The 139935-nt window shown below is 35.0% G+C and overlaps 11 protein-coding genes across 33 annotated transcripts; 7 read left to right on the top strand and 4 right to left on the bottom strand.

Moving 5' to 3' along the window:
* Positions 1 to 5630: 5630 nt before the first annotated feature.
* LOC113697541 (remorin 4.1-like) lies at positions 5631 to 8214 on the top strand. The gene is made up of 2 exons (XM_027217203.2): positions 5631 to 6369; positions 7569 to 8214. The coding sequence occupies exons 1-2, from the start codon at positions 5752 to 5754 to the stop codon at positions 7758 to 7760; spliced, it is 810 nt and encodes a 269-aa protein (XP_027073004.1). The 5' UTR covers positions 5631 to 5751; the 3' UTR covers positions 7761 to 8214.
* A 20275-nt stretch (positions 8215 to 28489) lies between these two features.
* Positions 28490 to 32862, top strand: LOC113696013 (guanylate kinase 2-like). 3 transcript variants are annotated; one of them, XM_027215297.2, is made up of 12 exons: positions 28490 to 28625; positions 29104 to 29146; positions 29243 to 29350; positions 29483 to 29559; positions 29647 to 29776; positions 29992 to 30369; positions 30973 to 31094; positions 31174 to 31309; positions 31396 to 31441; positions 31533 to 31632; positions 31706 to 31803; positions 32624 to 32862. In XM_027215297.2, exons 2-12 carry the CDS (start codon positions 29144 to 29146, stop codon positions 32704 to 32706), a joined length of 1281 nt encoding a protein of 426 aa, XP_027071098.1. In that variant the 5' UTR covers positions 28490 to 28625; positions 29104 to 29143; the 3' UTR covers positions 32707 to 32862. The 3 variants fall into 3 exon arrangements, with proteins under 3 accessions (XP_027071098.1, XP_027071097.1, XP_027071099.1); XM_027215296.2 differs by having other exon boundaries at positions 28491 to 28625; positions 32615 to 32862; XM_027215298.2 differs by having other exon boundaries at positions 28497 to 28625; positions 30007 to 30369; positions 32615 to 32862.
* Positions 32863 to 36869: 4007 nt separating this feature from the next.
* Positions 36870 to 43552, bottom strand: LOC113695145 (uncharacterized). Of its 8 annotated transcripts, none has more exons than XM_027214134.2 (8): positions 43227 to 43552; positions 40857 to 41162; positions 39951 to 40042; positions 39692 to 39760; positions 38163 to 38228; positions 37775 to 37831; positions 37473 to 37637; positions 36870 to 37354 (listed from the first exon to the last, which is right to left on the bottom strand). In XM_027214134.2, exons 2-8 carry the CDS (start codon positions 41131 to 41133, stop codon positions 37064 to 37066), a joined length of 1017 nt encoding a protein of 338 aa, XP_027069935.1. In that variant the 5' UTR covers positions 41134 to 41162; positions 43227 to 43552; the 3' UTR covers positions 36870 to 37063. The 8 variants fall into 8 exon arrangements, with proteins under 8 accessions (XP_027069935.1, XP_027069936.1, XP_027069940.1 ...); XM_027214135.2 differs by having other exon boundaries at positions 40857 to 41159; XM_027214139.2 differs by lacking the exon at positions 38163 to 38228 and having other exon boundaries at positions 43227 to 43551.
* An 8634-nt stretch (positions 43553 to 52186) lies between these two features.
* LOC113697509 (G-type lectin S-receptor-like serine/threonine-protein kinase SD3-1) lies at positions 52187 to 56002 on the bottom strand. 2 transcript variants are annotated; one of them, XM_027217159.2, is made up of 3 exons: positions 55975 to 56002; positions 55122 to 55222; positions 52187 to 54784 (listed from the first exon to the last, which is right to left on the bottom strand). In XM_027217159.2, the coding sequence occupies exon 3, from the start codon at positions 54731 to 54733 to the stop codon at positions 52448 to 52450; it is 2286 nt and encodes a 761-aa protein (XP_027072960.2). In that variant the 5' UTR covers positions 54734 to 54784; positions 55122 to 55222; positions 55975 to 56002; the 3' UTR covers positions 52187 to 52447. The 2 variants fall into 2 exon arrangements, with proteins under 2 accessions (XP_027072960.2, XP_071911539.1); XM_072055438.1 differs by having other exon boundaries at positions 52187 to 55222; positions 55975 to 55990.
* Positions 56003 to 74186: 18184 nt separating this feature from the next.
* LOC113697044 (zinc finger CCCH domain-containing protein 30-like) lies at positions 74187 to 78792 on the top strand. 3 transcript variants are annotated; one of them, XM_072055436.1, is made up of 4 exons: positions 74187 to 74324; positions 74529 to 74614; positions 75934 to 78126; positions 78579 to 78792. In XM_072055436.1, exons 3-4 carry the CDS (start codon positions 76022 to 76024, stop codon positions 78583 to 78585), a joined length of 2112 nt encoding a protein of 703 aa, XP_071911537.1. In that variant the 5' UTR covers positions 74187 to 74324; positions 74529 to 74614; positions 75934 to 76021; the 3' UTR covers positions 78586 to 78792. The 3 variants fall into 3 exon arrangements, with proteins under 3 accessions (XP_071911537.1, XP_071911538.1, XP_027072270.1); XM_072055437.1 differs by having other exon boundaries at positions 74529 to 74623; XM_027216469.2 differs by lacking the exon at positions 78579 to 78792 and having other exon boundaries at positions 75934 to 78433.
* A 3997-nt stretch (positions 78793 to 82789) lies between these two features.
* LOC113697299 (protein DETOXIFICATION 42) lies at positions 82790 to 90582 on the bottom strand. Of its 9 annotated transcripts, none has more exons than XM_072055431.1 (14): positions 89795 to 90581; positions 89464 to 89670; positions 89198 to 89319; positions 88204 to 88413; positions 87842 to 88020; positions 86670 to 86805; positions 86369 to 86465; positions 86155 to 86255; positions 84641 to 84804; positions 84051 to 84122; positions 83819 to 83935; positions 83646 to 83741; positions 83326 to 83447; positions 82790 to 83149 (listed from the first exon to the last, which is right to left on the bottom strand). In XM_072055431.1, the coding sequence occupies exons 2-14, from the start codon at positions 89538 to 89540 to the stop codon at positions 83107 to 83109; spliced, it is 1536 nt and encodes a 511-aa protein (XP_071911532.1). In that variant the 5' UTR covers positions 89541 to 89670; positions 89795 to 90581; the 3' UTR covers positions 82790 to 83106. The 9 variants fall into 9 exon arrangements, 8 of the variants coding, with proteins under 8 accessions (XP_071911532.1, XP_071911534.1, XP_071911535.1 ...); XM_072055433.1 differs by having other exon boundaries at positions 89877 to 90581; XM_072055434.1 differs by having other exon boundaries at positions 89464 to 89663; positions 89877 to 90581.
* Positions 90583 to 91680: 1098 nt separating this feature from the next.
* Positions 91681 to 95508, bottom strand: LOC113697298 (putative pentatricopeptide repeat-containing protein At5g52630). Of its 2 annotated transcripts, XM_072055429.1 has the most exons (5): positions 93514 to 95508; positions 93118 to 93324; positions 92774 to 92968; positions 92583 to 92683; positions 91681 to 92343 (listed from the first exon to the last, which is right to left on the bottom strand). In XM_072055429.1, exon 1 carries the CDS (start codon positions 95362 to 95364, stop codon positions 93523 to 93525), a length of 1842 nt encoding a protein of 613 aa, XP_071911530.1. In that variant the 5' UTR covers positions 95365 to 95508; the 3' UTR covers positions 91681 to 92343; positions 92583 to 92683; positions 92774 to 92968; positions 93118 to 93324; positions 93514 to 93522. The 2 variants fall into 2 exon arrangements, with proteins under 2 accessions (XP_071911530.1, XP_027072663.2); XM_027216862.2 differs by having other exon boundaries at positions 92583 to 92968.
* A 1471-nt stretch (positions 95509 to 96979) lies between these two features.
* Positions 96980 to 117596, top strand: LOC113697450 (uncharacterized). Of its 2 annotated transcripts, none has more exons than XM_027217067.2 (24): positions 96980 to 97329; positions 97437 to 97537; positions 98023 to 98233; positions 98948 to 99029; positions 99138 to 99432; positions 101219 to 101321; positions 101410 to 101546; positions 101647 to 101820; positions 103761 to 103966; positions 104057 to 104200; positions 104289 to 104377; positions 105648 to 105795; positions 106572 to 106618; positions 107982 to 108037; positions 110419 to 110582; positions 112167 to 112342; positions 113207 to 113264; positions 113345 to 113417; positions 115633 to 115734; positions 115818 to 115914; positions 115988 to 116116; positions 116199 to 116437; positions 116515 to 116655; positions 117235 to 117596. In XM_027217067.2, the coding sequence occupies exons 1-24, from the start codon at positions 97143 to 97145 to the stop codon at positions 117412 to 117414; spliced, it is 3339 nt and encodes a 1112-aa protein (XP_027072868.1). In that variant the 5' UTR covers positions 96980 to 97142; the 3' UTR covers positions 117415 to 117596. The 2 variants fall into 2 exon arrangements, with proteins under 2 accessions (XP_027072868.1, XP_027072866.1); XM_027217065.2 differs by having other exon boundaries at positions 105648 to 105825.
* A 2225-nt stretch (positions 117597 to 119821) lies between these two features.
* Positions 119822 to 124739, top strand: LOC113696496 (uncharacterized). Its single transcript, XM_072056034.1, has 2 exons — positions 119822 to 120546; positions 124127 to 124739. Exons 1-2 carry the CDS (start codon positions 119831 to 119833, stop codon positions 124737 to 124739), a joined length of 1329 nt encoding a protein of 442 aa, XP_071912135.1. The 5' UTR covers positions 119822 to 119830.
* A 555-nt stretch (positions 124740 to 125294) lies between these two features.
* LOC113696497 (uncharacterized) lies at positions 125295 to 131214 on the top strand. Its single transcript, XM_027215903.2, has 6 exons — positions 125295 to 125347; positions 125456 to 125585; positions 125850 to 125944; positions 129240 to 129938; positions 130558 to 130724; positions 130811 to 131214. Exons 1-6 carry the CDS (start codon positions 125295 to 125297, stop codon positions 131212 to 131214), a joined length of 1548 nt encoding a protein of 515 aa, XP_027071704.1.
* A 7641-nt stretch (positions 131215 to 138855) lies between these two features.
* Positions 138856 to 139718, top strand: LOC113697459 (uncharacterized). Its single transcript, XM_027217073.2, has one exon. It carries the CDS (start codon positions 139186 to 139188, stop codon positions 139387 to 139389), a length of 204 nt encoding a protein of 67 aa, XP_027072874.1. The 5' UTR covers positions 138856 to 139185; the 3' UTR covers positions 139390 to 139718.
* The last annotated feature ends 217 nt before the right edge of the window (positions 139719 to 139935 follow it).

Genomic DNA, 139935 nt, shown 5'->3' with positions numbered 1-139935 from the left:
TGATTGCACCCCCGCAATGCTAGCAGCTTTAGTCTCTTACAGCAATGATTCTGCTCTTTGAGTAGTAATACCCTATAATTACACATGCAATGATTAAAACGGACCTCGTCATATCTCCATGGATTAAAGTCAAAACATGGGAGACTAAATTGGGACAATGGATGGGAGTGTTTTTTAAAAATTAGTTTTTTAAATATAATAAAAATTTTAAAAAGTAATTTAAAAGGTAATTTAAAAATTAATTAAAATTTTTTTAAAATTTTTAAAAAAATCTCAAAATATATTCTAGAAACTCTTCTACTCTTAAATATCCAAAAATATTTTCTGAAAATATCTCAAAATATAATCTAAAAACTCTGTTACAACAAAATTTTTCAAAAACACCCCCAAAAACAGTTGAAAATATCTCAAAATATAATCTAAAAACTCAGTTACAGCAAAATTTTTCAAAAACACCCCCAAAAACAGCTAATCCAAATGGAGGGATAGAAAATTGGATGTGAAAATGCAAAGTACAATTTTTTTAAAAAAAAAATTTCATCAAAAAATAGGTAGAATTTAAGAAGCGAGACAGGACCAAACATCATTTACTAACGTAAAATTCGTCCAAAACTAAGGTGCCCTTGTAGTATTTTCTATACTAATTGCTAATTTTGACTTTGCATTTCTTTCTTTCACTTATTGTTTCCACACAAGCAAAATCTTCTAAAGTCTAAGTAATAACAGAGGAGAAAAAGCCTCTTGTAGCACGAAGGGGGTTAAAAAATGTGTAACATATTCAATTAAAAATAGATAAAACAATGGAAAACGAAGAGGGTAATGACATAGGTCTCTCCAACTGAAAAGGGTGTCGGAATCGGAAGGACAGAACGTCCTTGCGGTATTATTCTATAAATGGTAAGAAATTAAAAACAAAAGTCTTCAATTTGATTGGTCTAGACAGTTAAGTTAGTCCAGGTTTCACGCTAACTCATTTTCTATTTTAAATAGCTAAATACTGATGTTTTTCTATTATTCTTTTTCACAAGGGAAGGGATGAATAAAAGAATAAGGAGAGGGAATCCAACATTATGAACATTATGAAAATCAAGCTCTGATCTCAAGACAAAAATTAAACCCCTTCACACTCTTCATTTGACTATTTTTAGTCACCAATTAAACTCAAACTTGAAGTTGTGACCTAATCAAGTGAGCAAAATTGAGACTTCAATAATTAGAGAGGTCGAGAACTTAGGAATTAAAAATTTATGTAAATTTCTTCTTCCACTATTGGCGAGTTTATTTTATTCTTCTTTAGTTGCAATTGTCAGCATTTGTAGATTAGTTTGTTGAGTTGTAATTTGTTATGAGTGTGTTTAAGTAGCAAAATTATTTTAAATAATATTTTATTCGCATCACAAGTACAATTTTCAATCAACTTTTTATCTCTTCAACCACGTTTTTATCATACATACGTCACATTCCTGAAAGTGTTACAGTAATTAATATTTCTAATAATTTTCTATAATACTCCTACCATTATGAGTTCTTTATTTTTATAAAAATAAGAAACAAAAACTCAAATCCAATCCCTGTTGAAAAATTTGTAGTAAATAAGAAATCTAAACTAGACAAATACAAACACTTTGAGGCATGAAAACACTTTCCTTTAGGTATTATTTGCCTCTATCAGACAAATTACCTCTAAAATACAACAAAGTCTAAGAACTATCAATGAAAAGTAAAAGTGATTTAATTCTGTCGAAATCCTACTATTTAAAAGAATTGAAACACTTATCCAAGACCCTTGTCAAGATTTTATATATCTTGAAATAACTTTCCCACCAAACTTTCCCTCCAAACTAATATTTTCGGAACAAGTTTGTAAAGGAAACAAGACAATGATTCATATATAGACAATATGCACTCCATCCTCTTTTAATGTGGAATAATGAATTTCAACATACTCATTACAAACTATTACCAACAACCCCTTCACTAGGCAATCATCAAAATCAACCCTAACTCTTCTCAAGAATTCTTACATCAAGCAAACAACCACACGCAAATGCATTGTCCCAACGAAACCATACAAAAGGAAAGTAGGAAAAGAAGGATGAATGAGAGTCTGTTTGTTTGAACTGAAAATATTTTCCAGAAAATAGTTTTCGGATTTTCTGATGTTTGACAGCAAAAGATGTCGGGAAAATATTTTCCAGTGTAAAATCTTTTACGCTACAAGATGTAAAATGACTTACGGAGCAAGCATACGGAAGTTAATTTCCATCAAACTTAGCGTTTCAATCATTTCAGCGCTTACTTATCAAAATACTCATAACAAATAAGAAATACCAAACTGAGACCATCGTTAAAAATGCATCCTTACGCCTGCAATGAAAAACACCATTGTCAGCTACCTTTCCCTCCTCCTCATCTTCGCCAATTCTACTCCTTTCCTCCCATGCCAGCATAAACAATGCATCCATGGAGATGTAGAAAATCTATACCAAGAGTGGGTCTTGATAAGTTTTTGGGTGAGAGAAATTTGGAAAAGTGAAGGAGAAATTTGGAAGACTATTGTGCAGAAAAGTTTGTACTAGAATTCAAGTGCTACTTTTCCATATGATGTTTGATCAATTATAGGGTTTTAATTACTGAAGCAATTTTCGTTGAGATATTATGAATTTGAATCTTCATTGGTATGCTGTGTAATTGGTTTGAGAAAGTATGAATTCCCAATTCTAGAGTTTGATAGATTTGGAGATTGGATGAATCTCTGGGTTAAAATGGTAAATCCAATGTACATGGGATGGTGGTAATTGGAGGGACTCTATGGGGAATCCTTCTTCTTGTAGGTTTTAGTTTTGTGGTACATTTTCATAAAACTGCACCAAACACCTGAAAATAAAGGGAAATGAAAATTTTTTCATGAAAATTATTTTCATTGAAAATGTTCTCCTCGAGAAAAAATTTTACATTGAAACAAACAGACTCTGAACTCAAAACGAAAATTAATCGGCCAAGCATAAAGGCACATGGTGACAAAAGTATCCACTTCAAATGAGGTGCAGTGTCCAACAATTATAAAAATTTATCTTTGAATCCTTTATACCTAACACCAACTCAAATATAATTAAAAAATGCCCTCTTACTATATCACCATCAAAATACCTAAGTTCCAATACATTGGCAAACACCTGTATCCAGATTTGTTGATAAAATAATTCTAGACATGTCATAATCCGCCCTCACACTTCACTCTTGACACACATCAACAATTCCCATTGGAAAATTCTCCGCAAAAGAACAAAAAAGGAAAACAAAAAGGCTGCTTCTATGAAATTTCTTTTTTCATGTCAAAATCAGTAATCGGATTTTGGGTTGTTTTCAGTTGATTATTATTTTTTGAACAATAGTTAATTATTTTAACTGATTATAGTTTTTGATTGAATAATCAGTTTATATAATGTTCTCGATTGTTTTTGTATTCTAATTATAAATTTTTTTTAATGATAAAAAAAATCTAAAATATATAATCACCCAAAGAGCTACTTTTGTTGATTCTGAGTAAATATATTTATATTATTATCAATAATTCATAATATTGCTTTTTTAAAAGATAATACTATTTGAATAACATGTGAGACGTAAGCATATTGAACATCCAAATTATCTAAACTTTATTCCACCGTTCACTTGTCCTTGATCTGATGGCTGATGTATTCTTGGTCTTCCATGGGCCCAAGGGATGTGGGGTCAAGCCAAAATTTGTGGCAAATAGATTCTTTCCACGAATTCACCAGACAGAGTTGTAGTTTTCCTGTGCGACGCGTGTGGGTCGTGTTGCTGGCCCACTAGCACGAAAATGAAAGTTATTTTGGTGGGCTTCTCCAAAATAAAATATTTTCCGGCCGACAAAGAAAACTTGAAAGTGATATTTTTAATAAAGCCCCTCCATTTATTCGAGCTTCCTTAATTAGTGCTTTGGCTTTTCATGTTTGCAAGTTTTGTCCCCGTTGCCTATGGTGAATACTTTGTGGATTACCTTTTGTATATGAAATTTGTTTTCTTTTTCCTTAAAAGGATCTATCAAATGAGTGCCCATTAGGTCTTCGTTAAGAAGTATTTCAGGTAATAAATTTTTGGAAAAATTAAAGTTAATTAGTGAAAGTATTTAAATGCAAAAAAAAGGGTAATAACTACAAGTGCGCGGACTTACATGATAGGTAGAGTGCGATTTAGGTGTTAATGAACAAACACTCATTAAAAAAACCTATTGAAAACTTTTTATCCAAAACTAATCATAAAAGGAAGTCATAATAACTTTCGTTTGATAGGTAATCAAATTACAAAGATTTTGAATATTATCTTTGTTTTTCTTTGAGTTTTCAATGTAAACTTACCTAAGAATATGCTAAGTTCATACATCTTGTGTTTAGATATATTTTGAGGTTATCTTTTATGAATTATAGTATAAAAAGCTAGTGGCTTCATTTGCTTCCAAATATACTATTTCCATTTCTTTTTAAACTTTCTTGTCTCTTTTTCGTTTACTTAGAATGTAATTTGGTTTAGTTATCTTTATAATAAGAAAATCCAAAGGTGATAGAATAATCATGATAAAAGTAGGACAAATGGACTTTGAATTATTCATGAAAACAGTCAAAGAAACATAAACGTGAACTTAACCCATCTAAATTGCGCAAAAGGAAATTGCAAAAGCTTACTGTGACATGTACCTTTGTTTAACAATAACACAATACATAACTATGTGAAGAAAAGCTTCCTAACAAAGGTGCATTAATGTCTATTAATACAACATTGGCTTATTGTATTCTCATGCCTTTTATTCAAGAAGGATTTACACTTATGTTATGCTATAGTATGTTGTGTCAGTGTATCACCTTGGAGCAAACATGAGCAGTTAAGGTTCTCAAGGTGCCATAACATTTAAAGAATAATGTATAGAACCAAATATGATAAGCATGATAAGTAATTTTAATGATTTACACAAACTCAAATGATAATTATTGTAGTGACACACTATGAGTTATTATTTGGATATCATACGAAAAAATATTATATCTTCATCTTAATAAGTACGTAATAAAACAAATGGCATACATGTACGACAAACTTATGAAAATCAAACAAATAGTATAAGAGGATGCAACGAAATGTTACAACACAACAGTATTTCAACTTTACTGATTTAATTATCATAGACAGACTCGCATTGTATCGAATAATAAGTCTAAAACATAACAACTAATAAGCAATCTTAGATTTTATCTTTTGGTGATTTGTTTCAAAGGTTGGTTGAGTTCTAATCCTTTCTCTATACCAAAACAAGAGTAGATAGAGAAGAAAAGAAAAATAGTAAAGTATGAGAAGGCAATTGGTAGAAGTGGTTGAGAAGGGCATAAACAAAAGGTTCCCAGCAAAATGGGGAACACAATGATAAACCAAACGTAGAAGAGTCAAATCAAAATCCCAAATGGGTGAGAAGGCTTAAATTGCAATTACCTTTTCATTTTCATCCCAATTGCGTCTCGAGGCCCCATCTCAGTCATTACTCGTTAGCAGCAATTCAAACTTGCATTCTTGAACTCTCCTTAGTTACTACGTGCATGTGTGGCTCAAAGGATTTCACTCAATCTTTGATTTTTGACCATATAATAAATAAGACTCCGTATCAATAAACTCTTTACTCTTTCTTCTTGCCCCCCTCCATCTTCCACTATTGGAATCATCAGCATACTAAAAAAACTCATGTCTATCATGAATGATCAAAGAACCATAGCTACCACCAGCAGGGATGAAGAGCAAGAACCTGAAGATGATCATATCAGAGACATCCATGCTCTAACCCCACCAAGGCCACCCTCAGCCAACCGCAGTAGGCCTTGGGAAACAAATAGCCATAGATCATCATCTTTGTCCATGGCTAGTGAAGGTGCTTCAAGTGAAAATTTTTCAAGTATGAGTAGAGAATTTAATGCTTTGGTGCTTGCAGGATCAACCATAGCCAACAATGGTAGTGAAGTCGATGGCACGGTCAATTCTAGCAACAACAACTTGGGTAGGATCGGAGAGGAGGAAATTCCTGAAGAAACCAACCCTTTAGCTATTGTGCCTGATCCTCATCCACTAGGCCCTTTAACGTCATCTCCTAGGCGTGAAGGTGCCAGTGAAAGTCTGGCACATGGTAATCATAGAGAGGTATCAATCCAGAGAGTGAAGAAAGAAGAGGTTGAATCAAAGATAAATGCATGGCAGACTGCTAAAGTTGCTAAGGTTAACAATAGGTTTAAGAGGGAAGACGCTATTCTCTCTGGTTGGGAGACTGAGCAGGTCCAAAAGGCAAATTCATGGATGAAGAAAGTTGAGGTACGTGGGAATAACTATATATTAGTGTACTAATGACTCCATAATTCAACTTTGTACAATTCTTCTAACCACCTACCATATATGTTTCTACTCGGTGCTATGGTAATCATTGGCAGTTGAGAACAAAATCATCACTGACTGTTTAAAAATAAGATTTTGCAGCAAAACAAAAGCTTGTTGTCATCTTATCTACAGTTAGTATTGAAGTGATACATGGCCCTAGTGGCATCTAGTTGCAAATTTCAACTGAGTTAGTGATTATACCTTGTGAAATTTCGTCATTAGTGCTGACTTTGTTCATCTCTTATTGGTCTTAATTGTTGAATGACATTTAGTTAAGGTGCCTGGAGTTATAACTGCGGAAATGACTTCTGGTTACAGTAACAAAGAGAAAAAAAGGCATCAAAATGTTTTTTTAGCTCCATTTTGTGCTAAATATTTCCCACACATGTTTTAACTGGTTCAGCCTCAGAACTGAACTGATCCAGACTCAGAACTTGTTTGCAGTTTGGATAGAGTTAGAGTGAGTTTCCTCTATAAATTACACTTCATTAGTCCTTAGCCTCCAAAGTTGAGGATTTTTAGTTTGAATGTTGATTTGAATAAGAAATGCATCTTGCTTTGTCCCCTTTCCATATTATTGAGTGAATTCAGGGTAAAGAGGAATATGGTTGAGTACTTAAGCAGTTTTCAGGTATTGAATTTAACCAAATTAAAGATAAACTTCAGACTGAAGAACATTCTGATTGCCTCTCTTAATAGTAATTACTTCTTATGGAGAATTTACTATTATTCTCATTCTGTACCCACAACTTGTAACCCCCAACTTAGTATTATCAGTCAATCTTAGATGATTGAGACTTGAGATGTGAGTTTCTGATGCTTTAGCTTCAAAACATGACTAAGGAACAACATCCAAGAACATGAATATTGTAAATCTCTTGCATTATTGATAGTTATCTTTGATTATGAAACACAAAGTTGAATAACCACTAGTCTCTCTTGCCTGATGATCAGATTATAATTATGGATCATCCCTATTAGTGCAAATACCTGCATTTTGTACTTAAAAAACTTTTAAAATGTTTAACTGCAGATAGATTGCATATGAAATGTAATCGTATGACTCTCCAAACTGGCTTAAACTGTCTCCTCAAGCCAACTAAGAAAAGTATTAACACAAGTTTTGGCTATTGTAGAGGAAGCTGGAGGAGAAAAGAGCAAAAGCCCTTGAAAAGATGGAGAATGACATAGCGAAAGCCCGCAGAAAAGCAGAGGAAAGAAGGGCATCAGCAGAGGGCAAGAGAGGAACAAAAGTAGCCAAGATTCTTGAAGTAGCAAACTTGATGAGAGCTGTTGGTAGAGCTCCTGTCAAGCGATCCTTCTTTTAAGACCAGATATACAACATATACCGTCAGAAAATATATATCTGTACTACAATCTGCGGAGGAATAAGCACATCATCCATCAGGATTTCCTACTTTTTGAACCATAGGTAAACCTGAATGAAGTGTGGCATCCAAGAGTTGCTTCAAACTATGAAACAGCTAAATGTATTGTAGTTTGTGCTTTGTGATGGTTTTGCCACATTCTGATTTGAGAATATTCAGGATTTACCCATAACAAATCAGAGTGGCTAAAAGTTATGGTCATCTATGGATTGTTAATTTGATATTGATCTTCAGTGGCACTTGCCAGGGAAGATGCATAAGATCAAATGGCAATCTAGCCTTGATAAGTGTGCAATACCATTCCCAGAGAGTTTGTGAGTGAGAATTTTGAACAATCTTGTACAGATTTTGGACATCTATATATGTTATTAGATAAGAAATTCAAAGTCTTCAATCTGATACGTATTTTTCTGATTTCAATAAGCATATGCATAAGATCCAATCCAGTACTACTGAAGTAGGTGTGAAATTTAACTTCAACTCTAGTGAAGTATGGTGCCATTAATAAGATCACAATCCTCTATCCACAGGCTTGTCAGACTTGAACCCTATACTTCCTGTTACCCTGATATTTTTCTTTGGGCAGGTAAGATTTTATTGATACCGAAAGAACATACAAGAGAAAAGGGGCACACCCCAGTTATAACCAAACAACAAAGTCAAAATTGCAACAAAACATCCCTCGTGGGTAAACATACCACATCAACAAGAAGGTTAAATATCCTACACAGTAAATAGACTCAGTCATATAACATGTATGATACTCCATTGTTGACAAATCATATGGAAAAAAAAAAGCTCTGGCAGGTTCCAATTCCTTTGTAGTTGCCTATTTGAGTTTGTTCTCTTCAAGTTCCGCAGGGAAAACAATTTACATCTTCCCAATTCAAAAATCTCCTTATGAATGAATGGTTACAGCATCTCTGTGTCAAAAATCTATTACCCTGACATTTGCTTTAGTTGTTATGCCCGTAAAGTCAATATCTCTGTGTCAAAAAGCAAACTAAATGAGAGAATGAAGTCAAGAGACTGAAGATAAGCATTGTTTATGATTGATCTTTACAGTAAGTACAAAATCTAAAGCCAATCCCCGCTATGTTTTGAGGACCGTTGAGATTCCATATGTTTTTTCTGTCTACCAGTACCTGACTCACATCCAAGAACAAAAAAGCATAAGAAGACAAATGAAAAACGAAAAGAATGAAAAAGTTTGGAAGGAAGAAAGAGACGTCACTTGCTACTATTGGATTCACAATGGGAGCAATTAGATACTAATGACCAATACGCGCTAACCTGTGATTAATTATAAGGTAAATTACTTATTACCCCCTAGTGATTTTACATAATGCCATTAACCCCCCTCCCCTGTGATTTTATGTAAAATAAAAAAATGGACAGAATACACAATGTTACAATGTTTACACTTTAAAAGTGTGTGCAATAAAATCTTAATATCCGTGTAACCCCTTTATGATTTATATAAATATTCACTTTATCCCCCTATGATTTTTGCATTTATCTACGTAATCTTCCTATACTTTATACAAAGTGGTTAGCCAGTCGATTGATTCAGCATTTAAATAAAGGCACTATTGGTATTTCAACTAATGGCGGTACACAGGTTATTTTTCATCAAGTTTCCACTTTACGTAAAATTATAGGGTGTGAAGTGGATATTTTAAAACGTTAGAGAGGGGTCATGTGATAATAAAAAAATTACAAAGGGGTTATACGTAATTTAACGTTAATTAAATGAACAGATGTCTAGTTTTTTGTGGGATGTGTTGCTTTTTCCCTGCTGAATTTGTCAGGTCCTGCTAATACACTGCTAATGATAACGAAAATGGAGCAGCAACAATAGTGCAAATTAATGATGGTGCTGAGCATTACATGTTGCCTACCGAATTTTGTGATCCTGATTTCTGCATTTCCACTTCAATGGTGGAAAATCGTTGAAGTTGCTGTTTTTGGACTTCCAATTCCTGACTTTGTGGTTGTCTTTCCTTTTAAGTACCATATGATCTTCATGCTGCTCTGTTTCAAAGACATTTTTGTTCTAGCTTTCCTTGCGACTCTGTTGCAATACAGCAACATCCCACATGAATTATTGAGGTGAGCCTGAATACACAGCAGCGTCCAACATGAATTATCACAGGTAAGTTTGAACTTAGTACCTTTACATGTCTAAGGCTTAACTGATTAACTTTACTACTCTCAGTAAAACAAGTCTCTATCCGACTCGTATGGAATTCTTAGGCTGGTGGGTGTCGCCTTTGTCGGGAGTCTAATCAGGCGGGAGTTAACCGACTCGGAAATCGTAAATGAAACTAAAGAAACGTTATTAAATTAATAAAGTAGTTTTGAGGAATAAAAGCATTTTTAAGGTGTTTGGTGAGAATTATTTATTAAATTTAAGAGTGGAGCTTTTGTTTGTTAAAGCACTTTTAGCATAAATTCAAAATGGATGCTTTTAGAATAACTTTTTTTTTTTTTTCAAAAAGTAAAACATTAAGTTTAACCATTTTATCTTAAACTTTTGACTAAACGAAGAGATAAATATATTCCAAAAATTTCAAATCACACATTATTAATTAGAAAAGGTACTTATGCAAGTATACACCCAAACATGATCGAACGCTTAATAAGTGCTTTATCAAAAATTCTATCAGAATTGTCTGCGATCTAGTAAATAGCTCTACGAACGAGTGGATCGGATTGACTTAGAAAATGGAAAGATTTGTACAAGTTATACGTTTCGTCACCACTTTGTAAAAAATCATTAGGTATGAATATGTTAGATATCCGTGACTCGATTGGTAAAATAGCATCTCTCCCCCTAACACAACATGTTTTTTTTTTTTACCGACAAAGAAAATATTTTGTTGCGAGTGAACAAAATATTGAGAAATTATCCATACATAAAATCATAATTATTGATACGGGCTTTTTTCACATAAAGGGGAACCTTTTATTACAATAGAAGCAGAAGTGAAGTGGTGAGGATTGCCAACGGCCCATGCAATTCTAAATGACCACCTAGGCAATCCAACTTTCAAGTGCTAAAATCCACCACGAACTTGATTTTGCCATCACTAGCACCAAACTAGACCCTAATGACGAGGAACCAACAAGAACATTGTTCAAGTGCTTGATCGCACAAAAGAGCAAAAAAATTCACGCATTGTCAAAATTGGACTCTTTTCATATTCTAAAAATCTTTAACGCAATCTACTACAAAATGTCTTGTATAACACTTAATTTATGGCACACTACCTAATGCAACAAAGATACTAGAATCAAGCTAGCAAACTACGGAGGGGGAAATGCTATTGGGGGCAGGGGCTTATGAGGACCAGCAAATACCAGATGCATTAAAGGCGTCTAGTCCACATTGTCAGTTATAAATGGACAACCATTCTTCAAGCCCATGTAATCTGACTGCCAACCTTCAAGAACCGTTCGGCTCGGAGAACATTCACCAGTCTGGGCATCATTGTATCCACCAATCTGCTGCAGCTGCAAGCCATTTTCCAAAACCGGATTGAAGTTGATCTGCTCAACATTAGATGCTTCAGTCAGCCCAAATGCCATCTCCTGTGGTGGACCTGAAGGCTGATACATTTGATTATATTGTGGATCAAACGGTGCCTGGTTTGGATTGTAGTAGAGGCCCGCGACAGTGCAATAGCGGTTTTCTGGGAAAGGTGGAAGCTGGCCTTTGTCATTGGAGAAGTTGGTTTCCTGGGAAAGGGGGAAACCCAGTCAGAGCTGGACCAGTTAGAATGGGGCTAGGGAACGGGGGATGGGGAGCATGATTCTGCATTTCTTCAACTCCTGGATGGGCTGATCGAGGTGGAGGTGGAGATGGAGGTAAATGGGCTCGACTGCCATGAGGCTCTGCATCGCTAGGACTCCTAGATGGGCCACAATCATCAATAGCATTTTGATTTTTCTTCTCCTTATTGGCAGTGCCTCTTTTCTTGTATATCTTGACCAGAACCCAGTCATCTAACTGCAGGGAAAGTATGCATGTTTGCAAGTGAGGAGAAGGAAATTAACAGCAAAGTTTTGACAATGCAACAATTTTTGCAAAAAAAAAAAAAAAAAAGAATGCATTGATCAGGATTTTTCCATTGATTACAAATCCAAGTGTGCAGTAGACAATATGCTGATTATTGTGTTTAGTTGTCTAGGAGAATTGAGATTAGTTCAAAGGGTAAAGCATTTGTTTTTTTTTGGGGTGGGGTGGGGGGGGGGAAGGAGGGATATACATAAATATACATGTAGAGTAAATCTTATATATATCGATAGTGTATACACTATCATCGTTTGGTTCATGATATGTGTGTAAAAATTGAATTTTAAATTCAATTTTTGTATAATTGTCATTCATCCAATGCTAACAGTATCAGTGTAGGAAAGATTAATCTATATATATATATAAGCAGTGGTTACCTTCATGTTATTAGGCCTCGGAGTACTGTTCCTCTTGAGTTTATAGTCGTGCATAAGCCAATCTGTCTTTTTCATTTCTTTGTTTCTCCCTGTCTCTGCATAGAAAGCTAGAGGCTGTTTGTACCCAACTGTGTTTTCGTGCTTATAAAGGATTGGTTCATCCGCTGCCGTTGGTCTCCAGTTTCCACCACGAGCATTTCGGTCTGGTCTGCTCCCATTGGCGTAAATTTTTTATACCTTGGTGTGAAGAAATACCATTCTGTATCCCTTTCTAGTTTGTGCTTTTCTGTTGAAAATTCAGCCAGGGAAAAATTAATAGCAACAGCAACTCTTAGTGATTGCACGTCCAATTTGTATGCATGCATAGAATAAAAAGTGTGATAATTTGCATCTATGCTTGTCACTTTTTTTTTATAAAAAAAGGGCAAATTATACTTTATTCCCTTGTGGTATAGCTAATTTTCATATAACCCCTTATAATTTTAAAAGCTATATATATAATCCCCTTATAGTTTGGATTGAAGTGTCAAAATGACAGAAATGATCATCCGTAACGGAACCTATAAAAATGTCGAAATTACTCTTGTTTAAAAATTAAAATAGTTGAAGTGACCAAAATGTATAAATATAATATGCATGACACTCTAATCCCGTATGGTTTTATATTTTACTATATAACCTCCTTATGGTTTAGTATTTTACCATATAATTCCCTTATGGTTTTCAATATATATATACATAACTCCTCTTGTGGTTAATAAATAATTTTCAACTTATATAGGGGTATTTTTGATATTTTACTTGACTCTATTATAGATTGCAAATTTCATTACTTTAACACTTTAAATGGGCAAAAAACCTGAGCGGCCATTAAACTATTGTCAGGATCATGTTTTGGCCATCGAACTATTTTTCGTCAATAATTGACCACTAAACAACTTAATCAGTAAACCCGTGCCCATTTCGTCGGTAATGGCTCTTAATTTCTGAAATTAGCATTACACGTGGCAAATCATATGAGCAATTTTGTCCAACAATTTACTGACCGTTCACTTACATTAAACCCAAATGTGGGGCCACCTTCACCTCCGATAGCCCAGTAATCAATCGATACATCTACTTCTTGTTAGCCGCCTCCAATATTAGCTCTGGTGGTGTAATGTAATCTTTTCTTATTGTCATAAACGTGCTCTCTTCTCAAAACCATTACCTGGTTTCTGATCTCGGCAGCCGCCGTCTCCTTAGGAGTTGGCCTAGCACTGGCAGCGCCTCCTCCGCTTCCGGCGATGCTCCTTGGGAGTTGGCATAGCAGTCAGTGGCGGAGCTAGGAATTAACTTTAGGGGGGGCGAGTCTATAGCAATGAAAGTAAAATATATTTACAAAAAAAAAAATAATGTGAACATATAGAGATGGAATAAAAGCAGCAAGAACATTTGCAACCTAAGCAGACATAAGTGACATGCACAAAGTATTATTCAATAATAAAATGCAAACAAATGATAAAAGATCTCCATTAGAGCAGAACAAGTTCTCATTTCAAACATATCTCAAGGAAGTTTTCATAGCTTGTTATTAAATCGGCTGAACTTGAACAACTAACACCTACTTGAACTCATCAACTACTGTAATCCAAAAAATAATCAATAACTATCCATGCCAGTAAAAGTTTCTATAGTCTAAACAAGCATTACTTTAAAGTATTAACGGAAACCGACCATAATAAATATGTACAATTTAAACTCCTTAAATTGCATAGCAAATTCTCAGCACAATGTTGAGAAACAAAGATAGACAATTCTAGAGGAACAAATATTCAGGAGGTCTTACTGCCTGCTGTCTAGAAAACCATGATAAATAAAGCAATGATAAAATAAAATCAGTAAAATGACAAGCAGAAAACTAAAACTCAATGCGACAAGTTATTTGCCCAATAAAACTCAATGCTACAAGTACGAAAAATAATACAAGTCCCTCTCGAGCAATTCATCAAACAACTAGCGGGCGAACTTTTTACACCCACATTTCACTAAATAAATGCAATGTCAAACTAACCTGGTAAATGGTAATAGCTACAATAGTCTGAAATGGTATTGATGATCAGTGTTAGTTTATCTGGCATTGCAATTTAAACAACAATAGTCTGAAATGGTATTAACCTGCTCTGATGATACAATAATATGAAACAACCCCTTTACTTCCTAAAAAAAAAAAAGACAGGTTCAGCAAATGCTAAAAGAAAAATTACCTAGACGGCTAGACCATGCAAAATGCAATGGTACAAATGTACAATCCTTAGCCAGCGGGGGAAGGTCTTCACAGGAGAAAGTTTCTTCAAGCCTTCACAGGAGAAAGTTCTTCAAGGCTCAAGCCTTTGACGTTTCTATTTTCTACTTTGACGTTTCTACTTTTTTTTTTTTTTTTCCAAACGATAAAAGATTGACGTTTCTACTTAGGAAGAAGAATTGTGGCAGTCAATTGCCAAGTTAACTAACTAGCTATCTTTTCTTTGCACTTCATACGTTAAGAAAATAATTCTCTGTTATTTGGACTTTCAAATATTATTATTTGGGCTCTTGGGGGGGCAAAGTGAATTTTTTGATTAATTTTTGGGGGGGCAAAACATAATAATAAAATTTTTTTTACTTTTTTTTTTTTGTCGAAACGATAGATGTCCTATAACCTAATCTAGCCTAGTCTAAGGGGAAGGGAAGGGGGTTCGATGTGAGTACAGACTTCATCGATGAAGGTCAATTAAGACCGCCACAAATTGTGGCAAATTTGTGAGAGGCAGGGATTGAACCCCTGACCTCCAGCATCACCTTTAATGGTGATGATCACCGGACCAAATGGCCAGTGGCATAAAATTTTTTTTACTTAGAAATTTTTTTTTAACAATTGGAGGGGGGGCGGTTGCCCCCCCTGGCCCCCCCTTCCCTCCGCCCCTGATAGCAGTAGCAGCTTCTCCCCAACAAGGAGCGTCATTTCTCCCCCGATGAAAATTGCGACATAATAACCGGATGCGGGGTCGGGTCTCGATCCGAATTTGGCCAGAGAAAGACCCAGAACACCCGAGCAATAGTAGAGCTAGTATTTGGAAGACCAACAAGTGTTTTGGATCCTCGTTTCTTCCAGAAGGTAAAGCACGGATTGAATTGAAGGTGGAAGGAAGGGTACGGTGGAAAAGAAAGGTGGTGGTTGTCGAGGAGGAGGTAGATGTGGAGGGAACAAGTGTCGAATGGGCCTTTGGACCAGGTGAGGCCAAAGAGGCCTTGTTAAGTTTGATAGAGGGAGGTGGTGAGATTAGGATTGGCAGAAAGGACCGTCTTGGCGGCGGCGGCGGTACGGAAGCATGAAGGGAAGGAAAAAGAGTGGTGGCCGGGATGGGGCATTTTGAGAATTCCAACTATAATGACTTTGGGTCTGGAGTGAGGTTTGGGAGATTGGTTGGATTTGCTTTTGTGAAATGTGATGATGTAAATTGCGGGTTTTTGTATACTTAGTGATCCATGCACCCTTGACGTGTACAGCTTTTTTTTTTCTTTTCAGTTGATGGGTTTAATGTAAGTAAACGGTCAATAAATTGTTGGACAAAATTGTCCCTGTGGTTTGCCACGTGTAATGCTAATTCAGAAATTAAGAGTCATTACCGATGAAATGGGTACGAATTTGCTGATTAAGTTGTTTAGTGGTCAATTATTGACGAAAAATAGTTTAATGGCCAAAACATGATCCTGACAATAGTTTAATGGCCGCTCAGGTTTTTTGCCCTAATCCAAATTATGAGAAGGTTATATATAACTTTTGAAACTATAGGGGGATTATGTAAAAAATACTAATCCACAGGCGATAAAGTGTAATTTATCCTAAAAAATAGGTAAAACATCATAAACCTTGCAACCCTACAAGATATTGGTCAACAAAAATGTGAAAAAGTAACTAGACAAGAAGATACAACAACCCTAAAATTATTATCGAGTCTTTGAACAACGATCCACGTTCTTGCTTGTTCTAGGGCAGAGGATAAACACTCCATATATAATAGAGTGCCGGCTCGATAAAAATCTCACATTATCCTACACCTCCTTAATTTGTGTATCACTTTTGCGGTAAAAATTCAGAATTTGGATGACAAACAGTGATTGATCCTACCCTTTGTTAAGACATAAAATAGAAGAATCCTTATGTTTTACCCCTTTGGTCATCTACAAGATAGTCTCTAGGATCCGTGAAATTCAGGCAGCTTGGCTAAGACGTAATAGTAAATAAATCAATTTTTGAGAATTAAATTGGTGATGTATGTCTTGAAATCTTGTCCGGAATGGTGTTTTGAATATAGATACCTACACAGCCCTATTGAAGGCGTTCTTGGATTCAAACCCTTTCATTTAAAAAAGTAAAAAAGAACATTTATATAACATGCATGTGTGAAACTTAAAACTCCAGTAGATAGTAAATAGCAGAAGATATATAGCAATCAAATATATTGTTGGGGTAATGTATACACTGGAATTGGGTATTGCTAAACAGAAGAAGCTACATCTCTCTGATACTCAAAGTTGTGGTTAAGAGAGATTTCTGCTACTGCCCTAAACAGGGATTTCGTCATTTTTTTTTAATGTCTAACAATGAGTAAATAGTATTCATAACAAGAAAAAACTCATATGTAAAATCATCACCATAACCCTAGATGATAGTGTTTTATTACTAAAACTCAGAAGGATAATTATCCTCGCCTCTCCAAGATTTTCTCTTCAAATTGTTAAGAAGCCAAGCAATAAGGAGCAAGATAATTTCATCATGAAAAATTAGGTATATATAAAGAACTTACAAGCTTTTTCTACCCCCGGAAGTTTCAATTGTTTGATGGCTATGGCTGTTGTTTATTCAGATGATTAATATAACATTCAGAGAAAGAGATATCTTCCCACTTTCGTGCTTGCGAATCCCAATCCTAGGGAATTTGGGATACTAACAAGATGGCAACAAAGTAGAGTTGGGGTCTGCATGGATTGGTTGACTTTTTGAAGAGGTCAATCATGGTACCAGAGGGAGGCCCACTTCGCGGTTAGAGATGCAAATATACCAAAGGGGAAAAAAATCATGGGAAATTATCTAATTTCATTAACAAAAAAGAAAAAGGAAAAAAAAAAGCTTGTATCGGAATAATTAACAAATTCAATTTTTGGATGTAAGGGAGATCTTATACAAAAATTCACTATAATGTTGAGGTCTAAAAGATAGGAATTGTATAGGGTACTTAAGAATAGTCGAATGATTGCAAAGAATAATCACTTTGGCTATGATCACAATCACAAAGACTTGGTTTTTTTTAAGGATTAAGATTGTCCCTGAGATAGATAGTACTGTCAACCATTTCCTGAATCCGTGAACGTTGTCAAAATGATAATGAAAACGGCTAGTCTTATGATTTTTCTCCCTGTAGAGTACAATACCGTGAAGAAAACGTTTCCTGAGATAGATAGATTGACCTTTTCCTGGATCCGTAGGGTATAAACTATAAAGGAAACCCTTCTTCTCAATCTGTGAACGTTGACAAAATCATAGACAGTATGTAGCATTATTATTCTGACTAGTTATATGCTTAATATTTTTTAATGTAGTTATATGCTTAATTCGTGGAAGAAATAAGTCCGAATTCACAATATTTGTCATTAATGAGAAGAGGTCTAGTTTTCTCTTAAGAAACTGGAAGTTTAACATGTACCTAAACTGTTATCATCAGCTAATAATTTGTCACAGTTTCTGCGGCATCAATATAATTTGGTGGTAAATATATGGGAACTTACAACAAGTTACAAGATTTATCAACCGGGTCTTTGTCGGTTAATTTCTAATTTGTGCTGTAAGGGTATCAAATAATGTGTCAAAGAGTGAAAAAAGAACAAAGAATACCTCATCAAAGGCTATTTGGGGTTGCGGTAACTTATCAACAAAGCTTTTAATAAAACCACTTATTAAATGCCTAAGGACTTTTAAGTATATTAGTATTACCAAAAAACTCCCTATAGTTTATCGAATGTTCAATTTAATTCCCTTTGATTTGAAAACCTACATTATATCTCCCTGTAATTACGACTAAATTGAAAATTGAACGAAAAACATCCAATATAACGATATGTGAGGGCTACGCTCTTCCGGTGAGAATTAGATTTGCAACAAATAATATTTAAGAGAAAAGGATGCCTACGCTTGCTGGAAATACCCCTATATGGAGATTAAAAGTTGAAGAAAGATAGAGGAAGGGTATCAAATCCTTATTCCCTTATTCTCCAAATCGGTCTCCAAAGCCTTCTCCACTCTCGATCAAAGTCGAAACAGTTCGGGATTGGGAGTGAAATTGGTAATTTCAGAATCTGACTTGGGATGAGATGTCTTCTGAAATGTCTTCCTCAAACTATCAAAGTGGCAGCGGAAGTAGGGATTTGAGGTATCAATATAAGTTATGTAATTGTGGAAGGAATGCTAAGGTGAAAATCATTGAATTGGAGGAATGCTAAGGGATTTGAGATATCAGTACAAGCACAAGGATGAATTCTCCCTGCAATTGACACCTTATGTTGCTAGAATTCTCCACTGATTCTTGAAAGAATTAGGGAAATTTTGAATTTAAGGCTTTCTCTTGCTTCCACTCTCTCTCTCTCTATCTCTCTCGATTCTTCGAATTGCAAGTCCAAGAATGAAGAAAAATTCTCCTACTTTATGCAGGGGCAATATTGACATTTCACGTGCAACCATTAGATTGGATGTTTTCCATTTAATTTTCAATTTAGTCGAAACTATAAAAAATTATAATCTAGGTTTAAAAATCAGAAGTAGTTAAATTGAACATTAGTCAAACTACAAGAAATTTTTTGGTTTTTTACCCTAAGTACTTATTGTGTTAGATAATGCATAATTTGAAAATTTTCAAATATATCTATCTCTTTATTTGACTCATAATATAGAATAAAATGATTAAATTTAGTGTTTTATTTCTTAAAACATAAAAGCTATTCTAAAATACCAAATATGAACTATTGCTAATTACACTTTTAACACCAAAAACTTCACTATCAATTTTTTTTTATATAGAATTATATTCATAAAAGGCCTTAAAAGTACTTTTAGTACTCCAAAGTTCTTTTCCACCAAAAGCACTGAAATAGCAAACGGAGCAAAATCTATAACTACGGACGCACCACAAATGCACAACAGAGCTCCGCAATAAAAGAAAACAAAGGGAAAGAAAACGGGCCATGATTATTAACGTACAAATGGTTCCTTATAATAACATCTTTTGTAGATTCGACGAAATCTGGCTGCGGGGTATGGTCCAACCCGCATAATTGGTCAGGCATATTGCTTTTGGTGATATCATTGAAATTGACATTTTGTTTCTTTCAAAAAAAAAAATTGACACTTTGTTTAGCAAATAGATCGAAGATCCACATCTTTGTCTTGTTGCAGTTTTGATAAATTTTAGCCAATTAGGTACAAATTTTGCAGATAACGGTGGTATCTTTCTATCCCATGATTTACTCCGTCAACTCTGAAAGAGTAACATGTCATTGCCAAGAAATTCACAAAGGTGTGCTGCAAGCAATAGTTGTGCTGTAAAGCAATAGTTGTACAACTTGTCAATTCTGAAGAATTTTGGTCTGTGTTCGCAAAAATTTGACCAAAACGTATGGGCATATGGCGCGGAGGATGTGGCAGATTCATTGCACCTCTTGGCTCGCTTGGCTTGGGATAATTTCGAAAAAGGGCCATTAGGTTTCTGAAGATTTCACTTGACGCTCTTGGAGTTTATAATATAGCATTTGCCTCCCCCATTTTGAGTTTCAAGGTAACAAATATAATCCACCTACACAAAAAAATCATGTAAAATACTAAAACTATTTACTTTTTTCATATTTCCTTTACATAAATGTAACTACTATAACAACTATATCAGATAACGGTATGAAATTGTTTTAAAAAAATATCTTGATAAATTACTGCAAAGAGTTTTGATGAGGTAGGTTCAAATGACGTTATTAAGAGAATTAAAAATCTAAATTATGATGCATGGAAATACTAAAAAAAAAATTGTGTAGGCAAAGATAGTAATTTTAGATAGTGTGAAATGTGATCGCGTGATCTGCGTCATTATAGCTCATGAGAATAAATTTTTCTCACTTTTCATTTTGTATTTTTATTTTAATTTTTGTTAAGTTAAGCTTGTTATTTAAATTTATTGTAAGCCTAGCAGATAAAAGATATTTAATTGTCTCCATGGCTTTACTATCATCAACCAAACCTTTTTTTGTTGGCACAAAAAAACATGCACACAACAGAAATAATTTTAAATATGCATAAAAATATGTGGGAAGAGAAGGAAAATAAATATACAACAAATACTCAATAATTTTATTAACTTAAATTTTAATAACAACAATATCAAGTAGATATGGCCACGGTTTCAAAATTGTTGGTTTGATTTTAAAATCGACAATTCTAATTCTTCTAAAAGATAGAACCTAATCCAACCCTTATAGGGACAATTATAGTTACCATTCTTGAACAACCAGTTTCAATTACAACTCCGATTTGTTTTAGTTTCCTTCGATTATGATTTAGTTTTTTTATTTATTTTTAACTACTTGTTATTATAATATTGATTCTAAGAAAATATGACAAAGAATTAAAAAAATGAACTTTATTATATTATCATGTGCAAGGAGAAAGAAAAAATGATGCAAATTTTATATTATAAAAAATCTCACTATTAATTAGGTTAGATTGGTCTGGAATTTACATTAGTCATGGGCTATAGATTCCTTAATGGAACGTGACAATGGGTTGTTGGTTTAAGATTGGAGTTTTCTAATTTTATATGCTAATTATTGATATTAAATTTTAAACTTGCCAAATAGGTTTAAGTAGTAAATAATTTTTAGACAGTTTGAGCTTACCAAAAACCACCGGTTTCAATTCCCATTCAAAATTTTGGTGAACCTGAACCTGAACCTTTAGTCACGGTTGTGGTTCTGATTCCGATTTTCAAAATTCGACTCTAGTTTCAGTTCAACAAACCGTCGAGCTTGTTTCGGTTCAATCCGATTTCGGTTAAATCTGAACTATGGCCACCTCTAATATCAAGTCGTAATCTTTCGCTTACAATAACTCACAAATAATAATTTTTAGATGTTTTCTCTTAATTTAGCTTTTCAAGATTCAACTCAACTTTCCAAGATTCAACTCAAACTCTACAAAATTCAACTTTTCAAGTATTTATAGATATATTTATAGACTCACAACTTTCTTAATAACTAAAGGCTAATCCGAACCAACTAAAGATTACAAATCAATCATGGATTCGACCACTGACAACTCTGCAATAAGGAAGTAGACAAATCACGCGGTTTCGGACTGGACTTGTATCTAACCGCTTAGAACTTTAGGAAACTAACAATAACAGGCAACTGCCGTCTGCAAACTAGAAACTAGAAACTAGAAACCGGCCACATATCAATTTGGAAATAACTAAACTAAAGGTCTGTTTGATAACATAAAAAAGTGCTGAATCTGAACTTTTTTAGGCATTCAGATGAGTGTTTGATAAATTGAAATCCATCTGCTGCTGAATTTGTTAAGCAGTGCTGAACTTGTGTGTATTTTTTTCAGCATAAAAATCCTAACTGAATGTTTAATTCTAATAAGAATCAATAGAATTACTTCAACTATCTTATCTTGTCTACCAAATCTATCCTTGTTTGTTAATTATATTCAAAATTCTTATCTAATTAAACAATATGATATTTTCTACCTAACGGTTTTCGGTTTACCTTTTCTCCCTTTTTAGTGACTTTCACTTCTTCTCCGTAATCCTCATAAAATATATTTCATCTTTTATATTAATTTGATTTAAAAATAAATATTGTCATTTTCATACTTAACAATTTTAAACTAATTAAATCATAGGGTCTATTTCTTTTTTGAATGAAAAAATATAAGGGCAAAATTATCAATTTAAACTTATTAAGCATTCAGTTATAAATATTTATCAAACAGTATAAATAGATTTAGTATAAAAATTCAAACATTTATATATATCTTTTCAGTACTTAAAATTCAGTAAATTAATTGTTTCAGTATTCAGATTTCAGAATTCAAACTTCAGAATTCAGATTCAGTTTTATCAAACAGAATCTAAGAAAGTGTGGTTTAATTTCCTTCATTGTTTCCCTCAAATTAAACTCACCGTTATGATCACTTTTAATGCCATCTTGAGTTTGAATTTTCATGAATAAATCTGTCACTGTGTAGATAACGTGAAACTCCAACTTACAATTAATTTTTAATTTCATCTTCACGTGTGATAGTGAATGAAACATGTACTTTTTAAATAATTTCTTAACTTGATCACATCTTTCAAAATATTCAAACATGTTCTCGCACTCTTTATTCGATACTCGATAATTTAATTCATCCACATCACCAAGAAAATATTCCAATACCAGAAAAATCATAATATCTACAACCAAAATAATCAACTCCACTACAATAAAGGGGAAAAGGATGAGTTGGGTGATTCAAGGGATGGAGTATAAATGAGAAATCCGTGGTTCGAGCCCTCCCATTTACATTTAAAAGAAAAAAAATTGCCATAATCTTGCTTTATTTGATTCATACTGATGATACATCAACTTTAATACTATCACAATTTTCAATTAAATCGTCCACTCCACAATTATTCTTATCAAAACCAACTATTTGATTTTGTTCTTCAAATAATTTATCAACTCCAACAAAATAAGGGATTTTTACCCCATCATGATCTTTAGTCACATCATCATTTTCACTAATGATTTCGTTTTCCTTCTCAACCACTTGTGAAATTTCTTTTTTGAACTACAATTTCTTTATTTTCAAGTGCGCCCACATTTTCTATAATTTCTTCTCTCTTTGCCTCATCCGAAAATTCTTATTCTTCTTTTTTGTTGTAAATTTATTCTTTATCATGACCACAAATAGAATTCACCGAAGTTATCCAAACCTCTCTTACTGTTTTAGCATGCATGAATTTTTTGAATGCATGCAAATGGACTTTGATACTAAACAGTGAAATTCCTTACAATCCAATTGTCTATTCCTCTCTAAGTCTTTAACTCCATTGCTTCATAGTTTGGCGCCTTCTGCAGGTTTATTGAACTATGTTTGAACAATATCCTCAACTCCAAGAGCTTGAAAAAATGTCTTCATCATCCAACTCCAAATCTTAAATTCATTTTTACTATCGAATATAAAAATGGCACACTGTTATAAATAATATGGATCCATATTTTAATTTTTGTAATAGGATCAATTTTGTGTCCTAATTTCATGAACAAACTCTAGGATCAAAGCCCAGAATTCTGATACCACTTGGTACAAAAAAAGCACGCACAAAGGAAACTATTTAAACGTATACAAATATATGGGAAGAGAGAGAGAGAATAAAAGTACAACAAACACTCAATAATTTTATTAATTCAAATATTAACAATAACAACATGAAGTCGTAACTTTTTTGTCTACGATAACTCACAAATAATAATTTTTAGAGGCTTTTCCACAACTTAATTTTTTAAAACTCAACTCAACTCTTCAACTGTTAATGTAATAGCACTATACATATCTATAGACTCATAACTTTCTTAAATCCTAATAGCCAAAGGTTAATCCGAACCGACTAAAGGACACAAAACAATCATCGATCTGGAAGGTTCACGGTCATGATTAGGCCAAAAAAATTTGTGCGGTTCAGATCACTTCGTGCAACTCGATTTTCACATCGTGTAGGACCTACAAAAATGTTATTCTAGTGTTACTCGCTGTTGTTCTATTGTTACACTTTGTACAGATGATGTTACACTATATGCAAATGGTGTTACACCTTCCGGAACAGTTGCCTTGACAACCGTTCATGCCTGGATCCCATGGATTCGACCACTGACAACTGTATCCTCCAATAAGGAAATAGACTAATCACGCGCTTCCGGACTCGAGTTGTATTTAACTTTAGGAAACTGACAATATGATATGCAACTACAAACGGGAAACTAGAAACCGGCCACATATCAAATTGGCAACAACTAAAATAAGAAAGTCTGATTTAATTCTCTTCATTTTCTTTTCGGCATAATTTTTTTAAATAAACTTTTCTGCCTTATACTTTGTTTTCCATTTTTAAGCCATTTTGACTTAAATTGTTAGTGTCAGTTCTTAATAATCAATTCAAGGATAATTGGGGAATAAATTTTTTTTATTTACATTTTATACAGATTTTTTTATAGGTTGACTGAATGTGTTACATCAAAACTCAAAATATAGGAGCTAAGTATAATGTAAGAAACCTTAAGAGAGCCAAGTCAAATTATTAGGAACCTAAGGAGGGGTTTCTAAATTTTTCCCTGGGAAATTGCATCTTTATTCATGAGGCTTGTCAAATTGTAGCTGACGCCACATCGTCTCTCTTCAACAGGGATGCAAGGAAAAGGGCAGTGAGAATGGGGACGGTTGGAAATGCAAGTTCATTTTTCAATTCCGTGATTTTTGAATGAGCAAAGAAGAATAGTAGGTTTTAGGTATATGAGGATTAAAATCACATCGATGTGAAAAGGCTTTTTTCCAATGGATTACCTCTAGATTTTTTATGCTCAATAGCCAATGGTCATATAAATTATGAAAATTAAAACTAAATTTACCTCTCTCAGATCATGTTAATTTTCATGAAGAACTGACTTTGGATGTTTTGTACAACTCAATAGTAATAAATATGGTACACTTTACAGTTACATAGAAATTTATAAGGGGAAATTAGGTCTTTTCCTTCATGGGACACTAAGCCCATACATTATTGGCTGCACTAATACTTTTAAAAAATAATAATAATAAAGTAGAGATATCATCTTAGATAATGAAAAATGGATAATTTCAGAACCTGCCCTAAAATTTTTGACAATTTCATGTGGCACCCAAAGTTTGAAAAAATCTCACTTGATTTCCCTACTTTAAACTTTTTGTAACGTTTGAAATCCATTTCAAAATATAATATTAATAAACTCATTTTGAAAGAGAGAATACAATTTTATATCAAATTGGCCCTTTTCTTGTGATTTCTAAATTATCATAATGCACTAAATTTATCTCTTTATTTTTGTCAATTGATCGATATAGTTCTATAATGAAAATTTAAAAGTTGATAGCAAGATCAAAAAACTCTTTAATAGTTTTTGTGTCATTGGTATGAACAAGAAATGTTAAATTACTTAAAATTATGATTAATTTACAATCTCTTAAAAATGACTTGCAATAATTTACAACCATGAGAGTATCTTTTTACACCAGTTTACAATCAATCAAACAAGTTTATATATAATTTTTAGCATGTTATATCTTTTTATTTTTCAAGCCATCAATTTGGAAAAATTAGAAAATTCAAAACATGTAAAAGATTTATAAAACATCTTAAATTAACTCAAAACACTTTATAGTAAAGAAACTACTACAATGAAGTTTCATACTTTTTGTTTTTATGTTTTATTTGTTATTGATAATACTCACCATTTTGTAATAAAAAGTAAGACAATAAAAAGGCAAATTTAGAATGAGATTATATTTACTGTTCCAAAATGAATTTGTTAATATTATATTTTAAAATGAGCTATAAATGATACAAAAGCCCCGAAACGAGGGAGACAAGTAAGATTTTTTTAAAAATTTAAGAGCGCCAAATGAACTATCAGCAACCTTAGGGGAGGAGGTTTCTGAAATTATCCCAATGAAAATGGGTAAAGGACTCAAGGAAGCAGTTTCCTCAATGTGAGTGATTTTGGAAGTACTATTTTATTTATTTATTTTTTTTAACTTACATCGAACGGATTAAAATCCAAAATCAAGTTCAAATGTTGGGATGTAGGTTTTATTTACTGATAACCCAAGTATAACCTGTATATTTGGAGTATATAAGGACTAAAACTTTAGCATTAAATGTATAGAGAGACAAAATACACCCAAACTTTTTTATTACCCAAAAAAAAAAAAGAGTTTTTCCTAATTTACATCAAAATCAGTAGTACTACAGTAAATTGCTTCTAGAACCACAGATTAATTGTAGTCTACTAGTCAACCACAAATTCTGAAAGTTCCCACGAAGAAACTTCCCTTGCATTGCTCAGCAAATTGTCTCATGTTCCCGGTTACTAATTCTGCACTTATATACTAGAAAAAGCGAGAAGGGTAAACATATTAATTGCGTCTGTCCAAAACCTAAAGAAAATGTTGAAATGCAAATAATTGAGAGATTCCAAAATCAAATGTAGATCTCAAAATGAAGAATTATTGAACTAGAATAGTAGAACTAAAGCGCAAAAAGCTTTGGCTGTGTTAAGAGTGTTTTGTAAATAAAAAAAATTACTGTAACACTTTTTAAGATGTGATGTACATGCAATTAAGAGGCAGTTGATAAATGTGTAAAATAAATATTTACAGAAAATATTAATAATTTTTCTTCTAGAAAACTACAATCTAAACAATGCCAAATTTGACGTTAGAAGGTTCTAATTTCTGAATTTGCCACAAAACTCATCAATTTGTCAAATGGTCAGCATCTACCACAACGAAAAGTAAAGCGCAAAATTCTGTTCGATTTACAATTTGGATCCGCATCATTTGAAAATTCTGTATAGACACTGATGAATAAAAGGACATTTGAACAAGTTAGGGATTCTGTCCGGAGGAGGTTGGCCAACTTTACTATTTGTCAATTGTCATGTCCATGGCAAGTACAAGGATATTCTTGAAGTTTGAGTTATACATTCAACATAACTAGTGTAATCTTTGTGAATAAAAATATTTGTACAAGCCTTATTTATTTTTTGGCTAGTTTTCTTCTTTTTGATGGATTTAGGATGCGTTTGATAAAAAAAGTGAAGTTGAAATCTGAATTTATTAATTTATTGAATTATTAAATATTAAAATATTAATATTTGAGAGTATTTTGTATTAAGTTATTGAATTATTCACTTATTTCTTATTGTTCTGAATAAATTTTGCCTAAACAATTACGAACAAATTAATTAATTAAGATATTTTTTTTTTGGTTAGCAAACACATTTGAACATATTAAAGCTTTAAACCCACAAAATATAAGTGTTGAATTAAAATTAAATTATCAAACTTGGCATTATTTATTTTTTGGCCAATTTACTTCTTTTGCCACATTCTTAACTTTCTTATCCTCCAGTTAAATATCATTAACGATAAATACTTATTATGTAGGAGCAATACTTTTCTCTTTTATTAATGCTGCTTTTACATTCTCCTAAAATACTTACGATGTAGTAATGCTCATCTCTTTTTTTTTTCCTAAGTGAAAATATTTTAATGCTTATATAAGCATACTTTGAAACTTTGTTATTACGGACAATTTTTATATAATTTTATTTTTAATATGTACCTGATTTAGGATTATTGTGGATTACATTAGAAAACAAAAAGGATTAGTATGCATCACATGTCAAAAAAAAAAAAGAAAAAAGAGTTAGCATAGATTAAAATAAGTAGGTTATTAACTGAAAAATGAAAAGAGATGGAAAATTGAATTTATTATCTAACTTAATACGAGAATTCTGCACATACATTGGATTTTTTTTGCGGGTAAATTAAGAAATCAAACAAAATTCATTTGTAAACCATCTATAGAATGAGTGGCTCAGAGGATAACATATTAATTATTGCTTTGCTCGTGGGCTAGGATTCCAATTCTACATCCCCAAGGCCCCAACTTTCACGGAAGCCTCCGTATTAAAACCAATACATATATATATATTGCCGAAATTTGCCCTAATTTGAGGAATTTTTTCTTCAAGAATAGAAAATATAAAAAAGAAGCCGACCTGGTCTTGTCCAGTGCGTGAACTGAATGAGACCAAAAAGCCACCGCTCTCCTAAGTCCTTCCTTCTGTTGGCTTTGGCCCCCACCCCGCCTGCCCTGCCTTCTAGCTCCCCTTACCCATCACCTCCTTTGCTTAGGCTACAAATAAAGCCCATGCTCCTTAAGGTTTCTTCCAACTTCCTCTTCCTCGTCAAAGTTTCTGGTCTTTTGCCGGCTTTCCTTTGACAACTGGGGAGTGGGGAATCTTTATCTAAGTCGAATTCATCACTCAAAGTGGTTTCCTTTATTGACCCTTTCTTGAAAATACTCTACTTCCGTTTATATTCATTCAAAAGATTATATATATATATATATATATATATATATATATATATATATATAGAAAAGAAAAAGAAAAAATCTAGCTTCTTGCCCCTCCCTTTTGTAGCAGGTATTTGATAATCCCTTTACCTCAAATCATGAGTTTATGATTAGGCTATGCTGTATTAAGGTTGTTTTTTTATGTTATTTTCCCTCTTCCAGCTCTGCATAAACAAACACGGACGTAATTCCTTATGAGGCAGCACAATGTGTTTGATATATTGTTTTGTTGTTATTATGTTTGTGGTATTTTACATTGTGTCGAACAACCTGATAAATTAGCATCAGGGCTTTTGTTTATATGAACTTTTTTATCACATGGCGTTTCCAGGTGGGGTTTTAGCATTGATTTTGAAATCAATCCAAAAAAAAAAAGAGAGAGAGAGAACTTTGACCCTTCAAGAAGGAAAAGGCATTAAAAATGGAAACTTGGGATGCATTCTAAATTTTTATATCAATCTGAGCACTTGGCTACTGAGTTGAAAGATTTCGTTGCAATGTAAGATCTAGGATCAGGGATTTATTCGAAATCTTGTTTCGTGTTTCAGTCAGGGATTACGTTGAAAAAGAGGAAAGCTTTTTGTATCTATGGTGAGTTCTATGATCTTCGATTGGTTTTATTGGAATGCATAGAATTATAGTGATTGGTTTGTCATGATCTGATCTATATCTTGCTGCAAAATTCAGGGGGAAGCTCCAGCTTTCGTTGCAGATGATCTACCTGGAGATTATCCTAATGGATTTGACTTGAAATCCGAAGGCCACAATACGGTTGTTAATGTTGGAAATAAAACAGTATGGTGCTCCCTTACATGTATTTAATGCAGTTCTACAATATAACTTTCTTTTGTGACTTAATCAGGTGATGGCAATTCTGAATGATTGCTTTGTTCCTTTTTTTATATATATATTTTTGGTTTAAATCAGTATTTAATTGGTGGGACTGACCATGGATCAAAATCCACGATTGAAGTTCGGGTTTCTGATAAACGTACTGGAGGATGGTGAGTTTTGATTCTGAAATATAAAGTTTTTTTTTTAACTTTATGAATTATAGATGTTGGGTGATTTAATTTTACTTATATTTGAAGGGTTACACCCACTGTATTGGGAACAAGACCGAAACCATCTGAAGTGATTTCAGCTGTGATTTTGAATGAGGATCGGATTTTCATTCTCAAGGGGGATTCTAGCCCAGATGACTGCTTTTGGTTCCTTGAGGTTAGTAAATAGTGGTGCTTTTGTTGTTTTTTTTTTATTTTCGTGGCTGTTAGATATGGATCTTGGCTGGGTTTGATAAAAGTTAAATGGCGATTGGCGTAAAATATCTTAAAGAGCCTTAATTAAGATGGCCAGTTTAGATTCTGTAATTAATGCACACGAATTTGTTTTCTGAAGTTTGGTCAGTGCACATGGTTCTGTTTTTTATGCTATAGATCCACCATGAACAGGTAGACACACCCTTTGTCCAAGAGAAGAGAAAGGAATTTGGAACTGAGGTGGTTGCATGGAGCAAAGGAGTTGTAGGTGATGCTAAAAAGCCAATCGTTATCAGTGGGCCTTCTGGAGTTGGTAAGGGTACCTTAATATCTGCACTGATGAAAGAATTTCCATCAACATTTGGGTTTTCTGTGAGCCATACTACCCGTGCTCCGAGGAAGAGAGAGCAGAATGGGGTCCACTATCATTTTACTGAACGAAGCGTCATGGAGGAAGAGATTCGAGACGGAAAGTTTCTTGAGTTTGCTGAAGTTCATGGAAATCTCTATGGAACCAGCATAGAAGTGGTTGAGGTGGTTGCAGATGCTGGAAAGGTAAATTGGCAACCCTTGTTGTGTCTTCCTGATTAAATTAGCAGAGAAAAATGGTGTTTATGACCCCTTATTGTTATATGTATACAAATATGGGATCTGATATTAAGAGACTATCAAACAGATCATTCGGTAGATAAAATACCATTACAGGTTATTTAGCTGACCTTAGTCAATAGCTTCACAAAATCAGCTAAACTTGCACTTTCCTATGCGATACCTCCTTTGGTTCCAATATGTAGTTTTGATGTCTGTTAGCAACCTTGGAGCCTTTACTTTTTGGTTGTCACCTTTAAGTTAGATTCTTGACACGACCTGACTGGTTAAATTCCTGTTTCATCAATGTTTCATATTCAGTTTCTGTTAAAATTCCTGTTTTTGCTAAATCACTACAAAATTTGGAGCTTTAATGAGTTGATATGCCCTTGGGATCAATATTCGTTGGATAGAAGATGAAAAAATGAATGGCGTCATGGTTTGATGTGATACGCATCCATAGGTGATTACAGTCCATCATGATTATGCCAGTATCTCGTAGTCAAAATTAAGTGCATGGCTAAATTCAGTATTGCAACATTGAAAATGGTCTTGTATGATTTTGTGTAGAGATGCATCCTTGATATTGATGTTCAAGGGGCAAGGTCCGTGAGGGCTAGTTCTCTTGAAGCCATTTTCATCTTTGTTTGTCCTCCCTCGTTTGAGGAGCTTGAGAAGCGCCTTCGTGCAAGGTGGGCTCACCTAGACATTCAAATTTTGCTGTCCTCACATCATCTGTTGGATTGAGATGAAGTTTATTGACTTTGACAGGGGAACTGAAACTGAACAACAGATCCAAAAGCGACTACAAAATGCAAAGGCTGAGCTTGAACAAGCCGAGTCACAAGGACTCTTTGATCACATTTTGGTGAATGATGACCTGGAGACTTGTTATGCGAGCCTTAAGGTTGGCTCTCATCCTCCAGATTGCCATTCACTCCAAATCGCCCCTCTTATATCTTACGCTCACAATTTATCTTGTTATTGATGTAGAAACTGTTGGACCTTGATGAAGCTGTGGAGATAATAAATGAATCATGTATGCCTTGTCTTGTACATTCTTTTGAGTGCCTCATTTTTAGTTCCAACTAGAGATTTTATTTATCTAAAGCGGGTACTTTCTGTTGCAGCTCCGCCATTAGTCGACTTGCCAAGGGACCATTCGGTATCAAAGATTGATAAGAAGATTCTTATAAGTTGTGGCACTCGAGAAAGAGCTTCCAAAAACATGTATGTGGTTTACAGGTAGGCCTGTCTTCTTCATGTCCCATGAATATTTCTAACTTTTGGAACTTACGTGCAGATTTTTGCTGGATTTGTCCTCACTCAAAGGAGGGGCACCAGGAAGGACAAGAGGACTCGATATTTATACCAGTGATTCAATGACAAATGGCATAAATGGTCATAAACCTTAGCCAACATCAATTTTCTACTTGACTTTAGTTTTCTCTTTCCTCTCTTCTTCAGTCATTTTTCTTTTCAGTTAACCTAAGACAAGTTGAAGCTTTTCTGAAGTTCTGATTCCCATAAAGAATCAATTTTACTTTGAAAAGTCATTTTTCTAAAGCATAGATGATTTGGAGAGGTAACCATTTCAACTTTTAACCTCCCGCCACACAGTAGATAGAATGCCTACTCCATATATATATATATTGGTTGAGCTTCTAGTCTCAAACTCTTGCTCCTTTTCCTTTTACTTTGAGAGATGATGAAGCAAAAAGATTGACGTCTTGAGTCTTGAGTCTTGAACCATGGAGGGATTTATTTGGGCATGCATCTTTTGAGTTATTATTCGTGTTTTTTTTTTTTCCCCTCATGCATGGACATGTATTCGACTTCTTTATCCTGGTTGGTCTTTTCAATTTTTTGGGTGAACAAATACTGTTGATCTAGCACTTTGCGTTGCCTTTAGAGTGTACAAAATGGGCTGCTAATTGCTTGGCCAGATCAAGAAATTAACTCCCTTCACTGTCTAGGAATATCTAGTACTAACACAAGAAACTCAAAAAGTGTTCCCTTGCCATAACAGGGTATCATCATTGCATGATCCAACTCTGTCTTTTGTTTGGATTATGTTTGCCATAGTATTCACCATAATTGAAAAAACCTGATGTAACTAAAACTGCGCTTTTTAGTGGACTTTATGCTAATTATGTGTGTTTTAAAACAGTCTTGAAATTCCCAAACTAACATGAATAACTTACTAATAAAGTGGCTGTAGAAGGAGATGGAGAGGACTTGCATGAAGTTGAAGTGATTCAAGAATATGAAATTGAAGATGAAGGACCATCGATTATGAAGTGAGCGAATGAAGATCACAGATGTCTAGCAACTAATTACGATCAAGAATTCAGTAGTGTAACAGCCAGAAGATGATCATGATGAACAGCGGATTACAAATCCCTGATCTTTCAAATCACAATTGATATTCAACATGAGCAGCCAAGTTGATTGATGATAGCTGCACTAGGCACAATATTTGATTTCTAGGTCTAGCAGAGTATGTTTGCCGACAATAATCGCGCTTTTGGCACCGTCCATCAAAAGTAGTGAGATCCACAATTTTTTTAGCTCTCTGATCTTTGATGGTTCCTGCATGGTGGAGAAAATTGTGATGTACACAGAAACAAGCAAGTTGTCCGTGAAGAAACAGTTGTTTGGCAAATTTTACCATCAAACGGATCAAAGACAGTGGGAAGGGAATTTCCCCTGTGACTTCTTGCAAAGGAGGCACGGTGGGTCATAATTCATAGACCACAATAGTGTCAATCACCACAACACGTTTGCTTCAAGAATTAATAATCTTCCCTGAGCTGGAAGAATTGAAGTTTAACAGAAACTTGAACTTGGTAGTGATATATCAATCACATGCAAGCAATCAGGCAAGGCTGTTGGGATGAATGATTGAGCATGTGTGGATCAACTCCTTAATTGGATGCCTATGATAAATCTACCTTAACATATCCAAGTAGTGCCCAAGTTGCAACTACCCTAAAAGAGGAGATAAAAGATGATTTCTTTGCATTAAAGGACAAAGGAGTGTTAGGAATCTTAGGAGAAAAAAAGCTTTCGTTGTAGATGACTTATAAGATGGCCTTGCTTAGCTTTTATTTTTACAATAGAATCCTTTCATGAAAAGTTAAAAGGTGATGCATCCAACCATCATATGTTTGAAAGATCAGGTTTAAACGATTTTCTGAATTTCGAACATCAAATTGATAATCTTTTAGATTTGTGTTTTGATAAGTAGAATGTTTTGAATTCAAAATCTTCTACTTACAATTCCCGTCATCTTACTACTCAATCCAACCCTTTCCTAATGATCTTCTAGTTTTTGAGAGTACGAATTGAGACTTCACGCTATTTTGGATGACCAAGTTGAAACCTTTCAACTAAGAGGACCAATTTAGGATTTTATGTTATTCTTGCAAGATCAATACAAAACTTGTAAATTTGAGGGACCAAATTGAAGTTTTGGCCCAAGGAATTAAGTAATTTTGCAATAGGCTTCTAGAAGCGTTGAACAGGACTTTCAAATTCGTTTTAAAAACTCAGGGCGGTGGCTGGGGCCGGGGGAGAGATCCAACTTGTCAAGTGACGGAGACAGCCCAGCCGCAGTGCGGTGTCCTCGTTTTATGATAGGATACTCGATGTAGAATTGGCCCATTCACGAGGAGGGCCCCTAGAAAAGAATTCTGTTATGTTTCTCGAAAGGCCAAATGGGCCCCTCAAAGTTTCAGAATTTTGCAAGTGGCCACATGTCTGTCCGGCCTGCTATTATTATCTTCCCGCTACAAGTTGCCAAATTCTGCCGGCATTAGTAAGCTTTCTTCTTTGGTACAAGCTTTTCAAAGCTAGTGTTGACTGATATTGGAATGTGGACCTGATGATAATTAAGACATGTCTTTTGTTTGAAAATTCTAGGAAATTTCCTGCTAGTTTTTCTTTAATTGTGTCGTTGTTTCTTCGGTTAAGGAATCTTACTTTCTTTAATTGTGTTTGGATTTATTAGTTGAAATATTTATTAATATATTTTTTATGATTTGATACATGTGAAATGAGAAGGCAGTTAAAAAAACGTATTTATGTTTCAAGTATAATAATATTTTTTTTAAAAAAAAAAAGGCATTCAGATGTTTTTCGTAATACCATGGCCCCATTTGACAAGTGAATTTTTTGGATGTTTGTCTAAAATTTTACTGTAGTTTACTGTAGAATTTTTAAAAAATTTTTTAAAATGTGTACATTTTTTAATATTTTGAAGTGTATAGTTTGAAATTTTTGGGATTACTGTAGTTAAAGTTTTTAAAAAACTTGTAGCAGACAAACTTGGTAAAAAACTTGCCTACCAAACAAGGCCATTTTTTGCATTCTAAATGCATAGAGACGTGCTTCCAAAATCCAATCCAACTGATAAGAACATATGTAACTCGTCCTCTTTCTCTACCAAGACTTCTTCATCTTCTCCTCCTCCTTCTTCTCCTCTCTCTCTTTTTTTTTTTTTTTTTTTTTTTTTGGGAGGGGAGGGTGTTCTTACGCTTCTAAGAGTTTCACTTGAATCAGAAAATAAACAAATAAACAAAACAAGATGTGAAAGAGCATTAGAGTTAATAGAAGTCATAATTTCCTTTCCTTTTTTTTTTGTTTTATTTTCGACTTGGAGACTTAGGAATCAACTAATTTACAAATTTGGTTGGTAGTTGGTACTAGGAAATGAATAGACATCTTACCACCATAGATACATTGCTGATGATGGTGACAGAGTCCATTTGATTTGGATTTGGTCAGTCCTCCTTTCTTGCCTTTATTGATTCCATCCCCCACATCCACTCATCACTCATGCATATGCATCACAAATCACAGACAAAAGGCTCAACTAATTTTTGTGTGAGATCAAAGTTAGTGAATAATAAACTATAACACATTTTTGTAATATGATATACGTGAGATCAAAAAGTCATTAAAAAAGATGAAAAAAAAAGTTATTAGAAAATGTGTGTATGATATAAACAAAATATTTACAAATAATCGCCTTTTCAGGAGATCCAATTGCTCTCAATTTTCATATAGGCATTTTCTTCAACAACTACCAAGAAGTGATTATTGAAAACTTATTCAAAAAATAAAAGCAAATTTGTGATTTAAATGTTTCATAAAGCTAAAGGCTTTTTTAAAAAAAGAAGCACAAGAGTTGCATCTTAGTTCAAAACTAAGTAATGTTTTATTGATGAGAAAAATTCGTATCAACCCTATCAATCAATGACAACGATCACATTAATCGACTTTTTACTAGGACTATTCAAATTAAATTTGAATTGAAGAACCTGATAAACAGTACGTTTTGATTTTGCCCAATCCTTTTAAAAGTTTGGTCTTACAGACCAGAGCAGTAGTAGTTTAAAATTTTTACCTTCGTTACAATTTCAAAATTGCCTTACAATTTTGCAATTTACAATTTTACCGTGTACTCCTTGACCTAGTAACCAAGAGCATCACTCTTAGGAAAATTTGGAGTCCAAATGTTTTTTTTCCAAGCTTACTAGTGGCCTTTTTAACTATAAAGCTCAAAACAGTTCAGATTTCTGACTGCTGGAATCTAGAGTAATCTGACTTAAGCTTTATAATAACAAAAAAAAAAATCCAGCAATGAACACATACTCCCCCAATTCCCCAAAAATGTTTTACCATGGCCTCAAACAAGGCCGCAAAAACCCAAGAATGGGATCCAACTGGGCTTGACTTCGCTTTGCTAGGTCCAAATTCGAGGTCAAACTTGAACATTCAAGGTCCAACTCGAATTCAAGTACAAGTATAAATGAGCTTGAATTCGAACCTGATTAACCTCAAATTAAATTGAAATGAATTATAATAATTATTTTTTATAATAGATAATATATATATATGTATATATGTTACTCTAAATACATATAAAAAATAAAATAAAAGGAATATATGCTATTATGCTCTAAGAGCATTTATGTCAAGTATCGAACAGCTCAAATTTCACTAAGAAGCTCGTCAACTCAAGTATTAAACAGCTCAAACTCGACCAAAAAGCTTGTCGAACTCAACTCGACCCGTATTAGTGATTAGTGATTGAGCAGGCTGACAAGCTCTCAACAAGTTAGCTCGCTTCACTTTAGCCTCAAGCATTTTACATATCACTGTATTGGAAAAACGTAGTTGTAGTTTTGCAAAAATATTTTTCCAAAAAGTTTCACACACAACCTTGAGCCGTCTCTACATTGTAAAGGAAAGGGGGAGGCTGGAAGCAGCAAAGTTCGAGGTCCATCCCGCCTATGAAACATTGGCCTTAAACAAGAAGTGCATTTGAGGCTAATAATTATAGTGTCATAAGATTGTTTTGATAGCTAAGCAGCTGCAGCCATACTGCTAAATATATCAGTAATTGGTTCATATGCCACCAGAAATACGTTAACTATACAACCGAAACTCTCAGACCAAAATTTTGCTCGTAAGAACAATCCATCCCTCTTATAGAAACGCCCGTTTCACAGCTGCAGAATGTGTCACAGTATCACACACAACTTTACAAGCTATCAACATTGTATCAAGCTAAAAGACACTTTTTAGCAGTGGTGAGGAATTTCTCCATCCCAACTTTCCAGTCCGATGGTTACCTGGAAGTCCCTATTGGTAGTTATTGAGTTTTACAATGGTATTGATATCCCCATTCAAAAGTGTTTGTGTTCTGCATTTCTTGGAGCAGAAACCCCCTCACTTCGTTACAGCTCTTCTGAGAAGTGCTGGAAAAGGGATGCTGAGAACCAAGTGAATCCTTCATCTCTGTGGGCGTAGCATTAAAATCGATGCTCTTCTTGGAAGCAGCACGGCTATCTGATTTATCAACATTCTTTTTGCTCAGGAACCTGCCTCCGCAACCTCTGGCTCTTCTCATAGCATGCAAGTGTCGAGATTCATGAAGATACGGCTGGAAAGCAAGCAACAGAAGCCTTAATCATACAACATGATCTCTAAAACCATCAGTGGACGCTGGAGAGTGCATCACATGATCCACTGAGATCAATTAAACAAAAGCTAAAACCAACCTTTCTAGCTTTCGCCACCTTATTTTCCAACTCAGCCTTTGCGCGCAGTTGTCTTCGCCTTAAAATCCCATGGTATTGTTTCGCGTTCACATACACTGGTTCCTCCGCCAATTCAAGAGGCAATGCCAACCTAGAGTCGTGCATACTTTGCAAGTCTGGATGCACCTAAAACACAAAATATTATGTAAAACATTACATTAGGACAAAAAGAAAAGTTTGTGCTGAACTAAGCTGTCTCTGAAACTGGAAAGTCTTTGTGTTATACTCCTCGCAAACAGATCAAACAACAGAAGGAAGATAACTGAATCAATCTCCCCACTCAGCTCCACATCAGAAATTCCATACAGCGTGCCCCTATGCTGGACGAAAAGTAGTTTAAATCTCATCAGCTCTTAGAACCATTTCTTTAGTAAAATACATTTGCATATCATCCTTTCAACCAACTCATGAAAATATTGATGGATTTTAGGTCCCGCCCCCTTTTCCCATGGATACCGTACCACTTGCTTGGCATAGACTGATTGATGCACTTATGACACATTAAACATACTTCACAATCAAACTAACACATAATTCTTCAATGCCATCAGACCATTATAGATGTTACCTTATATCCATGCAGTCAACTAGATCTAAACTCGGATAGAGTGTAAATTTGTTATAAAAAATATTCTACGCTATATTAACAACCTCTAAACTGTCATCTGAAAGCAGGAAACGGTTGCCAGAATCACTTTTTCCATGCATGCCATTTTCCTGGAAAAAAAATTTTCAGGTCAAGGCATAAAACATCCAAATGAAAACTGTTATCTAAATATCTCTCACTGGTTTTGTTCTTTCTGGTAAGTTATATTGATGTAGTCTTCTTCCAAAATATTTAATTGCACACCAAAAATAATATGTTTCTTCATCAAGCGTAATTCAGACGTACAGAACTAAACGACTATCATAAAGAACATCAATTCGAAATTCTGTTTAGGCTTCTTGAACATACATGTAAGGAAGAGTATATAAGTTCATTGATCCACTAGATATGTTTAATTCTAAGATGGCCACCCATTGTTATCCATTACATCTTAGTTATCAGGCACTTTATAAATCAAAGGCCGTTAAGCACATTAGTAAAGAACCTTTTATATCTGGAAGCACTAGTAGTACAGTTTCACCAACAGCAAATCCAGCAATGATCATACTCATCATTGCTAAGTTGCATTAAGTACAAAAAAGATTAAGGATAACATTAGAGCAGAGGATATCGTTACTTAAAGAAAAGTTCCAAGTCAATGAATCAATTTTTTAACTACTACTTTAGTTTGCTGATCAGCATACCTAGGACATTTGTCACTGCAATTGCATATATCCTCTAATTGGAGAGAGAATCTTGTTTTGTGTTTAAGTTCTCATATTGTGTTAGGCTGAAGGCCAAGGGTAATTCAGAAAATATATGTAAAAGGTAACATCAAAAGGGCTCCTCCTGCTTTATGTTTATGTTGATGATATGTTAGTTTTTTGTTACTTCTACCTGAATCTTTGTACGGCAATTTTCAAGACTACTCAGCAAAACTAATGAAGCTTCTGCATATAACAGTTGGATATCTGTTCTGCAAATCAAATCTGATGTTATAGTTTATATATAGTCAAGTATGACTTGTTAGTTGCTGTAATTTACTCAAATTTGAAATTATTGGTTGCAGTTCCACTAATTATCACCTTGAATCAAGCCCTGTTCAATGTTCAGTAGTTCTAGTGATTATAGTTGTCCACGTCTCAAAACTTGATGTTCCTGAGATGACATTTAGATTTCTGAAGTGACATTGATCAATCTATCTTTCACATGGAGATACAAAAGCCAGCAAAAACTGTTAAGATTTGGAGTCACTCTAGACCGTTTCATTCGTATTAATGCTTAATCCAGTGAAGCAAAAAATTATTAACGCATCATGCATAGCAAATGCTTGAGCATAACAAGTTTAATTTACGGTGCACAAAGAAATAAATCAAGAATCGGAGTAACTTCTTTAAGGATTTTCAAATTCATGGAACATAAAAGCTATTGAAACCCCTAATTCTGCAATGATCGAAGTGGACCAAGAAGAATGCTCAAGACAGAGACTGACCACGTTCACAGCATCAACATTAGCAGGCACAAAGAAAATGCAGATTCAAACCAAGCATATATCCAAAATGTGTATATAGAGGAGAGAGTCCGGCTTACATACCCAAGTTTGACCATGATCAGGCGAATTACCCCAAAAAGATGATTCTGGACAAGGATATGTTGTGCATGCCTGGGAAAGGAAAAGAGAAAAAAAAAGCAAAGATTTATTACAAAGACAATGACAATAATAATTTCAGGTTCATGAAAGAAACATATTAATTTTAGATGCAAACAAAAATTCCAATTAAATTATGGAAGCCATGGATTCTCACATATGTACGTTGGAAGAAGGAAGAGAAATACATTGGATGATTGCTTACAAGTTTCAGTTGAGTAACTGGTATTAGATGTTCGCTCATCGTCGGAGAAGCTATACTTGAGAATTTGAGAAGTTCTTGTGCACTATTTTGGTCTAAACATTCAGACCAAAAAAAAAAATTATCTTGACATCCGTATCATGTAAATCAGTAAGTACTTATGATTGCTCATTGTAGCAAAAAGAAGACATAGCCCTTATACTACACTTAAGAAACTAATGAACTACTTCTTTATTTTACTCACAAATTAAAGAATACACAAGATTAACAATTGTTGACATCATTAACAAAGTTAGCCAAACAATTGAATTGAATGTCAATGGAAAGATTATAGTAATGTGGTGTAATCATAGTAAGGATGTCAATGGCAGAGAGTGGAAGACAACAATTAGACAAGCATAAATTAAGAACTTTTTAAAACACGATAAACACTAATTGATAGAAGTTATCCAAGAGGAGCCTTGGAATGGTAAGACATTGGTTGTTCCAAGACGTTCGCTTTAACTTTTGGTACGTATGATATAAACAAATTCACCTATCAGCCACTTCCACAAAAGTGCCAAAAGGACACAAGAAGCACAATGGATACAGTATCAAACATATTGGTGATGGAAACAAAACAAAAATGTCCCGTCCCTTTCAGAGCTTTCCTTTCTTCCCTTTTGCAAGCAACATACGTCTTGTTGAGACTCAAAAAGACATTTTGAGTGTGCTCTATTTTTGCATTTTTATACACATTTAAATGAACCAACCATCGTTAAGAAGCAACAGCAATCACCAAACTGCTATTGGATCTTAAAAAAGGCCAGACTTAGAAAGAATCACTTGTTACATCCTGCAAGTCAAAATTAAAATTGGAAAGCAGGAAAATACAGGAAGTGTCTTGATACTACTATAAATCCTTAGTACCTGATTCTAGGAACTTTGCAGTTTCCACTTCTCTGTATATTTCACCTCCACTTTTCTCCAAAAACTTTGCTTCTAATTCATTAGATGTTGTCACCAGTCCAGCATTTTGTTGGCTAGGCAAGGTTAGACTTGATCTGCTATTACCAAACACTAATACTTCTGTGGAGACGCTGTTATTTTCAAAACCACTCAAATAACTCCGTGAATCAGTTGATGCATGTGAAATGCTTTTCACAGCGGACTCCAGCTTGTCAAATGTGCCTGATTTTTCCCGCATAGTTTTGATATTTACTCTGCTGTAATCTGCTGATGATAATAACAAAATTACCAGGATGTGTTAGCGTTAAATAAAAAAAAAATTCAAAGACCACGTTCTTAGCGTTAAATTTCATGGAAGTGGGGCGACTCATGATGGTTCAGTTACATTCAGGAAAGGATCTCTCATCGAATTCCTCGGTATTTTTTTTCCCCAAGAGAACTCTTTAAAATATGTTGAATACAGTAGAATTTTTGGATCGCACTAGTTTTTCTCTAAAATTAATTATCGATTTCCTACTTAATCCTAACCAATATTTTGGAACTCAGACCGGTGATCGAACCGGTAAAGTGGCCGAGTCAAGGTTCGACTGGTTCAATTCTAGTTCATTGATTTTATTTATTTATTTATTATTTTTAAAAATAAAAGATAACAAATAAGCAGAAATATATAAAATCAACACAAAAATCCTAAATTTTGTAATATCTTATGGAGAAGATTTACTAATCTGGTACCTTCTCATTCATCGGCCAAATAAAAGAAAAAGCATTTCATAAAGAAATAAAGAATCAACAAAATTATGAACAAATCTATCCAATATTTTACATGAAACAAGGAAGAGTTTAACTTTCCCAACTCAAGAATAAATTTGATAGGATTTGTAAAATTAACTCCAAAAAAAGGAGAAAAATATGAATATGAAAACAAAAGATAGAAGAGGAAAAGGAAAACAATTGTGTTTCTTTATCTATTGAGTTCAACTTCATTATCATCTTTATCAACAATAATGTAAAAGAAAAAATAGAAGAGAAGAGGGGGAAAAAAAGAGATAAGCGAGGCTTGTCGAGCGGCTGCTGGAAGTGGAAATTCTTGGAGGAGGAAAGAAGATTGAAAGTTTCTTTAGTTTTTAGCTGGATTAGTTATTTTGCTTTTAAGTTGGGCTGGGTAAGTTTTTTTTTTTTTATTTGAGAAAAATGGCCCATCAACCAACTTAATTTTAGTAGCAGACAATTAGTTGTAGTCGTTAAGCTTCGATACAAACTAAAAGCCCAAAAAAGTCAGCAACCATTAAAAAAAAAAAAAAAAGTTGAAGTCCCAAGTAAAAAATTCAAAAACTTGACTTTACCGGTTTAAGCCGTTCATTTCGGTTCGCGATTTTGATTGATTTTTTTAACTTTTGAGTTTTTCATAAATTCGAACTGATATCATGGCTGGTTTATGGTTCGATCGGTCGAATCGACTGATCCGATCCGATTTTTAAAACATCGATCCTAACTTTCAATATTCCTGAATTTTTGGAGACTATCAAAAGTGAAACATAATCCATCAAAGAGATACCAAAGCAAATCGGCCTATGAGGTTATGGGCTTGTTCTCTGCTTACTTTATTTACGCGATTGTAGTTTCCGATTTTGGACATGACTCATCTTCTTGTTTGCTTTTCCATCTAGATTATTAAATTATCCAGTTGCCAAAAAAGATAAAATCCTGAATCTAGTAAATAGTAGCTATAACTAATTCTTACTATTTTAGCCTCGTCTTTTCACAATCACCTTTTGCAAATTTACCTACAGCAGTTAAACAAGACCTATATAAGTTACAGCACATTTCGGATCACGCAATAGAATACTCCTAACAACTAAACTCCTCTTGATATCCAAATGAAAAGTCAAATTACAGAATACTTTACTGAAGTGGTACATGTGAAAAACTTAACACCATAGATATAATTCAGATATGTCAGAGTTTGTGTAATTTTTGGCATTATTTTTGGAGTTTATTACTGTAAACTGCACCTACAAAAATAATTTTTGGAAACCGACCATTCAAGACACATCCATTTTCTTTGTTGCACTAGTAGATGTTAAGATCGAGACAATAATGCTCACTAACAAATGCATAACCCCAACATGCAGCAACAAAGGAAATGGAGTTAAGTTATGCATCCTCAACCCATTATCACACTCTGCTACATGTGTAAATTTTTCAAGAAAAAAAAAAAAAAGAAGAGATATGAACTCCCCAACAAAGCAAAGGTGTCGAAAAGAAACTGTAGTACATATAAAAACCAAAACATGCAGATATCGAAAAGGGATTAATCTCAAGAAGACTTACACTAGATCATGAGCAAACAGGCTTTGGATCCCTTTCATGCATGCAATCCCATAAGGCTCAGAAGACAAAGAGGGTTGATGGAGTAGTTTCAGTATCTGAATGCCGTGTGAGGTGGGGTTTTTGTAGCAGCAGGAGATGATGATGAATATGGAAAGACGGCCATAGACTGGCAGGTAGATAAAAGGAGAGGAGAGAGAATCAAGAAGCGAAGGTAAGAGAGAGTGACCAGATCGAGTGGCATGCGAATGTACAACTCAATCTTAGGATCAATCTTAAAGACAGCGATGTCTTCTGCTTCCCTTTCTTTCTTTCCTTCCTTCCTTCCCTGTTTAATAGTTTAATAATAATAACAGTTGACAGGTATTACCACATCTAGCAGCCACTTGGACAGACTCCGCCCTAGATTTTGCCCATAATGACGTTAATGTCCAATGCCTTCCTCAAATAGTAACCCTATATATATTACCCAATCATGCAGACTGGATAAACAAATTTGATGTCATTTTCTGTACAAAAAAGTAGAAAAATATTTTAAATGAAAAGGTTAATTTAACAAGTAAGATCTAATTTGCCTATGAACACATTGGCTATACAACTAGCATATGGAAGTAATCAAATTCTCGTGACATCCATTCCAAATTTGTTTTGACAATTCATATTATTATTAGCAAATTGGAGAAAGGCATTGGGATTCACCATTCCCAAGTTGCTTTATAAGGAAGGTAAACTTGTGACTAAGACAAGAATCCTAAGTTATATTGTCGAGGAGGATATGTTGCAGATTGTCTTTCATCGTAAATAAAAGAATTACTTTTTTTTAAAAAAAAGTATTTTTCAGTCTTTATTGTTTGAAAATTGAAGTATTCAAAAATTATTTCAAGACAATGGATAAATTAGTAGACCAATTGTCCTTCTAAACTCGTTTGGATTGCTATTCTTTGAAGTTTTAATATAAAAATATATTCTGGTGATTTAATATATGTGAAATAAAAACATGATTAGAAAATATGTTCACAAAAAGAAAAATGAAGATCTGAACAAAGCATGTACACTAACCAAACAACTCAGTCTAAATTTAAAGGGACTATTATGAGATAAGATTCAAAATACGTAAAAATGGAAATATGTACATACAATTAATTATGATCTATTTACTTACAAAAAAAAAAGAATTTCTCAAAACAAAAGTTACATTACTCGTTTAGTGCTAAAAACATACAAATTTTTTTTAAATACATCCGAAAATTCAAAGCCTAATATAAAGTGAAGCTTTCTTGTTTGGATTATGACATTTTAACAAAATTTTTTTATGTTTTTCGTGAATATATTTCTCAATCACATTTTTATCAAATATAATCAAATTGTTACGGTACATTTTTCTATAAAAAAAAAAATTAAAAAATAGCAATTCAAATGGAAGCTTAATATTTAGTCAAATTCATGAGGCAAGTATACCAAGTAACTAGTCATGGAGCTAAACCATCTTGCCACCATAGGCAGAAAAATGAAGGGGTAGAGTCGTCTTTAAGAAGTGACACTACTGATAAGTGATAACCTGTGGACTTGTACGGCAAGATGACATTAGGTGATTAAGATAATCAGAGGCGACAATAAATTGATTAATGATTAACATTGATTTGTATTATTGGTCCAGTTTTGCATGTGCTGGCCCTCCAGCTTAAGCCGCTACGTGTCGAGAAATGGTGGGGCCCGATTACCTACTTCCCCGGTGCGAAGGCCAGGTGTTGAATCAGTCCCCTTCCTAATTGATGACTCAACCGCCTGTTAACGGCGTCGCGCCGTTGGTGGGGCCCGTTGTTTTGGCGTTGGGTGACAAGGCCTACCGTAACCCCCTCCAAAGAAGCAAGACGACATCGCACGGGTCTGATAATAGCGACCGTCAACTTTCCACGCGTCCCCTGACTGGCATCAGCGGACGTCATCAACATTGTACAATCCTCAGTCAACTTTCCAATTTGTGATGGACTCCAAACAATGAATAATTACTCGGGATTAACTTTTCTTTCTTTTTTTTTTTAAATATTACTGGATCAATTTCTCTTGAAACGTGTTCCTAGCCCCTGTTTACTTGATTATGAGGTCAAGTCCACTTCAAATTTTAGGGGCTCTTGTTTCTCGAATGGCCCATTTTGCTCTTTCTCTATATTTGATGCATTTAAGGTTGCAAACGAGGCTAACAAAAGTAAACTATTTAAAGTTCAAACTTGTTTATTTGTTTTACGGAATTTAAAATCATGTTTAAAAGTTAGGCTTTTTTATTTATCAAGTAAAATTCGGATGAGTTTCTATTGAGTCAAAACCGAGTTGAGTTTGAGTAATTTGACTAGTTCACATGCAAATTTCAATATTAGGTTAATCGAGTCAAGTTTGAGTTGACTTTGAAATTTTACAATGTACAAAATTGTGTTTATTCTTTATTTGATTAATTAGCGAATCAAATTCGAACTTGCTTCAATCGAGTTGAACTCAATTTGAATATTGAACACCTTGATTTGCCTTTCAGTCTATGTTTTGAAGCTAGATCAATCGGTTCAATTGATTGAACCAAAAACCGAGTTGACATCCGATCTTTAAAAAATCATGAAACAAAACTTGGCCAAATCCAATCAAAAGTCGGGTTTGACCGGAAGAACCGCTTCAACTGGAGTCTAACGGTCTAAGATCTAAAGAAAAGTAAAGACGGACATTGGTTTGTGTAGTGGGAACCACTTCAAAACTAAATGCATGGGGCATGTGCTGTACACAATTGCCGCCAACATTGTGTGCCGTTTCTGACCATTGTTGTATTTTTTAGCTTTTTTAATTTTTTCCGTCTTTTCCTTTTTTACCCTTTTTGTTTTCCTTTTTTGATTCTTTCTTTTAATTACTCTCAAATCTCTTCACATATCCTACCATAAATCTCTCTCAAACAATTCCAATGGAAGATCTAAGTTAAAAAAATGGATAAAACATTAAAAAAAGAAAATAAAAAATTCACCTAGAAATATTTTATCAATTTTATGATTTGACCCTCAGAGTACTAGAAAACTATTATTACACCTAGAAACATTTTAGAACTTATACCTATAGTCCTAAATTCTTGTATTACTTTTCAAATAAGCCCTCCAATTTGGTTCTAATTAGATTGTAAATTGCATAAATTGCTACTTAATTATACTACCTTATTTGTATTTCTTGTAAAGTATCTTAGAAACATCAAATATACATTGAACCTACATTTCTTAGTACTAATATATTTTTAGAAATTTTACATAATATATTAATTTTTAAAATTAAATATATTTATGATATCATAATGATGTCATCCGGTTCTTGGATGGGTTCTACCAACCCATTGATCCCTAATTCTTGACCTCGACTGAGTCGATAGCCGGTTCGAGTTTCAAAACATAGCTTTTAGTGAGAGAAATTTGTTTTCTTCGGAATCGTCTAAAGCGGGTGGGTTTCAATTCTGCTAACTTTTGATCTAAGATGGTATGGCTTTAGGCCCATCAACATTCAGATCAAGGGTGGGTTTTTTTTTTTTTTTTTGGTCAAAGGTCAACTTCTATTTATATGTATGATCAAGGGTAGATATTAGATAGAGGCGATTCTACGTTTCCTCTTAGGTATGATATCCTTGCCTAGGTCTATCTTAGGTATGATATCTTCTTAGGTTTTCCCTTGATCTTTTCAGGTCCTCCCCTCCCCATAGCATCGAATAAATGTAATTATATCGTATCGGCCAAAAAAAAATTATATCCTTGCCTAGGTGCCTCTGCCACAAAATAGTGCAGCGAAATATTTTCCAAGAATAAAAAAAAGAGGTGCTGGGAGGAAAGCCCTCGTCCCATTTAGCAACCCATATCTGATCAAAAGTTGTGCGGGCGATGGGCTCAACTAAAATGAGATACGGGCTCAGAATGAAACGGCCAATGCATCGATGGTTTGAAGAATTTTGGGCTTAACTGAGCATTCCCACAAGAACATGATACTCTTTTTCTGTGTTATGTATTAATTATGTTCTTTTTTTACTTCGAACGAGACAATTGGCTTTAGTTTAATGAAAATTCTACATAAAATTCTTACCTTTGACATCAGGTATACCAAAATTTATAGACAGCCGACCCACCGAACCTTCTAACTTTAGCATGGCCATGGTTCCATTAGGAACCGAGAACCGGAACCAAAACCGTGGAACCAGAATCGTGGTAGAACTTTGGATAAAGGTTCCGGTTCTTTAAAAAATAGAACCAGATCCAGAACCGTTAAAAAATAATTAATATAAGTAATGATATAATTCGAAAAAATTAGTTGTGTTTAATAGGTTTTAAGAAAGTTTAAATTTTAAGCCCAGAATTAAGAAAGTTTAAGAAAGTAGTGAGACAAGGTCGAGGTTAAGTCCAGAATCACTATAAATTCAAGCATGCGTGGATGATTGGACTAGAGCAGAATATAGACAACAAGAAATGAAAAAAGATGAAGAAGAAGAATTCAATTATACAACTGATTCTAGTGTCGTCGCGAGCAATGAAGATAATTAAATAATTAATGTTTGTTTTGATATTTCATCTCAATTTCAATGAAAAAATCATGTATTTTCTTTTCCATTTAAAATGATTACCATTTGACAGTGTAATGTATTTTTTAATTTGACAATGTAACGTACTTTTCATAAAATTTTTATTATCTATTTATTACTTTGTACTTTGTAGAATAATAATAAAATTAAAATATGATCTTATTTTGTATTTATTTTTTTACATTCTATTTGAAATTTTAAATATATTGTTATATTCGTATTAAAATTGGTAAGGATAAGGAATTAAATAAAATTGTATACAACAATACGGAACCAGAACCAGAACCAGAACCATCTTAGATGGTGCGGTTCTGGAACCGTGGCCATGCATCTAACTTCACGAAAGAGGAGGAGGCGTCTGCTGCTGCGGGTGAGAATTCAATTCATTCGCTTGTTCGTTGTGATTGGTTATTGAGTTTGATTGTTTGGATCGGTTATTTGATAATTTAGATCAATTTCAGTGGCTTTTTGGTGGTGATGTTATAAAAATGCCACTAAAATTGCTCAAAATACAGCAATGGCCACCGAAATTGGACCAATCAGAGGCTTCAATTTTGCAAATCAGCAATCCAATTGCAATCCAATTTCACTCATCCACGCTTTTACAATAATAATAATATAGATTTGGGTTTTAAGCATGTAAAGGTGAAATCAGACTCTTGACTAGGAGTTCATCTCGTCAATCAGGATGCAGATGATCAAATCCGCTACAATATATTGTGAAAATCCGCAAGTTATTAGATCGGAATCATGAATGCAAATTGAGCCATTTTTGGAGGAATGGCAAGGCTTGTACCCATGCATTAGCTAAGGCAAGTCTTTTGAGTATGCAACTTGGGATTATTTCCACAGAACCGGATTTGTTACTACTTATTAGCCAAGCCACGTTTTAATATGTAAGTCATGAAACTTCTTCTTTTCAATTTGGTACTTTTGTATTAATCTAACTATTGGATTGTTTTAAAGAAAAGAAGGGAATGGGGGAAACGAAGGAAAGATTTCACTGTCGTTGTTGTTGGATATTGCTGTGTTATAATTTAGCAACTCAATATCAAAGCATAACTGCCATTTGAAGATTAAATGGTAGAATCCAAGTACAGGCAAAAAATTTCACTCACACGCTAACGAGGTAATCTAAGTAAAGCGGAACTAATATTGGTTGGATACAAATGCTAATCATTTCAAACTAAAAATCTTCTGAAATGCCCCTAAGAAGAAGACCTCAATGTCAGGAGGAGCAAAATATGCAATAGTGGTTGATGATCTTTTTGATAAGCACTGATCAGCAGCAGCTATTCTTCTCTTCTTTGGAGCTGATGGACATGTTCTAATCTCAGGTATTCTAAACCTCTTTGCCTTCGGTGTCGAATAAACAGCAGCATTCACCAAAAGATCTTCGCCATTATCCTCAATAAAGTTAATCTTCAAAGACCCTTTGCAAGTCTCAGCACTGCTGCAATGATCACAAGATAACTCCATGTTTTGCTGCTGCTGCTGCTGCTAACTGTTTTTTCTTCTGTTTCTTCTTCTTCTTCTTCTTCTTCTTGTGTTATATACTGCCATGATAAAGGCTAATTGCCAAGTAATTAGTCTCCTCTGCTGTTCTTATCCAAAGAAACAGTTGAAAAGTGCTCATACTTTGTCAAAAAACGACACTTGATTTGCTCCTGCTATATCTTTGCCAAGGTAAGCAATGAGATAATGAGCTTGAAAAACACAAAATTATATGGGTTTTTAGCATTGAGCGATACCCCATTGGACTGTTGAATAATTGGCTTCTTGGAAGAGGTTATGTCATCCTCGTAATAGGTACAAGAAGAACACTACAACAGCAGCAACTGCTACCACTAATAAAGAAATTTCAATTTAGCACTTTTTGAAGCAGTCTAACTTTTACCCTTCTACCAATGTACCTTGAGACTTTGAACTTTTGTAGGGTTTTCATAGCTGTGAAAAAAAAGGTTTTGCGGACATGCATTTACACTGACATAAATAAAGGTATGTTAGGTGGTGTTAATGAAATTTGATTGCTGGTTAAGTGGTTGGAGTTATCATACCTGTACACCAAATTTTATGTCTATCAAGATTTTTTTTTTTTTAAAAAAAAAAAGAAAACAAAAATTTTAACTATCAAATCTATTAATGTGAAAATGAAATAAGACAGAAAAAATTTTCATGTTTATTAATTTGATGATCTCTGTTCAAATATTTGAGTCTTAAATTAAAAATTAGTTAGTGTTTCTCTCGAGCTTAAATGTATGTCTCAACAAGGGTGGAGTCTGCCTTCTAAATCTTTTTGTACAGATAGGCCATTACTAGAAGATGGAAATTTTTTTTTTTTTTTTTTTTTTGGATAAGGACTTTAAACCTCCCGGTGGGAAAGGAGGAAAATTAGTGTGTTCGGATAGAAGATTATTTGGGAGAATTATTTTTTAAAAAAATATTATAGCATTTTTTTAATATGATTTATGGGAGATGAAAAAATGATTGAAAAATATTTTTATGATACAATCAAATAAATTTTTACAAATAATGAGCTATCCAAACACACATACAGAGACATAGGTGGTATTTTGTTTCTTGTTACGAATTATGAGAAATAGTGAAAATTTTGCGGGATAAATCATGCAGCCCAGACCACTTGCGTGTTAGGCTCACAACTTATTTTAGAGGGCCAGGTGGGCTCACGTTGCTCCTGTGAGGCCCAAATTGCAAAGATGTGACCTATCCAATTAACCGAGAAAAGAAAATGAGAGGGAGTTTAGGCCGAAGAAGAAAAGGAAAAAGTAAAAAAGACAGAAATTAATTGTGTTGATGGCTTGGTGCTATCTTATGTTACATGCTACAATTGGTCTTGACTCTTGAAGCCACTGGGTTAGTGATCTGACATGTCTTCGGTTTAATTACCAGCAATTCCAGGTTTTGTGTTAGATTCCCTGTATACTTCTCCAACCAATTCCTGGCCCAAATATAAATTTTTTTCTGAGAGCTCAAAATCTTCATTTCAAGAAAGTTTCTTATATTTTAGAATTCCAGTTCAAAAGCATTTAAACAAAGAATTAATCTTTTATACACTGACCGTGTATGCATTTTCACCATTGGATATATGACACATAATCTGAATTTGAATTTGAAAATCAACATTTTGCATGTGTATCGTACATTCAACCGTGATAATAATGTATATATGCTATCAGTGTATATAAGATTTACTTTTAAACAAAAGTCAGATCAAAGGAAAGAAAAGAGACCCTAAGCTTGGGAGTAGCAATGAAATTATTTACTTTTTTTAAGAAAATCATGAACTGAGTTCCCAAAATATTTTAATTCTATTAAAGAAAAAATCTAGTCATATTAAGTAAATTTGAAACTTTACAATTGTTAAAAATATTTCCTCCTCAAATCACGAACATCAACAAATGGACATAAGATATAAATATGGTAAGATATCTCTCATACACATGTCGTGAAAATTTTAATATTTTGACACAGAAGTTTTGTTGTTAAAAGTACATGATATTCTTTTTTGATAAATATACATAAAATGATTTTATTTTTATTTATGCAATAGATTTCAAGTGCATGTAATTTTCTTTAGGTAATTGGATCCCATTTTTATCAAATTCTACAGGTAAAACGACCTGTAGATCATTGAAATTCAATGACCTTTTTGGTAAAATGACCTTCGGCAATAAGTTATTTTACCGATAGAATTTGGCAAAATGACTTTGCTTTTGCCAATTTAATGACTTTTGTAGCCACAAAAAAAGTTTGATGACTGACCCATGCCATACTTGAGAGTTTAGTGACCTCTTTTACCATTCACTCTAAAAGTTTTGGTGCAAAACTATCGGTGTCATCCAACATTTCTCTGAAAGTGCAGTAATCAACTAAGTATTTGGAAAACATGCAATCCGAACTTTAACCCTCTCAACCAAAAAGAAAAAGGAGTGCCTAGCCTTGAAGCACGATGAGTTATAGTTACTCAGTGTCAAGACTTTGTCGTTGCTATCACTTTTTTCTGTTCCCTTTTGGGCAGAATTTGCGCTCACTATTACATTTCCCTGAGAAGCGTTATTAGGCAGCAAGCTTGACTTTTGTAGCCAAGAAGTTGGGAACAACTATGAACCATCAAAGGTGAGCATCAGTTTGAGCAGTCAAATCCAACACTGACTGCAAAAATAAAAGACTTTTTTCTAAACGTTTTATAGTTTTTAGCGTATCATTTTTGTACCTGATAATCTGTGTTGACAGCCTAATAAGACCTACAAAAATGTCCATTTGAATGTCCAATGGTTTAAACTTTAAAGCAAAGAAAATATCAATTCATGCTACACTGAAAAGGAGATCCACTACAAAAGAACAACACTAACGACAATGAAAAATTATAAAATTTCTGCACAGGCTTACTGATTAAAAAAATGCATCACAGAAATTCATTGCTCAAAATGGTTGCGCCCCCTTAAAGCTGAGCAAAGGATGGAATATGCTCATCAGAGATCTTCAGATGATGGAATAAGCATATGGACTATAAAGGGTACAACCATGCATTGATACTTGCATTTGCGCTGCTGTTACAATGAACTTAACTATACAATTGAGGGGGGAAGAGGAACTTAAAATGGGAGGGTAGAAGCCTTTACCCCGATTCTGCATTTGATTCCAGTTTTTCTTCTGATGATGTCCTAGAATGGCAATGAGAAAAGAGTGGTGGTGGAATATCAACACTCAATGTGCCTTCTAGCACCTTAACTACCTCGCCCATTGAAGGTCTCATCCGTGCATCAGCTTGCAGGCACCAGAATGCAATTCTCAATGCTCGTTGCAACTCATCTGAACTCACACTTCCTTCCAATCGACTATCAACTATTTCGTAGCTTTGGTCAGCTAGCCATTTTTCATATGCCCATTCACAAGCATCATCTGCATTTTGGCTTCCACTCATTATTTTCAACAACATCTTCCCAAAATCTCTAACATCTGCCTCTGCAGTTTGTTCGGTGTCTGATTCTTCACTAAGAAAAGTCTGCAACCCAAATTCACTCACCTTGACTTCAAAGTTATCATCTAAAAGCACATTTTCACATTTTAAATTCCCGTGACTAACGTAAACTCTACATCCTGTATGCAAGTAATAAATAGCCCTTGCCACTGCTAAGCAAATGCTTATCCTCCTTCTCCATGTCAATCTCTTGCACATTTTTGGATCTTCCAAACAATCTCCAAGTGAGCCGTTCTTTGCAAATTCATAGACCAAGAGCCTGTTGCTTGAATCACAACAGTAACCATCCAACTTTAACAGATTCTTATGAAATATACTTCCTATTTTAGAAACTGCACTCCTGAACTTCCTTTCTTCAATGCTTGTAGCCAAATCTTTGATTGCAACTGGTCGTTTATCTGGAAGTACACCTTTGAACACCTTGGGACCAATCTTGTGCTTAAAATTCTCTGTCAGCTCAGTAATCTCAGCATATGATAACATGATACAACCTCCGGTATTAGGATCCACATTACTAAAATCAGTTTTCTTCCTGATATATTTTCTTCTCCTCAAAAAGTAGAATCCAGCACAAAGTTGGATCACAAGAATTATGCCAAATGTTCCTGCAGCAACTCCAATAAGACAAGGAATGCAGATTTTCCGCGATGACTTTTGAATAAGTTTAGATTCAGGGGATTGAGGTAAAACTGCAACAGGATCTGAACATGTCTTTATCAGAGATATAGAACCCAATGAAGGATCAGACTTGCCACTCATATATCTAGTGTTTTTTATTCGGCATTGTGGAGTGCCATTGTTTATGAAGGTTACAGCAGTACAACGTGGGTCTTTCTCACACAAGGTTTTACATTCTTGCAGGTTGGTATGCACAATTGTATCGTTAGGCGGGTAAATTCCATATAGAAAAGTATGCTCATACAGAATCAGGGAAGAACCAGAATCACAATTTTCATCAGAGGAAGCCAAACATTTTGAGTTAAACTCACCAGCTGGCATGTATGGACATTTGCAAACTGGTAAGCCAGACTCGTTGAATACACAAATGCCATGGACGCCACAAGTTGCAAATACATCACACTGATTGTTGACAGCTTGCCAAACAGATCTCCATGAGCTTGAAGCATTTTGCCAAGAGTACAACCGAAGATTTCCATCAGCATCCAGCCTAAGAAACCGAAAATGTACGTTCGAATCATTGTGGTCGTCTCCAAAAATGGACCAAATAGACTTGGATGTTTGGTCAATTAATTGCAGTGTTCCATCAGCACTAAGTATTGCTCGATGAGCTGACTGGGATGGATTCCCACTGGTCCAGTAAATGATGCTAGTTTCCCACCTAAGTTGCAATTGACCAGAGTCACCCATATAAAGACTGTAATAGCTCGAAACAGGACTGTTACTAGGAGGCCGGAGTACATGGGAAGCAGAGAAATTCTGGCCTGGGAGAAGTGTATCAGAGGGATTATCAAAACTCTGCCAAACAGTGCTCTTTTGTTTGTTCAGCAGGACAAAATTACCATCGTCACGAAGAAGAGCTGATACTACAGATGCATTACTAGTTTTGCTTGTCCAAGCAGTTATTCCAGTGTCAGAATCAAAAAGAAACAATTCCCCACTCTCATCAAGCTGGAAATATGACTTGTTACCAACTTTAAGGTCTGCTCCAGCCACCCAAACCACTGTTTGCTTATCTATAGGGATCGAACTTGAATTAAAGTGAATGCCAACTTTATATAGGTTGAAATAACTAAAAAATCCAATTGCAAAATCCCCATTGGAGGAGACCCAAAAGTTGTTATCTTCTACCGAGATTTTGGAGCCTAGTCGAATTTCTGAACTGACAACAAAGTTAAGGAGCAGGGTAAGAGAAATACAGAGCTGGACTGCTGTACTGAAGATCAATTTTTCTTGTCTAAGCATATCTGCATATGCTCAAAGATGAAGATAGCAACAGAATTGGACCACATCCAGCTGCCGCAGAACAAGAAGCAATGATTCAAATCTAACAGGGCAACAATTAAGCTAACAAAATTGCTAAGCTTTGAAACACGAGGAAACCTGTAGTTGCTTGGAAAAGACAAGCAGAAAGAAATGGCTATCATTTCACCATAGGGAAGAGTATTCTAAACTGTCTTTATCATTTTGAAAGGACTGAAGTAATTTTGTAGAACTATTGGGTAGAGGAATCAAAAAGTCTTGTAATTTAGGTTTATGTTAACTTAGTCAATATCTAAACCAAATGCACATGTAGTTGAATGAAAGATGTAGAACGATAGAAAATAGACTGCAACATTTTAGAATATGATACCTGAAAAGGTATTCACAGTCCTCAAGCTTCAGGACAACTCTGGTAGATGCTTCTATTGGCAAGAGCTTGTATGCAGCCAGGGATACAACACTGGTTTGGTCCTAGTTGAAAAATCAACATGTTAGAAACAAATGAATCCACAGATGATGATTACACCAAAGAGCTCATGACCTAAACAATTCAATCCTGGACCACCATGTATTCCACAAATGCATTTCAACATATATTTATTTTATGGATTTGATTGGGCCTGGTGTTGAAATCTTGGTTCAAATGGGACCCAATACAGGTCAAAATTATGAGCCTAAAGGCTTATACAATCACTTCGTGAACCTCAAACAGACAAGAAGAAGTGTTTTACAGGTATTCAAAGTTGTAAAGATCAAGGACTACTGCAACCATATGATATTGATATAACAAAAGAAAAAAAAAAGAATATACATGAAGATATTATCACAAGTCAACACATAAAACAAAAGACTAATCTACTTTATTGGTTGGTCATTGATGGTAATTTTTACAAAAATTGCAGCTATACAAAACATTCTTTGTACTAAAAACTGTAACTTTTTCAAAACTTAAACCCAAATTTAGGCCAATGGCCCATTGAAAAGAGCATTTGTGCAAGATCAAATTTTTATGTTCAAAGGAGAAACTGCAGGCAAAAATAAGTGAAGAATCAGTGTGAAGAATGTAGTTAAACCAGTAAAAATGCGTACAACTTCTTCTGGGATGGAACTAAATGCAGAGAAAATGAGAACCCATGTTTCAAACACTTCAAAACAATTGAGCAAATTACAATAATGTGGCGTTTTTCTATTTTCCTTTGTTGCCAGAGTGAAAGAGGGAATACTATGTAAGAGAGATGTGGCCTAGTTGGAAGGTTGAATCCACTGCAGATTTGGTTGCATTGTCGCCGGAAATGGGAACGGAAAGTCGTCGGAGTCAGTGGAGAGAATTTGCCGGAGAACCTTTGGCTTTGAGGATTTTGTTGTTGAAGAGTGTGAACTGTGGAAGTGTAGTCAAAGAGAACAAGCGAAAGTCTAATCCAGACATAAGTCTTAAATTAATGTCACATAAATAGAAAATAATGCAGGCGCAGCAGCCGGTGGCCCCACCATTTGGGTATCCATTATATATAACCCAAAAAAAAAGAAAGAAAAAAAAATTAGAGAATTGTAAGACGTAATATTTGTTAGATGGAGTTATCAAATGGTAATTCTGCATTTTATAAGTTATAATCAGGACATACAAAATTCTCGCATAAATGCAAGATAGGGAAATAATTGTAATGTACAAAATTTTCACATAAATGCAAGATAGAATGATCATTGCTTCTCTTGCTTTCAAAACCTTCGTGACAAGGTTTAATTTATTCAAATTATCAACTATTTTTGGAACTCATTTCACTAAGGTTATGTTTGGATTGCATTTTCCGTCATTTTTCATGAAAAAATTACTGTAGCGATTTGATATATGTGAGGGAAAAAGGTGATAGGGAAATGTGATCACGGAAAACGACAATATTTTTCGACGGAAACAAGCAATCCAAGCATAAATTGTCTTTGACAATTTTTAGACAAATTGAAGTTTCCATATGTAACTATTCTTTTTTTTTAGTAACAAAGTTTTCCAATTTCAATAAATCAAAGGATAGTATCGTTATAGAGAGATCAGTGTTATTTTTTTTTCATTTATTTTTCTGTCCTAAAAGGCATGGTCACCTTCTAAGTTAATTGCAAGTTAAAATTTTTATAAGAATATAAAGTTAATGTAGTAACCAACTCGTTTAGAAGGGGGACTCTCATTTTAATGTTTTAATTGTGTAAATAGTTAGTGGAATTATACTGATGTAGATAAGGACCTTTCCTTTTGTACAAACTCTTTTTGCATATGTTAATAAACTATGTCGATCGTGTTTAGATTGTAATTTTTTAAAATTTTTGTTAAAAATATACTGTAGCGATTTGATATATGCGAAATAAAAGATAATTGAAAAATTTGTTCACGGAAAACGTAGAAATTTTTTTGGTGAAAAATCCCTTTCCAAACAAGAAGGTTCAATTCTTGCTCAAAACCCAAAAAAAAAAATATTCGTTTAGGGAGTTGTTTATCTTTGATGTATATACGGAGTATTTTTTTTGTTCAGGGAGTTGTTTGTCTTTGATGCATATACGGAGTATTTTTTTGGAACTGGGGACATTAGGGTGGAGTCGGTGGACACTGGACTCTTGGAATCTTCAATAGGATCTTTTGACAGTTTGACTTTCGAGGCTAGGATGAGAATGTCGGGAGCACAGTACCCGACCTCTGTTCACAAATGCAACCCGTGTTATGGGCTTGGTATAATTTCAGAAACCTCCCTAAAATTTTTGACACTTTCACTATTCTCCCCTGAAATATTAGAGATCATACTAGCCTTCCTTGAACTAAACGTTTTGATAACCTAATCGGTCCACGTCATGAAAAAATTGTTTTGAGAAGTGAGATGATAAATTTGTTCCATGCATGCCCTTTTCTAATTGTCTTCAAGTTGTATTAATAAAGAATGAAACAATTAACAAAAATCAAGGAGTATGAGTGAAATTGAAAAAGATGCAGTAACAAGAAGCAACAATGATCTTTTACAATAGCTAGTGCAAAGTGCAACAGCTATATTTTCTGTCCTTTACAACTACATATAAAGAATACGAGGTCTATATAGCTATTAGATTATCAATATAAGCATCTAAATCTGGGGTAAAAAAATTACCCTTTTTTATTGTAGTTAGTAAGGTAAAAGTAAAGTACTGGTACAAAAACAAACATAGGAGTAACAAATAAGCAGAAAGGCATGAATAAATTTTGTCTCGACACAAGATTCAATAAAACTAGTTAGTCAGAAAATCCTTCTATTTCTCTTGCTAATAAAGTCCTTGTTTTTGTCAAGTGATGTCAATAAAAAAAAAAAATGGCACCATCTTAGGATAGCAATTAATGCCATTTTTTACTGTAATTACGGCTGTTAATTTGAGATTAAATAAATGTCATCATTCTGATTTAATTAGTTAATTTCATTTATTTAGTGCCCTAACCCTTTTTTTTTTGTCAAATATCTATTTGTAATAAAGTATAATATCTTAGGATAAAGCAGTACTTCCACTACATCTTATTTTTTAAACAATAAAGTCCAAATTTCTAATAAGAGAAAGTCGGTGCAAATTTTAAAACCTCAAATGGAGATCGGTGAAACCTCAGCAGAGCTCTTTGCCCGGCAAATTGCAGAAGAAAAAGAATCACTCTCTCCCCTCGTAGTATAATGTTTTGATGGTCTCATGATTTTGATTTGATCATTTTGTGTCATTTGGAATCCATTCATCATTACTTGGGTTTATGTTCAAAATTAATCATGAAGGTTAGGCCATAGGCAACCATGACATTTTCCGATGTCTATTTCAAAAGCTATAAATCAACAATTACGCCATTCACGTTCTGGCTGTAAATCTGAATGTCCAAACACGGATTTTTTTTCCCTTTTGTCTTTTCAAAAAAATCCGAACTTTTCCATCCGTCAAAATCTTGATAATAACATTGGACTGTTAAACACTTATTAGTTGTCCGACTAATAAGTGCCCATTGGGAAAACATACATTGCTCCGAATCCAAATTCAAACAAAGATTAAAAGCATATATGAAAGGTTAGATGTCTAATCTATGAACTAGCCAAACAAGAAAAAAAAGAAAAAGGGAAAAGGTCTTGGTTGGTCACTTGCTCCAAACCTAATGTCATTTCTCAACAAGAAGATAAAAATATACCCTAGCTGTCTCTCATGGATGCCATACTTTCTTGATGGGAAGTAAACAAACATATAAGCCACTAGCCATTTGGTCCAGTGGTCATCACCATTAAAGGTGATGCTGGAGGTCAGGGGTTCAATCCCTGCCTCCCACAAATTTGTCACAATTTGTGACGGTCTTAATTGACCTTCATCGATGGAGTCTGTACTCACATCGAACCTCCTCTCCTTCCCCTTAGACTATGCTAGATTAGGTTATAGGACCTCCTCTCCTTCCCCTTAGACTATGCTAGATTAGGTTATAGGACACCTATCGTTTCGACAAAAAAAAAAAAAAGTAAACAAACATATAATATTGCTATCAATACCATGGAATTGTAATAGTAGATGATATGATTATTTAAAGAAGAGAAGCGGACAAGTACTAGTAACCAGCAGAAAATGGCCATGCCGTGCATGCAATCCAACAAAGTGGCTTTTGATCTCATCTCGTGACATCTCCACCACCGTATCTCTGGCTAATCACATTGGACCCATTTGACAGCGTATCATTATTGGGAGAGTCACCCTTTTGCACTTTTCAGGGGTATTTATCCGGATTACTTCCATTGCCCGGTAGTTCCAAGAATAGGTTTATGAATTTTTTTTATATATATTATTCTTTTTTATTTCACAGATAAGTTTATCCAAACACCAACGTAACGGCATATAATTAATCTTTTTTAACATAACAAGACTACTACAATACTACAAGTTAATCTGATGATAAGGACGAGACACTTTTTTCACAAAAGGTCGTGTATTTAAATTATGCTGTCGATGTGATTAAGGGTTGTGTTGGTGAGTAATGTGTAAGAATTTTCATAAGCGATGTATGGTTGCAACAATATGCCCTGACCGATGAGGGTGATCGGAGTCGAATCTGTCCAAACTTTTTTTTCATCAAAAGGAAAAATAACATAAACTCAAGTGGATTTAGAGGAATGTAAAATAGAGTGACTTTTAATTGCAAATTCAAACTCATTTTAACCATAAGATTAACATAAAAACAGGATCATGTACTGACCTACAGTGATAACCAGAGTCGAATCCATTCAACTTAAAAAAAAAAGAAACACCCTTATATTTGTTAATAACATAAACTTAAAGGGGATTTAGAGGAATACAAAATAAATTGACCATTAACTGCAAATTCAACCTCATTTTAACCATGAGATTAGCATAAAAATTGTCTTCGAGACGGTAGTGAGATCTGGTACATTACCAATCGTGATCGCAGAGATTTTATTTACCAAAATGACCATCCAAATGAAGTCTTTTTTTGGGCTTTGGAATTTGGACATAAGCACGTCTCATACACAGCCATTGCTCAAAGTTTGTGGGCCTTTTGGTTTTGCCTTCAGGTAGCCCGTCTAATTCTTATACAGGAATTACAAAAGAAGTGAATCTAGCGTGATGAGCCGAACAAAGTTTGCCTTGATTCCATCATAGCTAACAAGTTTAAGGCCCATAGTTTTTTATTCGTTTCTGCGCGTTAGAATTTGATGATTTGAAATTTGGATACAATGTGGAAAGATGCTTGGGCGACAATTTGGGCCATGAGAGAGCCCATCCTATGTTGAGTTGCCGTCGCCACACCAAACTCTCAAGGAAGCGTTTGAAAGTCTAATTCGACATTTAATCTTATTCTACGTTAAGGAGAAGGGATGGACCCAAAAGCGTCAATAAGGGATCCAGAGAAAAATATACTAAAATAATTGAGAAATATATTCATATAAAACATAAAAATTTTCAAATAGAGCTCTTAAGTCTCTCTGGATGCATTCGAGGAAGAGTATTTTAGTGCAGTTGCCAACATCCAATTTAGTTGATGATAGGAACATAAATTTGATTATGTTTGGCAAAGTTATGTATGGTTATTTTATCCTAGATCTTAAAATCTTATCTTTTTATTTCATATTTGTTTTTTTAACTTTGTAATATTGTTTTTTCTTTCTTCTAAGACAAGAAGAGATGGTGAAAGAAGAGATAGTGAGAGAAGACATTTCTATCATTAACAGACAATGAACCAAAATATGGAAACAGAAATTAATTGTTACAAATCACGAATTCTTTGATGTCTAAATATCGTACAGATACTCCTCTTCATTTTTTTTTCTTTCCAACCTTTCAACAAAAATATCTTTCCCCTTTTTTTTCTTATCCTTATCCAAATTCCCAAGTACAATAGTACCCCTGTTTGTTTGCACCACAGTGATACTTCTTACCAGGTAGCTGCCAGACAAACAAACTGTTACATGACAATACAGTTTATTTAATGCATGTAATTCATGAATGTTGTACATATCAATGTACATAATTGTAATGTTTTTTCTAGCTGACGTACACAGAGCATTCGTTTATCTAATCTATCATGTGTACGTACATTTTAATAATTATTATCCTTCCTTATATTTATATATTTTATATATTTTTTTATTTTAATTAATTTTATATTTTTTAAAATATAACACTTGAAATATATCTTAACGTAATTTTATATTATTATAAACGTGATCGAATGAACGATGTAGATCAGCCCATTTGGTGAAATTTTCACCAAGAAGTTCTCTTCAGGTGAAGTGGGACCTTATAATCCAAATTCCGTGGTTGGATGAACACTGCTCAAGTAAATGCACTTGCAGCTTTTTTCGCAGGCCACTACTAACAAGTGCTAGTACAATGCATTTATACTGTCAGGCAGAGCCCCCAACCCAACCAAAACACTGAACCTACATTTTTTTTCATTTTTTTATTGAGGCCAGCCAAACAATCAAGGCATGCCATGTGTTTGAAGGCCTCAGTGCCTATGGCCCGAAGGGGACCCATTTCCTAGGGTAGTACAAAAACTTTTGAAATCCAATGGAGCCCATTAATCCTGAGACATTTCAATTCCTGTCATTCCCATATGAAGAACCATACTAGGGAGTCAGATAAGAGTCCTAAATTAATTTCATGGCCCACCAACTGGTGGAATTGAAAAGGTTCCTAAATTGATTACGTACTTAATATAGAATTGACATTTTATACATTAACAGGATAGTAATTTTTTTGTAGTAACAATTATATATATATATATACCCTCCCAATTCTTCATATATCTTTTTCATTCCTAATTATTAGGTATAAAATTTGAACCCTAAGCTTGTAAGCGAGAAGAATTTTAGGAATTCTCTCTTGATCATTGGGCCTAACGAAGGCGCTAAATTGCAAAGAAATTGCAAATAAGTGCCCTTGGACATCGAGTTTTGATTACGGAAGAAAAACCATCATAAGTATAGTTACGGATTAGATTCACCCTCCGGTCCATACAAAGGCCGAAACCAAGCAAAATCCCCCTGCTCAAGTTGTATTAAAAAAAGAGTCCATTTATAAAATGCGATAGAAAATCATGACATTTTAAATGATAGATATAAATATGAAAATTCTTAAAATCAAGAAAGTAGATCATCTTTTAGTTTATTTCTATTATTTAAATCTTATGTCGCTTAATATAGGATTTTTCTTACGAGTAAAATCCAAGTATTCAAATAGTCCATTTTAATTCTATTCAATTAGACATGTCGCTCAAGAGAGAGAACATACGTAATTAAAATAACAACTTTCACACACACACGCACAAGCACAACAACTAGAGAGAAAGTCAATAGATGTTCACAAGTCTCGACAGGTTTTTTTATCTTCATATCATGCATGAAGTCCTTTAAGAATTCCTTCCAGAGAGGTATTAATTTTGGTTTGATTCAAATGATTCATGTGAACTAATCAAACTTTAAAAAATTTTATCTGTTGCAGTTTCGATTGATTATCCTGTTTTGATTTTTGATTTCTTTTGACTTACTAAGGCTCTTTTATTTAGGTAGATAGAAGTAATTGATCAATCACTCGACTTTAATTACGAACTTATGCCTTCAAAACTATTTTTTCTTCAGGAATCTCAGGTAAATAATCTAGATGGAACAATCTAAGATTCGCGAACATAATTTTCTACATGAATCTCAAGCAAATAATATTTGTGTTTGGTACCCCGCTTTTTTTGAGGGGTTTTTTTTATACAACTTTTTAAACAATTTTGTCTACAATAACCTCTAAAAACATCACAAATTTTTTAGAATACATACCTCAAAAGATCAATTACGTATTTCTCTCTTCTACCACTGTCCTTCCACCTCAACTCACCACCACCTTACTCTCCCTATTTGTATAGTTTGAAACATTCTCTTTTGCGATTTCAGCAGCTAAAACTTATTTCAAATCTTATATATCGCATATTCTTTTCACAATTTGGACTTGTTTCGAATTCTGGGTATAATTCCTACTCTATTTTTCAATTTCAACATATTTTTGAATAGACTATTCATAAGTACTCTTTGGAAATAAACTTCTTGATGAGTTTCCTAAAAGGTTTAATGGTACTATGTAATGCATAATGATCCCGTGGAAATTGCAGGGGAAAGAAACACTTTAATCGAGTAAAGGTAAAGATTTGGTTGACTTTAAAGTAATCTTTCGTTCTCCTTATTCCGTGTAAGGTTTATAATATCCTTTAAACTGAAAAATTGAAGTGCAACCTTGCTAGTATTTTTTTTTCTTCCCTTTCTCATCTTAACTTTTTCCTTTTTCCCCGCCTTTCTGATCCCAGCTTAAGTAACTTGACATGCTAAGGGTGCAGCTGAATTTACTTTTAGATACGGATGCTTCCATGTCAACAATGAAGATAGAGAAAAAGCAAAGTTCTAAGCTTTCTGGTCCCGTTCTTGATGTTCTACGTAACAAACCTTTGAAAAAAAACAAAGGACATTATTTGGTTGATAATGTCCAGAAATCTTATATCTCCAATGAATTTATTCGCTGATAGAGATAGAGGCGAACATGAACGAAGCCAATTTAATTGTCGGATTCTTGAAGGGCCAATGTTCACAAACTTGAGACAGAAAGCGTTGTTATCATTCTATCGTGTGAAAGCCACCACGTTTCCAGCGGTCATTTCAAGATGTTCGTATTCAAATACCAGGGCAAAAAGCCCATTTGGCTCTCAAATTTTAATAATTTTATACTTTAGCCCTCAAACTATTAATTGTACTTATTTGACCCTTGAACTATTAAAAAGGGACACTTGTAGTTCTTTCGTTCGTTTGAGGTGTTAAAGTTAATGAAAAGAGTATCAAATGTGATGCACGAGGAGGGAAGGAATATGTTGGATGTTTAGAGGGAAGGAGTGTAAGTGAGAGATTTTGGGTTTGAATCCTTCCGTTTACATTAAAAAAAAATGCGATGCACGAATGAAAATGGAAATTTTTTCTTGCAAGTTAGTAAAGAGAGTAACTCTGGTTTAGGATTTTTAATTCAACACAAAAGTAAGACAAATAAGTCATGTATCCAAATTCTTTATGAAATGAAGAGTTCATCGATATAAAATAGTAAAAAATGGACATATTAGGTTTTGAAGTAAATGCAAAAGGTTGAAAAAGTACTAGTTAACTCATGACAATTTGGAGCATTTTATGTCAAATTCTTTCTCGATTTAAACTCTTCATGCACAAAGGAACATTTTGATATAAAATCCAAAAGACCTAGTGAAAGATTTGTAAAATGGAGATAGAACTACCATATTTGACTTCAAATCTAGTCTTATCTAGTGAGATGCATTGAAAACTAAGCCAAAATTTGAAGTATATGCAAAAGATGAAATCCAAGGGTTTACATGTCAATGGCCTTTGATTGGTAGTGAATAGATCAATAGCCACCGGTTTTGATTTGAGGAAAAAGAAGATCAAAACTACGTCATTTTGAAATATATTTCCCTAAAGTTAATGGTTTAAATTGATGAAAGGGGTATGAGTACACATTTTAAATAATTTTAGGGGTTAAAAAGATACAAATAATGGATAGAGGACTAAAAGTATGAGACCCTTAAAGTTTGAGGGCTAAATAATCTTTTTGCCCTAAATACTAACTTCTACATAGTGCCGCATCACATTTAAAACATTTTAAATTCTACCTTATGTTTAAAATGAACATTTTACCTTTCTCTATTGTGGTGATTGCTCCCAATAATTAATAGATTTGACATGAGATCAATAGAGGCACAAAAAAAGTGGTAGAAATTATAAAAAGAAAAATAGAAAATAGAACTAGTAGTGATGAGTATGTACAAATTTGTTCGATTGGTTTCCTTTAAAAAAGTCAAAATTTTTAAAATAAAAGCAACAGAACTAACCCTCAAAAGCACATGAAAAAATAACTCCAATAACACTATAAAAAAAAAAAAAAAACACACACACACACACACATGCAATAACCTTTTATCTTTCCGTTTTGACTATTCTTGGCCATCCCTTGCTTTGTCCTATCTATGCAACCCCCTTCTCTCGCCCTTCTTCTTTAACAATTTTTCATTTCTCACTTTTTCCCCTAAACTCCCCCGTCTCCCCTCCCGCTTTCCCCGCTAGCGTCCATGTTCCTTTCTTTCCCATATCTCCCGTATGCCCTGCATCTCCAGCCTTATTTACTTTCCCATTTCTCAAAACTATACTAGATTAGGGTTTGGAGTGAAAAATGAGGGAACAGGAAAGGAGTGGCGGGAATGTAGTTGTAAGGATAGGGGTAAGAAAGGAAATGGATGTTGTGTTGGTAAGGGAAAAGTGAGAAGGATTATGAAAGATGGGGAGAGGCAGTAAGGAAAGAGTGCAAGAGGGTAGGGAAAGTAGTATGGGACAGTGGTTTTTGGGACGGTGAGTGGAGGAAGGCATTTTTTCAATCCTAAAATCCCTAGATTTTTTAAGGAACAAAATATATAGCAAGATCTTGTTAAATAACCCGATCCAAGAACCCTTTTGGTTCTTGTTTATGGAAACACAGGAATCTTTTAGATGTGTGTTTTTTAGGTATATTTTCATAATAATTGAACAATAGAAAGTGTGCCAATAAAACATTTAATGTGATATTTTTCAAATGTTTTTAGGGATAATTTCAGAAACCTTCCTTAAGGTATCTAATTATTGCAGGTAGCTCCTCTTTAGTTTAAAAAATTATGCCTACCTCCCCTATTGTAAGTATTTCAGTAACAATATAAATCCAATATGCTAAATTTGTCCTCAAGACTCCTAAAATACCCTTTTGTTAGAAGAAAAAAAACTCACTTATGGCTTTCATCCACGCTACAACCATTGCAAACGGTATAACCACTATCTTGACAAATTCAACAATTCACCTCAACTTGTCCATCTTGACTTGATCTTTATATTCTTACAATTTTGACAACCCAATATCTCCCACCTTCGTTGTCCCAAAGCTTCCAACCTAGTCTTTACCCTCATTTTTCTGGGCCTAAATTCAATATTTGAATTGACCAATGTCACTATTTAAACTTCAATCCTAATGGTTACAACATTCTTAATGCTAAAATAATCTAACCCATCGAGAATGCCAACACAGAGCAGCCTATAGCAATACTAGCGACCAAATCCTATATCTGTAGGCAAATCCGATTGCAACTTTTATATCCCAAAAATCTATTTTGCACAATCAACATAATAGGGTAACCTTCCCCAATCCTCAATTCATGTCCTTTTTTTAGCCATTACTTTTTTTTCTTATTTGTAGTCTATATCACCACCATCATTTTCATTTTCATTTAGTTTGACAACAAATCTACTCCTCCAACTTGTCATTTGGCAATTTCAATTCTACAATACTTACAAAAAATAGAAAAAAAAACAAAAAATAAATAAAAAAGAGGTATATTTCCTTACTAACAAGGATTCAGGATGTTTCAAATTGTAGTATAGATGGCGGCTGTGGAACAAAGAATGGATGATGAGAGGAAGAAGACAGAAGAGTGAGGCACTGAGAGGGAGGAGAAGAGTTTGTTTGTTTGGTAGCAGTTGCTTTAGAATGAAAACTTGATTATAGTTGTAAGGTTTTGTCGTTTGTTGAAATTATCTATAAGTGAAGAACATTATAGTTATTTTACTGCTGAAGGGAGATTAGTGTAATTATTCAAATCTGAAGGAATATGAGTGAAATTGTCAAAAACCTCAAGGGAGGTTTTTGAAATTATCCTATCTTTTTAATGTGTTATTAGTGTATTTTTAGAGATCATAGTAAAATTACTTCTCCACTCCTTCGACATCTCCCACGTCCTCTTTCCCCCTCTTTTCCTATTTCTTTTCCCTCGCCACCCACTATTTCTATCTCTGCCACTCTCATTTTCCCCACCCTTCCCTCCTCTTTTTTTTTCCCCAACTATCCTTTCCCCACCTTCCTCTAGCCACCTTACTTCTTCCAATCCCTTTGTTTACCCTCTGTTTATTACTTCTCAGGCCTTTTTTCCTACAATTTTGGTCATAAGAAAAAGAAGATGAAAAAGATAATAAGAGACGTAGAAGAAGGGGATAGATGGTTAAGGAAAGAAAATAGACAGAGGATGGAGAGGGAGATGAAGAGTAGTAGGTCGTGGTGGTTGATGTGGAAATGCATATAGCTGTGTGAATGTTTTAGGTATTTTAGCAATTTTTGTGTATTGTTTTGGGTATTTTTTTAGATAATGTATAGTGTTCTTGGAGTATTTATAAAAAAATACTATAGATGAGTATTCTAGACAAACAATATGTGTGCTTAAATAGGAGATTATTTGCAAATATATATTGTGGCATTTTTATGATGTGATATATGTGAAATGAAAATATGATTAAAAATATAAAAAGATGGTTAGCAAACTATGTTTATGATGCAAGTCTTTATTTTTTTGAAAATAAAAAATTTGTATCTAAACAAGCCCAATAATGTTTTCTCAAAACAAGACAATCAAATAATGGGGTAATATTATTGGGGATGCCAATTGGGCTTTTTGAGCTATGTTTTAGCAAGGCCAAACTTTGCTCACAACTTATATGAAATTTTGGCCTTTGAACTTTTACGTTTCGAGCTCATATTAGTAAGTTCAAACTCAACTCATACTATTATATAAATTTCGGTTTCAAATTGGGTTTGATCCAAATTCATAATTAAATACATAGTTATGTATAATATATATTTTATAATTATGAATTAATACAAATTTATATATAAATTATTAACATTTTATGTCGTAATATGTATAATTATGGATATTATTATATATATTTTACATATATAATTATACTTATATATAGGCTAGACTTTAATCGAGATTGAATCTAGTATGATCCAAACTCGATTTACATTTAATTTGGACCTAATATTTAAACTAAATCTCTATTCGGACCAATTAAAATTTAGGTTCAGTGAGTTTGGATTGACCCGACTCCACTAACAATCCTAAATATTATTGGTGTTTTGCATCACATCCACAACTATGAAATAAAAATACCACAAGTATGAAATGATCAACGAGTAAACTTTGTAGTAGTGCATTTGAATACTTCCACCCCTTTTGTGCATAAACAACAAAGAGTTTTCATCCTATTTTGCTTAGTTATAAGCCTTAGTTATGAACAACAGTCGTGTCTCCCCAGGCGTCTTTTCTCCTTTTTGTTTCCCTGCGTCATAAATTCTTTTTATTTATGATCTCATCTCTGTTTTCTTTTTGACTTTTTGAAGTAGTGCCACCTCTTGTGCACGTTCAAATGTGTATTTACATGATTTATGAGCATGAGAAAGTTGAATAAGGAAGAAGCACCGCCGAAATCCACCGCAATGCCCAGGCAAGCCTCCAACGTAAGCAAGGGTGGAGTCCGGACATTTCGAGCAAGAGAGACGGACGTCATAACATCGCCTGAGCCCCTCGGCCTTTTCTGCTGGGCTGCTTTAGCTCTCCATCGTCCAAATGTCTTCATTCATGGCTCCAACTGCACGTGTTACTCTCGCAGCACGAGCGATTATTGGCGTCACAAAGACATCAATAAACAAACAAATAAGCACGGCCTAGCCTGGCATGAATATTCATTTTGTGAACGGATTATATCATTTTCAGGTTCACCACCTAAAAATGGCCACAAACTTAGGGGAAAGGTCGTGGGTGTATATATGCAGTTCAAAAATTAGTAATAAAATGTAGAAATATAAAATGGTTTGAATTTTTTATCAGAGATTTTTTTTTTCTTTTTTGGGCAAAGTGGGGAGGGCGTGGAATTTGGAAAACGGAGAGCCAAAAATGAAAATTGAAACTCAGAACTTCAAAGTTTTAAAATTTCAACTTTAGTCGATGAATTAAGGCCTCATCGACTTTCCTATCAAAGATAATTCTTTGAAAAATAAGATTAAATCTTATATACATTGATAGTATAAACACTATTACTGTTGGATTTATGGCACATGTGAAAAAAATTGTATTTGAAATTTAAAATTTGACATAGTTGTCATTCATATTTCTAGTATTTTAGTTTTGTATTCATATTTTTAGGTGCAAAAGTGATTTTTAAGTCATTGATAGATACTTTTTAATATTTGTGGCAACATAGCCTATAGGGAAAAGTAAATCACTCAAAAAAAAAAAAAAAACAAACGGGAAAGAGAAATAATTCAAGACTTGATAGTTCATGTTAAAAATATAAATCTATCTTGGAGGTTGTTAAAAAATCATTTTTAGTTTGTTGAACCAAAAAAGAGAATTTCTACTTAGATAGAATTAACGTTTGCAATTTTCTGGCATTGCTCTACCGTACTCATTGGCTTAAATGATCCTTCATTGATTGATTACATCTCTAGGGACTTATATAAGTAGAATTTATTATACATTACTGTTTGTTAATTAATTACCTTTTTTTTGGGTGGACAAAGTCTCTGACTCTTAATTATCGAAGCGGGCACAGAATTAGTCAGAAAGATAAAAGATTAAGCAATACTCTGCGTAAGTTTAAGACAATTAATTGAGTAAAGTCAATGGTAATGCAATTCAGAAGACTTATTGTATCACCTACCCATTCTCACAGACCAGCCAAAAGCAAAAGAAAAACATAATCCCCCCTTAACATTTCTTGAAATACATTTTTAAATAATCAATCAATAAGAAAAAATAATAGAGGCAATTTGTGTAAGCATCAAATAAACATGAGTTGAAATGCATACACATTATTGTAATTTTAATCTCCTACAAGCTGGGATTAATTGTACATTTGAAAGAAAATTTTGCAACTTTGCAGCAAAAAAGAAGAAAAAAAAAAAACAATTCTTGATGATCAAACTACATATTTGTTTATTGATTAATTATTTTCTCCTTGTTGCTCTAAAATCAGATTCACCGCAAAGAAGAATAAAGAAAAAAAAAGGAAATTCCCACTTGCTGGATTGCTTGACATGAAACTTTCAAATTCATTCAATTACCCACCAACGGTAGGTGCCCACAAGAGGAACTAAAAAATGGATGATTCTAATTCCTCGGACCATAGTTCCTATTCTTTCTATGACATATATTGCAATGTGTTTTGCCTACAACTTTTTCTTTTTTCTTGATTTTTTCTCCCACTATTCTTTTCATCTCCTTTCTCACGTGCTTCGTTGCCTTTTTCAACTAGTATTAATTAATGGCCCAGTAGAGCTCCTAGAAAAAAAAAAAGAAAAAGGAATAATTTTAGAAACATCTCTTGAGGATTCACAAAATATAACATAGCTTCCCTGAAAATTTTAAAATCTTACTTAATGCCCTTTAAGTGATGGTGAGACCCCATGCTAATATTAAAGGTGAAGAATTATCAATAATACCCTAATATTTAAACTTCCTAAACTTGTTTTTATTTCTCTAAGTTTCCTGATTTTTTTTAACAATGTTGACACACACACACACATGTTATTGAATTGCAAATGTCAACGAAATATAGAATTTAATCAATAAAATATTCAGCGCATTTGGATTAGAAGAATTGCAGGTACTTTTTCCCCTTTTTTTGTGTTATACAACTATATTTATCTATTTATTTGTTCCTATTCACATAGAGCATGAGAGAGATGAAATAACTGAAGCTCTGGATGTCTTAGTTTTTCAAATTTGACTTTTTCTTTTTATAATAAAATTTTTATTTTTTCACACCCATGAAAAGATCGGTCTATTTCGAGTAAATTCTCCGTATGATATTGAAGTTCAATTTCATCTATTGCTGAGGTTTTTTGCTCAAATGCATGAGTTTTATATGTTAATTTCCTTCAACACAGTAGAAGGTTTTATTTATAGAAATGATTTAAAATATAGTATTTGCTTTTACTGTCTCTCTCTGCTATAGAATTAACTATTTGCTGCAACATAAATGCTTATCAATTTTCATTCCCTTGCTTTTAAAATAATTCCAATTCAATACTTTTTTCCTTGATTTGTAAAATGTTCATTTTTTGATAGCTAGGGGTAATAAGGGCACTAAAATAGTCTCTCTCATCTAACATGAATTTTCTAATGTTAATTTTTATTAGAAGGGCTGACAATGTAACCAAAATGTCAATTCAAGGGTGCTAAAACGAGATTTTGAAAACCTCAACGAAGCTAAATAATATTTCGTGAAACCTCATCATCCCAAAAAAATTAGGCCAAAAGTTTTTTTTCTTCTGAAACGATAGGAAGGCCAAAAAGTTTTCAATTTTGCAGTTTTTGCATTGTATCTTTTAGTCAACTGCGGCGGCTGTCATGTCTCTTCCCTTGCCACAATTTCTTTAATTATTGATAACTATTTGTCTGCAAAATCCAATCCACTTTTTTGGATTTCTTTCCCTCATCGTTACAAAAGAAATAATAATTGCTTTAATTTCTAATACAAGCGAAAAATAAAATTTTTTGAATTAATAAAAATTTTGAAATTTTATTTTTGCTAAATTTAATTTCCGGTGTTTTTAGTCGTTGGTGCGCCATGCTTTTTATCCCCCCACGCGATTTGACTTCAACATTTAACCAAAATTGACCTTTCCCTGAAATCCGAGACTCCAATTCGCGGAACTCAACCACGCATTCAATTCCAGTTTAATCTTTATCCAACACGCTCCCACGCGCTGCCACTGCTTCAACCGGTTACCCCTGCGCCATTTGCTTACCTAACCGGTGACTTTAGTGACGTCTCTCACTCATCCAGCCGGTTCCCTCACCACTCCAAGTCGAACCGGTGCGGACAATTCTGTTACAGGGCCTGGCACTTGGGGACGTGGGAAGAGTTCATTCGAAGAGCTCACGTCATTGTAGAAAAAGAGAGGGTTATTTGCGTCATAAAGTTTGTGGATTGTAAAATAGGGTGGTGCCGCCACGTAGTAAAGTTGCACAGGGATACGGTGCTACCTGTGGATGTGGTTCTGGTTCCAGCTGACCGAATTTCACTTTCATGTGGAGTGAATTTGGGTGAAGTTTTGAGGTTTTGCTTGCGGTTAAAACTAGAAAGTGAAGGGCATGATCTGGTGCTTTTGTATCCACAACCAGGCACAATGATCTTATGACGTGTAGAGAAGTAGAGCCAATAAGGTACTAAAAGTAAAATGAATTTACCTTCCCTCACTAGTTTTCTTTTTTTTTTTTTGGGCGTGGTAATTTGCAAAGCTTACTCAATTACTAGCCCATTTCGAAAAGCTCTTCTTTCTCTAAGAGAATAATGATGATAAATATTTTGAGATTTAGACTTTAGCTATAATGATAGAAATCATGATAAAGAGGAAAATCAAGAAAATATAAAATCATAGTAAGAGCAACGTCTATGATATTTTGTGGTGGCGAAATAAATCATGACGATATGTAGGAAGCAATTTTATGTGTTAAATGCACAAAATTCATTTTATTAGGATATTGTCTTTCATTGTTGAGATATTGTCATTGTTTGTATTCAAATAAAAAATGATTAATAAGTAATAATGGAATAGTTATTTGAATGAAAATAGTTTTGACTTAAAAATGGCTTTTCTTTTTGCTGTTTTAACTGTTTTGTGAATGGATTGTTAAATGTGAGAAAAACAAAAATATTTGATTTTATCGACTAACCGTGGAGAAATTATTTCCATTCTTGAAATAGTTTTACGCTCCTTTTGTTGTGAAAATTCTATTTCCTCTAAGAGTTTTCTAATTAAGAACATTCGGACTTCAATTAAGATTGTAAATATAATCATTGGGATGGAAATCAAGAAATTATAAAATTCATTGTGAAGCAATGTGTATGACAATTTATGATAGTGTAATAAATTATGACAATTTAAAAGGAGCCATTTTACTTGTACGTGTTAAATACATGAATTGTGTATTTATAATTTTTTTGGCCGTCAAAATATTCTTGATGTCCCTGTTCAAATAAAATATGATTAAATAAAATTAAAGTAATTATTTTATGAAAATAACATTTGACCGAAAACGCTTTTTTTGTGCTATTGGTTAGCGTTTCTAAAGATAAAGAGCAACAAAATCTTTAATTTTGTCGTTTAGATGCCGAGAAAATCTTTTCATTAAAATACATTTTTTCTTTTTGTCGTGGTATATTTCTCGACTAACTATCAACACAATCTTCGTTTTGTCGTTTTATTCTTGAAGTACATTTATTTTCCGTTTGTCGTGAAACATTTTTTTGATTAACTGACCATTCAAATTTTATTCCGTCGTAACTAACTGTCAACGAAATCTTTCCTTTTTCTCGACTGACTGACCATTCAAATTTTCTTTTGTCATTTTATTTTTAAAATGCATATATTTTCCTTTTGTCACGATATATGTTTCCGGCTAACTAACTATCAACATAATATTTCCTTTGTCGTTTTATACTTAAAATACATATATTTTTCTTTTGTCGTGGCATATTTTTTCGACTAACTATCGACACAATCTTTCCTTTGTCGTTTTAATTATAGTGAATCCTAACAATAGCAATTAAAAGAATTGAAATCCCCACATATAAATTGGAAATGTTGAAGTGAATATATGAATTTAAGCCTAAAGAAAAGAATGTGAAACTTAAATCATAATGAAAGCCATTATACCATATCCATATTAGATTTGTAGTCTCCACGGTCAAATTTCCGCACACGCTCTCCTATTGGTACCAGGTCGGAATGGTTCAGAACCATGGACGCATAGGATAGCACCTCAAAATCAAAAAGACATCGCAGTCCACTTTCTTTCTTTGAGAAAAATATTACTCCGAAGAAACATTTACTAAATCTTTGTTTGGACATATATAAAAACGGTTTATCCCCTATTGGGTAGGCGTTCATTTCAATCAAAAATTACTCCAGACAAAGAGAGAGAGTGGTGTTCAACTGTGTGTAAAAAGAAATAGAAAAAAGAGAGGAGGAGTGATCGAGTATTACTTTTTTTTAAAAAAATAAAAAATTTTCAGTGCTATTTTTTGTAATATAATAATGATGGTCTTGATCATGAGTTGAGAGATTCTCGAGACAATTGAGAGTGAAAGAAAGTAAAGGGGAAGAAAGAAAGAAAGAAAGAAAGAAAAGAAGGACATAGGTAATGGCGAAACAGAAAGAAAGAAGAAGAAACTGAGGAGAAAAAAACAAACAGAGCACTAAACTAAACTAACAAGCACCTCCCTCTTCTACAGTTCTTCTTCTTCTTCTCTTTGCTTCACAACTTTTCCTTTCATCCCTTTTGTTCTCTAGATCTATAAACTCATCCCTTCTTCTATTTTCCCGATTTTCCCTGTCTTTACAGATTGTTTTTATTATGCATGCACTGGAAGAATGGAGCTGCTGAAGGAGTTTTGTTATTCTGATTAGCAGCTGAACCAATTTATAGTGGTAAGAAATGTTAGTATTACTATTACTTCATTCATCTTTTGCATGTTATTCAATTTGTGCTCATTTTTTTCTTTTCTGTTTGTAAGTTCTTTGTGCTGCCTTTTCAATCTTTGCTTCTTGAGATTATATCGAGATTCTGATGTATATATATGTGCATGCAGATAAGAAGCTTTTTGATGTGAGCAAATATTTGTGTCTATGTCTATAAATGTGTCAAGGGATGATGTTGTTTTGTTGTTAGGTGGGGATTTAGCGACTCTCTTTTCCTTTTCTTGATTGACTTTATTTTCAGGTTCTATTTTATTTTATTAAATTAGCTTAGTTTCTTTGTGTTGAGGGGTTTTGCTGTTAAACTGTTGATGCATCTTTGCTTCTTGGTCCTTTTTTTCCCTCTTTCTTGTTTTAATCAATTTGTATTATATGATTATAGTTGTTTTAGATTTTCTTTCTACTTTCTTCTTTATCTCTTTTACATGATCCATATGGTTCCTGAAAAATAGAGTACTGGAAAAGGAAGTGGCTTTCGTATATGAATAAAATGTTGTGCTTTACACTTCAGAAGTTTGAAGAGCCCTAAGTCAATGTACAAAGAAGAAACCTTTGTTAATGCATAAAGCAAAGTTCTTTTTCTGTCAATAACCGCACTGCCACCGAACTCAACCCCCTGGATTGGGATTCTGAGATTGGGGGGAGGAGAGGAGAGGGTGTTTTAGTGGTTTGGTTATGTCCAATCCTAGGCAGAAAGGTTAGATTCATTTGCCTTTTCTGTCATTTGCTTTTATGTCCCAAAGATTGAAATCCAAGTTCCAAAGTGGAGAAATCTTCTTCTTTCAGAAGTGTTTTCACCAACCAGGAATGGCATTTCGTCATTTTTCAGAAAATAATCGATAATGATACTGCCGCAAGTTTGGGGGCATTTTAGCTCTCACAAATACAGATACACTTGCACATGTGAACCTCATCCATTATTTGATATAAATTGGTGAGCATATGGATGAGTCTGTTCCAAAAATGGTAACTTTTAATTGTCCAATCTGATTATCTCTTTGGCCAGTCAAAATATTTTTCAAATTTTATTGCTTTTCCGTTTTTACATAAAAGTTTATCTCTTTCCCGTTATATTTTAATGTTTATTTGTTTCCTTTCTTGTTCTTGTACAATATCCACAATTTTGAACATAATTTTGGTCTATTCTGCCAAGTGGCTTTCTTTCATATTGCCAAGCTTTTGATTGGAAATAGCTGCTCTTTGTGCTTGTCTGTCACTAATCTGACTTGATTGTATTAGTGTGATACTAATATCAAATCTTTTATTTGCAGTGTGAAATGGAAGTATGTTTTATGGACTGGAGCGGTTAAAGTGAAGACTGCCTCAAATTGTATCATCTCCTTTTGGTTATTGATAATAATGGACATGAATCATTTAACTGTTGAAACTGAAGATGTTTTGGCCAGTGTGCTTGAGCTTGCTGCCAACAATGACATGGATGGCTTCAAAAGATGGGTGGAACCGGACCCAACTAGCGTTGATGAAGTTGGGTTGTGGTATGGCCGCCAAAAGGGCTCAAAGCAAATGGTTCTTGAGGAAAGGACTCCTTTGATGGTTGCTGCTACATATGGCAGCATCGATGTTTTGGAACTGATTCTATCTCTGCCTGAAATAGATGTTAATCGGTCTTGTGGTCTTGACAAGAGCACCGCACTTCACTGTGCTGCCTCTGGTGGATCCATAAAGGCCGTTGATGCTGTGAAATTGCTTTTAGCTGCTGGTGCTGATCCAAACTTGATGGACATCAATGGTCATCGACCTATTGATGTCATTATTGTCTGTCCTAAGTTCCAGGAAAGGAAACTTCTACTTGAAAAGCTTCTCAGTACTGAAGCTTCACTTGGTGACCACAGACTCAGGGTGTCAACAACTACTTCAAATTCGAATTCCAATTCACCGCCTCTTTCTCCATCCCCTGGTAATGGATCTCCATCATCTCATTCAGATTCAACTTCTTCTCCAAAGATTAGCGATCTTCCTGCCTCATCCATGTCAGAGAAGAAAGAGTACCCTGTTGATCCATCCTTGCCTGACATTAAGAACAGCATCTATTCAACAGATGAGTTCAGAATGTATTCATTTAAGGTTCGACCCTGCTCTCGTGCCTATTCACATGATTGGACAGAGTGCCCATTTGTCCATCCTGGTGAAAATGCTCGAAGAAGGGACCCGAGAAAGTTCCACTACAGCTGCGTTCCTTGCCCAGATTTTCGCAAGGGAACTTGTCGAAGGGGGGATATGTGTGAATATGCTCATGGGGTTTTCGAGTGCTGGCTTCACCCTGCACAGTATAGGACTCGGCTTTGTAAAGATGGTACAAGTTGCAATAGAAGAGTTTGCTTCTTTGCCCACACACAAGAGGAGATGCGCCCCTTGTATGTGTCTACTGGTTCTGCTGTTCCGTCTCCTCGCACGGGCCCCTCCAGCACTAATGCTGTGGATTTTGCTGGAATGAACTTCTTACCAGGTTCTCCTTCATCAGTTACGATGATGTCTCCATCTCCATTCACCCCACCCATGTCTCCTTCCACCAATGGCATTGCGAACATGGGATGGGCACAGCCAAATGCCCCGGCGTTGCATCTCCCTGGAAGCAATCTTCAGTCCAGTCGCTTGAGATCATCATTCAATGCCAGAGACATCCCTACTGAGGACTTAAACATGTTGTCAGAGTTCGATGTTCAACAGCAGCAGTTCCTTGATGAAATCTCTCGTATTTCTCAACCAAATATCAACTCAAGTTCTTTAAACCGAACTTCTCGTCCAAAAACCATGACACCGTCAAATCTTGAAGACCTATTTAATGTGGAGGGCTTATCTCCTAGATACTCTGATCAGGCATTAGCTACTGCTGTTTTTTCCCCTACTCATAAGTCTGCAGTTCTTAATCAGTTTCAGCAGCAGCAGCAGAGCATGTTATCTCCAATCAACACTAACTTTTCACCCAAAAGTGTTGATCACTCTCTATTGCAGGCTTCTTTTGGAGTTTCATCATCAGGGAGGATGTCTCCCCGTAGCATGGACCCCATCTCACCTATGAGTTCCAGGGTTTCAATGCTCGCCCAGCGTGAGCAGCAGCAGCAGCAGCAGCCGCAGCAACAGTTCCGGAGTCTTAGCTCACGCGATCTTGGCTCCAGTTCAGCTGCAGTAGTTGGATCTCCAGCTGATACTTGGTCTAATTGGGGTTCGTCCATGGGGAAGCCTGACTGGGCTGTCAGCACCGAGTTTGGTAGGCTTAAGAGATCATCATCATTTGAGCTTGGAAATGAGGAGCCAGATTTATCATGGGTTCAGTCCCTTGTCAGAGACTCTCCACAAGAGATGAAGGAAAAGTCTGTACAGTATGTTGCTGGTGCTGCTACTTCAGCTGAGGGCGCAAATTTAGATCACCAAATTGATCAAATGGATCCTTCTGCTTTGACTGCATTGCTTGATCAAATGCAGCTTGACCATCTCATTGCTCAGTAAGATAAAAAAAGTTTATCTTTGCTGGTCTTGAGGTTTTGAAAGTCGCAAGGTTTTGGTAAATACAGCAAGTTTTCAATTTTTTTGGTTTTTGTTGCCGGTGGCTTTTGGAAGATGGTAATTGCATCCTAAAAAGGTCCAAGGTGAAAAGGTCCAAAATTGTGGAGGAAAACCATTTTTCTTTATTCTAGTCTCATTTCAAGAAGATTTTAGAAGGATGAGGAAAGATTGGGTTTACTTGAGTAAGCAGGCCCTGTTTAGGTTATTACTCTCCTAATTACCAATATTTTTGCATTATTAGGTTCATTTGTCATTGTTTCTTTCTCTTTATCCATCGCCATAATGTTTCTTTGAAGTGGAGCTACTGATGCTTGGATAATCTTTATGGCGATGCGGTTGTTACTTTGAGGAGTTCATAATTTGTTCATTGGTTAACATCCATATTCTTTAGGGGGTAAAGAAAAGGAGCATGTTGCTGATGCAGATAATTTCTGTGGACTCTGATGTTGGAACTCCAAAATAATACCATACAGTTGTCAGAATTGCAGAGTAGAGGAAGATGAAAGAACTACCTATAGTTTTATATATGTAAAGCATGTAACTTTTACTGTTATTGGTACCATTTATTACTCTTGATTCTATGCATGTGTTCTTTCTTCCTTTAATGCTAGTTGCATTTTTATTCCTAGTGTTTTCCTATGTCATGTCATCACATATATTATACTCTTGGCAATGGTGCTGATTGGAGAATTAGTTGAGCCATGGGAACCTGATCCATAGTGGATTCCAAATCCCAATATCCAAAAGCTGGATGTGAGTTTGTGGGAGATGTGGACATGGGAATATGGATGCCAGAAAAGGCTATCTACTTATGGATTCTACCAATCCGTGTGCAGATCAGATGCTTGAGAAAATGTTTTATATAATCTAGGAATTATGAATCTTTCTTTCTAAGAGATGATGATGATGATGGTGATGACAATGAAGCTTTTGCACACCAAAATAAATAAATAAAGAAGGATGCGTTTATGGCAATGAATTGCACTCGATCTTCATTTGGTGATGCAACTTTTATACGGCATGTGGGTTCGATATTCTATGATTCTGGATTTGATGCTCTTGATAACAGATGTCAGTGGTAGAAAATGATTTTTACTGGGATCATCTCCACCTGTTCTTTCCTACGATTATTTGCTTGAGAGAATCACATTCACCATATCTTGATCAGATAAAATCTTATTCCTTTTGATCAAGTGTTTTTTGCCCTGAAAGGAAACTCGTGTATTCTCTAGCATTATCCTCTCATTCTCTAGTGTAAGCCCCTATTTCAGATTTTAATCAGGGCTTTTTGAGTCCATACACGAATACTAACAATTAGGGTAGGGCATGTTATTATTGATAGAACTCTTGTTAAACAAGGTTATCCTTTTTAAAACGCCGTGATTCTCTTCACAGACAGTGTACGGTGAAATTCAAACTCGATTAGACACCGTTGTTTGTGAAATGACATATTATTGGTGTTATTAGGGTTTAGGTATTTGTTGTTTCAATATATATTCATAAAGCTTTTTGAATGTATGCTAGAAACAATTTCAATTTCTTCTCCCCTCACCTCCTTCTAGGGGGAATCCAAAAACTCGTGATTTTGAGCGTTGGTGCTCAATCTTTATTTATTTGGTAAATAAAAGTTTGAGTGAGTTCGACTCCGATCACTACGATGGGTCCAGGCATGTCCTGAGACCCATAACTCGCTTACAGAGACTCTTACGGATCGCCCACAAGTATATCCATTATATCATCAGCAGGATTCGAATATACAAAATTTTTGTAAAAAAGCAGTCCGTTCTTATCAATTGAGCCAACTTGTATTTGCGGTGGTGCTCGTTCCACGATAGCAGACTACCTTGCTAGCTAGCTAGCTTAGCGCAGAAGGCATGGTGCTTTGTCATCTAGATGTTGAGCAATATGCCATGAGAACCTATCATCCAATTAGAATGGGTCTAAATTTAATTCATTGAACCCCAAAATAAAGGTCTCTTTAATTAAAGACTAGTCATTTTCTTGAATTAACATGCATGAGAAGAAAATGAAAAGAAGAGGTAAAAGGGGTGGAAAAAAGTAGTGTCACGTCCGTGTTGTCTTTCGGTGCCCATGCAACCGGGGAACTTTTTCCTTGTCCGTTCTAAGTTTTTCAAACTAGTACAAGAAAAGAAGTTATAGTAAACGGGAAGGAAACTTGACCCCCTCAACAACACAAAACCAAAAAAATATTGACCACAAAGTAAATAAGTATATAAATATATAAATATTAAAAAAAAAAAGGCATAGAGTAAGTTGGAGAAAGAAACAAGACTGTGATAACAACATTTGATAAATTATTGAAGCAAATGGCCATGTCAAACAATGAATGACAATTAAGTCATTAACTAGTACCAACATTTGAATCATATATGAATTTAACGTCCCATCAATCCCTAACTCTTTCCCCCCAAAACCCTGAGAAAAAATCAAAGAAAGGTAGCCCATCAAGTTGAAACAGGGGCTATAATATTTGTTAAACAAGAATGTTCTATGCGGCTGTGCCATGTTTGTTAGGCAATGCAGACAGGGGCGGATTTAAGGTGGGGGCACTGGGGGCATGGGCCCCCACTGCCTCCCCTCAAATTTGTATAATAGTTATACAATTTTGATATAATCGTAAAGGTGCCCCAGAGTTTTTTTAGAACAAATGTGAAAAAATAGATCACAAATTTTATATCATTCACTTTCCTCCCCTGGTCTCCCATTTTTTCCCCCAACAGAGCCAAGTACCAATTATATCAGTCTTTTCTTTTGGTCCCCACTCCCCAATTCCCTTTCCTCCTCTGGCCCCCATTTTCCCTTCACAACCGACGGCTCTTCTTTCTTCCCCCATTTATACTTGTTGGTGAATTTATTATTTTTTTGCTTAAAAAAATTAGAAAAAGAGTAGATAAAAAATTTTGATGTTATTTTTGCCCCCACTAACATTTTTTTCTGGCTCCGCCCCTGAATGCAGAGTACTTACTTTAAGAGTCCTCAGACAAAGGTTAAAGGGATTGAGATTCTCTGAGATCATATCAGGAAATGATGATGTTAAAGATGAAAAATGTACCACAACCTTCTTTACTTTTCTTTCCTTTTTTTTTTGGGTTTTTTTTTTAAGTTTTGATTTCTTCTTTTATTTATCGACATTCGCTTCATATATATCCAAAAAAAAATTAAGATGAAAAATGTGGCACCATAGAGCTGAGATTGGTCACGTACACAGCATTCAAATACGGAGTATATGTCATTTTACATGCACAGAAAGATACTTTTCATCTCAAAAACCTTGTGTTTGGATTGCATTTTTCATGATTTTTCATGGAAAAAATACTGTAGCGATTTGATGTATGTGAGGGAAAAAGGTAATAGGGAAATGTGATCACGGAAAATGACGTAATTTTCCGACGGAAAACCGCAATCCAAACAAGGCAGAACATTGGTAGGTTTAGGGTTTAAATATGAGCCACACAGTAGTATTAATATGAGTGGTTTTGGTGGATGAAGGCACCTAATTTTGGAAATAACCATTAGTAGCATCAAAATACAATGAGTGGAGCTAATTATCACCCTAAACAATTTATTCCGTGATGCGGTCCTCAAATAATTTTCAAGACTTGATTTTAAATTTTCATTTTAAAATAACATATTTTGTATTCTTAACTGCTTTTCATATCCCGATTTTATTTTAGATTTTTTAGCCTAAAAAACTAAAAAAAAAAAAAGAAATCAAAAGAATCTATTTCAATACTTTTTTATTCCGATTTTCTAAAACTAGCTATTATACACTAGCAGTTAAGAACGGCGCCGTTATTCCTTTTTCAAGTTTATATATATATAACCTACAATTATTATCTTACTTTGCATTTGCATTTTTTTTTCTAATTAATTTTACTTTTTAAAAAATTTAACATCTGAAATATATGTTTTGGATACATGTTTTGGAAGGTTAAAAATATGTAAAGCAACATAGTTTAGAAAAAAAGAGAAGAAGTGCTTCGATTGCGACGTGTGCCAAAATAGCCAAAACAACCATTATCTATTTTGGCAAAGAATGAATAATTGGTTTAAATTGAAAAAGTAATCCACTGAATTTTCTCGAGATATTTCTGTATTCCCGTAAAATAATACCTCGATATATTATTATATGCCATAATGGGTCAAAGAAATTTAAAAGGGAAAAAAAATGCTTATTCTTGTTTTTAGGTGGCATAAGAATCAACGCAATCACCAACCTTTCATGAAGGGGTGCTTTTATCTCATTAACTTAGTCAGACTTTTAAGTGCGAGTCCAAAAACACCTCTTTAGGAGTTAGGCATGACTTTCCGCCTTTCTTAGGTGGAGTGATGAGGCGTGATACCAAACAGATTCCATATTCACGCCTTAAGGAGGTAGGTTGCGATCTCGCAGATGGCAGGTATAGTGCGGGTACTAAAAACGTTAACGCTTTTATGCTGCCCCCAGCCGTAGAGGGCAAGAGGCGTGATATAGATCTTGCTATCAGTTCCACGTCTTTAGATTTTGCACGCTGACACCTCTCATTAAAACTTGACAGAGAAAGCATGGTAAGGTTCTTATGGCTCTAATGTAATCTAACATTTGGCTTAAAAGGAAAAAGGATATGAAGAAAATCTAACCTAATTTTTCCTCCTCCTCCTTCTTTTCCTTCTTTTTTTTTTTTTTTTTTTTTTTGTTTTTTGGCAGTTTTACAAACACATTGATCATATGGATATCATTTGCCTCATACAGCTCTCAAGATGCTATTGATACAACAAAGAATGAAAAAGTAGTGATTTATACCCACTAATATTATGGCCATCTAATATTATCAGCCACATATTCCTAAATGATGGCAGGAATTCTTCCAAAACCAAGAAAAATGAGGCGGTGCAAATCCAGCTATAATAAGCAGAAATTATCCCCGGAGATAGCGCCAAGGTCCTGTTCTGGTACCTATCCTGCAGGTGTAAAAATGGAAATTAAGTAACAATTTACATATTTGACAATATTTCATGAAATTATAGCCTGAATGGAAATGTGAAGGGAAAGGTTCTCTCCTGTAGCTACAAGGGAAAAAAGAGTGTTTCTTTTCTATTGATTATGGAGAAATAACCATTAACCAATGCCAGATTACCTCCAAAATCCAGCTAACGCCCGCAAACTCATGAAGATAGATAATGCAAGCCATATACCAACAAAACCAAATCTCGAGGACAGCAATAGCAAGAGTATTATACTGACTGCTGCCACAGAAATCTGCAGGAGAAAATACAAGATAAGCTAAACTTTGTCTATGGTTTCTTGAGAAGCAGGGAAATTTCTTTTTAACTTGTGCTCATACCGGCAAAATATCATATGATAGACATGATGGACAGGACTATGAGGAAATGCACAAGACCTCTCTCTAGGCAAGCATCACGAGTAGAAAGGAAAAGTTGAAGGGTTGAAACTTGCCATGGAGTAGGCAGAATAAGAAAAATCAGATGCTCCATAGTTTATTCCATCAAAAACAAAGGCCACAGAGTTAATTGGCTGCGTCACTACAACAAACTGCATTCAACCGTTAGTATACATTTTAACCGATACTGGAAACTCAAAAGAAGATCTTCGTGGAAAGCAAAATATACCGGGATGCCCAAACTTAAAAGATGGAGAACATTTATATCTGCTGTGAAAATTGTTGATGCATATTTCAGTATAACAATGACAATGAGTGAAAGAACCAGCCCAAGTACCAATCCCAACTGCAGAGTTGAAGATCTTGTCAGTACAGAATATAGATAGGAAAAAAATATAAGAAAAAGGCAGAGATGAATGAAAGTAACAAGAAGTTCTTAAAAGTATAAACAGTGGAAGTACCTGTAAGACACGAGAGGCAGTAGTTGTGGCTCTCTCGTAGTCATTTTTTGCAAATGCACTGGCAAGAATGGCCTACAAAACAATTAAAACAAAGCTACCTATGTCTTAACATCAACAAATCAAAAGTACATTCTAAAATTTGAGCAAAAAATGGGATAAAGCGTTGAATATTATGCAAAACAAAGGAATTAGTCCACTCAAAAGTAAGACTTAAACATGGTGTTCAATGAGTTATCTAGCTTCGGCCTTAAATGAATTAATCAGCTTTTCTAGTGCTTGGACTGCTAAATACTTGTTATGCTTGAAATGATATTTCAAATAGTTTGGACAAGAAACAGACTCATTCACATACATTTCACATGCTTATAGTTAGAATATACTAGTTATAGATGATCACGAACTCTCAGATTATATACATAACCACTATGGTTCCAATTTTCTAGACATTATTCAGCGGTCATCATCTTTAAGTTGAGTGTGCTTCTTTAAGCCTCAGATAAGCAAAATTAAGTACAGATTAACTAATAATAAATTGCATCATTTATCAAAAACAAAAGACAATTAATGTACACTGAATTAATGATCCTTACTTGTCCCGATACGGCCAATCCATCAGCAAGTAATGAGGTTGCCAGCCAAACCTGCAAGCAGACCTGGAAAGCAGCCATCGATGTTGATCCCACCCTTGCAGCCAATGAAGCTGCCAAGGTTACGCAGAATGTTGCTGCTATGACTCTCAATAATAGCAGAAATCCTGATCCCAAGTATGCAAAATAAATTAGTATTTCCATGCATATACATTTCCATCTATAAACAGGCGGAAGAAGTTAAGTGAATGCTTTGGGGGAAGAGAGGAAGAGACAAATAAGCATAGATGGTAAATCAGCCAAGAGATCAAATATAGTGTATTTGATTGAAAATTTCATGAAATAAATGGTTTCATTTGCAAAACCAGATACTGAGAGTACAAAACTACAAATTTCAATTGCTAGAACAGATGAAGAATTTAGAAACTATGTCATGTTGCAGGTAGACACTCTGCTAATCGAGAAATAAAGCTTTTATGAATTACTTAGCATCCTGGTTTTTCCTTCACAAAATTTTCATTTATTTTTAACAAATTGAACAATAGTATGTCTTTGCAAACTTTTTCCTTTGAAATATGCAAAGCATCATTTATACTGCAAAGAAGATTCAATAACTATCATGAAACTATCATCCCAATATATTTTTTCTCTTCTTTTCTCCTTTTGCAGGTATGGAGAAGGATTTGCATTTTTAGGGCCACGCAAACATACTTGAGTGGTGTCCGATTTCACTTGTAAACTCTGGGTATGATAAAAGTAAGAGATAATTGTTGTACAAGTTATATGTCAGTTATCACTTCCTTTTCAGCATGAGACTGCTAATTGCAGGTCTACAATATGTGCATGGATATTTGCCTACATCCCTGGTTGTATTCAATTCAAAAGGTACCAATTTATAGAAACAAGCATTGATGGAAGCTCTTTTCTTGCATTAAGGTAATAGCAACGAGTATTGGTTGACTGCTAGTCAAAGGAAGAAGAATTGGACCCATAAATGGGGCACGTAGAGCATCATAAATTATTTTCACCATGCTTCAACAGAATTACCCTATTGTTACTCTTAGAAAGAGAAGTATAAATATTTGCATAGCAGTCCACTTAAGGAGAAGCTTCTTGTGACATTATTAAAGAGGCAGGTTATTATCTTTTATACCACGTGTGGTGGTGTGACTAGAAGCATAGATCTGAAAGACTAAGTTACTGGTTTTGTTTTCTGAAAAATCAATTATTCCACAACAGAATTAAATCTAATACCAAATTTCACCAACTCAAGTGATAACTCAAATCTCATATTTTAATTTATGTACTGAAATAAAAGTTGTCAATATGCTTAGTTGGTAAATTGTTTATGGATTGGCAAGGAAGAAGTATTCCACCTGGCTTATGCATTCAATCAGCAACAACCCTGCAGTTCTAAGGTGATAAAGAAACTCCCCCATCATGCAGGTTACAGGAGGTATATGATGTTGGACAACACAATTAATGGATTGATGTCTTTAGCATCAGACATTACTCACCATTCTTAAGAAACCGACCCAACTGCAGATCTTTGATACTAGGGGCTAAAAGATCTACTTCACTCATTAATCTCCACATAAGTATTAGGGAAATAAAGTACCTGCAATTATTTAAAGACCAAATGAGAAGAAACTAAAATGAGCAAAGAATACAAAAATTACAAGTTTAGATAAAATTACAAATAATTTACAACAGGTGAAACTTAAATCTTACTGGGAGATAACATGGGCAATGGCTGCACCAGTAACACCTAAACCAAACAGGAAAATGAATATTGGGTCCAGAATTATGTTTGTCAGATCTCCAATCACTGCGTTCCAGTAAACAATGTCAGCCTAATTGCATAGGGTAACAATTTTCACATACAAGAGCAGATCGGTAAAAATCTGTCACAAAAGATAGTAAATGTATAAAACTAGGCTGATTCATTTGTCCACTAGTACCCCAAAAGCAAGAGAAACATAAATATTAGTCAGAAAAAAAAGGTGCCTAAGAAACTTCAAAGCTTGCTTACTGGTTGCATAAAGAGGGGTTTTTGTATCCTTGAATCCACGAAAGACACCCTGCATGGCCAAGGAAAGGAGGACAGCTGGAGCGCCAAGTGACCTCACTATTAAGTACTTTTGGGCTGGGTTCAGCATAGGTGAATTCTACATGGAGAAAACAAAGCACTGTTATTTCATTTGGTTGCAGTAATGATCATTGATGATACAGTGGATACTGTGACAAGTAAGATAAAATGCTATTTGTAGAAATGTAAGCAATCCTGCATTAGATAATATTGTATAATCAGTTATCTTTATGAAACATCAACTGACTACTCCAAAACCCAATTACATTCTAATCCTTAAGAAAATTTTGAATTTTGAAAGTTTAGAGCAGATACTCACACATTCAAGGCTAAGGAACAAACTTGACAATATTACAGCTTTGGGTATTAATTTATATCCTCATCAGTGAGAAATGAAAAAAAAAACTTTGGTCATTACAATAATACACACCCAGTTGCTCTGTTTGCAAGAAACAACTGAATGACTCATAGAAATCTTGATAAAATTTGAATTGATCCTAGCTTAGACATAGATCTTAAAGCAAAAGAAGTACCATCTCCCCAAATGGACAAATGACCTACATCTTGTAAGCTAAGGATTAGACTTGAAGAGAAGATTCTTCTTGTCCAAAACAAGGTTGATGAGTTAAATTTGAAAGTACCAATGGAGGTCTCAACAAGAATCTGGTACAATGCTTAATATTCACAATACATTCAACATGGTGAGATGTATAACATTCAGGTGAGGTATCATGTATTGCTTCTTACAATTCCATAAAATCTACTGACGAAGAACTAGGTGCAAGATAGGGATTAAACCAAAAATACAACTTAATATTTCTGTTCCACCAGACTATTTATCTTTCAAATTTGAAAGACATGAAGTAAATTAGAAAAAGCAAAACGCCCTGCTTAAAGAGTATATCTGATTCTTAAAGAGTTGCTCCATGGATTCTTTTTAACGACTTCACTCATATAGGAAACAACTTAAACAAAATTTGAATATCAACAAGAAGAAACTTCATTCAAGTTGAGCTATGAGATGTTCTGTTTATACTGAGGAGACCACCTAAAAAATGGTGAAGGCTGTGTGAAAGAACCATAAGTGATTACTAATATTAAGAAGATTAACTTACAGATTCTACACCCATGTAGTTTAACAAGGGTTTTGCAGCAAAAATGAGGAAAATTGCTTGGATGATACCAAGTATACAACCAATGAGCAATGCTGATGAAGCGGAAGAGTTATGCCTGCTGTTCCGCCTACCATCAACCACCTTCCCTTGGCTACTGCTGAATGATTTGCTACTCAATTCTGTATCAAGGCAGAGAACATCGGAAAAGTTCACAACAGCAGGAGCAAGATTGCTTATTTAACTAACAACTGTAATCAAATAGATAACATTGAAAAAGTGAATTTTCATATTTTCAACAAAAAAGGAATTATCACAGCTCTTTTTTCTACGGATGGCAAAGAGAAAAATAGTCAAAGCCTTACCCACTTTCGGTAGCAACTCTTCCTTTTCGCCATCTGCAGCAAAACCATTCTCCACTATTTCAATTTCTTGTGAATCAATGCTCAAACTTTTAGTAGCATCTTCTTCAGCAACAAAAGAAGTTGTCACACTAACGAGTGGGAATATTGCAATTTTTGATGCTTGGTTAAATACAGCAATGGCGACACCTACAGCTGCAAGTTCCACTGGACCTACATGCAGTTATGATGAATCAGTCAGACAATTAGGTTACCACTAGCGACTTTCCAAGACCCAATACGTAAAAAGCAAGAGGAAAGATATGACTTAGGTTGCATATAATTAATATTTTACAAGAGCTACAACGGTATTCAACATAACCAGTTCAGAAAAGAAAAAAGCAGAGAAGTACATTCCCTTTGCTGCTGCATTCATCTGAGAGCAGTTTAATAAAAAAAGAAACAAAAAAAGAAGAAGAAGAAGAAGAAGAAGAAGAAGAAAGTGGTGAATTGCAAACACAGCCACAAGCCTAGGTAGTTTTGCAATAAACATAGCTATAGTACTAAGAATCTGAAGATTTGACCAGAAACTAGAAGCAAATGTGCAAAGAATATACTTCAAATTAAACTAGCAATCTTTTTATATGATTTATCAAAAGCAGGTCCAATGCAAATTGACGTTTCAATGCCAGAGTAGCAGAAACCAAATCTTTTTGGTATTTATAAAAATGTCATATGGTATTCTTAGAAGGATAATTGTTTTCAGCTGATTGATGTTTTCTGGAGTGTCAAGTCCCTTTACATGTTTTCATTACCTCCAAAAGCACAATTTTTCACTATAGCACAAAGAAGCCTCAAGTTTTCATGTACGTTTTTCAATTATGGATGGAACAAAGAATCTTTATCGATTAAACAGGACAAAGTACAGCACAACTTTCAGAATGAAAATGCGATCACATAAGACCATCAGTAAAGTATCAGCAGTGATGAAAGAACACCAGGAAGAAAGGGAACAAACCTATATGACCAATGAAAGCTGTATCAACTAAAGAAGCAATTGGGTCAGCAGCTAAGGCCATTGCTGCAGGTATTGCAATCTGTGCAATTTCCACTCCTAACTCGTCCTTCTTGAAAACATTTCTGCACCACACATTATCAACTTCAAATTAAATTTCTATCTAACAAGAGACCTTATATTCCCTCCCCACCTAAAAAGTTAAAAGAGCAACCATCATACAAACAATTGACGAAAACAACACAAGCCTTTTCAAAATCAATCAGTACCTTATGTTCTTAAACAGACCCCATACAGGATTCTCGCCCATATTTCTATGCAGATACAAGACATCATAGTCTGACATGGCTGAGTAAGGGCCTCCAAAGCTTTCAAGCTTAAAACTTGAGTAAAGCTCACCGCATTAACTTCAGCATCCCAAACACCCAAAATGATCAGAAAAGGCTCCAAGTTTACCAAGAACACTGAACTGGGTTCTAGGAAAAAGTGTCAAATAACAGAAAAGGAATTCAATTTCAGCACGAAAACTTTACTGGTTTCTAACAAACACAACAAGAATACGGAAAGAAGAACAAACTCAAAGAATCAAGAACTGATCACCTAATAACTCTTCCTACTTTATGTAACGAAAAATTGAAAAGAATCTTGATTCTTGAATCCACAAAGAGTTCAAAGGAGGTACCCCAGAAAGACTTGGGAAAAAAATTAAAAAACTCAAGTATCTAAGAATGCTTAACAGGCAAGCACTGGAACGGTCAGCACATGAGATGGAGGTTGGTTGGAAGTGCCGGTTTGATTCAGGGAGCGTATAGACCTTCCTCAGTAATGACAGCCCCAGAAAAGTTAAAGGACTTTTAAAAGGGCGCAAGAGAGGCAGGTCCAATATTTTAAGGGGAGGGAACCTTCCACTGTCTGATATCCAAGAAAATCCCCAGCAATTCCACCACCTGTCCTGTGGGAAAATTCCATGCATGTACAATTGGATCGTCAGATGGAAACTAGCAAAAATTGAAAGTGGGTTTAGCATAGGATATCACCTTAAGCAATTGATTGTTCAGAAATGTTTCCAAGAAACAAGCCAAAAGAAAAATCATGCAAACGCGAGTTCTATATTGGAGAAAAAAAATTTTGAGAGCAAGAAATTATATATATCTCGGACTATGATGTGATAGTTGGATTGTTTAATTTCCTTGTGTTTCCTCTGTCACTTTCAAGATGTTATCTGAAAAAGATGTTTGAGTCAATTTTTCAGGTGTGCTTTCCCATATTCGTTTCCAACTTCGAGTGGTGTCCAGAGGATTCATGATCCAAACGCTTTGCACCAGTGATAGTGGCGGATGAGACCCACCCGCACGCAAATTGTTCGGATGTAGTAAGCTAATAGGAAAACAAACTCCATGTTTGTCAGTGTTGTTTAAAATGACGCAAACATCCATAAGGTTCTCTAAAAGTTTAAGTACCAATAATACCCCCAAGGTATAGTTAATAATAATAACCACTTTGCATTTATTTCATGGAGGCCTCTATACCCTTGACTATAAAGTTTTAATTTTTTTTTAAAAAGAAAAAGAAAAAGAAAAACACACACACACACAAGCATACGCACAATACTTTCAAAGTTGTAAAACTCCACAAAAATGAAGCAATAGAAAATTTCAAACCAAACATTCTTTTTACAGCTAGATCCAATCTCTCGGTCCCTGTGGAAGGAAATCTTGAAGGTTAGTGCTTTATTCAAGAATTACAAAATAATTTATAGTCACACGATATTGACAAAATCATAGTTATTAGGAATTTACTTCATTACTAGTATCCAACAACTTGAAAGAGAGGAGGGATGGATTGGATGGTACGGTGGAGGGGTAAATTTGTTTTCTAAATCATTTTGTAAGTTTACGTGTCATTTCATTAAGCACAAAAGCAAAGAGGAGTACTTGGAGGGGTTTTTTTTTTGGAGTGCCAACAATGCATCATTAGTCAAAATTAATTCTATTAATGTGATTCTATTTCGACTGGCACTTGTCCCATGTGATTTGTCCAATCAATATGTTGATTCGAATTTATTTAGTGCAGCGAAGAAATTATTTGCTGTCCAGATCAGCTATTTAATAAGTCTATTAATTGATCTTTAATCAGCGAAAATACTTTAAACATGGTCTTTAAACATGATCTACTATAGCACTCACTAATTCTACATTAAATATGGTCTTAATTATTATAGGGGGGGTCCTTATTTGTCCAACTGAAATAAGGTTTTTTATTGGTCAAAAATCAACAGTTCCAAGCGTAATAAAATTTCTCAAGCATAATATCGGTAGGGCACACTTTATCCGTCCATAATGCTTTTTTTTTTTCCCAAAGAGAAGGTGGTATCGCACTTTAGTTAGACTAATCTACCTCGTAGCTTGCCGAACCCTACCCGAGAATGCAAGCGCAATATCATAGCTAACTTCGAACAGATGACAGATAGGATACGACAACTGTGAGACGAGCCAATTTCGCTTGATTAAGCTTAAAAACTGGAGGACGGCAGGCTACTGGAAATCATGCCCTCCCAGTTTGAGACTAATTTTACCACACATTTACTGCCGTGTCCACACATTTACCACAATTTCCTTTTTTACCGTCACTGCTCCAAAAGGCCCAACAAACTAAAATATGGAGGAACCATCATTGTCAACTAGATACACTTACTAAAGAATAAACACCCAAGATGCAATATACCGATTCTTTTACGTACATTTGATAACATTGATCGCGTGACCAATGAGCAAGCAAGCAACCGGGTTTGAAACATCTCCTGCACTGCAACATCCAGAGAGCCAATGATTAGAATCTTGATGATGCTGGAGACAATTGTGTCCCTCGACCACACGTAAGATTTCATGGCTTGCATTCTTCAGCAGACAACACTGAAACCCCCAAAGAAACATATGCCCCAGATGCAATACATGATTGGGTAGAACACAGAAGAATTGCCTGATGAAAGGTGATCTTGCAGACCTTGCACTTCTAGATCTGCACATGTCTTGCTGTGATCTTAGCAATCACTCTGCAGCCCTGTGCCCAAAACTTAAAGCAAAAAGTACCAAATCCTCCGCACATGCCATTTATGTCTCAAAAATCATATTCAGCAATTATGTAGGTACCTACAGCAGAAAAGACCAATTATGGTGGGATCCAAATACTTTTTCATTGATTTCAATAATGCTGGAATCCATATTAAAAGGACTGCTAAGTATCAGACCAATAATATAAACTACTTGTAGCATCATTCCTTTATTTACCAAAAAAAAAAAAAATCATTGCTTTTATCTTTTTGCGGAAGGCAGCCCTTACTTTGTGATGGAACTGCATATTCTAAAGTAAAGGAGTTTCCATTTTATACCTTGATATCTCTCCAGTTCTTTTAAACTCTACAAGCAGCCAGCTCCAGCAAAGACAATTTGAACTCCTGCCTTTTCAAGTTCAGCAAAAACTTTTCGCTTTCTGACAACTAAGCAACTTCAATGCCATGCCAGACTTCTTGTAGAATGCACCAACACTGACTAATACAGAGTATTAACAATTAAACAGTACCTCAGTCTCAAAAAATGGAATATCCAATTGGCTTCATCATTTTGTAAGCAGAATAAGCTGCAAGTCAACAACAAACAGCCATTGCATTTGTAAACTCAAGGCAGCTACACAGCCAACGGTGCTATCTTGCAGATAATTAACATGGTGGACTGGAAGTCTGGAACTTCCAAATCTCATACTTCTGCTTTCCCCAACCTTAAGGAGAGCATCTCCAGCATTAGTAAGTACTCAAAGTTAAAACTTCACAGACTGGTATGCATGAATGAATCAAAAAACTGCCGGGCTATTATTGTTGAAACTCATGGAAGTGAGAAAGGGGTCGGGCGGGGGGTGGGGGAGAGTACCTTCTGGATTAAATCACTCTCACGCTGGAAGTTGATGGATTTTACTTGTAAAAAAGTGCTAAATTGGCCTTTTGATCCAAAAATGGGCAACCTCTCAGAAACAGGGTTCACTTGTTTATTAAAGGCATGAAGTTCCCTACCAGAGAAAAGAGAAAGATCTTGCATGAAGTCCCTCTCTCCTCCTACAACACCTTTCACTCTGGTACCCTGCCAGCCTCAAAATAATCAAGTTCAGCATCTTAATCAGAAGAAATTACTTGACCAAAAGAACATGTTCTCTGAATGGAAAGTAGCAATGATTATTCTTGTTATTGGTCCTTTATTTTTTCAGAGAATGAGATTACCAATTAATTATCACTTAATATTACAAATAACCAATTAGGTAGAAATACTTACCACTTAATATCACCAATAATCACCACAGGAACATTCCCCACCCGAAAAATGATGGAACCGTTTGTTATCTCTCACAATGATTAATCTTCCAGTGCACTTCGACATAAACTTAATAGCTGTGTGACAATCACCACAAACTCGCAAGTTCTTCATAATTCTAATTGGCCTTTCAGGTGGAAAGGTTATTAGTGCAAATGCAATAGCTAATCTTTCACTATGATACCTAATTGCTTCACTCTTCTCTTCATTGCCAACTGCTCGCAACACTTGACTGGTGTCCATAACATAGCCAGCTAGCTCCATTTCATTCTCTAGTTCCCCAAGTTTTTCATAAATTTCCTTAGATTTAAAATGTTGCCTTTCCCCTGCAGCAAATGTATGGACCCTATTTCCTTCCTCAACCCAACTTAAACCAGTTTCTTTCTTCACTCCTCGATCCCTTAACATCTTTCTGGCTTTGGCCGCTTCTTCATACCTACCAACAGCTGCATAAGCATTTGATAACAGAACGTTAAAGCCTGAACTTACTGAACCTAATTCAAGGATCCTATCAGCTGCATAGGCCGCCAACTCGGTATTACCATGAAGTCGGCAGCCGGTCAGTAGAGCTCCCCATACAGATTCTGTTGGTTGAATTGGCATTTCCTTGATAAGCTTCGTAGCCTCCTCCAATTTCCCAGCTCGCCCAAGCAAGTCCACCATGGAAGCATAATGCTGATCCCCTGGCTCAATGCCATACTCCTTCATTAATCCAAAATAGTAGTTACCTTCTTTGACTAGCCCCGCATGACTGCACGCATAAAGCACACACAAAATGGTTATAAAATTTGGCTTCATCCCACAACTCTTCATTCTCCCAAACAACTCAAACACCTTCTTTGTGTGTCCATGTTGAGCACAAGCAATCAACATTGAATTCCACATTCCTAAATTCTTATCAACTGCCTCATTGAAAACCTGACAAGCATTCTCTACAACGCCGCACTTCGAGTACAGAGATATCAAAGAACTTCCCACAAAACTCGAAGAATCACAATTCATCTTCACACACAAGCTATGCATTTGTCTCCCCAACTCCAGCAACGTAGAATTTCCACAAACACGAATCACACTTGAAAAGGTAAAGTCGTTTAAACTCAAACCCCCCTCCAACGCCCTCTTAAAAAGACCCAAAGCTTCATTATCCTCCCCCATCTGCGCATACCCATAGATCATCCCACTCCACGAGACAATGTTTCTCTCAGGCATTTCGTCAAACAACTTCCTCGCATACCCCAATTCCGCACATTTTGCGTACATATCCACCAAAGAACTTCCAACATACACGTCCAAATTCATTGCATTTTTCACTGCAAGACAATGCATTGACATCCCAACATCATGCCTACTCATGATCGCACAAGCCTTAACAGCGCTAGGCAAAATATGCTCATCTGGAGCAAACCCATTATAAAGCATTTCCCGGAAGTACGATAATGCTAAAATAGGCAGATCATTTTGGGCAAACGTGGAAATCATAGAGCTCCAGGTGGTTGATGACTTAAAAGGTGCTTCCTCGAAAACAAACTGGGAGTCAAATGGGCGTTGAAGCTTTGAATACAAGTTGATTAAGTGGTGGGAAACTAATGGAATTATCTGAATCCCAGACTTGACGATGTGGGAATGCAAGGCTTGGCCTTTGAGAAGGGAGCCTGAGCGAGTAAGGGAAAGCAAGAAATTGCATATTATCCTGAAGTTCTCCTGAAAACATTGCTGGTTTAATGGGTTTTTGGGAGGTTTATAGGGAAGGGTGTGAATAGGTGGTGATGGGCGGGAGAATTGGGGTGGATCTTGGAGGAGAGGGAGAACCATCACAAGGTGGAACTGGAGCTAAAGGCGCTGGTGTTGGGGAACCAACCGTCTGTTCGTTGGTACGGACTGAAGTGAAGGGACAGAGACACAAAATGGAGGGAAATTGTGGAATTTGGATTTGGCGGTTTGTTGAGGGATTTTCTCATAGTGAATATTTTAGCCTATTATTTGTAATTTTGTATCGTTTGTGTAGTTTAGGAAACTCCCCTTAAACTATAGTGAGATTCACAGTTTATGCTATAATTTTTATCTCACTTTGACTAGCAGTCTTTTTTTTTTTTTCCTTAGCTTTGAGTAATCGTATCCCTACCCTCAGCGAGACTAATTATCCCTACTTTTACTCTGGAATGAAAACCTAATTTAGAACTTTTCAAGACGTTAAATACAAAAGTTGAATTTGAAATCTGTTATTGATCTTAAAAAAAAATAGATCTGTTGTTGGTATTAGCAACCCTCTTACCAATTGCACTAAACTCATGGCTTAAACTAGCAGTCCTTCGTACTAAGCTTTTTTTTTTTGGTGGGGAAGGACTTCGTGGGGTGGGATTTAGTCTGATAGTGGTTCAATGCTCATCGATTCCTTGTAGGTTCATTCATGTCTTTCCCTTAGATTAGGATAGAGTAGGGTAATATAGATAAATTGACGATAACAAAAAAAAAATTCATGGTGGTAAAGTAGCAAAGGAGTGAAATAAAATTATTGGAAAAAAAATATTAATATTTAATTACTTATAAAGAATGGTATACAAAATAATCAAACAAGAAAAAATTCATTAGAAGAAAATGAACAAAAAGATGTCCAAATAACTAGCATGTGAATGTGATTGTAATAAATGAATAATTTATTTCGAAATTTTTAATAAGCATATAGAGTATAATTTTTTTAAATTTCTTATATTGAAAAAATGGACAAAATAAATTAGAATATAATTGATTGATAATTTACTAATTATAAGTAAATGTAGGCATCCTAAATTTTTGGATGGGATGAATTATGACAAATGAAAACAATACAAAGTAATGTCGAATCTCCTATATTTAAAAATAAAATAGTAGTAGAACATAATTTTATGTAAACTTAATTATTTGATGGTACAAAATTTAGAAAAGGAACTAATGGGTGGAAGAAAATTTATTTGCTAAAAACAAAGAACACGACTAAAGAAAAAAAATTCAACATAATGGAGGGATAATTTTTTTCTCTTGAGGAGGTTAAGTAAAAAAAAATAGAGATTTTTGTTTTTTTGTTTTTTTTGGAGGAGGCGAGATGGCAGTGGATGGAGGAGAGAGGAGTTTGGATAGCAAATGTTTTCAAAAAAAAAATTTCACTTGTATCATAAACACATTTGCTAATTCACTTTTTTATATTTTCAACCACTTTTTTATCTCACATACATCACATCACAACAAGTATTACAGTAATTATTTCAAATAATTATTTAGAATAATAATATTCTATCCAAACAAAGTTAATTCACATCACAACAAGTATTACAGTAATTATTTCAAATAATTATTTAGAATAATAATATTCTATCCAAACAAAGTTAATTTACCGTAGTGCCAACCTAACACGACTTCAGCATGCAGCGCTACCAGACACCGAAACTTCACTTCACACAGTCAAGACTAAAATCGCTAAATCCTTTCCCCTTTCTCTTCTTTTCTCGTCTCGTCTCTGGTCTCCCCATTTTACAATTAGCCTATTCGAAGTTCTTCTGCTATTACAGTGTACCACCAAGCACAATAATACAGAATCTGTTAGTATTCTATTATCAATGGAAGAGAAAGAACAACCAGAGTTGATGCTGAAACCGTCATCCTCCAACTTTATAGCAGAATCGAATTCAATGGTATCCGCTACACTGGGCAGAGTTATGCACACGCTACTCGACGCTCGCCCCAAGAAGCTCCAACATGCAATCTCCAATCTTCACTCCCCTCCTAAACTTGCCCCTCTTAGCAGTAATCTAACAAAATTTGCACTTTTTTTCCTGCAATAGTGATTTTAACTAAGTTAATCAGTTCATTTACTTGTTTTTTTTTTCTGGGTTTTTTTTTTTAATTTTCAGTTTCTTTGGAGCAGTCATTGTTGTTTCTGCATAAGTACGTTGGGGATGCTGCTGAGAAGGAGGACACATTGGATGAAGTTCTTGTTCCCATGATTGAACATGTCTGTTTGGGATTCTTAGCTTCTTGTTTTCAAAATTTTGAGCTTTTTCTTGAAATTTTAGCCAGTTAAGATTAATATGATCTACTGGACCTCTTGTCTCGAAGATTTTGTATGCAAGAAAATAGAACTTTAGCTTAATTCTTTAAATTGTTATCTACACACTTTTCTACTGGTTCTTGGGGATTTTCTACCATGTTGTCTGTTTATCTGATTCTCGATTGATATTTAGCTTAGTTGTAAAAATTATGTTATCATTGTATCCAAACAATGTAATTCTGGGAAATGTTAATTTTTTCCTTTCATGGATAAAAGAAGATATTCCTGTACTTCAGTTCATCTTTTTGGTTTTTCCTTAAGCCTTTTTTTGTTTCTTTGGTATTTTAATCGTAGTGTTTTAATCCATTCTTTGATATGTCTATGACATCCATTTATTAACATTCTGTTGCGGTGTGTTTTATATGTTTCCTCTGACTTTCTCCCTGCAGTATTTGAAATTTAGGGAGTCAAGACACGGCAATCAGGCAATGGTGCTCCTCAATTGGCTTTTTCAAGATGAAGTTCTTTTCCAGGCTCTTGCAAGTAATCTAGCAGAGATTATATTGAGAAAAGATGACCATTATATTGCCTTAGGCTGGTGTTTTCTTGCACGTGATCTCATACAGTATGAGATTAGCATGAATAAGCTTATGAGCAATGGTAAGATCATTATTAGGTGATTGATTTTCTAAAAGAAGCATATTTTTGTTTACCTTTATTAGATGTTTACTACAGTTGTTCGTTTTTCATGCTATACTCGTATCTTAATGTAATTGCATTTCCTTTGTTTGATGACATTGGTGGCGCATTTAGGCCTGCTGTTCAAAGAATGGTGGTGGAGCTAGATGTCTTTGCTGGCTGATGAGTGATGTCTGTGATTGTTAATTCTGATTGTTAAATATGAGGATTGAGGCGACAGTGAGACTAACTTCATGATGCATGATAATAGGGTTTCAGATTGCTGTAAATGTTTAATACCAAATGGTTTCAGAATAGTAATAAAATGATACAAGAATAAAATAAAACGAAAGAATTGAAAACAGATGATGTCCTTACTGGAAGGGTGTTTGGTTTTGTAGCCATGCTGAAGTTTCAATGCACAGCAAAGGGTTGGGTTGTAAAGTAATAATGAGAGAATCTAACAACTCAGCTGAAGGATCCAAAGTTGTGCAAAAAGTCATGTAAACTGGTTATGATTGGACTGTTATTATTTAAAGTTACAATGGCCATGCCATTGTGCTTAGCATCATGCAAATTTGAAACTCATTTTGATGACTGAGATACCTACTGCACTTTTTGCAATTGGTAGAGCCATAGAGTTTTTTATCAAAAAAAAAAAAAGAGCCATAGAGGTTAATTTATTTTCTAATGCAGGAATACGGGAGAAGTACACAGCACTATTGAAGATTCTGTGTTCGTGTATCAGACATCTTTCAACCCTTATAAGCAGCGGAAGGTATGCTGTATATCCTATGTTCAAATGCTTGAGTGGCAAATTTATGTTAAATTCATTAGCTTTTGTGTAATGAGTTGTAATTGTAATGTTTGGGCACTTTCTTTATAGCACTTTGCAGGGAGGATTTGAGTTGCCAACTCGACTTGCAATTGCTTCGGCTGATTTTATTTTGTCGCTTACAGTAGCACTTACAAGGAAGGATCTGGTATCTGACTATAAGAAGGAAAAACTAATTAGTTCAAATTCTCAAGGTCGACCAGTTTCTTTACTAAATGTTGATTCTGATGAGGAAAAAGTGAAGGCAGACACAAAAGCTTCAGTAATCTTGAAGGACATGGGAACAAAATTGTTGCTTTGGGATCATATAGATGACCTGATTGTTCTTGTTGGGAGGCTTAAAGCAGTATGTTTTCAGCTCATTTTGCAAACGGCAAATTTTTATCATATCTTGCCCATGTTTGGTAGTTTTTTTGCATGAATCTGTGCTCTTTTTCATCTCTACTTTTTATGCTTAGTAGAATATAACAAATGATTTGAAAAGTGGTGCTTTAGACTTCTGAAAAAGAGAACATAAAATTTGAGAAGATAGCATATGATGTTTTTGAGATTGGCTGATACCTGTACGGGTGCATGTTTAATGAATCATTGATGATGAAGTGCCATAACATGATCATGTTAAAAGATGGCATATGAAGTTCTTAATTGCCAAGTTCTGTATGGATGCTTGTAGTTTGTAATTGTTGAACATCAAGAACCATGCTATGGAACTGTAGATTTTAATCTACAAGTTCTGGATGATGTCTAAGTCTTCTGATGGGAGGATCATTTTCTTCACTAGCAAGTTGTTTGATATACTTGTTAAGTAATTTGTTGAGGAATTTGGGCTTTGATTGAAATTATAAAACGGTTTATGAAGTTTTTAATTGAAAACTTTCATGCTATAATATGATATATGTATTTATTAGTTGACAAGTTCTGTCTGATGATTATAGGGCATTTGGTAAAACTGAAAATAGAAGGCTGAAATCTGACACTGAAATTTAAGTGCTGGAGTATTAATTTTCTAAATTCATTAAGTCATATCTGTTTGATAACCAGCTGAATTGCAAGCATATAATATGGGTTAACACCAATTTGATGCTTGTTTTTATATTAAATTAGTTTTGTTTTGATAGTAATTTTTTATACCAATAAATTAAATACTAATAGATAAAAAGTTTGTTTGTTTAAGATGAGTATGTGTTTAAAAATGTGTGTTTTGAGAGAAGAAAAATGCATGTTTCTGTGCATGAGAGGGAGATTATGTTTGAAAGTGTGTGTTAGAGAAGGAAATGTGTATTTCTGAGAGAGGGAGAAGAGTATATGTCTATTTATGAATGTGTGTGTGTGTGTGTTGGGGGGGGGGAGAGAGAGAGAGAGAACCCACATTTGAAAGTGTGTGGGCGTGTGATATAGTATTTTTCAGTCAATGTTGCTATATTGGTTTAAAAATTCAGCAAATTAATTGGCAAAAGTTTCACTTAAAGTTTTGTACGGATAGTAGCTCCTAATGTATTCAGAAGTAAGAGGACTCTGTTATTAAACAAACTTAATATAAACAACATTTATTTCATTAAGTACTTAATGGGGTAATCAAACACCCTCAAGTCTTGAAATAAGATCTGGAGGATCTTTTTCTTTAGTACCGGCAGTTTTTTAATAATTTGGTAAATGTTTTCTTAAAGAATCTGGGTTTTGATAGAAACAACAGAGGACGAATTTAAAATGTCATTAGGATTTTTGCAAGGGTAGTTAAGTGCCTTGATTACCATGCAATTGAATTGTATAGTCACACAGTTGATTCAGTTAATTTGATATGTTATGTTTGTGCTGTTGCTAATCAAGAGTTTGGAATTAATAGGAGAAACAAGAATTGGGCTGAGTTTAATTCTTATCATCTTAGCCTACATAAGAAATTGAAGTTGATTTTTGTTGCTGGTGCTATTTTAGATGATATTCGACAGTTTTATTTTTATTTGGCTATGGTCAATCACTTGTGATGCTGAGAATTGCCAAGAATTATGCACCCAATCTTGTTTAATCCGGGTTGGTTCGTGTTTGTTATCTGTACCTTTTTAGGTTTTGAATTGCTTACTTGTTGACCATTTGAAAGATTAAAAGTCTCTCAATAGAGCATTTATTGTATGCAGTGGAGCAGAAAAAGCAGGTCATTGCATTCAAGGGGGTTGGAGAGGGTATTTAAGTGGTTACAAGCCACTCAAACACGATATGTTTGCTGTCAAAATGAGGCAGGTGTTTATTAAGTTTGTTAAGTTTTTCTCATCATTTTTATCTTCTTTTAATTTCTGCTCCATTTATATCCTGACAATGTTGAAGGCAGACATGCAAATGTTGAAGACTGGAGTATTGCTTCTCTCATCTTGTTGGAAACATTATGGCATGCTGTCACGCTTGGGAGATTGCAACTTTTCTCGCGAATACAATGAATTGTTGGATGAGTACTTATCTGGAACTAAGGTAAATGGCACCACAGTAATCCTGGTACAAGTATCTGAGATCTCTCCTCTTCTCTTGCATATATTTTTCCCTTTTTAATTTTTTGAGTTTGTTAATGTAGTTTTATGCAGACAACCATGCCCATGAACCTGCTGCAGATAAAGATAGTGCAATTGAGACCATAAAGTTCTTTTTGAACTGCCTCTCTCTTCTGTTAGGTCGGTTGCATGAGAAGCAACTTGAAACTGCACTGGCTGAAAATGGATCCCTGCTGTCTGAGGTTCTTATTTCCCAGGTAGCATTTGATGATACTAAACTAAAGCAATTATTTCATCATGGATGTTATCAGCTTCCCTATCTTTAAGAGCATAAGAGGGAAGGGTTGCCTGCCAAAAGCAGGGATTCTGTGTCAGGCTATAAGTTTTTGATCCATTTATTAAGTTAAACAAACATTTAAATACAACAAATGTATGCAAGCTCAAAAGAAATTCTTTTTAATTATAGATTTTTCAGTCTCGATGAAAACAAAAAAATCATGGATGTTTTAAATGGGCTTACAAAACCTTTGATGACTTAAGCATGAAGCTTGTTATATGATTATGTGCTTTTGATATTCTGTCTGCCTTTCCTCTGCAAGAATTGCCTGGAAACTCTCATTTCGATCCTTTTACATATATGAACTCCCATATGCTACTGGTTCTACATTGAAAAAAGAAATATCTTGGAGAACTTGACGTCTTAGCTATACTAACGTTCTTTGAGAAAGGAATGGGCGATTATTAATAACATAAAATAATAATATTTTGTGGAAAAATAAAGACACTATTTAAAAGAGATTTGGTATAAGATAGGACACTATTTCGCTTGCATTGTGTTGAAAAGTATTGTCGTCTAAAGTCCTGATTTGTGGACCATATTTATGGAAGATACGTTTTAGTTGGTAAGTAGATTAGTTCAGTGGCGAATATGTTTTGCAAGTGCAGAGCATTGAATATCTAGCGGAGTTGGTAAGTAGATTAGTTCAGTTCTGCGTATATGCTTTGCAGGTGCAGAGTATTGACATCTAGTGGATTTATTTGATACTTCAAAAAGAAGATTGCAAAAGAAAATTTATTTTAACTGGTAAGTAGATTAGTTCAGTTCTGCGTATATGTTGTGCAAGTGCAGAGTTTGAACATCTAGTGGAGTTATTTCATAGTTAAAAAAGAAGATTGCAAAAGCAAAATTAATTTAGCTTCCTCTGTTTAATTATCACCTTCTTTTTAATTTATTAATCACCTTAAAAATTTCCTTGCAGAATATTTTCTAGGTGTCATCATGATTTTATCTAACGAATGGTTCTAGTTATTGACTCATTTTATGTGGTCAAATGACGAATGAGATACTATTTGACTTGCTTAAAGCAGTTCTTAATTGGGGTTATCCACGGATGGCTTGTAGAAATCTCAATAAAGCATTTGAAATCTAGTGGGTGGTTTCCAATTGGTAAGAAACTTTTTGAACTTTCTTGAAATGGTCTCTGAAGTGCTTGGAGGAAAAATTAAATGACATTATACAGCATTTGAATGCTTCAAAGGTTCCCAACAGTTAAAGTGGTGCTGTATCACAATGTCTGGGAAATGTTGTGGCAGCTTAAGTCACACCTTGATCTTTGTGTTGTTAGTGGAAAGGTCCTAAAGTGTTTTAAAACACACTGAGTTAATGATTTATGTGATGGAATGGAGTCAGAAAGATGATATGGACCTTGTGGGAAAATTTTCTACATGATGAATGGAACCCAAGTGAATTGATCCTCTGCAGGGAAAAGCTTCTTTAACATCAATATGAACTTAAAATGCTTGTTGTAGCATATTAGTTGTTTACCTGAATTGTGGAAACCAATTGCAATAGTAAATTTGCTACTTTGATTTTGACCCTCATTCTGGTTATTAATTGCTCCTGTGGCTGTTATATATCATATAGCTTGGCTTGAAGTTGATTAAATGGACACAATTATGAACCCCTATGTGGAGATATAAATTGTGGAAACCAATTGCAAGAGTAAATTTGCTACTTTGATTTTGACCCTCACTCTGGTTATTAATTGCTCCTGTGGCTGTTATATATCATATAGCTTGGCTTGAAGTTGATTAAATGGACACAATTATGAACCCCTATGTGGAGATATAGAGAAGTCCTATGCAGTTTGGAATCTACCAAACTTGTTAGTGGACTAATATGTTGGATTTTTTGTAGTTTCGCTGTGCTGATGAGGAAGTAATTGATAGTGCTGTCTACATCTTCAAAGCTGCCATCTTTAGGATGCCGTATACTTCATCTGGGGACTATAATGCCAATAGGAGAGAGATGGATTCTGTTCTGCCAATGTTAATACATCTTCTGGATGAGCGGGATAGTGCTGCAAAAGCTGTTGTCAAGCTTGTTGCAGAATATTGTTCTTTGTAGGCCCAACTAAGTTTCCTGATTCACTTCCTTTGACATTCATTTTGGGTTTGAACTTCTAAGCTTTCTTCCTCATTTGTACATGCCAGGCGCTCAGACAATTGTCGTCTCCAAAATGTTCTGAAAGGGCTCACTTCTGGAAACTTTCCACAGAGGATGAATGCTATTGATGTTATCTCAGATCTTATAGACATATCATTAGAGTCTAGTAGCTCACTTTCAGATCAGATGTGGTACGAGACTTTTGTGAAGGGTTTTTAGCATTCCCCCCTCCCCCCTCTCAACTCCTTAATTGAAACTTAGGTCTTTCTGAATTCACAGGCAAGATATAGCAGATCACTTGTTGGAATGCCTTGGTGATGAAGAACTAGTTATTCAAACACGAGCATCTGCACTGCTTCCTGTAATTGGTCAGTTTGAAAACATTGAAGTGCATTTTCAAACTTGGAGCATTTTTTTAATCATTTATTTATTTACTTTTTGGTGCAAATCAAATATTTGGAGAGTTAAGGGTTATATTTGTTTATTTAAAATTTATGTTTTCACATCTTGGTAAAAAAGCTTTGGGTTATTATAGTAGAGATTTCGCCTCGTGCCCAGGTTTCACTATTAAAGGTTCTTGAATATGACATTTGTGTGTTGTCAACTCTTTGAAACATCAAAGAAGTAGCATGTCATGTCATGTCACTAAGCCCAAAGCCAGAAGGCTTGAAGAATGTTCTTCTTTCAATGATTACCTAATTCTGTTCAGCAGCGCTTGATCTTTTAGTTTGTTTCTTCTTCAAACACTTACTAATTTCCTCTGCTGGCTTGTCTTTGCTTTGGTTTATCCTCATTACTTTGGAAGACAGCAATTGTTCATGTGCCTACATTTCAATGTTTTGCTGATTCTTTTTCTTTTTAAAATCTGCTTCTCATTTTCTTGTATGGAGCTGCAAGGACTACAATGCCTCTGTAATGTAATTTTTTTTAGTAGGATTGGTTATCTAATTGCCTTGTAATTTTGTTCTGGTTGTTCAATGAGCTGTATATGATTACGGCATTACGGCTTGTTTAGTTTATCCATTAATGTGATTAATATCTTGGTAATTATAGAAGATAAATAAGCGAAATCCTAAGCAATATTCTAACATCACGTCCCTTGATGCCTAAGACCTTGTAACTTTATGCTTTTGAATAAACTTTCACAAAGAATTATTGATCATGTACTTTTTTTTCCTGCTCTTCTAAGTCTGGAATCTCATGGTCTGACAAGTTTTCTTTTAAAATTTTGAAGCTAGTTATTTTGCCTATGCATTTCTAAGACCAGATTGGAGGAATCACTTGTAGTTAAAACATCCATGCACCAAATTATAATCCATTGTCCCTTTTTTACTATTTTCAGCATTCTCCTTGGTAATCTTTTCAATCACAATTTTATGCTTCTTCTTTTGTAGAATCCTGTTAGCTTGTTACAATTTGTTTAGACTGTGGATCCTGGCTTCTCCTATATGTTCTTTTTGTTGAGTTTTTTCCTCTGGGTTAGGGAACATCATTTATTGATTTGTAGACAGCACCAAGATGAAAGCCAAACAAGATGTAACTTTTCTGTGATGTGGTCCAAACTCCCATATTTCTTGAAGTTGTCGGATGTCCCTCTAGGCTTGTATTCATTGATCAATCTATTCTTTATTTCTGCAGATCCATCACTAACTTTGCCTGCTCTAGTTCGTCTTATTTACACATCAAATGAAAGGGTACAGTCCTTGGCAAGTGAGACGTTATTAGTAGTGCTGAAAACTCACAAGGAAGAACCTGAAATATTGTGCTTGCTGCTTGATTGTCTTGGGTATGCATCAATCTTTTTGCTGCAATTAAGGTTCAATAATTTCTGCCTACTCTTATCTTTAACCCTGAAAAGCAGTGTGTGTGCAAAGAGTACATTTTCTTTTTGGCATGCTTTGAATGAATCCAAAAATCAAGGAGGAGCTGGCTGCCGTAAAGTGAATTGGCAAAACAGGAAACCTTTTTTTAGTAATTTGTACGTATATCGGCCAATCATAAAGTTTTTTTCCCCTTTAATAAAAAGACTTCTTGGGAGAAGGGGGGCAAATGTGTTAGGTTTGTTTAGTTTATAGCATTAATATTATTGACATACTTTGCCTCTAAAGCTTAATCTAATAGAAAGATATTTGTGTTCGTCTTATTCTCAAAAGAGCCAATGAAATTATTATTATTTTTGGGCGCCAATGAAATTATTTATCTTTTGTTTATCTGAAATTCTGCACTTCTGGCTAAAGCTTTTGAAGCGTCTACTTTGTACTTTAGATAATATTTCTCTTTGCAATTATTCTTTCTATCAGTAGACTTTATACTTTTGAGGCATGTCCAATATCATGCAATTTACAAGATATCATATAATTTGTTTAATCATGTCTAATTTGGAGTTTGGATGTCTAAATGATGAACTTTGCGTCTCTGTCTCTCCACCGAACTAGAAAGCAAACAAAGGAAAAAAGAGAAATGGAAGAAATTTACAAAGCACTATACCGGAACTTCTAGATTTCAAAGCGTATTCTTCTTTTGCGTATGTATTTTCATAATGGTTAATATTGACATGTGCAGCAATCTCTGCAACACTTCAGACCCTGATGCCACAGGAGACACACAAGGTGTTCATTTTTTCTTTGTTTTTTGTTTTTGTTCCTTTCATAATATTTCTTCTTTTTGCCTTTTGATCAAGGGAACTTGTGTGATATGTACTGTGATTCTTTGGTGATCTTAAAGATCATTAGTCATAATGGAAGTACTAAGTGCCATCATAGGTCTTGATGATTAGGTAACTGATTAAAGAAAAGTCATCAAATATATTTTTCAAAGATAATGTTGGGATGGACACGGTGCCATGAGATGTTACATACTTTGCTGTAATAATAAAATTGTTGCATGAAGCAACACCACACTTAAATTGTTGGTGGTTTATATTTGCCAATGTCTGGGTGTGAATTAGAGGGCTGGGCACCATTCTGAGTATGAAGAATAGTAAGAAGGAAGTCACCATTGGCTGCTTTAGGAAAGGGTGTTGCCAAAATATTGAAATGCAAAGCTCCTTCTCTATCTTAAAACCCTTAACTGTAAGAAACCAGGTAATCCTGATCGATGTCTCCCATCAGTGTACTTAAAGGTTAATCTATGTGCTTTGAGGCATTTGTAGACTGGGGAATACTAGAGCTCTAAGGAGTACTGATGGCTGGTTGTCATTACCTGTAGCTATGTTTGGATACTGTGCCTCTTTTCTTCAGCTGGTACTGTGTTTTGCACTGTCTCCAAATCTTTTTGGCTCCGGGTACTCTGCCCTTGTTGTAGGTTGTTCCTTTTCAGTTTGTATCTTGAGAAATTTCTGTGTATGGTTCTTCTTCTATTGACTTTGTTCCATAACATCATAGATGTATCTGGGATATGTCTGAAGTATTTTTCCAGCTGCAGTTTGATATTTCAATTGGATATGCTTGAGAATTACTTGTAGCATGTTCTTAGTGCTGAAACACATTATGAGTTCATGTCTATTGAGACGATGAATTGAGATGGACTTCATGTTGGGAAGTATAATCAGATTTCTGCAGAGCTTGAGCTTGTTCTTGTTGGACAGAGAATTTTGGTCAAGTTGTTTGTTGAACCATGATCAATATTTATATATCTAGTTCCTGTGTGGTAAAGTAGAACATTCGCACTTGATGTTAGATTGAGTGGCTCTGTTGCTTGTACTTGTGTTTTTCTTGCTTTTGAATTAATGTAAGTGAGCCTATGACTGAATCCTATGCTTTAGAACTTGTTCACTTTCTATGGTAAGCGTTTTCAACATCAGTGAAGAATTGATGCTTCCAAATAATGCTACTTGAACAAAGTTCTCTAGGCAAGCACATGGTAATAATGAGAAAAAAGGGACTTATCTTAGCAATTAGTTTAGTGCTTATTTGCTTACCTCTTTGTTTCTTTCGCCCTCTCAAAAGTGTGTTTTTGTTTTTATTCTATTAGGAGCAAAATTGGACAGTGATAGGGTGCTGAAGCTGTTACCAGAGTGGTCAAAACTGGTAAGTTTGTTATCCTGTAATCTTTAAAGTGTTTTTCATATGTACTTAGTATAGTTTGTTGCTTATGTTCTTGTTATTTTTAGGTAGCTTCTTTTTTCACTTCCTTACCCATTAATTTAGATTGAAATGGGGTTGTTGACGCTAAAGGTTTTCCTTGATGTATGCTAATGCCGTTAATGTATTTATTGTGTTATAATCATCTTGTCTAGCTGGTGTAATAACAGTTGTACAATTCTCGCTTCCTGTCTGAAAAGTGGAAGAAACTCAGAACAACATTTAATCTTTTGGGTTGATGCTGTGTTTGACTCAGTGCTAGATCTGTCTTTTTTTTTTTCCCTACCACTTATCTAAACCAAAAGTTTGACCTGCAACAGGGATCCTACTTATTTAGTGTCAAGAAGGATGCCTCTTTCAAATGACAGTTAATTTTGTTGTAACCTTTAGTATTGATTGCTAGATTTCACATAACGTTGCAGTCAGGCTGCTTGCCATTTAGCACATAGTGCCAGCCATGACTTGCCCCCTTTCATGGATGGCACATTGCCTTGTGCCAATTAGGCCATTTCATGTGCTTTTCTTACCATTCACTCTGACTGTTTTCGTGAGCCTTGGAGACATCTCCTGACCACAGAAAATAATGTGCATTTGAGCTTGTTTATCCAGAAATTTGAATGTACCATGTAATTGGTTTGCTTAAAAAATTGCGTGATGTATGGAAACCATGCATCCCATATTGTTAGTTAAAGGGTGAAGCTTGGGTGTTTTTTAAGGACAAAGTTGTGGATTGAAATAGGATAATGTGGATGATATCTCATCTATTCACATGCATTTGATCACCAGAAGAGAAGTACATATCATATGGTAATGGCTTTTTCATGCAGCCATCCTTGAATGGGAGGTTGTGGTGATGTATGGAAGTAGGGTCAGATGTCACATTGTCACACCTTTTAAGGTGTCTCAAGGACAAAATCCTAACGCCTAGTGCACAAATAGCACCTGAATATCTGATGATGGATTAATAGCATCTTGCAATGTTTTTCTGCATTTCTACATTGTAGAGAGGAATTCAGAATCAACATGCATAGTTCTTTTATATTGTGGAAGCTTGAGGTCTTTGTACAATGCTGAAGCATAGTTTATGTAGATATGTGAAACTTGGCAAGGACTAAATTTCATATTCAAAGACTTTAAAAAATTTCCTTGGTTGTAGGACAGGACACGATTCCATCTTGTAACCAGTGTGGAATACCTCTTGTTGGTTTATCTGTCAAGTAAAATTTAGTTCTGGCTGATTGGTGTCTCAACTCTATGATCCTTGTTTTTGTACAAGCCACGGTGCTTCTATCTATGGAATTCTCAAATTTGATAGTGTTATGTAGGATAGAGTTATAAACGAGTTGAGAGTTGCAAAGAAGTAAGGGGATGATTAGGGGAAAATTTAACCTCTCGGTCTGACTAATGATCTGAAGCTGTAAATAGATCATGGAGTAGGGGCATCTGTATCGGATGAGTTATGATGGTCCGTTCCATTTCATTTATCGTCTCTCTCTCTCTTGCTTGTAAGTTTGAATTTTTCAAATTTGAGTTCTGCGGCCAATTCAGTGGCTTCGTTTTGGTTAATTTGTATAATCTCAGTTGGTTTCTGCAAGTTAATGGTTTTCTTTTGTGAAAATTAGGCTTTGAGAGATTCTTGGTTTCCATCACTTGCTGCTTGTAAGTCCCATTTTGTATGTTTATCAGTTACAGTGTGGCCTTTCTGGCTTCTAATGTGAAGGTCTCCCAGCCTCTCTCTGATCTTTGTCCTCTTGAAAGATGCTTTTTCCTCTTAGAACTGTCATCAGTCTTCTGCAATTCTTTAGGCATGTTTTCCATTTACAGCTAAGAAGCTTTTATTTGTTTCTGAGCATCTTATGATTCAGCATACTGTGGCCTTTTATCATACACTGTTTACAGTCCCTAAAGCACATGAGCACACTCATGGAGTTGGTCTCTTAACCATTACTTTCCATCCATATTCTTCTTATGCTTGTTTCTTTCAAGTGCTACCCATCTCATTCATATACTGCCCTTTTGGTAATTTATTTATTTTTTGAAGTCAGCATCAAATCACAGTTCCTCCACCCTTTCCCTTCCATTCATTTCTCATAAAATGTATTGAGCAATACCGTACGCAGCTTTTTTGCTGAAAATCTGTTGGGCACATGTATTCGCTCAAAATGTTCACATAGGTAGAATACGAAAGGTTGTCAGATAGTTGCATTTTACCTGTTTTGGCAATACTGACTTGTATGATTCCTTTTCCATTGCCTTTGCACCAAATGTTGAAGTCCTTATATTTGGATTTCCAGTGTAAATGAGTATAGGTGAATGAAAATTTTCAGGTTGAAGATTGGAACGTGATGATCAGTGCATTGTTAGACAAACTCTTTGCAGAGCCATCAAACACAGTTATTGTGCGGTCTCTCAGTTACATCAGTGAACACCTGGCAGACTTGGCTGATTTGGTCTTTGATCAACTTCTCCTGTACACAAAAGGGCAGAACAAGTATGTATATCTTGTTTCATAATTCTTCAATCTGATCCATGGGAATCATATCCCGGAAGTTGGTAGTAGTCATTTGTTTTCTCAAAAAGTATCATTACCTTAGGAGCTGCTATTTTCTGTTGCATTTGGTTTGTAATCCTAGGTTTATGTTACTATCTATGAACCTGAATAGGAGATTAGATCGATTAGAACTGTTGTTCCAGTTTTAGGTTCTCTGCATATGGCTTCAGGTTGGTTGATGAATTGCTATAAACTGATTTACAAATTTTGGTATAAAAGGTTTTCCTGCCAGCAGCTTTAGTGATTTAGTTATTAACCACATTTGGTCTTCAGTAAGGGAAGCGGCTAGGTCCTTGTTTAGTTACTTCTAGTTGAGTGCTTTCTGAACTCAGTTTGCATAGGTCTATGGTGCTCAATAGGGTTCTGGGCAATTTTCAGTCTCTTTCTTGCTGTAATACTGCTTTATAAATCTGTATCAAATCCGACAATTTATAATTTAGAATGGAGCCATATGAACTCTCAAAGCTCTCTCCCTGGATCTCATGCATCAAAGATCATTCATCAGCTGAAATAACCTAAACCGGAACTGTATAAACTTCACAATTCAACAAGTGTGCTTCAAAATTGGAGTTTCCTTTCTTTTTTTTTTTTTTTTTTGAAAATCTAGTTGGCCTGTCTCTTATTGAGATAATGTTACTTGGTGAACCACTAATGTTGAATCATGACATCTGTCCTGCATTTCTTGGCTAGATTTGCATCAAACATGTTCAGGCGTTCTATTTTTGTTACCCTCTTATTTTTGGTTCTCTCTTATTTTTGTTCCACTGAACATGGTCGGGTGTTCTCTTTTAGTTGCCCTCTTATTTTCGGTTTCCTGGTTGTCTATTTGGTTAGTCTCAGCAAAATTTGTCTGCTTTATGTTTTCATTAATTTTTTTTCATAATACACGGTATTATTATTGCTACCTTCTATTGCAAGTATTGCTTTATCATATGTAGCTATTCAGTGGAAGGAATTTTTTGCACTATCTTGGTTCTTCCAAATTCACTTTTTGTGTCATTTCCTTAAAGAATGCAAAAACTTTTGAGCAGAGGAGAGCATCAAATTTTTATCATGTCTAGCTAATACAACTGCAGAATTCCTTGCACCTGATTTTTTCCATATTAACTTTTTGTGTCATTTGTGTAGAATGGAAATGGCAAAAATTTGTTAGCATGTAAGAGCATTGAAATAACTTTATCATTATTATTATTAATTTTCTGATAAGCACTTATATTTCTCTGTTTGAGCATAATTTGTTGCATGCGTTACTCTGCATGAAACGCTTCATGCTTTGCCATCTTTCTAATGCAACTAGAGGAACTATTGGTACATGTTAGCATGTCTGATACTGTTTGAATCCTGTTCTTGGCAAATCATCATTCTGTACATCATGTGATCAACAGTTGTGTTCGTTTGGTTTGTTGTGTTTAAAGCATCAGAAAAAGTTATTTTTATCTTCTTTTCTTTTCTTTTTTTCATTTTATACATTAAGTTAACTCTTCTGGTTTTTATGTCCATTAAATTTATCTCCTTCTTTGGCAGCATTCTGGAGAGCGTTTCCAAAAGGGAGAGTGGGACCTGTCAAGATGTTGATTCTTTCAATTCTCTTTTTAGTCGCCTTTGCCCATTACTAGTAATCAAACTGCTCCCGCTAAAAGTTTTTGACAATCTCAGTTCTCCTTTGGTTTATGGGCATTTGAAGGAAAGTGTTGTGCATGGTACGTCTACTGTTGATTTGTCTCTTGCTATTGGTTTTTGGTGCTTCATCCTCATCATTTAATAGATATATATACGCATGTGCCTAGTAGTTAGTCTCAAGCCCATGCTCCTCTTTCTTATAAATAATTAAAAATTCCATTGGCCGATAGCTTGTAGTGATGTTATTCGAACATTCTATTAATCTTGTGAACACTCCTGCTGTCAGGACAAGTGACCGATATACTTGGAAATAAGAGTTTAACTCTATGTGATGGGTGATGATTTTATAGATAAACAGTTAGTCTTAAGCCCATGCTCCTTTTTCTTTTAAATAATTACAAATTCCATTGGCCGATAGCTTGTAGTGATGTTATTTGAACATTCTATTAATCTTGTGAAACGCTCCTGCTGTCAGGACGAGTGACTGATATACTTGGAAATAAGAGATTTAACTCTTTGTGATGAGTGACGCATTTATAGGTGGATAAAATGATATTCTTTTTTTTTCTTATAATTTCTGATAGGCCTTTTGTTGCTCGCATTTTTTCTGAAAAGATTTTGAAACATAAGATTTGACAGTTTTCTTATTGATACTGAAGGAGAATCCATATGGATATCACATTGCCTATTCTCTCCCTCTTTTTTTTTTGGCTAGAAAGATATTTAGTGCCATTCAATGTGCAGTTGTTATCGTTAGTATATAATTCCATTGTTCAGATATGCAATTATTCATTTTATAAGCATTTTGCTTTTTCACTTTGAATAGGTAATGGCATATGTTCTAACTTGAGCTTTTATGTACTTTGTTCTGCCTTCAACCAATGAGTAGTCCATCTGCTATTTCTTTGGACTTACATTTGCTTTCCCGCTATCTATGCTTCCAGATACTGGACGTCTAACCATAGATGATAGTGAATGCATTGGTGCGCTGCTAATTGATAGGTTTGTATATAAGAATAGGAATTCTGGAGCTTCTACTTGTAAAAAAAGATTATTAAGTTTATAATTTTAAACCTTTTCAGGGCGTTCAACAAGTTTGAATTCGAAGATGTTCGGAAACTTGCAGCTGAACTTTGCGGGCGCATGCATCCGCATGTATGTAAAGAAGTACAAAGTTTATTTTATGTTTTAGCTTTACACTCCTGCCAAACTCCGTTATCCGTGCTGAATGGTGTTAGTTTCTTACATGTGGTTTCAATAACTATTGTCCAACTCCCTACTGTATGGTAATGGTTGTCTAAGATATTGTTCTAATGTGGGTCTTTCACCTTCAAACTGATTAGTGGCCTCTAACCATGTTTATGGGAAAAATTGACTCAATACTTTTCTCTACGGATCAAGGGAACTGCCTGGTGGTTATGGGAGTATGTTAATTTTTGCACTTTGGATTTGAAGTTTGTGAAGTTTGTGCATGACTATTGCTTGTGTTGAATGAGCAACTAAATTAGACCTTATCTTAATCTTAAGGTGGATATCTGATTAAGACAGAAAATGAAAATAGTAGAAATTGAAGAAGCCATAGAGAGGTGGTTTTGCTTATGCTCTGAATCAAAGATCAACATGGTTATTTTAAGTAAACAGTGAATGAGATGGTTGTTTCAAGAAAATAGACCCTCTTGATTGGAATGGTTACAGTGCAATGTAGGTGCATTTTTAAATCTCTCGTGTAATGTTTGTGCACAATAATAAAGTCATGGACTTCTTACACGTTGCGGAACTGGGAAGACTGGTTGGTTGTTGAAGCAAAGCAACTTGTCAATTGCTGTACTATTTGCTAGTAGAACTATAGCAAACCACCACAAGATTTGGTTTAACACCCTTGGGGGAGGGGAAGAATTCTGGTATATGATTGGAAGCAAAAATGACTTTTATCTGAGCTTGCTTTACAGAGAGTATTGAGTTTCAGAATCGTGCATTTGAGTTTCAGTTTTCAATTGACTCCTCCTGTTTATGACTTGTCCTTTCATCGCAATCCACAGACCACCAGAATAGGCAACCATTTAGCGTCTCTCCATGAGCGGATACTATAAATGTCTGTCTTCCATTTCATTTGCATGTTGAAAAACCAGCTTAGACATTCTTTTCCCTTGTAAAGATTTGCCCAAAGACCATAACTTTTTGTGGAGCTTGCTGAGCAAGGTAGCAACATGGACATGAACTCCCTCAACAGGAGGGTGGCCTTGACAGCCATCTGTAGTGAAAGAAGTTGGCTGAAGAGGTTCTTTTGTTGGGAACAATTGTAAGATTTCGTAGAGAACCATCAATAAGTGTCCTATGTTTCTCTTCATCATTGCATCCCAAACTGATGTTACTGAATATTCTTTTTGCTGCCCCAGCTTGCAAAACCTAAACGTGTTTCCTCAGCTACAAAGTCTTGCCAACTGCAGCATTCTTATTGGACAAGACTGAGTTCCTTAGTAAATTAGCCAGTTCAAGGAAACCCATGCTTCACTTTACCTTCAAGGTTTTGAATTGAGCATGATCGAATAGTGTGAATCATCTACTTGGCAGTAACAGTGAGTTACCAGAATTGTCTTGCAATTGCACCCCCACCCCAAAAATTCTCCTCATTTTTATTCTGTGTCTAACCTCTCTTTAGTTCTTAGTCAATCCTGAATAGTCCTACTTTTTCAAGTTGGGACTCTAAAACCATAATACGTTGCTGTCCTTTAAATACTTTATATACAAAATGAATGGTAGTCTAACATGATCCTCCTTTATGCCTTTAAATTTCAAATAGTCATTATGGTGGCCTGATGTATTTCTTACTTTCTTTTGAATTGTTTTTGTTTTCAGAACTTTCTTATTGATGAAGGAAGTATAGCATTGCTTGCACTCTTTCTTATTGTTTTTACACAGTTAAAAGTTGTTGACATTGCGCAAATAATGTGTCCTATGGCCAAAATTACCTTATGAGTACAATAATATAGATGAGTAATTGTAAATTAGTGCATCTACAATCTATTAAGTAATCCCTTTTTGTTAACGGGACATGTAGATGGGGGAGGTTGCTGTACCAATTGTAATAGAACTTAACGGAGTCAATTTGATTACTTCCTTGATGTGTTACTAGATAATTCAGTATTGCTGCTCCTTACAAACATACTCATGACCAAATGGTGTTCATAATTATTTTTGTTGAAACCATAGTTTAGTTTGCACGAACAGGTAACTTGATAGGCTCTCCTTCAGCTTTGGCTGCATTTTCTCATACTGGATGTGGATTAGGCTTCCGAAATTTGTGGTGTGCACTGTGGATGTGTGTTTCAACACTTAAACCACTATAATACTGACCATGGTGATGCTGCAGGTTTTAATTCCATTAATTTCTTCACAACTAGAAGTTGCTGCAACAGCTGAGGACACAATGAAGATAAAATCTTGTCTTTTTACAATTTGCACTTCGCTCTTGGTATGGAAGTGCATGTTGTCCACACATTTGTTATCAACTCTTTTTACAACTTATAAATTATCATTTCAACCTTTTGATTATAGGTCAGAGGCATGGATTCATATAAGCATCCTGGCATGAGTGTAATAAGGAAGACTATAAATACCATTTTATCTTGGCCTTCGATGGATAAAAACGATGGTGAGTGCTTGATGATCTCTCATAAGGTGTAAACTTTAAATCAGATTTCTGATGGCTGCTCGGGAATCTTCAGTCTTGAAAGCACAACATGGATGCATTGATTGCCTGGCATGGATGATGTGTGCTGAACTAGAAGGTTTGAAGCGAGGAAGAAGTTCAACTAAAGATGAAGCACGCATGATTGATATGGGCCTATCTTCAGGTTGGATTTGGCTTCTTGTGTTCTCTTTTCCTTCTTAAATCATCTGGAAGAAACCTATTTATGTTAAAAGCCACTCATGCAGGGAATGTTGCTTTAGAGAGCTCAGTCTGCAATTACGTGATTGGACTATTGACTGCCAATGCTAATGATTCTGTTTCTTCTGGATTGGCTAAATGGAACACGGAATCAGAAGCAAAGATGCACATCTCATTTCGTCTTTGCATGGCTAATGTCCTCATTAGTGCTTGTCAGAAGGTTTCAGAGTCTGGCAAGATGCTATTGGCTCAGAAAATTCTCCCACCTGTCATTTGCTCCACCAGGGTATTTCGTGTTATTATTTCACAGGTTTTCCTATATGAGCTTGTCATTCTTCCTGCTCATCTCTTCATTGTTGGCAGGCAATTATAGAATCTGAAATTAGGGCTGCCTGCAACCAGGTTCTCTTCTCTGCGGTGTACCATTTGAAATCTGCAGTTCTTCCTTACTCCGCCGATATTCTGAAGATTGCATTAACTTCACTTACAGATGCTATGGAAAAGGTAATACGGTGACCTTTAATATGTTTGGATGTTGCTCATTGGAATTGCAATACAAGCACACATACACATGCACATGTACACCTGTGTGCTTTTTATGCAGACAGATGCATGCACGCGCACAGAGTTTATAACTGATGTACGACAATTGTAATTATTTTACCAACCATAACTCAGCCAATATGGCCAGGCCTAAATGGTGCTCTCTCTCTCTGACACACACACACAGAGATTTAGGAAAAGTTCAGAATGATAGGAACAAAGGAGGATTTAAAGGCATATATAGTCCTTCCCTACCCTTCCCCCTCCCCACCACCCCCCCCCCCCCCCCCCCCCCCCAAAAAAAAAAAAAAACCGCCCAAAACAATTTCCATCTCTGACACTCATGCACCAAGATGTGTAAACTGAAAGGGATTTGGTTTGAGGAAAGAAAATTCAACATATTGGAGGAATTTTTTATTGCTCTTGAATCTCTGATGTCTGGGTTCAGTAATAAATTTTTACTGGAAAACGTTTTGTTTTCTTTCTGAGGTGCGTGCTACCTTTTGACGTTCCTATGAATGTTTGTATCCTGTCCATTAGGTGAGGATAACAGGTGCCAAGTTATTGGCTTCTCTAATGGCAAGTGAGGAAGCTGTTATCGACAATATTTCAGGGGGACTGCTGGAAGCAAGAACATTGCTTCAAACAATATCCACATCAGATCCTTCAACGGAGGTCAGGCAACTGTGCCAGAAATTGCTTGCATGTCTGGCGTCCTAGTAACTTGTTTTTGTTAGTTTTCTTTTTAGTAGGCTTCTGATGAGGCTAAGCATTTTTGTCCTTTTATCCGTGTATATTAGGTAGAGTATGGTCCAACGTTGAAAAACATAAGCTGGATGTATGTTGTTTACACATCATGTACATATCTGATGAATGGCAGTGATATTCTGCAATTTCCTCCATCTCCGCCTGCATTTTATTTCTGTTTGTGCTGCCAATTTTTTTTTTTTTTTGGGGTCACATTTCAGCTAAATCGTGGAGACATGCATAGTATTTGATGACCTGCGAGGTGGAGATGCTCCATAATAAGAAACTTAGAGCTTACCTGGAAGAGATATTATAGAAAACCTGCGTGTTTATAGATGTTCATTTGATGATTCAATAAGAATCATATACCTCTGTTTTTTCATGCCTTGATTTTTAACCAAGCCGTACCATTCAGCCTCTAGCCTTCAGTTAACTTCTTCAGAACTTTTACCTAGAAGAGGTATCAAAAGCCCATGTTTTAGATGGTCATTTCGATTATTTAATTTCTTGTGAAGGAAAATCCCCATCTTTGTTATTGGTAAAGACAGCTTGTCTGCCATGGGGATTCACAAGTCTTTCTTCTCCTTATAGTTGCTTTCGATCTGCATTTGGTGGAGGTATATAGTCAAGATAGATGCATAGATATGGTACTTGGTAGATGCATAGATATGGTTCTTGCATCCTAGGAGATACACGTACACGAAAGATCAACACATGCCCCTGACCTTATAGACACCCCATGTAGTACAATTTAATCAATGTTTCCAAAAATTTTTTTTTTCCGAAACGATAGAAATTTTATAACATCATAAGCTGTACAATTTTGGAGCAAAGGCTCCTATCTTTACAAGAGTGCATTTAGCACTATGGAGTGGCGTAATTCCACTTCATGTCACAAAAATTCAAAAGAGCAATTTTGCTCAAACTGTAGCATGGGCTATCAGTTTCTTCATTCAACCTCACAAAAGAGCACATTCGAAACCACAAGGACATTTGCTGGACATCCTCCATAATAGCAACTATCGCTATATTCCCAGTTTTTCCATTTTGAAATTGTGTCATCATCTTCCTGTTTTCAAACTGTATGTTGATTTTCCTCCATCCTTTCCCTGCTGCCTTGACCATGCATAATCTCACTGCCTCTGCCAGGTCTTGATCTTTGTTCCCTGACTATCTTTCTCTTAGTGACCAAGCTGCTATCCCTTGGTTTGCAGCATTCAAAAGCTGTGATGCCAATGCCAATATTTCCAAATATCTTTGCAAAAATTCAGTGTTCTTATAACTTGATTGTTGGTGAAAATTTTTATATTGTTTTAAATAACTTTTTTTTAGAAAACTAATTAAATAAAAAAAATCAGTTTACAAAATAGTTAAATTGTGGTCATATGCTCTTAGGACCAATCCAGGTCTATGGCGATGTTTACCTACTTGAGAATATTCAGCAGTGAAAGGTCCACCCATAGAACTCGCAAGTGTAGTGTGAAATCATAAAATTCCAGCCCCACTCAGGTTATGTTTCTAAACTAATCATGAAATGGTGATTGTGTTAAATATGTGTTGACCAAAATTTTAAAGTATGCTGCTCTTTGTTAAGAGTTTTGGAATTTGAAAGCGTTGCTTATGAAAGTTAGCATATGCCATCTGATCAAGTTTTGGAGTTGATGCAAGATGTCGGATAATCGGCAAAACTACCGGTGCAACGCCTGTTCTAGAAAATGTAAGAGCTGCTTCTATTGTTGTTATTCTTGTGACTTCAACCTTGATAGATATCTTGTGTGCCTTTTTTCAAGGCAAATTGGAACATTTAAGTCATGAACATCGATTCACTTGTGATACATGTGGAACAAAAGAAGACGAGCAATCCAATATTTATGCTACCTGTCACTACCGGATTCATAGGACTTGTGCTTTGCTACCAAGAATCAACCATCGAAAGCCTGACCAGCATCCTCTTTCTCTTTGCATATTCCTTTCCTATAGAAATTCTGCAATTTCCTCGACCTTTGCCTGTATTTTGTTTGGCTTTGTCCCGTCATTTTATTTGCTTATTTCAGCTAAATCAAGGAGATGTATAATATTATCTCTGATGTTTGCCGGAGAGGTCCAATTTCATCGCACTCCCAAGCTTGAGGACCTGTGGCAGCTATTGATCATATAGTTAGTTAATCCCTATAGCAAATGATCTCAAAAAATAATAATAATAAATAAGTGCATAAAAGATCAAAGATTCCAAAATCTGAGGAGTTGTTCACAAGACAAGACTGGCTCCACCACTGTCCTTTACTTTACTCAGGGCATAACATTTCTCAAATGGTCCAGTCAAGATCAGCAGCACTCCAGCCAGGATAAGCATTTTTGACGTTTTGCCGACATTAAAACGACAAAAGACATGGAGGGGGAGCTGAAACACTTTAGCCATGAAAAGCATCCTCTCATCCTCGCTACTCAGCTCCAGCAGGATGATCAGAAACCTATTCATAGTAGTGTCTGCTACGGCTGTCAAAAACCAATTCTTGAAGAGCCCACATACAAATGCAGCGAATGCAACATCTTCCTCCACAAAACATGTGCCGAGCTGCCAAGGGAGATGTTGCATCATCCCCTGCACCTTGACCATCCACTCAAACTCCTGCCAAATTCACCTTATCCCAAAGACAGAAGCTGCTTGTGCGACGCCTGTAGACAACCATGGAATAGCTTCGTCTATCATTGTTATCGTTGCAATTTCGACCTCGATATCTTGTGTGCTTTTCCTCAAGGCAAATTGGAACATCCTAGCCATGAACATCTACTGACTCTGGTACAAAGAATAGCTTCGTTCGCTTGCGATGCTTGTGGAACAAAAGAGGAGCAGCAATCCTATATTTGTACAGCCTGTACATTCTGGATCCATAGGAGTTGTGCCTTGTTGCCGACTATCAACCATCGAAAGCCTCATCAGCATCCTCTTTCTCTTGCATATTGTTTTCCGATTGAATATCGTAGATATGAAATTCCGTGTGACATCTGCTTCAAGAAAATACCCTTCCAAAATTGGCTGTACTATTGCGGTCCCTGTAGATACTTTGTCCATCTCAAGTGCATGACGAATGACAGGATTCTACCGTAAGTATTCTTTTTTTTTTCTTAGTTATATAACAATCCAGGAGATTCAGTTCAATGATTATAACATTATAGAGAACTAACTTCGTGGTAAGACACTGAATTGATTGATATTCAGTCCATCTATTGATGTAATCACCTTTAAACATCTACTTCTGTAGAAGCAGGCGTGGAATGCATGGACCAAAGGGTAAGGAATGTTAGGACCGGCCAAGAGTAAACAAACCAAAATTAGAACAAAATAGGCGGTATAACCGACCATATAATAATTAGGCGGTAGACACCAATCATATAATAATTAGGCGATAAAACCGACCATATAAAGAGGTTGTGGCAACCCAATAAAGACAAATAATAAAGCAAATAAAAAGCACAGAAGATTTACGTGGTTCGGTCAAATTGACCTATGTCCACGGGCGAGAGGGGAGCAATATTTCTACTATGAAAAAAAAATACAAAAGCCGTAAGAAAGTGATTTCTAGACCAATAAGGCACTTACAAAAGGTTTAGGAAATATTCCTAAACTCAAAATAAGAGAGCCTAAAATAATTGACTATAAATGGGGTAGATGACCTAAGAAACTAATAACCCATATAATGCTCTCTTGAGTGGTGCAAGTTCAAACTTTCATAAGGCTCCCTTATTTATAGGAAACCAAAGGAAGAATTCCTTTGGCTTTTGTTGACCAACGCATCGTTCAACAAATCTCCACCTTGATGAGTCCCCAACATCGAGAGATTATAAACTTGCTCTGGTACCAGTTTGTTAGGACCGGCTCAGGAATAAATAAACTAAAGTTAGAACAAAATAGGCGATATAACCGACCATATAATGATTAGGCGGTAGACACCAGCCATATAATAATTAGGGGGTAAAACTGACTATATAAAGGGGTTGTGGCAACCCAATAAAGATAAATAATAAAGCAAATAAAAGGCACAGAAGATTTACGTGGTTCGGTCAAATTGACCTACATCCACGGAGGAGGGAGGAGCAATATTTCTACTATGAAAAAGAAATACAAAAATCCTAAAAAAGTGGTTTCTAGGCCAATAAAGCACTTACAAAAGGTAAAGCAGATATATGTCCTGCCCTGGTAAAGCACATTGGCAGGCTGTGAAGTGGATTCTCAGATACTTGCGAGGTACTTCAAATGCATGTTTGCAAGGTACTTCAGATATATGCATGTTTGGTTTTGTAGACTCAGACTACGTTGGGGATCTTAACAGGAGAAGATCACTTTCTGGCTATGTATTTTTTTGCATTGGCGGTTGTGCTGTTAGTTGAAAAGTTACTCTACAACCTGTCGTAGCTTTGTCTACTACAGAAGCAGAATATATGGCTGTGACCGAGGCAATCAAAGAAGCCTTGTGGCTGAAGAGTTTATTTAGCGAACTTAGTCTACATTAAGGTGTTACTGTTATTCACTGTGATAGTCAAAGTGCTATACACTTGATTAAAGTTCAGATGTATCGTGAGAGGACAAAGCATATTGAGGTGAAGAATCACTTCATTCGGGATATCATTATTGAGGGAAAAGTCCTTATTCAGAAAATCAATACTAAGGACAATCCAACCGATATGTTTACAAAACATCTTCCACTTTACAAGTTCAAGCAGTGCTTGGACTTGGTTGGTATTCGTTGTTGGTGATTTAGTCCCATTGGGATTTATATGGAGAAGGTGGAGCAAGTTTATAATCTCTCGATGTTGGGGATTCATCAAGGTGGAGATTTGTTAAACGCTATGTTTTCAGAACCGGACCGGATAGCGACTCGGCTGAGGTCAGGGGTCAGGGGTCAATGGGTTCGACCAGGTGTCGATAGGGGTCGAACCGGACGACGTCATAAATAAAAATTATTTAAAAATTAAAATATTATATATATAATATCTAATAATATATTGATATTAATAAAGGTGTATTCATATATATTTGATGTTTCAAATATATTTAACAAGAAAATACAAAGAAATTAGAACAATCAAGTAGCAATTTATATTATTTAATAAATATTAACAAGTTTAGAATTTAATTATGAATTTAATTAAAAAATAACATCAAATTTTAGGACAATATTTATAAAGTATCAAATATTTGAGGTATATCAATAAGTTTTAACAATTTAGGGGGTCAAAACATAATATTAAAAAGTTTGAATTTTTTTTAAAAAAAATTACTGTTGAACCGGAAAAATCGATTTTTGCCCGGTCAAACCAGGTTTTGATCGGCTTTGACCGGGTTTTTAAATTTTCGATTTTTTAATATGACTCGGACCGGCTACCTGGCCGGTTCCCCGTTCGACCGGCCGGTCCGATCCGAGTTTCAAAACAGAGGTTAAACACCACGTTGGTCAACAAACGCGTTTTTTGCTTCGTCCCACATCGGTAGAAGCCAAAGAAATTCTTCTTTTGGTTTCTTATAAATATAGGAGCCTTATGAAGGTTTTAACTTGTACCACTCAAGAGAGCATTATATAGGTTATTAGTTTCTTGGGTCATCTAACCCATTTATAGTCAAATATTTTAGATTCTCTTATTTTGAATTTAAGAATATTTCATAAACCTTTTGTAAGTGCCTTATTGGCCTAGGAACCACTTTCCTACGGCTTTTGTATTTTTTCTTCATAGTAGAAGTATTGCTCCTCTCTCGCCCGTGGACGTAGGTCAATTTGACCGAACCACGTAAATCTTCAGTGTCTTTTATTTGCTTTATTATTTGTCTTTATTGGGTTGCCACAACCCCTTTATTTGGTCGGTTTTTCCGCCTAATTATTATATGACTGGTGTCTACCGCCTAATCATTATATGGTCAGTTATACCGACTATTTTGTTCTAATTTTAGTTTGTTTATTCCTGAATCGGTCCTAACAAACTGAAGAAGAAATACAAAAGTTGTAGAAAAGTGGTTCTTAGGCCAATAAGGCACTTACAAAAGGTTTAGGAAATATTCCTAAACTCAAAACAAGAGAGTCTAAAATATTTGACTATAAATGGGTTAGATGACTCAAAAAACTAATAGGCCATATAATACTCTCTTGAGTGGTGCAAGTTAAAACCTTCATAAGGCTCCCTTATTTATAGGAAATCAAAGGAAGAATTCCTTTGGCTTCTACCGATGTGGGACGAAGCAAAAAACGCGTTTGTTGACCAACGCGTCGTTCAACAAGGAAGATGAGGAGGATTTGGTCCAATTACCTACCAACGATTTTGTCCAAGAAATTAGACATATTTTGGAGAAAAAACAGGGCCTGGAGATTGTGCGAGTTCCCAAGAAAGTGCAGGTCAGTTGTTGCCAACATACTTTGGCTATTGTGGACATCCAGAAACTTATCAAATCAAGAAATGTTGAACGCATAACATGCAACAGATGCATTGAACCTGTTGTTTCTTTGTGCTGCCAATGTACTCGATGCAATTATTTTGTCCACTTAACCTGTGCTCAATTACCAGAGGAACTGCAACACCCAAGTCATGAGAAGCATAAACTTAAGCTGGCTTTTGTTTCATATGTATGGGGGATGATCAAGCGTAGCGCTTGCAATCTGGACTGTAATGGCTACTTATTCAAGTGTGACACATGTAGGTTGTATACTTTTGATGTCAAGTGTGCTTTATTACCCTCCACAATCGATCACAAAGCCCACGAGCATTCCCTTGTTCAAACGTATAGGGGCGATGGCAACAAATGCAACTCCTGTGGAAATGTTGTTCGTAGTTTTCTTTATGCCTGTGAGCCTTGTGGTTTCTATTTGAACTATGAATGTGCTTTGCTACCAGAGAGTGTCAATCACAGGTGGGATAAACACACTCTTCCCCTAAGCTTTCCTCCTTTCAGTGACCGCCCTGATGAATTCTATTGTGAGATTTGCGAAGAAGAAATTCATCCCAGACGTTGGCACTATCATTGTCGCGAGTGTGATCAATCTTTTCACCCTCGTTGTATCCCCGGACTTGGTGTGACACGAAATTGCAATTTTGGGCGCATTCTTGAATTTGGAAGACATCCGCACCCTCTCAAGTTAGTTCGTGAAGGTGAATATCGTTCCACCTGCGACTCTTGCCATGAACGGATGTATGGCAACAGGGTGTTTAAATGTGAAACTTGCCAGTTCTATATATGCATTAAATGTGTAGCAAGAGTAGCTGATTCTGGCAAAGTCGTTGGTCCTGCTAAGATTTCTGAGTGGTGTGTTTAATTTAATGTACCCTATTTGGGAAAAGGCAAAAGCAGATATCCTTGTTCAAAAAAGTTGTATTGGTGTCACTCTTCAAATTGCAAAGTATATTGGGAATAAAAAAAGGTTGTTCTGTCTTCTACATTTGTTTTTTTTTCTCAAAGAGGTGGATGGTAGGGATCACTTCTCTTATAACTTGTCCTGCAACATATATCTATCGACTCAAAGTAGGCAGGTAGGATAATATTGCTAGGAAGAAAAGGGCAATAGAGGAAGAAAAGTTGACACTACAAACGGCTAAGAAATATGTTAGGAGTTAGGACAGGACAACTTAGGATGCTGAGGATCCCTACTTTGAGCCAAAGCGAAAGGAAACTGTTATAGCAGAGACGATAACATCAGCGGAAAGGAAAAGATTCCAAACGTGTAATAGATTAATTTTGGATTCACCTTTTTCTATGTACTATTAAGAAGTTCTTGGAATTGATCCAAAGTAGAAACACAACCTTTCGTCAAGCCATCCTCATAGTAATTTTTCCCATCTTAGCTTTGGTTTCGACATAGCATATCACAGAAATGGAAGAGCTGAAACATTTCAGCCATGAGCATCTGCTAATTCTAGTGAAAGGGTAAAGAGATGAGATTGTTCGAAAATCAATTTGCTATGGCTGCCAAACGCCAATCCTTGCAGAGCCCACATATTCTTGTGGAAAGTGTAGCTTCTTCCTTCACAAAAGATGTGCTGAACTTCCAGAGGACATTTCTCATGCCATGCACCCTCAGCACCGCCTCATCCTTCATGACAAACCGCCTTACAGTGGAGGCAGCTGCTTCTGTAATGGCCGCCAACAAATGTGGAGCATCACTGTAACCCTTGTGTATTTGCCCTCGACATCATATGTGTTACCATTGAAGACCGTAAATTGAAGCATCCAAGCCATGTACACGCTTTGACCTTCAAAAACCAGCGGGCCACGTTTCGGTGCCATGCCTGTGGGAATATAAAGGAAGATATGTCGTATTCATGTACTAGTTGTCCGTATTGGATCCATGAGAGCTGTGCCTCTTCACCTGCCACCAAGAAACACGAGGATCATGATCATCCTCTTTCTCTTGCCTATTGCCTTTCAGATGATCATATTGGCTATGGATTTTCCTGTGATATCTGCAACAGAAACATTATGGCAGATCATTGGAATTACTACTGTGGCCCCTGCAGACACTTTGTACATCTTCAGTGCATCAAGACACAGAAGAAAGGATTAAAGTATGTATCTCTTTCTCTAGCTACACACACGTACGTATTCATTTTTCCTTGAGTACACACTGCATATATGTTCAAGGTAACCAGTACATGATAACAATTGAACACTTTTTTTTTTTTTTCCTTTTGGGACATAATGATAGACACATATTCCTATTTTGTGTGGGGTAAGTTTGGGCCATGGGGTAAAGAATATATCGAACCTAGTCTTCGAAACATTTGACATTAATTTTAAGCGGCTTTAATTATAAGCGCCAATGGGCTAAGTCCTTAGTCTGTGGCAACGAAAAGATATAGACCTGTTGCTGGAATTATTGCGGTGGCCCATATAGACATTTTGTGTATCTTAGGTCCATTGAAACAGAAAGGAAGAACTACGGAACGTACCTGCTCTGCCACTCAGTTAATTTTTACTTTTTAATCACTCGCTTATCTCACAAAAGAGGTACACTAGTAGCCAATTGTGTCAAATTTTGCCATTAAACTACTTCCTATTTTCTTGTTGGTTTCTGAGTTATTGTGTCAATTTATGAAAATTTCATTATGCAATTTATTCATAGACGAAAGAGAACGAGGCAGAGGACAAAAACTAGGGAATAGATTATCATATTACTTTAAGGCTATTGGAATTAGAATTGGAATTTGGTGGTAAACAAAAAAAGTGAAATAATTTTAAAATAATAAAAGTATTTAATTCTTTTGTATTTGTATTTTTTTAAAAAAGAATTGAGCTCTTTCTCTTTCTCTATCTCTCCTCCTCCCCCTCTCCATCTTTCTATTTTTTTTTCAATATTAATAAGATTGCCAATAAGAAAGAAATTAACACTTTGACCTTTTTTCGTGATACTAAAAAAAAGAAGAATCACTCTGAATTTTTTTATTATTTTTATTATACAAAGAGGAGGGCACTTTGTTCTAAAGTTTTTTAACTTGCTAAGTTAGTTTAATGGTAGGATAAATTACCTTAAAAATAATTCTATGAGGTAAATTGATAATGAGGTTATAGTTTGTGGGGGTAAAGTGATAATAATTTTAAGAGTTAAACATGTCTTTTTATTTCAATTAACAAGTTCCGTTAAGTTTGATCGTTAGTCTTGGGAGTAAAGTGACTAAAAGATAATATTAAGGAGAAAATTAATAGTGACACTAAACGTTAAAGGGATAAAGTAATATTAACCCTGAGTTTCCACCTCTTTCAAACCAACCAGCAGATACTAAATACTAAATAGGATGTAAACATATTGGGCCTCACTGGATGATGGTTATCCCACCATCAATTATAATCCCTTTAATCTGATGCACCATTCCTTACTTTGTCTTTTGTTTTCTTGTTTCTCCATTTCTTTTTCCAAAACTTGTTACTCCTAGTTTTTTTCTTTTCATTCCTTTCCTTTTCTTTCCTTTTGCTTTATTCTGTCAACAAAATGAAAAGACGTTTCTCATTTATTCTTTTTCTTTTGTTACTTCTTTTTTTGTACTGTTGAATCCTCTCTCTCTCAATTCACTTTCCTTTTTCGCTATGTTCTTTTGTTTTTCCCTTTGTTGAACTCAGATATGTCATTCGTTTTTGTTTGAGAGATGAAATTGGCATTGGATTATTAAGAGATTTAGGAAAAGTCAAAAACAGAAAACCAAAAAAAAAGTAAGCAGAAAGCTAAAAAAAAAAAAGAAGAAAGAAATAGAAAATAAAAACCACAATTCTAATTAATTTTCCTGGTTTTTACTAAGTTGGATTGGTTTTGGATTAATCTTCTATACATTGACAGTGTACACACTATCAACTTTGAATGAATGACAATTATAAAAAAAGTTAAATTTAAAATTCAACTTTTGCACGTATACCATGGATTCAATGGTAATAGTGTATATACGGTATATAAGATTTATTCTAGGTTTTTAGGTAAACTAAGACCTTTGTACTTTTGGGTTCTCGGTTGGATAGGTAAAATCAACAAATTCAGTCCGAATTTCAAAAAAAAAAAAAATTGCACATTGCACGCAAGTAAAAATTAATATTTGACTTTTAGCATGGCCAAGCATTACAGTGATGCATCTCTAGGGAAATGAATAACCAAAAAAAGAAACCATTTTACACAGTCTTGGTCGACTGGGTATAGTTGTGGTTTGTTACAAATATATTCAGTTGTTGTAGTCCTTACAAAATTTATTACACAAAAAAGAAAAAAAGATACAATAAATGTGCACTAGATCATATGAAAGGTATGATAATTGCGTACAATTTACACGCGAAATGTACAGCTGCACTTGATCCATTACCATTTCAAAGGATGATGTTAATGCCAGAATCCATTTTCAACATAAGTTTACTGTATCAATATGGGAAGCTTATCCATGACCATATATGCTTTTCAAAAGAAAACTAGCATTCTGTTTTGTGTGATGCCAAATCTTTTCCAGAAGAATTGGCAGCTACCTTGCTTTTTTATTTGGGTTAATTCCACTTTGTCCCCCCAAACTTTGAACGATTACCCACTTAAGTCCCTAAACTTCAAAATGGGACACTTAAGTCCCTAAACTTATAAATACCTCCCACTTAAGGAAAATTGTTAACAAATCCTGAATGCCGTCGGTGGTCGAAGTGTCCCATTTTATAAGGGTTTAGGGATGAAAGTGTCCCATTTTATAAGTTCAGGGACTTAAGTGGGAGGTATTTATAAGTTTAGGGACTTAAGTGTCCCATTTTGAAATTTAGGGACTTAAGTGGATAATCGTCCAAAGTTTGGGGGGACAAAGTGGAATTAACCCTTTTTATTTAGCAAGCTAAATAGCTAACCTTCTCTTCTTCTTCTTTTTTTTTTTTCTTTCTTTTATAGTTCAGGATGTTCCCAAATGAAGTGGAGTAGAATATATATAGAAATCTAAATATTATCTCACACTTTGAAAACCAATGAAGAAAGAGAAAGGCTCGAAAGATTCTCAACAAGTTTAGGGGTATGAACCGGATTGCAAAATGAAAAAAAAATAACGTGTAGTAGTATTAAATTTGGCTTCACCTCTTCTTATGGAATTGATGCAAAGTAGAAACCCAAATTAAAAACAAAACATAAATGATTGAGGCCAGTGTAAATCAATGCCCTCCTGTCACCCTATAAACAAACCATTCAAAAATTATAATAGCTTTCCAAATAATACAAAGAGAAACTTGATTACGCAAAGTAGTAACCCAAACTTAATTTCATCAAGGCATTTTCACATAGTTGATCGATCATAGAAATGGAAGAGCTGAAACATTTCAGCCATGAGCAGCACCTGCTGAAGATCCTAGAGAAAGCGGAAAGGGATGAGACTGTTCAGAAATCAATCTGCTATGGCTGCGGAGCACCCGTACTTTCAGAGCCCACATATTCCTGTAAAGAGTGCAGCATCTTTCTTCACAGAAGATGTGTTGAACTTCCAAAGGACATTTCTCATGCCATGCACCCTCAACACCGCCTCACCCTTCTTGAGAAGCCTCCAAATAAAGAAGGGATCTGCGACTGTAAAGGCTGTGGGCAATCATGGAGACACTTCACCTATCACTGTAACACTTGTAATTTTAACCTCGACGTCTCGTGTGCTACTGAGGACCGAAAATTGAAGCATCCAGCTCATGCACACACTCTAAAATTCGTGCCAAAGCCAGTCATATTTGAGTGCCATGCTTGTTGGGAAAGAAAGAAAGATGCATCATACTTGTGTACTAGTTCTCGTTGTCCATATTGGATCCACGAGAGATGTGCTTCATCACCTACCGTCAAGAAACGCAAAGATCACGATCACCCTCTTTCCCTTGCCTATTATCTTTCGGATGATTACATTGCCTATGAGTTCTCTTGTGATGTCTGCGACAAAATGATAGAGCCGAATGATTGGAATTACTACTGCGGCCCATGTAGACACTTTGTGCATCTTACGTGCATCGAAACACGGGACCAACGACGGCGCACAGTGCTTGAGTACGTATCCATTATTCTTACCCTTTTTTTTTTCATATATCGCACTAGTTTAATTTATTCTGTTGTTGGACTTGGGCATTAGCGCTATTTGTTTTTCAAATCCAATTTAAAGAATAATTTCACCATGCTTTGATGTAGATCATTTCCACCTTAGTCTGCAATAATTAGTTCTTTGAACTTAATTATCATGTTTGAATCTTACGTGCTTGCTAATTCTGATGCCTCGGCCTATATATTGTTTAGAAGGTGGCTTCGACGAAACACCATAATGCTGCCCAGGGACGATTACTTTAAAAAAGTTGGAAGGGTACGGAAATGGGAGGGGCCGCTGGGACCTCGGAGAAGATTCATCATGTGAGCAATCTGTGGGCATCCCGTGGTTCGTCTTGATGTGCCCGAGCACGCTACCACAAGAAGCAAAGAAATCACATGCGAAGCTTGCACTGAACCGATCATTTCTACATGCTATAAGCGGGTAACCTCCGATCACTTTCTTCACGACATTTGTGTCATACAGCAGACTGCTTTGTATCACCCACCCAATCCATCTTGTAATGTTCCGAGTGGCAAACCAAAAGTTGAATTGACATCACCTGCAAGCACTTATGGCTTTTTCAAGTGTGATGCCTGCAATTTGGATTCCAATGGTTACTCGTTCAATTGCAAGGGATGTAGCCTCCGCCCAGATGTCAAGTGTGGAAACTTACCAAAAAAGGTTTATCATGGATCTCACCGCCGGCACAGGCTCATCAGTGCCAGAGAATATCCAGTCCCGAACCAAAAAAGGTGCAAGGGTTGTGGTGATTTCGTTACTTGCCTATATTTTAAGTGTAATCGTGATTATTGCAGCTTCGTTCTAGGATATGATTGAGCTCTCCTACCCAAAAGAGTGAAGCATAGGTGGGATAAGCACCCCCTCGTTCTAAGCTTTCCTCCTTTCTTTAAACAAGCTGATAAATTCTATTGTGGGGTTTGTGAAGAAGAAATCCATCCCCGGCATTGGCAGTATCGTTGTAGTGAATGTGATCAATCTTTTCATCCTCGTTGTATCCCACAAGCCAGTTCATCCCGGAACATCAAGTTTGGGATCACTACAGATGTCGGTGCACATCCGCATACTCTGAAGTTAGTTCTGGAAGGCGAATATCGTTCCGCTTGCTTCTCCTGTAAAGCATCATTGTACGGACGCCGGGCATTCAAGTGCACTGCAACTTGCAAGTTCTACCTCTGCCATGATTGTGTTGCTGAGAGATCTGCTGATACTAGTACTCATTAAAATTTCTGTCTATGGATCTGCACTCTTGATTACTAGTATGACGTACATATCCGTCTCTCAAACATGTATACATATGTGTCTCCAGAATCAAGTCTGGCTACCTGATAAATGTCCTGTAATTAAGATGTGTACTAATGTTCAAGGCAAGTGTGACCTCGTTACATGATCCTCCAGGGATGCATCTAATATAGAAAATCAGAGTTATTTTGGAGGCAAACAGTCGCTAATTTGACATGTAGCAACCCAGGGCCGATTCCAGCACCGACAAGCTTCTAATGGCGACTCCTCCTCGGGGGTGTTCGTGGGTCTGGTATCTGACTCGTGAACCAAAATGCTGGCCACATTAGTAACATCGAATCAGTCATTTTGTGATCCGAATTCGGATCCACCAATGTGGATATCTGGATATTCGGGTATCCGTATTATGCGGATTGAATCAATCGAATATCCAATCCGTATCAGATTTTTAAAATTTCTTTTTAAAAAAAAGTTATAAATTTCAAAGATAAAAAGTTACATATGAGTTTTTAGTCAAAATTAATCCTTTTTTCTATTGCAATGTAACGTAACTTCCATATATTTTTTCTTATTTTGATTCAAACAAATAACAATCAATATTTCATCTACAATTTTTTTTTATCCACAATTTATATGACGATATGTTTAAAAACTTAATACCATATGGAAAAGAAAGCCTATTTTGAAAAAGAACATAAATATAAAAATAAGAAACAAAACATAAAACTATTATAAATTAGTGAATTTAATGTATTAAAAATTCTTTTAAAAAATACTATGCAGATTGGATAGAATCCGATCAGCCTAACTTCTTGATTCGGATGTGATCCGATCTACTTATGATTCGACAGACCAAATATCCACTAATTCATATCGAATCACCAGATTTTTCGAATTGCTGGATCAAGATGCATACCCTTCCGTCCTGTCTTCCTATAAGAGCCTTGGGTCTGATGGCGGGCCGGTTCTTTTTCTACATCCGGCTTGGGCTAATTTTCGCTTGTTTTCGTATTTTCTCTGTTATTTCTCTCCTTTTTCTTTTTTTTTTTTTTTCTAATTGCTTTGCTCCTATGAATAGAATTCTCAAGAAAATATAATCTAGCAAACTAAAGAAAATATATTAACTAAATAAATGGTGAACAACTCACAGAGACAGTTGTTAATACGCTTACAAAATCTCCTCAAACTAAAAAAAAAAAAAAAAAAGGTATTGCAGATCGATATTGTCATGTTTGGGACAAAAGTCCTAGCGGTTGGATTGAGAATATATCCTAAAGACGAAATTAACTTGGACAGTCCAACTGTATCACAATATGTCATCCTTAAAGCCCAGTCCCTATTATTTATTAATTTTTCTAGTCATGGAGACGGTTTGGGCATGGTTGCAAACGAGTCGAATCGAGTCAAGTTTTGGCCTAATCGAGCCGAATCTCGACATAATTTCATTGAACTCGAACTCAAACTTGAGCTCGAAAAAAATAAAAAAAAATAATTATTTTATTTTTAAAAAATAAATAAAATAATATTTTTTTTCTTAATAAATAATAAAATATTAATGATATATATGTAATTTTACTATTAAAATTTAAAAAATCTAAAATATATATATACTTAAAATAAAAAAATAAAAAAATATATACTTAAAATAAAAAAATAAAAAAATATATACTTAAAATAAAAAAATAAAATATATATATACTTGAGCAAGTAGGTACACCAAATAAAGAAAATAAAGAAAGGGGTTCGTTCTAGAAAATCCCCCTTATATACTTAAAATAAAAAAATAAAAAAATATATATATACTTAAAATAAAAAAATAAAATATATATATACTTGAGCTCGCGAGTCTAATGAGCTTAATATTTTGAGCTCGATTTCGACTCGAGCCAGCTCGAACTCAACTCGAGCTCAATATTGATCGAACTCGAGTCGAGCTAGCGGCTCGATTCGTTTGCAACCCTAGGCGCAAGAACACTTCCTTTATCTTTTTTTTCTTTTTTCGATTTTGTTTGTGTTATTAATCAGTGGTAAACAAAATATAACTCATGACATGCATATTCTAATTATTGTATTTGATGAAGAAATGCAAGATATGAAAATGCAATGCAAAAAAATAAATAAATAAATAAAAATTGCCCAAGTCACTGTCAGGATAGTCTTATTCCCTTCCATCTTCTTATTAGTTGTTAGGGGCTATGCATTTGTTAAACGATGACCGTCCTATTTAATGGTCCCATTTTGTAATAAATTATCGCTTATCAAAACAATTTATGGACCCAAACATTAAAGAACTTCAAAAATGACTTGTACATTAATGTTTATTTTCAACCTCTTGAAAACACGTATAGCTGATTAGAGAAACTGCAATATTTTACAGGCTTCGACATGATAGTAAAAAAAAAAAAAAGAAAAAGAAAAAATGACTATTTGATTGTTTGGTGAAAAAATAAAAGGAAAGGTCAGATCATTACAGTATATTTTAGATTGTGGTTTTTCGCAAAAAAAATTTTACAATTTCAATGAACACATTTCTCAATCATAGTTTTACCTTTACATACATCAAATTGCTATATTACATTTTTTTACAAAAACTCCTAAAAATAACAATTCAAATGGAATTTTTGACATAAAAAGTCATCGTCTTTAGAAAACTTTATGTTGTTCGATCAAATCTATACACATATATAAGAAGCAGTTGGAGTTTACTCTTTGGCGCAGTTTTCGCCTTGCACTTTCATCTGCTTTGTTTGTGAGGAAAATTTGAGAAAAAAAGGGATAAGTTTCATTTGCTTCGTTATGCGCATGGAAGCATCATTTGTTTCTCTGCTCTAGGAAATTCATGTGGACAGACAGTGATATCATGGAGCAATGGTTTACTGTCAGAAGCCATTAGCATTCTTCTTCATAAGCCAACCATCATTTGTTTCTCTGCTCTAGGAAATTCCCGTGGACATACGGTGCTATCATGTAGCAATGGCTTACTGTCATGAGCCATTAATATTCTTCTCCATAAACCATTACTATTCTTCTTTTATCGGATTACAGTCAGATGGTTGGAGTGTGTGCAATCAAAGGTTCATTAGCTTTGTTGGTGAGGAAAAATTTAAAATGGAGGCACCTGTCTGTTGCCATGCAGAGGGAAGCACCGTTTGTTCCTTTGTTCCAGAAAATTCATTATCTCATATAGATAGATGGTGGTTTTGTGTCATAACCCATTAACATACTGATATCTTTGAAATTGCATTTGTGTCGCTGCATTCTTTTTGTGCGTTCCAAGTGGACTTTTAGTTTTCTGCCGTCTGTCTTTTCTTTGTGTTAAAGAAGGTAATGACTCTATTTCTCTTCGAGTATATAATGATTCTATTCTTGTTGCATGTTCTGTTCATCACATTCCATTTTCTTCTTTGCAGCTTTTAAACAATTTCCACCTCTTAAACAACTTCCTCTTTCTTTCTTTTGTCGACTTCTAGCTTCGTTTGCTAAGTTTCTCCTTTCCTGCTTCTTATATCTGCAACTCCATCAGCTGGTTGTTATCCGTGCAAGTTTGCTCACCAGTTATAGGTTCGGTTTTATATGCATGCTTATTTTCGTCATTCTTCTGTTTATTGAATGTCTTATTGGTTTTGAATGGCTAGATGTTGCATTTTCCTTTATTGCCTATATGACTCTTGTTGTCTTATACATTCGTGTATCTTTATACATCACATTTTACTACCGAATAACACTATATGCACTGCAGCTATGAACCTGTCTACAAAATTTGGATCTAACATTCTTATAAATCCACCGATCCAGCAAGCTTCTGAAATCAGAACATGGTAAACACTACTCTCATACTATAAAACTCTTCCCAACTATTCACTGCTTATTTACATTTACATTGACAACTTTTACTTCAACAAAAACACACCATGCAGGGCAACAAAAAATGAATACCAAATTCGACATCTAATGGCTGATAAAGCGTACAACGATCGAGCAAGATTGCTACCATTACCAGATGCAGAAGAAATGACTACAATAAGAGACTACCTTCAGTTCCCTTTGGTAAATTTCACTTAGAGAACTTCTTCCCATAAACCACACAAATCAATTGTTCTATACAAAAAAAAATGAACAACCATATACATGTATGTCACAGCAAAAAGCTTATTGGGTACAAGGAACTCCAAAACTACTTGACAGAAGTAAAAAATTCTGGTATAATGCTTGCCCCAGATGCTTCAAATCTGTACGTTCTATTCCAGAGTGGCCAATTGTCTGTGTATCTTGCAACACAAACGTCCGAGTCAGTCCAAGGTATGATGCAAAACTCCACTCTAAAAAACATTTACAAATTGCTATATACTGAAAAAATTTATTCCTCAACACTCTTCACTTCAAAATAGATGTCGATTAACTGTGCAACTGGAAGATTACACCGGAAACATGACTTTGGATCTCTATGGAAATGATGCTTCCCAATTGCTTCCTTTTACAATACAAGAGATTCAGCAACAAGAGCAGCAGGTAACCATACATTAACTGAATACATTCTAACTTGCTATTATTACACAAACACCTACATATAACGTACGCTCATAACAACCTATGACTATGTTTTCCTTGTAGAACGCACTTAATTATCAAGCAATAGAAGAGAATGTGAGCAGCAATATAATAATTTGCTTCATCAAGAAGATTGCTTCAAACTATGCCACTCCTTCAAACTATGCTCCACTAACCAATACCAAATACTCAGCCATTATGGTACACAAACTTCCCAACATGACCAACACTTCAGAGAGCAGCTCCAGCGGCCTTAGTGGAGAAAAAAACACAACAAAAATGCTCATCGACTCTCCACCACACCCAGAAACAACCGAAGTTGCACATACACCAGAATCTTCAACAAATGTAGACAGCAATCTCCTGACCGAAACTCAAACTGACAAAGAGCCCCATCAAAAAACAACGAACCGACAGCTACAACAATTAGGCTTTCAACCCTTTAACAGTTTTGAAAGTGCAAAAAGCTCTAAGAAGCTTTAACTATAAATATGTCTAAATATGCCTGCATGATCCTGTAAACTGGATATAGACAATGATCCACATAAATCTATCCTTTTGAAAAGACCTGAAAAATTATCTATATCACAGACGCAGTCCAGCGATCTTTTGCAAAATATGCATTTCACTTAACTCCTCAACGCAATAATATAAAAAAAAATTCCCATGACGCCCGCGCATCGCGCGGGGACCTCACATAGTATACTATTATAACATATACTACAAACTACTCATGACCAAATGGATAGTATAAGATATACTACAATGCTTTCAAAAACAAAAGATCTATTACTAAAATAACTTAAAATCACACACCCTCATTTACTTTTACTAGTATTTAAGCCAAAAATATCTTATTGGAATCAAGTTAGGATTTTAATAATTTTATTGGAGTTAAGTTATGGTAGTTTTATTATTTAATAATAATATTTTATTATAAAATTTCTTATTATTGTAAGATTTGTTTACCAAGTCACGTGACTTATAAATATAGAGTTTTATTATTGTATCAGTTGATAAGAGTAAAATTTGAGAGTCTTGTTTTTAGTGTGTAATTAATATATTATTATTGATATTTATTTCTCTTTCTCCAACACACACTAGTATGTGTGTAATTTGCCTTCCTATTTACATTGATTTTATGAAATTTATCTCATATAAACTTTTGGTGGAATATTTTGGGTTCTACATGGCTATGTGGGGCACGAATGATTCAAGAAAGAAATATTAGTAATATCCTTATGTGTTTATTCAGAAATGTTATTGAATTCTAACGTTTAATTACCAATGCCAGTTTTGAAAAACTCTCGTGCATCAATTTACTATTTTAATGTGATCATTTTTACTACCAAATACTGCAAGCCATACAAAAATAATAATAATAACAGATATTCTTTAGGATAATAATTAAACATGTTCAATAATTATAGACCTAGAAATGAGCAAAGTTATGCCTTTATATTTATTTGAACACAAAAGATGTAGCAATCTATTTTTTCATGAATGAAAACTCAATTTTTATAAAAGTTACTCTATATGGCAAAAAAAGCTCTATATGGATAGAAAAATAATTCATACGAAAATTTGATTTTTGGGAAAGAAAAAGATGACACCATAATCCCTATATCAACAATTTTGTTCCATAGTTTTTTAGTTCAAGGACAAACCAAAACTACTAAAGACAAGTCCTCCTAAATTTGTGGCCAATTGTCAACAACGAAATTATGAAAGTTAGAGATTTTATGCGTTAAAATATTACATACTATTGATTCGTTTGGCACCCCTGTTTTTTTAATAGACAAAATTTTTTTCCCCAACTTTAACTATAGGAACTTACTAAAAAAACCCTAAGTTTTTTTTTTTTTTTTTTAAATCCCAAATTATTCAAAAATACATACCCATTTTCCTATTCTATCGCCACCCTTCTTAACTATTTCACTTTTACCATTGCTGCCCCTACCTTACTTCACCACTGCTGTTGCCGTCTGCACTAACCGTCTCCACCTCCGCTTCCATCACTCTAGCCCCACCACCACCCCCTACCCCTATGAATTAGAACCCCTTAGTAGAAAAAATTTACCATGTAGCAGAGAAAAATTAATACTAAACTCACTTCTTATGACGCGCCTTTAGGTATCAAATAAACACACATATTTGTCCCACTCTCTGTCCCATTTTTTATTATATTGCTATTTCTCCTTCATAAACATCATATTTTAATTCTTTTTTGTTTCCTTAAAATCCAATAACTATTAATTGAGTAATACACAAAATTTAACAAACTCAAAAAATCAAAATGCATAAAAAATGAGATTTTTTATGAATTTTCTGCTGTATTTTTTAATTTTCTATTATATATTGCTTTTTTGAAGCTGTTGTATTTATTTTTTACTTAATTAATAGTTATTGGATTTTAAGGAAATAAAAAAGAATTAAAATATGATATTTATATATAAAAAATAACAATATAATAAAAAAATGAGACAGAGATTGGCATAGAGTGTGGGACAGAAGATCATTTGCGATGTAAAAGTGCACACTCAAATTCAGTAAAACCTACTATCATTGCAAAAGACAATTACTAAACTACGTATCAAGTAATCATTACTTGAGAAGGAGTTAAAATGCATCATTACTTGAGAAGGAGTAATCATTACTACGTAACAAGTAATATGTTTTTTCATACTTGCACAGCTCGAGAAGGAGTTAAGATGAAATGCTTATAATAATACTAAACTACGTATCAAATATTAATCATTACAACTTCTAATTTTTATCAATCAAAAAGCCCAAAAAAAAAACTATGTATAATTCATAATTGCCAATAAAAATATATCATCAAAAGGCGAACTAATGCTAATTGACATACTATCTTGAGGGTGGTTCGTGCAATTATCCGGAAACTACAAGAACAAAGTAGTTGTTTGACAAGAAGATTCGTCATCTTTTCTTACTCTTTATTCATTTCCAAAACTTTTCTAGCTTCAACACTGGATTTCCTCACGAAGACCCGTTTTCTCACCTACTAAAAAATTGCCTCTTTGTTACTTTAAAGTGAATCCACCCCCGCTGGTTTTTTATTCGAAATTTCTGAGTTCTCTCCCTCGCAATATTTTAGACAGGTCAAATCTCCTCAAACCCCACCCACCCGACATTAAAACCCAACTGACTAATAAAAACCTTAAACTACCATTCCAAGGTCAAGTCTCCTGATCAACTGAAAAAGTCTCACACGCCTCATCTCCAACATTTTTCTACCCCCATTCTTTCCCTCCCCAAACCCAAAACCCTCCACTATAAAAAAATCCGTCGAGATTCACAAATTCATCCATCCAGTTCTTCAGCGCTGCTACTGCAATTTGCATCTTCATCGTCTGTTATTTTTGTTCCAGTGAAACAAAAGAAATGATTGAGCTGTTTTTCGCGGTGGCTTTCTCGGCGATGCCGTTGACACTCTACGTCCCGCCGATCCGAAGCTTAAACTTGTTCGTCGAGTCGTTGGTGAACCTGCTCCGGCAAACCACGGCCTATACTCATCGGGTCTTCCCTCGTCTCCGGACTGCCGTCTCCAGATTGCTCTCTAACTATTCCACCTCTCGCCGGATGTAGATTGTAAAAAAGGTTCAGTTTTTCCTTTTCGAGATTCAACACATCCAAACCGGCCCTTTATTTTCTTTGTTAAGAGTAATTTAATCGCAGGATGAGTGGGATTTTGGATTGAATACCGATACTGGCAAAAGCAGATCAATAATCACCTCCTTTTTTTTTTTTTTTTCCTTCTGGAGACTGGAGATTGTATGAGCAGATATAATATCATTTTGTACCTTTTTTTCACTGTGAATTTGAGGTGAAATGTACATGATCGAAGAAAAAGGAAATGCACTTTGTATGATTTCCTTTTTATTATTTTTGGTAAATCCGATGATGGGTTGACTTCATCTCTTTTTTTTTTTTTATTCTTTTTGGAGATTTTCTGCCAATATTGGAGTAAATGACCATTTTGTGGATATAATTTTTTCTTATTTTTTTTTATGTAGATTGATGAGTTAAATCGGCTTCAATCAGTTAGTAACCAAACAGAAAACAGAATAAACAAAGAACTAAAGTTAAAGAATTTTAAGATATTTGATGTTGAATTACCACTATCTGCCATCA

Source organism: Coffea arabica, chromosome 6e (genome assembly GCF_036785885.1).
Source record: "Coffea arabica cultivar ET-39 chromosome 6e, Coffea Arabica ET-39 HiFi, whole genome shotgun sequence".
Taxonomy (NCBI): Eukaryota; Viridiplantae; Streptophyta; class Magnoliopsida; order Gentianales; family Rubiaceae; genus Coffea; species Coffea arabica.
Note: the sequence above shows the minus strand (reverse complement) of the source record. Positions and strands in the feature narration are given on the sequence as shown.

Excerpts from the sequence above, each read along its gene's own strand:
- LOC113697541 (XM_027217203.2), top strand. The coding sequence starts at position 5,752 with ATGTCTATCATGAATGATCAAAGAACCATAGCTACCACCAGCAGGGAT. Across the intron at positions 6,370-7,568 it reads CATGGATGAAGAAAGTTGAG|AGGAAGCTGGAGGAGAAAAG; the intron begins GTACGTGGGAAT and ends TGGCTATTGTAG.
- LOC113696013 (XM_027215296.2), top strand. Across the intron at positions 30,370-30,972 it reads TGGTTGCAGATGCTGGAAAG|AGATGCATCCTTGATATTGA; the intron begins GTAAATTGGCAA and ends GATTTTGTGTAG. Across the intron at positions 31,633-31,705 it reads GAAAGAGCTTCCAAAAACAT|ATTTTTGCTGGATTTGTCCT; the intron begins GTATGTGGTTTA and ends ACTTACGTGCAG.
- LOC113695145 (XM_027214134.2), bottom strand. The coding sequence starts at position 41,133 with ATGCGGGAAAAATCAGGCACATTTGACAAGCTGGAGTCCGCTGTGAAA. Across the intron at positions 40,043-40,856 it reads TGCAAAGTTCCTAGAATCAG|ACCAAAATAGTGCACAAGAA; the intron begins GTACTAAGGATT and ends CTGAATGTTTAG. Across the intron at positions 37,638-37,774 it reads TGAGTGGGGAGATTGATTCA|GTGCATCCAGACTTGCAAAG; the intron begins GTTATCTTCCTT and ends TTTGTGTTTTAG.
- LOC113697509 (XM_027217159.2), bottom strand. The coding sequence starts at position 54,733 with ATGCTTAGACAAGAAAAATTGATCTTCAGTACAGCAGTCCAGCTCTGT.
- LOC113697044 (XM_072055436.1), top strand. The coding sequence starts at position 76,022 with ATGGACATGAATCATTTAACTGTTGAAACTGAAGATGTTTTGGCCAGT.
- LOC113697299 (XM_027216866.2), bottom strand. The coding sequence starts at position 89,540 with ATGTCAGACTATGATGTCTTGTATCTGCATAGAAATATGGGCGAGAAT. Across the intron at positions 88,414-89,197 it reads AGCTTTCATTGGTCATATAG|GTCCAGTGGAACTTGCAGCT; the intron begins GTTTGTTCCCTT and ends AACTGCATGTAG. Across the intron at positions 86,256-86,368 it reads ATTGCCCATGTTATCTCCCA|GTACTTTATTTCCCTAATAC; the intron begins GTAAGATTTAAG and ends AAATAATTGCAG.
- LOC113697298 (XM_027216862.2), bottom strand. The coding sequence starts at position 95,364 with ATGGTTCTCCCTCTCCTCCAAGATCCACCCCAATTCTCCCGCCCATCA.
- LOC113697450 (XM_027217065.2), top strand. The coding sequence starts at position 97,143 with ATGGAAGAGAAAGAACAACCAGAGTTGATGCTGAAACCGTCATCCTCC. Across the intron at positions 112,343-113,206 it reads GAAGGAAAGTGTTGTGCATG|ATACTGGACGTCTAACCATA; the intron begins GTACGTCTACTG and ends CTATGCTTCCAG. Across the intron at positions 115,915-115,987 it reads TTCGATGGATAAAAACGATG|TCTTGAAAGCACAACATGGA; the intron begins GTGAGTGCTTGA and ends GGGAATCTTCAG.
- LOC113696496 (XM_072056034.1), top strand. The coding sequence starts at position 119,831 with ATGGAGGGGGAGCTGAAACACTTTAGCCATGAAAAGCATCCTCTCATC. Across the intron at positions 120,547-124,126 it reads ACGAATGACAGGATTCTACC|GTTGTATACTTTTGATGTCA; the intron begins GTAAGTATTCTT and ends TGACACATGTAG.
- LOC113696497 (XM_027215903.2), top strand. The coding sequence starts at position 125,295 with ATGGAAGAGCTGAAACATTTCAGCCATGAGCATCTGCTAATTCTAGTG. Across the intron at positions 129,939-130,557 it reads CGACGGCGCACAGTGCTTGA|TGTGATGCCTGCAATTTGGA; the intron begins GTACGTATCCAT and ends GGCTTTTTCAAG. Across the intron at positions 130,725-130,810 it reads CCAGTCCCGAACCAAAAAAG|CTCTCCTACCCAAAAGAGTG; the intron begins GTGCAAGGGTTG and ends GATATGATTGAG.
- LOC113697459 (XM_027217073.2), top strand. The coding sequence starts at position 139,186 with ATGATTGAGCTGTTTTTCGCGGTGGCTTTCTCGGCGATGCCGTTGACA.